Raw genomic sequence first — 144,179 nt, 5'->3', positions numbered from 1 at the left:
AAGAATTATAACTCCATCAATTATTTTTTCTCAAGTTGCTTGGATGGTCAAGACCCCGATGATATTTACTGAGTGTTCATCATGTGCCAGGCACATACTTTTGCATGCTTTAACTCATGGAATCCTCCCATTTTAAAGATTAAGAAACTGAGGCACAGAGAAGACAAGTAACTTGCCTAAAGTCACACAGCTAAGAAGTGGCAGAGCTGGGATTCAAATCAAGCAGTACAGCTACAAAGCTCAAGACCTTAACCACATCACCATATGGCCTGATAAGTCTGGAATCCTCCTCCTGGTGTTCAAGTGTATCAGTTTTTGAATGCATTCAACAAACACTACCTCTGATCAACTTAAGAAAAAAAAAAGGTAGAAGGCAAGGAGAGGGGTACATTTCCCATCGTTGGTGGATTTGAGAGGCTGATTCCCAGGGAGAGTCTGATCATCTCAGCCTGGGTTACAGCTCAGTCCTCAGCTAGGGTTGAGGTAAGCATCCCTAGTCTGCTTCCAAGGAAATGGAGGGGATGCTACCAGATCAAGGTGGTGTGGATACAGGGTGGGAGAAGATGACTCAGGTATAAGCTCCCGTGTCTCTCAGGAAGGAACAGGTCTTGCTAAATTTAATGAATTTGGGGTTGAATCCTAACATAAACTTGGCACCATGGGATTTTCTAGGTGCCCCATCCTTAGAATTCATCCATTCACACAGTTGCACAGATATTCATTCACCAGATAGTTCCTTTTATGTGCAATCATGGTGCTGGGAGATTCACTGTTCCCAAAGACATTTATGGCCCATGAGAGGACATCAGACATATCCACCCACTCATTTCCCAAGCTCTATTGCACACCATTGCAAAGCAGGCACAGTGGTAGGCACCGGGAATAGAGCAGTGAACAAGTTGGACACAATCCTTACCACATGCTTAATCTCCCAATAGATACAATAAATTAGAATAAGTATTATGTTGGGGAAATGCAGTCGTCTGGAGTGGCAAACAGCGGAGGTACCTAGTTTGGGACGTGCTGGATATTTTCCATTTGCCGCTCCCAGATCCATTTTCCATCTCTTTCCATCCTTTGTGCCCTTGGGAGGCTAACATGTATGGATTGTTTCAACAGGATCTCTTGTCCTCTGGCTTCCAGTTAGATTCAGCCAATCAAGGCACTGGCAGGAGACTGGAGAGGCGGAGAGAATGAGGGCGAGATATTTACTTTCCCAGCTCCTTCCCTGGTGGGCTAGCTGCCCCCCTCTACCTGAGGTCACAGGTTCTGCCAGGCACCCTCTACACAATCCCTACAACTCCCACCACTTTCTCCTGGCCCCAAAAGCTGCTCCCACCCCTGCCTATTCAAGTCCAGCAGAGGTAAGGCTGCCAGCTCTTGCTAGCTCCAAGGAGGCATCAACTTTCCTTGTTGGAGTCCCTTAACTCTGCCCTCACCTTTGGAAAAGCACCCTTCATTTACCTTGTTTGAGTGAAGGGAACATCGTTTCCTATAGGGGATCAAGTAAGGTTTACCGAAGAAGTGACATTTAAGCTGATACAGCCCATTTTAAGCAACAACACCAGACAATGATGCTTTAGGTGACCTGTAGCGTGACTGGCCCCAAAAGGAACTACCACGTTGATCCTGCTAAAGAACTTTTATCCTGAGATTTATTAATTCAGTATTTTAAATGATGTGTTAAATTTGGGGGATTTGCCAAAGAAATACCCTAACATGAACGTGATGAACCTCTATAATGTGCATTTTGGGGTGATCTGCCCAACCTTCACAGCCAATTGTCTGAAGACATGCATGTACAGGTGAGCCTGCCTCCTGCAACAGCTGACTGAAGCACAGACAGGCAGACACCTGGCCCAGACTGGACCGGTAAGTTTCTTTCTCTCGGGGGCTAGGACTCAGGAATGTTGATTCTTCTCTGTGGCTGCTTCTCAGGATAACTGGAGGCATCCTTGCAGTCACAGCACACAACTCTACAAGTGGTTCACTAAACAACTCTAGAGGGGACATTAACATTTGTGGTCCTCCCTTATTTGTGTGTTTTTAAGACAGTCCTCAGTAGACAGTTTCTGTGAAACGGCAGCTTTTCTAATTGGTACAAAAGCCCCATTTGAGCTAGAGGCAGCACTGGGGATCCACATGTCATGTGCCCACCACAGCCATGAAAGCCAGTCCTGAGAGAGAGGAGTCAAGTAGACATTCCTCCACTCTCACCACTATTACTCAACATAGTTTTGGAAGTTTCAGCCACAGCAATCAGAGAAGAAAAAGAAATAAAAGGAATCCAAATCAGAAAAGAAGAAGTAAAGCTGTCACTGTTTGCAGATGACATGATACTATATATAAAGAATCCTAAAGATGCTACCAGAAAACTACTAGAGCTAATCAATGAATCTGGTAAAGTAGCAGGATACAAAATTAATGTACAGAAATCTCTTGCATTCCTAAGTGGTGCTGGGAAAAGTGGACAGCTACCTGGAAAGGAATGAAATTAGAACACTCCCTAACACCATACACAAAAATAAACTCAAAATGGATTAAAGACCTAAATGTAAGGCCAGACACTATAATTCTTAGAGGAAAATATAGGCAGAACACTCTATGACATCAATCACAGCAAGATCCTTTTTGACCCACCTCTTAGAGAAATGGAAATAAAAACAATAATAAACAAATGGGACCTAATGAAACTTAAAAGCTTTTGCACAGCAAAGAAAACCATAAACAAGACAGACAACCCTCAGAACAGGAGAAAATATTTGCAAATGAAGCAACTGACAAAGGATTAATCTCCAAAATTTACAAGCAGCTCATGCAGGTCAATATCAAAACAAACAACCCCATCCAAAAATGGGCAGAAGACCTAAAGAGACATTTCTCCAAAGAAGATATACAGATTGCCAACAAACACGAGAAAGGATGCTCAAAATCACTAATCATTAGAGAAATGCAAATCAAAACTACAATGAGGTATCACCTCACACTGGTCAGAATAGCCATCATCAAAAAATCTACAAACAATAAATGCTGGAAAGGGTGTGGAGAAAAGGGAACCCTCTTGCACTGTTGGTGGGAATGTAAATTGATTCCCACCAACAGCCACTATGGAGAACAGTATGGAGGTTCCTTAAAAAACTAAAAATAGAACTACCATACAACCCAGCAATCCCACTACTGGGCATATACCCTGAGAAAACCATAATTCAAAATGAGTCATGGACCACAATGTTCATTGCAGCTCTATTTACAATAGCCAGGACATGGAAGCATCCTAAGTGTCCATCGACAGATGAATGGATAAAGAAGATGTGGCACATATATACAATGGAATATTGCTCAGCCATAAAAAGAAACGAAATTGAGTTATTTGTAGTGAGGTGGATGGACCTAGAGACTGTCATACGGAGTGAAGTAAGTCAGAAAGAGAAAAATAAATACCGTATGCTAACACATATATATAGAATCTAAAAAAAAAAAGTTCTGAAGAACCTAGGGGCAGGACAGGAATAAAGACACAGATGTAGAGAAGGGACTTGAGGATACGGGAAGGGGGAAGGGTAAGCTGGGACTAAGTGAGAGAGTGGCATGGACATATATACACTACCAAATGTAAAATAGATAGCTAGTGGGAAGCAGCTGAATAGCACACGGAGACCAGCTCGGTGCTTTGTGATCACCTAGAGGGGTGGGATAGGGAGGGTGGGAGGGAGACGCAAGAGGGAGGAGATATGGGGATATATGTATATGCATAGCTGATTCACTTTGTTATAAAGCAGAAACTAACACACCACTCTAAAGCAATTACACTTCAATAAAGATGTCAAAAAAAGAAAGTAGACATTCCGAGAGGGGCAGAGATGAGAGACTGCGGCACCCAACACAGTGACAACGGTGAGAGCGCCTTCGTCCAAGCTTCCGATGCTGCCCGGCTCCTGAGCCCCATCCTTTGTGACAAATTTCTACCCCTGCCCTCCCTAAACTTCACTCTTACCGTAAACTCCCCTAATTTGCTCAGACTGGCTTGACGAAGTTTCTATAACCTGTGTAGTGGGATTACATTTCTAAAACATGCACCGATGTGCTTTTTAATTCTGGTATTTCCTCATACCCCCGTGCCTCTCTCCTGTTTTGGTCAGCCCGGCAGTCTGCATTCCTTCCCTCAAGGAAGTGATGGCATAAAAGAAAGCAGAGGAAAAGAGAAAAGTTAAGGACTAACTTCGAGCTTCAAAAGCCTAGGCACAGGAGAATAAGAAGGGCTTGTGCATAGACAATATATTTGAGAGAATATAAGTAAGGGTGAAGCTACCTCTTCCCAGAATAGAAAGGTGTCCCTAGACTAGGGACTGAGGTGGGGGAAGAACGGGGACCAATTAGGACATAACTTGCAGGATCCAAGGACAAGGTGGAAAAGCATCTGGGGGTGGCTCAGCCTCCACTTGAGTCAGCACTGTCTTTTGATACAGCGCGGGAGTTACGCAGAGAGCTGTAGACATACCAGAGTCCATCTGCCGTGTGCCATATGTCACCTGAGCAAAGGCACCTGGTGGATATCCCCTCACAGCACTTGGCATCTCACCACCAACTGCAAAAGTGATGCCCATTGGGCTCTGGGACTGGGTTCCATCCACTCTGACCCACCCACCCACTGTGGGGTCCAGAGACAACCACCCAGTGACCATCTGAGCAAGCACCATACACAGCGTTGCTAGACTAGTAGGATCAAGCAATGTGGCCACTTAGAGAATTTGTAGTTCAGCAAGAAATTAGACATGACAAAAATATCATTTCATCCTTGTGGGCAAGCTGGGAAAATGTGGGTTAGATGGCAGTACATTTAGAGAGCTAGGGAGCCATCTAAACAACCAATATTCTAGACGCCTGATTAATTAGGCCAGTGTCCTCTTAGAACACCGTCTCTGTTCTATTCAGGAGACAGCTGATCAAAGTTGAGGCCATATCCAGACTCAGCAGGAAAAAGACTCGTGATCAACTGCAATGCCAGCCACAGGCTTGGACGTGGGATGTGGGACGTGGCACAAGCTCCCAGTGTTTGCCTTCTCCACACTCTACCACTCATGACATCCGTGCCACACCTCCTTCCTTCCTACCTGTGGACTGCCCAGAAGTCAGTCCACGGCTTACTTTTTTGGCTGCAGGTAACAGCAAGCCACTCAAACTAACTTAAGAGAAAAGGGAGGGTATATTAGAAGCATAGAGGGTATCTCCAGGTACCCAGGAAGGAGGAGCTCATCTGGGTTCTTTCTCAAGCAGGAGATGCCAACAGGCAAAACCTAACAAACTACACAATGCTGTAGTCAGATTTGTTAAATCTCCAACTGCACCAATCCTAGATGGGTAGGAAAGCAGCTTGATGCTAGCACCTGTGGTAAGAACACTTAGGATTTGACTCAGGATGAGTCAATGGTGTGATGTGACTGCCAAAAAAACCAATGAAATCTTGGGCTGCACTAACAAAGGAGGAGGTGATGGTGCTGCCTTCAGTTCAGGAATCGTGTATTCAAGGCACAGTGAACAGAGAAGGGTGGCCAAGATGGACTCAAAAATTAGGCTCTCCGGGAAATGGTGGGAGTACCTGGGATATTGCTATCTGGCATCCTTTTGGGGGATTGGTGGGAATTTCCAGGACTTGGGCTCACCAGTGTGGAGTCTGGAGTTAGACTACCTGATTGAAACCCCAATTCAGCCACTTCCTAGCTTTTCCCTACCTGCTAGTAATGTCCTAAACACTTCACATGAAATATCTAAATTAATCCTCACCACAACCCTCTAAAGGAGTGCCATCTTTATCCCTGCTTTACAGATGAAAAAACTGAGGCACAGAGAAGTTAAGTAGCTTGCCTAAGGTCACACAACTAGCAAGTTGAAGAACTAGGCTTTGAAGGCAAGGAGAATATACTTTCTTTGCTCTGCCCCTAACCAAATGTATGTCCTTGAATCTTGTCACCTCCCCTTATTGTGCCTCAGTTTGCCCAGCTAGCGTATGGAGTAAATAATCCCTGTCCTACTCCATCCTGGAGGCATATGATGTGGCTGAAATGAGATTATTGACATGGAAGTGTTGGGAAAAGTTTAAAATGATGTAACAAAGGATGCCTTATTACCTTAGCCTACAGAGGGCTCGCAGGGAAGAGATGAGGGATGAACACCCCTTCCTAGGCTGCCACATACAGGACTTTCATCCTGGTTGTCCCTCATTTGCACAGTCCAAACCTTCCGGTCTCAGATGATCCAATTAGCCTTTATTGCCACTCATTAACTCCCAAACAGCCAATAGGAGTTGATACACTTTTTGGACACACTCAAAGGTCTGGGGGCTGGAAGAGCTGGGGCTCTACCTCTGAGGGGTCTCCCCACATGCTCTCTCCAGCATGGAGGCCACAGGGTAACCACACAACTTACATGTTGGCTCATGGCTCCCTGGGCATGTGTCTCAAGACAGAGTGAGAGAGCCAGGCACACACTTTTATGACCTAGCCTCAGAAGTCACCTAGCATCACTTCCATCATACCCTGTTTGCCAAGGTGATTACCAAGGTACATCCTGGTTCAAGTGGAGGGAATCTAAACCCAGTGGTCAATGCAAAAGTGTCACCATCACATGAGAAAAGGAGCCTGTGGGATGGAATAGATATTGTCATGGCCATCTCTGGGCAGTACCATCTGCCACGGACACTTACTATGTTCCAAGCATGGAGCTAATTATGCCTCATTATCCTTAAACTCACTCCAAAGTCCTGTTCCAGTGGGAGCTATTTTCTCATTTTACAAAAGAAGGAAGACTGAGATACAGAGAGGTAAGCAACTTGCCCAAGTCATATGCCAGCCCGTGGGAGGGAGCTAGGAATGAGCCCCGAGTGTGTTTGTGAGGCCTGGGAAACAGGGGAGGCAAAGATCTGCCTTCCACGAAGGAACACAGTGGGCAGCAGCCATGTGACAAGGTGGGAGGCTTGACATCAACCTGCTGGGGTTCACATCCCGGCCCCTCTACTTCAAACCACACAACCTCGCACAAGCTCCTTCCCTCTCCGAGCTTCCGTGTGTTCATTAGCAAAATGGGCACAACTACTGTGTCCAGCTGTGAGGATGAACTGACAGCGCAGGTGAAATGCTTTGCACGTCGGCTGGCATCCAGTGAGGACTCTATACATGTCAACTGTTATTATTTTAAAAGCAGCCCAAGAAAGACACCTTAAAAATACGAATGTGCTATGACTACCAAAATTATGTCATGTACCCTCAAAGCCCAGCAAATGCTTTTTGTTCACTGGCATCATTACTGACCCCGTGTAGACCAGACACTGCATCTCACTGGCCTGGGAGTCACACCCCCGCCCTCCCGCCCCTCTGATAAACAAGGCAGGTGGTTCTCCAAGAGCCACTTGGAGCCCTTCCCAGGAGGGGGACCTGGGCTGACTCAGCTAGGAGGGCATCCAGTGACTCATTAAGTCGCAAGAGCTGATTCCTCTCGGGCCTCAGGAAGGGAGCTAACACCCAGGAGACCCAGTGACTCCTCAGACAGGAGATCTCTCCTCACCCCAGGCCCCCAGTGACTCCTCAGACAGGAGAACATGGGCATGAAAATTAGCAGGGTTTCCATATCAGCAGAGCATTAGTCATTCTGGGCACACACATCTCCAGCTTTAACAAGAAGAGTTTTCAGCTCACTTCCGAATATTCAAACTTATGGCCAGTATCCCTCCTTCCTCCATTCCCATGGCTTCAATTACCCCCCAGAGCTAATGAGTCCCAAATCCATGTCTCAATCCAGATTTCTTTCCAGAGCTGGAGACCAGCCCGCACTCAGTCAGATGTCCCACCGGCCCCTCAAAGTCAGCATGTCCCCACCACCACCTTGGACCCATCTCCGCCCCCCTCACCTGGACCAAGCTCTCCTCCAGGACTCTCAGTGACGATTTCCACGGGGCAACCAGGAGTCCAAACCAGAAATCTAACTCACCTTGCCCGCCTCACCCCCAGGTGACCCATCACAAGTTATTGTTTCTACCCCCTGCACCTCCCCTCTGCCAGGTTCTCTGAGAGAGCATCCCCAGCACTTCTGAACCCATCCCTGTCCTTCTCCAAGTCTTCCCCTTCGCTGCTTCTATAAGAACTCTGTAAAATGCAAACATGACCATCATCACTCTGTGCGAGACTCCCTCTTGCCTTCAGAGGAAGTCCACGCTCCTTCACACAGCTCCCGGGCCTTTCTTGATCTAGCCACTGCCCATCTGCTGTAGGCTGAATTGTGTCCCCTGCCAAATTTATATGTTGAAGCCTAGCCCCCAGTAACTCAGAATGGGACTATATCGCCAAAAGAAAGCCATTGTCTCATAAATCTGTGTTTCTTGGGCCTCCATATGGACTGTGAAAATAGGAGATGCTTGTGGGCCCTAAATAGAAGGTGACTGATGCTGATTTGGTTCAGGCACCAGAGCCCCGTTTAACATGTAGCAACGTGATGGGCTTATAGCCACATTCTGGGTTTATAGCCTCGCGTCAGGGAAAACCAAGCCCCAGAATTCCCCGCCATGTTAGCTGCTTGGCCAACTCCACAACATCCAGCAAGAAGCCCTCTGTCTCTCTGGGGCACCAGGACACGTGTCCATTCTGCGCTTTAGCACTGAGATCCACTAACAGAAGTACTGTTCCCACCCGCACCATTTGAGGGGGGGGCCAGCTTCCTGGGCGCACCCCCTGCACCCTGTCAGCTCAGCTCTGGGCACTGGCCCCATATGGAGCAGAGAACAGCTTCACCCTTAAGTCCCTCTTTGGCTCTGAGTGTCCCCTGCCAAATACTGGACTTGCCTGCATTTTACCTAAATGGAGTGGATCTGGGTTCTCTGAATAATGACCTGCCTGATTAGAAGAAAGAGAACCTGATTCTAGCTCCATCTGGAACTAGAAAGAGGGTCCATATGCAGACAGCATCCAACCCACCAGCTCTCCCTGCCCCCCTTCCCCTGTTTGTTTTCATCCATGTCACTTGTCACCGTCATCTAATTTACTACGTATTTGCTTTATTTGCTCACCCCTGCCCCCCTCATTTCCAGCAGAATGGGGGAGGGGGACCATGAGGGCAAGGATTTTATCTGTTTTATTCCCTGCTGTTTCTGTAGCACCTTCAACACTGCCTGGCACAGAATAGGTGTTCGATGCGTGTATGCTGAGTGAATGGATGAATAACTGACACGGAGGTGGGTCTCCACCCTCCCCACTACCTTGGGAATCCCCTCAGGCGCCCCTCATACCTCACCTTCCTCTAAAAGAGATTTCCATTTGCGCCTAGTCCCTCTGTGGCTATGCCCCTGCCCTACAAATGTCCCTCCAGGGTCAAGGCAGTTTCTGGTCACAGATGTGAAACGAGTCAGGATTCCATGGATCCTAAAACCCACATAAACAGATCTGCCAGTGGCCTGGGGTTCCTGCCCCCTTAGGCAGAGTTCTCAGGTGACAAGAGCCTGAGGCCAGGATCTGTGGTGGTGTTGGGGACATTCAGGGTCCATGGGCGACTGCCGCCTGAGGACAGACAGGAGGGAGCGGTAGTGCCTAAAGGCTCTGAGGGCTGGAGGGCAGGGGCAACAGAGAGAGCACTGGGCCAGGGGTCAGGATCCGGCCTCCCAGGCTGCTCAGCAGTCTCAAGCCCCGCAAGCCAGTCAGACTCCCTGAGCCTCAAGGACCTTTCTGGAGCTGTTGTGACACCAGGAAGAGAACCACCAGGGAGGGAAGCAGGAGAGTGGTGGCTGCACTTGAATCTTCTACGTGACGCACAGGTTTCTAAACCAACTTCCACCTCTTACCTCATTATTATATCAGGGTCAGCATGTGGTTAATGAGCTATTATTATTATTATTCAGTGTAAAAGAATGCAAGAGAGTAACCAGATGCCAAGGCAGAGGAAAAGAAAGGCAGGTGTGGTGCAAAGGTACAGTCTTACTATAGTTGTCCTGCTCCCCAGTATTCTCCAGTATTCTCCCCTCTCCTGGCCCCCACCCACTTCTAGGTGGGGCACACATTGGTGGGCTGCCTTGGGTGTGGCTGTGCTTCTGGGCCTGGAATCCTCCCAGAAGCTGCAGTCTCTTAGTGACTGAGTTGAGATCATATGTGATCTCCACCTTAAAGAGGTTCTAGAGTCAGTCAAATGCCAGGTCTACCACTTAGCTGTGTGACCTTAGCCAAGTTAATTACCCTCTCTGTGCCTCACTTTCCTCCTCCATAAAATGCAAATCATGATAGGTAGCACCAGCCTCATACGGTGATGCATTACTGAACACATCCATGTCCCCAAAACAAACCTCATGCTTGCCAGCCTCTCTGCCTTTGGTCTTGTTGATTCCTTCACCTGTAAAGCCCTCTTCCCTCCTCATCTCTGCCTGCTGGAACCTGACCTAATCCGCAGGGCACTGCTCAAATGGCACCACCTCCATCAAGTTTTTCTGGGTCTCTGTCACATGTGCCCTCTCCTTCCCTTCAACTTCCCTGACACGCTACACCTCTCTATGACGTCAACGTGGAGTGGCATGAATGACGCCACACGTATTTTATTCCCAGCCCCCTTCTCAACGGCAAGCTTTGGAGTCAGACCTGAGTTTGACTCCAGCTTTGCCACCTAATAGCTGTGTGATCTCAGCCCAAGTTTCTTAAATTCTCTGATCCTCCATTTCCCCATCTGTAAAAAGAACAGAATAAAACACCTACCTCACAGGGTTTGTAATGAGAATTAAAGAAGATAATGCCTATAGGACATTTAGCACAGTGCAGACCATATCATATGTGCCAGGAAATGTTATTATAATTATAATGATTATTAGCACTAAGTTGTAAAGGTCACCATTTGAAATTCTTTCCTCTGGGTCCCTCTCCCAATTCAGGTATCTCCTAAAACACAAATCTTGGGGTGAGTTAGTGGTAGCCCCAGGGAGGAGCAACTAGTTAATTATCACTGAAGACTCAGCTGTTCTTTTGACAACAGAACTTTTTGGGCCTCATGCAAAAGGAGAAGAGAGAAGGGGAAGGAGCAGAAGCTAGAAGGAGTTCCCAAGGAGACTTGTGCCTACTTCTTGGTCTTGACCTTGGTCCCAAGCAAAAGGGGTGTAACATGAAAGATGGCTCCCATGTGCTAAGGGGTCTGCCTGAGGCACCAAGCTGGGACCTTTCCACGTGTTCTCTTTGAACCCCCATGACAAACCTGCAGTATCATTCCTCTCCCTCTTTACCAGTTGATGACTCTGACCTCCAAGAACATAAGTGGCACACAACCAGTGGCAACATAGCGCAGATTCAAAGCCAGCTCTATCTTACTCCAGGGCTTACTGGACAGGAGAGGGGGTGGGTGGAGTAAGGGGAAAGAATGTTCATCCACCGAGAGCACACCCCCCCCCCCATGATAGGGCAGAAAAAGCAATCTGTGAAAATATATGGTTTTATTTACGGAAAATGAATTCAGCATACAACTTATCATAATACCATTTCTCGAAACATTAACTCCCATCAATGTTGTAAAAGCCTGGGAAGCTACAAAACATCTTTTTTTAAAAAACTCCCTGTTATCTATAAACATCCACTTTTCAGGCCAACCAAGATGTCGACCCCCCCTCCCCTTGATCTGTTGATTTTAAATCTAGAAAGGTCAGGGGTGGCCACACGTGTTCCTGTGGTTTTGAAAAAGGTTCTCAGAGGCCTGCAAGCCCAGGGGAAAGCATTGCTCACTTTAATTGCTCTGTGAATTAGAGCCTCCCCTTTTGGTTGAAATCCACACCACAAACTTATTATTTTCTCCAGTCCTAGAAACAGTGGTGAAGCCACTGTTTTCTCTTGTCCGATCCCGCCCTCTAGTGGTCCCAACCTAATTGAAAAATAGAGAAAGTAACCCCACCAGAGAGACAAGTGTGCCACCCAGGCCCCTTCACTCCCTTACTCTCTCACCCACCCACCCACCCACCCAGCCAGCCAGCCAGCCATCCCTATGGCTACTCATTTAGGCATCATTGCTTGAGAACCTACTATGCGCCAAATGCAAGCAACAAAGATTCTGGATGCCCTAGGTACTCAGTGATTCATTTGCTAATGTGGAACTTAAGGGTCTGGGGGAAATAGGCCAGATCTGGAGTCCAGAAACCAGGGTTGGAAGCCCAGCTCTGCCCCTTAAAGCCTGAGTGACCCTAGGGACGAAGGTCAGTTCCCTGCTGGACTTGTTTCCTCCCCATGGGGGTAGTAATACCAACTTGCCAATCTTCAAAATAGTATTACATGCACCCCCTTAATCTTTATTTAATTTTCACAACCAACCTGTCCCTCTATTCCTGGAGCACACTTGGGTTTTCATCACAGAGGAAAGGCAGGGGAGCCCATGGGTAAGCCCAGACCACGGCTTCAGAAGCCCTGGGTTCAAATCCCAGTTCTGCCAGTTACCTGCCTTGTTACTTTGGACAAACTACTTAACCTCTCTTAGTCTCTTTTTTTTCTTGTCTGTAAAATGGGCATAAACATAGGGTTCAACAAGATAATTCACGTTCTCACATTTTAGTGTAAGCAAAAGCCCCTGGGGATTTTGCTAACAGGACAGCCCCTTCTCAAACTTACTGGTCCAGAATCTCTGAAGATGGCCCCAGGCATCTGAGCCAAGCTGCCCAGGTGATTCCGATGTACAGCAGCCTTTGACAACAAATGGAATACAGCTGGCCCCCTGGTCGTCAAGCTTGGCCTCACGTTGGAATCTTTAAAAATACCTCCCTCTCTAGATTCTGATAGAATGGGTGCGGGGTGGAGCCTGGCACTGGGATTTTTAAGAATTCCTGGAGTGATTCTCATTTGTAGCCGACGTTGAAAACCACTGCCTTAGTCCCGTGCCTGACACGGAGCAAATCCTTAACACATGTTAAAAGAAACCCTACCAACACATCCGGGTCATGACTCAAAACACTGTGCCTTTATTCAACAACAACACACAGTGAGCCTCTGTCAGGGGCCAGGCACTGGCAATAGAGCAGTCATCCAACCGAAACAGACAAAACTCTGCCCTCAGGGGGGTCACAATAATGCAGGGGCCAGTGTGTCATCTTGTACTGGGCCCCCAAGATTATGTAGCCCACCCAGGGAGTGGGGACTGCATTTCACACAGGGCCTTGTGGGTCACGGTAAGAACTTTTTCTCTTTGAGACGGGAAGTAGTCACACCTCCCACAGTTATCTGCCTTGGTAAAGAACAGATTTCGAGATGCCATTTCACCTTCAAAAAATGGGACCATCCGATAGCAAGATTTCCGTCGGTGGGGGGACCTGGTCGGGGGGAGACACATGGGTGCAGTGAGGCCTACTCTGACTTACCCTGTCCTGTGTGTCTGTCTGTTCCGCTTCGAGTAAGGCAGTCTGAGCAGGAGATGGACGACCATAGCCTGGAGCTTCCCCGGCCTCTGCTGCTCGCCGTCCTGCAGCCCGCAGCCTCCTTCCTCCCAGCAGACGCAACCGGTCAGATGTTTCCAGCTGTACAGGCAGATGGGAATACTGACTCGTAATCAGGATTTGAGCTTTGCACCTGCTCCCCTTGGCAGGGGCTGAGCCTGTTTCAGAGGCCAGAGGGTGGAGGGGAAACCCTTTTTTAATCCCTGCGGCTACTCAGCTAACCCCCAGCTGCTCGTCAGCATCCATGAGTGAGGCCAGGGAAGCCCCGTGAAATCTTGTTAAATCACTGAGAGCGTGCCAGGGAGGGAGGGTGGAGAGGCCTCTCCAGGTCTTCCAACTAAAATAACTGACTCAGTCACTCACTCTCCTCTCCCTGCATTATCTTTATTCATAGTGCCTATCACAAGCTGACACCTTATGTTTGTTTACTTCTCATAGTCTGCCTCTCCCCCTGGAATGTAAATTCTGTGTTCATCACCACGGTGTCCGCAGCACCAAGGGGTAGGACACCTAGAGGGAGGTTTGTTGAATGAATGAATGACTCGTTTTCAGCTGACTCCAGTTAATACCAACTTTGCTGCTACTAAATGCTCCAGGGAGGAGAACGGGGCTGGGGGAGAACTAACTGACAACAGCAGTTCTGTGTAAGCAGGACAGGAGACTGTCTTTCCCTCATAAAGAGAGAGGATTCGTTAGTTGAGTTTGCAGGGCTTCTTCCCTAGGAGGAGGAGGGGGAAGGGAAGGGATCAAATGGGATCACAAATGGGAATCCCAAGTACAGCCGTCAGAAGTCCTGTTGGACCTGCGGGGTTTTTTTGTTTGTTTTTTGTTTTTCCTCCAAAAGCATGGTTCTACATTAGAAACCCAGCCTCCCTGGAAAAGCCTGCTGGCAACGATGGAGCCCCGTTCCTGCAGGGGACCAGCAGCCTGCTGCTGTGGAGCCACTGCCCCTTTACCCAGGCAGGGCTCTCCAGGATGCCCCCTCTGAGCTGCCTACTCCTCACATTCCCTGCCTGGCTCCAGGGCCCTGTATCACGGGCCTCTCCTGCTTCTGCCCTTCTGGCTTTGCTCCTGATCTGGGCCTGGGGGCTTCCTTGCCCACTCCCAGTGACTGAACCCAGATTGTGCTGGGCAGTGGACTTCACCTGGTGCTCTGCCCTCCCATGGCTGCCAGGCAGGGTGCAGCCTTCTAGACCTGCCTGCAGAGCTGCAGCCCTGAGCAGCCAAGGTCACCTGGGGGACGCCCAGCATCGCTCCTATGTAACCACAGGGCCAGCCAAGGGGGATTATTCTTTTTCCTTCCCTCATGTGGGAATTTGGCCACCAGAGTGATTTTATTCAGGTCACCTTCCCCAGCTCAGAAACCATCAGTCCCCTCCCCCTTTTTGCTTAGCCTGGTAGACATAAACCCCCAGCCTTCATGATCTCTGGCCCCCTCTCCCCTTTATCCCCCCACCTTAAGTATTTCTCAACCAATCTCATTCCTTTTCATTTCTTTCTGTGGCCTCAATCCTCCAGCCCTGCAAATCGACTCAACTGTCTCTGGCACGCAGCCTGTTCCTTCTTGTTATTAACAAGGCTGAGAAGAACGGATAATAAATAAGACCTTGCTTTCAAAGTGCTTTCACACCACCAACCCACAGTATCCCATGACCCATACAAGGTAGATACTGACAGGCAGAGTTTAACTGACTTGTCTACAATCAGCAGCTAGTTGGTGGTGGAGCCAAGTCAGGAACTTACTTATGTCTTATCAGGAAATTATCATTTTAAAAAATAAGTGAGGGACTTCCCTGGTGGTGCAGTGGTTAAGAATCCGCCTGCCAATGCAGGGGACACAGGTTCGTGCCCTGGTCCGGGAAGATCCCACATGCCGCGGAGCAACTAAGCCCGTGTGCCACAACTACTGAGCCTGCGCTCTAGAGCCCGTGAGCCAAAACTACTGAAGCCCACGTGCCACAACTACTGAAGCCCACGTGCCTAGAGCCCATGCTCCACAACAAGGGAAGCCAGCGAGATGAGAAGCCCACGCACCGCAACGAAGAGTAGCCCCTGCTTGCCGCAACTAGAGAAAGCCTGGGCGAAGCAACGAAGTCTCAATGCAGCCAAAAGTAAATAAATAAATTAATTAAAAAAAAAAATAAGTGAGTGGAAGAGACAGTCCAGATTTTAAAATATGACTTTATTATATTTCAAGGGCAAGATTTATTCCCCCTCCTTAGTACTGTAATTAAAGTAAATGGAATAAGATTTGGTATTATAGTTGCCTTTCAAACAACTTTTCAGAGGCGCCTGCATTGCTCTGCAAAAGGAAAGCCATCTGCTCATTTATTCACTGCATTAAACACCTGCTCATTCACTAAGTCAACAATTTTGTGTTGCACTCTTACTGGGTGCCAGGCCCTGGGCTTGACACGAAGCATGCACTGGCGAGCAAAACAGGCCCAGCCCTGTCCTCATGCACTTAAGAGTCCAGTGGTGAAGTCAGGTGTTAAACCAAGATTCACATCAAGAGTGTATGATCAGATAGAACCACCATATGATCTAGCAATTCTACTCCTGGGTATATATTTGAAGAAAATGAAAACACTAATTCAAAAAGATATGTGCACCCCAATGTTCATAGCAGCACTATTTACAATAGCCAAGATATGGAGGCAACCTAAATGTCCATCAACAGATGAATGGATAAAGAAGATGTGGTACATATATACAATGGAATATTACTCAGCCATAAAAAAGAATGAAATTTTGCCATTAGCAACAACATGGATGGACTTGGAGGGTTAAATACTTAGTGAAGTAAGTCTAACAGAGAAAGACAAATACTGTATGTTATCACTCATATGTGGAATCTAAAATATAAAACAAATGACATATAATAAAACAGAAACAGACATAGCTACAGAGAACAAACTAGTAGTTACCAGTGGGAAAGGGTTGTGGGGAGAGGCAAGATAGGGGAAGGGGATTCAGAGGTACAACCTACTAGGTATAAAATAAATAATGGGAAGATCCCACATGCCGCGGAGCAACTGGGCCGGTGAGCCACGATTACTGAGCCTGTGCGTCTGGAGCCTGTGCTCCGCAACAAGAGAGGCCGCGACAGTGAGAGGCCTGCGCACCGCGATGAAGAGTGGCCCTCGCTTGCCACAACTAGAGAAAGCCCTCACACAGAAACGAAGACCCAACACAGCCAAAAAAAAAAAAAAAAAGCCCTTTAAAAAAAAAAAAAAGAATGTATTGTACAGCACAGGGAATATAACCAATATTTTACAATAATTTTAAATGGAGTATAATCTATAAAAATATTCAATCACTAAGTTATACACCTGAAACTAATATAACACTGTAAATCAACTATACTTCTCCAACACTATGTTAGTCTGAGCATCCATTTGTCTCACCTGGACTACTGTAGTCACCTCCTAACTGGTCTTTCAGCTCCACCCTTGCCCCCGTACAGTCTATGCTCCACACAGCAGTCAAGGGGCAAGTGTTCAGTTTGTGCACATAGAGTCTGACGTGGGTTCAGACTCTTAGGCTCAACCCTGGGGCAAGCCACTTAAACTCTCAGCTTCCCCATCTCTCAACCAGGAGTGATAAAACCGATGTCACAGTATTGTTTGAGCATTCGGTGGATAGTGTGTGTACCACACTCAGCCTGACTCCTGGTTCATAACGAGTGCTCCATAAACGTGAGTTATTGTCACACTGATCCTGGATTCCCTCAAGGCCAGCTCTGCATGTTGAGCATCAGTTGATGCTGATGCTGGTCAGGAAACCAGGCAATGCCTGAGTCATTATATGCCAGCCTCTCAGTTCTTCCCCGGCCTTTGGTGGCCACTGAACAACGATTCCAGCTCCATCACTTGGTGTCTGTTACTCATCAGGGATGCACACCGATACCATCGCCTTGAAGCAGAATTTTGAAACGTGACATGCGATGGGGTTTGGACAGAAGTTTTCTGCACTCAGAATGAAACCACTTCCTGAAACACCTATTCCCCAGACCCAGAGGGGAGCCCTGACTTTTGCAGGCTCCAACTCTGAGGCAAGATTTTGCTGTCACATCCTGAAAGCAGTCTTGGCCAAGAGCGGAGGTGGGTGTAGCTGGGGCAGAGCCATTGCTCATGATGTTTGTGTCCTACTGTGGGATTTCCAAACCATGAAAACAAAACTCATCCTTTTGAAGACACTAGACCCAAACATCACAGGCTGGGGAACACCTGCCCTGTGGTGAGGGATTCCAAGCCGGGCCCCTATACTTACCTTTTCTTATCTTTTCTCACTCCTTCCCCTTCCTGGGAGGCAGGGTTCAGGACGCAGAGTCTGACGGACGTGAGCTCAAGTCCCAGCTCTGCCACTCGCTGGCTGTGTGACCTGGGGCAGCTGTGAATGCTCTTTGAACCTTGGTTTCTTCATCTATGAAATGGGAAATAATAATAGGAGCTATGATCGTTGCAAAAATAATAAACATCATATCTGAAAATGGAGAAGCAGCAGAGGACAGCAGTTAAGAGGATGGGCTCTGGAGTTTGAATCCCCCTCTTCCACTCACTGGCTGACCCTTGAACAAGTTACTTCATCTCTCTGATTGTCTCACCTGTAAAATGGGAATAACAACTGTTCTTCCCTCAATGACACACGGTGGGAACTAAAGGTGTTAACACAGGTAAAGAGCCTGGAACAGAGGCTGACACTTAGAAAGTGCCCACCCTTGCTGTTATTTCCACCCAATTCCTATAGCCCTCAGAGGACTGTGTGAGGAACTTGGGTGGAAGGGAGGTCCTGAGATCAGGTGTAAACCCATCACTCTCTCCATTACAAGGAGGATTCACTGCAATCTTCCTTGTTTCCCAGAATGCTTTGCAACTGGTCGTGAACTGACTCCTGAAAAAGAGGCAGCTGGGACCTGCCCGGGACAAGCCTTCCCGTGGATCTGTCAGGGAAGACACAGAGGCAGGCACAGTCTCTGAAGGGAAAATGGACTAACACAGACACGTGGAAGATGGACATGTCTCCTGCAGTGGTGCCAGCATACGTGGTTTGCAGCCTCTCTGTGAGGTTCTGCTCTCTAGGACTACTAGAGATCCGAGGTCCAGCAGGACAGGAAGGGATGTCTCACCGGAGGCTATGGTGAAGGCGGTTCCCTGCCCCGGATGGTCACTCGCCTGCTCGCTCATTGCCACATCACAGGCACAGAAGGTGAGCCAGCCTATGGGTGGCCCAGTCATCTGGTGAGGAAGATGCACAGAGAGGGCATGGCTGGATGCAGAGACAATACGTGGCCAGATGCTTTGTGGTACTACACACAGACGATAGGTTCCCCAGAACCCCGAGAACTGGGACATCGGCTGTCTGGGGCTGCTCTGGGGCCTCAGGACAGAAGGGACCTGGGGCAGGATCACTCTTGTTGGGGTCCTCCTCCCTATCCTCTATGTCATATCGGTGTCTTATCTGACAGACCTGGGTACGAATCTAGCTAAGTAATCCTGGGGGCAAGACTCAGCCTGTCTGAGGTTTAATTTCCCCCATCTGTCAAATGGAGTTGATGGTGGGACTGATGTCATAGGGTTGTGAGAATTAAATGACTCACTCCAGATACCTGCTGAGAACAACACCAGGCATGTTTTTCTGTATTCAGTGATTTGCTTCCAGTAAGTGGTTACTGCCATTGTGGTTGGAAATACTCTGTTTTTATTCTCCAAATTCTACCACACATCCAGCCTCTCAATTCCCTGGCACAAAGTAGCATCCAATCTCTCTATAAGCCTCAGAGAAATTGAGGGACTGCCCAGAGAGACAAAGCAAGCTAAAAGTGAGGTTCAACCTATGTTTACAGGGAACAGATAAGCAGATGCAGAGGAGGACTGGATCTGGTTATTTGTGTATTTATTCATTCATTCAATTATCCAACAACTATGAATTGAGGGACCATTGTGTGTCAGGTCCTGTTCTGGCTCCTGGGACCTGAAGTGAACAGGACAGAGATAGCCCCTGCCTTCAAGGAATTCACATTCTAGAGCAGTGCTGTCCGATAGAAATGTCATGTGAGCACATATGTGACTTTAATTTTCTTATAGCCACTTTTTTTTAAAGGTGTAATGAATTTTAATGATATATTTTATTTAGCCCATTATATGCAAAACATAATCATTTCAGTAAAGTCAGTATTAAAAATTATTGATGGGATATTTTACATCCTTATTGCACTAGGTCTTCTAAACCCGGTGTGTATTTTACACATACAGCCATGTGAGTTCAGACTGGCGACATTTCAGGTGCTCAGTAGCCACGTGGCTAGTGGCTACCATACTGGACAGCACAGCTCTCGCGTATGTGCGTGGAGTCAGCTAGATTGGATCAGAAAGACTGTGATGGCTTTGGGGAGAAGGGACCAAATTGCGTCCATCTCTGCACCCTCGTATCTAGCATCTAGCACAGAGGGGGCATTTTATCAGCCTCAGGTGAATGAATGCAGGGTGGACGCAAAGACCACAGGCTCAGCGGACAAGGTTTCAACCCCACTGCCTGTGACATTAAGCAAGTTATTTAACCTCTCTGCCTCTTGTTCTTATTTGGAAGATGGGAATTATAAAAGTTGCTCATTACAAGGTTTGGGGAGGATCAAATGAGTAAATAAACATACAGCACTCAGAACAGCATTCACTGAGTAGAATGCCCTCAGTAACTGTTGGCTCTCACCATCATCAACATCACCATCTCACCTCTGTCTCATTTTACAGGTTTCATTTGCATCTTGTACCTCTGCTCAGGCTCGTCCCTCCCCCTAGGGCTGCCGTAACAAAGTGCCACACAGCGGGTGGCTTAAAACAACAGAAATTTTTTCTCTTGCTTTATTCTTCTGGAGGCTGGAAGTCCAAGTTTATCTTCAGGGCCATGCTCTCTCTAGAGGCTCTAGGGGGGAATCTACCCCATGCCTTTTTCTCAGCTTCTGGTGTTGTCAGCACTCCTTGGCACTCCTTGGCTTGCTAGATGCATCCCTCTAATCTCTGCCCCGTCATCACGTGGCTTTCTTCTCTCTACGTGTGACTGTCTCTGTGTCTCTTCTCTTCTCATAAGGACAAGAGTCATATTGGATTAAGGGCAGCCCTACACCAGTACGACTTTGTCTTCATTTACAACTTGATGACATCTGCATAGACCCTATTTCCAAATAGGGTCACATTCACTGATACCAGGGGTTAGGACTTCAACATAACTTCGGGTGGGGGAGACACAATGCAACCCACAACCCAGGGTTACTGTGAGGATGAGACACTCCAGTGCATGTAAACACCCTGGCACCTCACAGATGTACCTCCTCTAGGTTACGTTGATCTCCTCTGCCAGCACCATGGCCACCAGTGTTCACCAGTGAGACTCAGACTCAGAGAAATTGCCAGCTGCGGGGCCTGTGACTTGAACTAAAAATGCATGAGACTTAACTCCCCCCAGGGTGAACTTTAGCCACTGGGGGACCAGAAATGGGAAAGAACCAGAAGAAATAGTTCCTCTCCATCCCCCACACAGAATACTGCAGGGACAGAGCTCCATAAGGCCTCTCGGATGATGCCCAGACCGATGGGGCAATCAGCCAGCTCGTTTCTGTTTCTCTCCACACACTCACCTCTTCCTCACGCCTGCTTCCCTGGGGCTGCACTTCTCCATAGTATCAGCACATAATCCCTCAGACTTGCTCTTGCAGAGAACCTGGACTAAGATACTCAACAGATGGCAGTTCCACTGCCTTTTACAGATTCAACCCAAATGATGTCACCTCCTCTAAGGAAGCTCTGATGTGCCCCCCACTCCTACCCCAGTTCCCCCATGCACCCACAGTGCTCTAAACACTCACATCTATATAGCACTGACCAGATCGTATTACCGTTACTTGCTTCCTTGCCTGTCTCCCCACCCAAACTGTGACTCCCTCCATGGACCACAGTCTACTCATCACTGTGTCCCCAGCACTCAGCATCCAGATATTTGATAACTGAATTTTTCTGATTCAAGTAGTTAGCATCTACGGACATGATGTCATTGGGGACGGGGGTGTCTATAAAATCTCTCCATGCACTTCCACCCTGCTCCTGAGAAAACGCCTCTTCTATCTACTCACTGATGCTAAAAATGACTTTTCCAGGTGTCAAAAATCACAATGAGAGCTAAGATGTAAAATGCAAGTATCTCTGAGAGAGAAAACTTAAGTCCTTAAATTCTCACTAAAATGTAAATGACTGATAGGGTGTTTCTTTTCTGATAGAGGCAACAGAGATGACCAGCCTAAGGCATTTTATTCCACATAGAGCCAACACCATGCATAGAGCAAAGAGCTTTGGGGTAGTCTGAGGGGTGAAAGGGTGAGGGGGTAATTTAACTCCCTCAAGTTAGCTCTGCCAATCTGCTATGGTGCCCCAAACTCCTACTCCCCCATGGACAGAGCCTGTGAGGCAGTAAAGGAAACTAGCCCAGAAGCCAGAAGACATGGTTCTTTCACTGACGTTTCTGCCTGCTGGCTATGGGATCTTGGACAAAGCCCTTACTCTGTCAATTCCTTTAAACAGAAAATTAAGATGCTCACGATAATGAAGATGATGATTCAGCCTCTGGTTTTCTACAGGGCTATTGGGGAAATCAAATAAGTAACATATGGGAACCTGCTTCCCAATATGTGAAGCAATTTATGTATGTGAGGGACTTACTATTTTTAAATTTGTCATAAAGACCTTCTTGACAGAAGGACCTTCTTTCGCAGAAACTTAGAGCTCTCAGGGGAAAGTCAAGAGGGAAAAATTCAGTTCCCTGTGTGACTCTCAGCCACACACCTGTCGGTGTTCTCCTTCCTTTAGGGCTCAGGGTACCAGGAGTCTGCTGGCCTCTTCGGCTCAGGGGAGCTACCATCATCCCAGGCGCATCCTCACGCACACTCCCATCCCCTCTGAGCTCCCAGACGAGGATCTGGCCTCCAGGCCTTTCTCCTGGCATCACTGGGCTCTTCACTAAGGACTAAAGCTCCACCTGAGTTGGAATGTATGAAGCACCCAGGTCTAATCTCAGGTTTAACCTGAGGGGGTATTAGCTAGATATGTTTTTTCCTTTTGGTGGAAAGTTTAAATGAAGAACCTTGAGAAATGAAAAGGACTACAAAGTGAAATCAGAATAAAAAAAACAAAACCAAAAAACACTGCATGTCTCCTCCCAGGGATGTTTCTGTTCTCTCTAGGAAATACCCCAAAATGTAGACTTTTCCTCTCTAACTCTGGATTCATGCTCACACATCATCATTGCTGCCAAGTTTGGTTAGTCGAGATAGTTACAAAGGTCTGCCCAGGTGTGAGGGGAGAGAAAGCTGACCCTCCCCCACCCCAACTTCAACGGAGATGTGTCACATTATAAAAATGTCCCATCAAAGAGCAGCATGTAGGATGGGATATACGTTACTGTGGCTATCTTTGGAAAACTTTATCTGCCACACTAGCTTTTTAATGAAAGAGGAAAAGCTTTCATTAAAAATTACTAAATCAGGCTGAAAAATAAAATGTAAAGCAGTGAATTATTATAGGCATTAATATTGCAAGAAAACAGCATGCTTACCAAAGCATCCCCTTAGAATATAGTTTGACAATAATGATACTTATGATGCTTCTCAGCCTGTACAGTGTCTCCATATCATGCTCTCCTTTAATCCAGCAATGCTGTCAAGCAGGGGCATCTACTTCCAAGCGAGGGAGACTGAGGTTGCCAGCAACAGGTGCCTTGCCCTGGGTCACACACTGTGTAGTGACAATATTAGGGCTTGAACCCAGGGCTTCTGACTTAAATTGTGGTGTCCTTTCCACATCTGACCAGCATCCAGTTTGAGTGATATTTAGCCCCCATTTTAGAGAGCTCAAAAACCCATAAGACATTTTCAGTCTAGTAATCGGGTTCTAGACGTGGCTTTGCTACAGTTTGAGTCTGAGCAAATCACTTTCCTCTCTGAGACTCAGTCTCTGCATCTGTAAATGCAGAGGATTGCACTGGAGGAGTTTAAACTTTTTCTTTAAAAAAAAGAAAAACTTAAGCAACCACACCCTTTCCCCAAGTGAAACCTTATGAGGATTCCCCATTCTATGCAACATGTATTCAAAAGCAAAGCTGCTCTACCCACCAGAGCTAAACATGCAGCGACCCCACTATACGTCCATGAGTATACACTCGACAGAAATGCGTTCATTTGTCCACCACAAGACTTGTGCGTGAATGTTCATGGCAGCTATGTTCATAATACCAAAACCTGGAAACGACGCCAATGTTCATCAACAGTGGAAAAGATCAATAAATCACGGTGTAGTCATACAATTCCACACAGCAACAAAAAAGGACAGGCTACTGTTACCCACAAAAACATGGATGAAACTCTCAGATATAATTTTGAGCAAAAGAAGCCAGACACAAAAGAGGATAAACTTTGTAATTCCATTTACATGAAGTCCAAAAACAGGGAAGATCAAGTAGGTGGTTACCTTTGGGAGGGGACAGCACAGAGCCTGCCCAGGGGTGCAGAAAATGTTCTTTATCTTGATCTGGGTAGTGGCTACACAGATGTATACATGTATAAAAACTCATCAAGCTTTATCTTTGAGATTCCTGTGCTTTATGTCATGTAAGTTGTACCTCAAAAGAAAAAAAGAAAAAATTGGAATTCCTGTGGCTGAAGTAAACAACAGGGTTTTGAAGATCCATTTGTTAAGCCTTCACCCCACAATCTCCATCCACCCACCCCTTGGGGGACTCTAAGGGACCACCAGACTAGACCATCTCTAAGGAAAGAGTAGATCCAATAGATTCAGTTTGGGAATTCAGCTTCAGTCGCTTTACCTCAACATCATCTTACAGGTGACAGCTGCTTCAAACACCCAACTCCCCATTCCACGGGTTTCTTGTCTTACCCTTGTTCTTGTCACCTTCTTCCCCGCCCTGCAATGCCCAAAGCCCACGTGCTGCCCCCAGGACCAAAGCCCCCTATATACCCTCCCTAAGTATCACCACCTCCTTCCAATTTCCCAAGAAGGCCCATGCAAGCTTACCTCCTGGTGGTGAGCACAAGCTCCCAGGTCCATCCACTGAGGTTCAATTCCTGGCTCCTCTACTTGTAGCTGGATGTGCTTTTGCTTTGTGCACTGAGGTTGTTAACTGTACAGACCTCATTAAATTGTTAGGAGAACGAATGAAGATAGTACATGGAGAGGACTTAGCACAGTGTCCAATCCAGCCTGGGTGCTCAGTAAGTGTTAGTTACCGTTCTGATCGCTGTTTTCTATTCTTCTGTTCTGTCATTGCTTGTTCATGACTAGAGAATATATAGCTTTAAAAAATTAAAATAGCCTTGTGAAATATTTACCACATGCTTTGTTGGACTTCATCCTCACAGCCTAGACTCCTTTTGAGTAGACTGAGGTTAGGTTTCCAAAGTCACACAACTGATCAATCAGTGATGGAGTCAAGACTCAAACCCACTCCCTCCTGCCCCCAAAGTCCATCACAGTCTGAGCTCTTGGCTACTTGCTTAGTGAACCATGTAACAGAGTTTACACAGAAGGCACCCAATCCTAAAAGAGTGAATATATACTGGGCCCACTGGTGTGATAGAGTTTGGAATCAAACAAATCCACGTTCTAATCCTGGGCTGTGTGGTTTACCAGCTGTATGAACTTGCTCTAATTGTTTTATTTCTCCCTGCCTCAATTAGCTCATCTGTAAACTGAGACACAGTAGTGGAATGCATTAAATGAGATTCCTAACTCTACCAAAAGGAAAGAAAAGTTAACCCCGGGGATTTCCATTATCATGGGATACTGAGGAGGAGTGATTTGGGGAAGAGACCCTATATTTCATCCATGTTCACCCAGTTCAGAACAGAACCACTTATCTAGGGACAACCCCTCCTAAGACTAGGGAGTTTTTTAATGATCAAATGATTCTGAAGTACGAAATGTTAACTTTGTTTGTGGTTCTGGTCTTTTTTCCTCTGTTGTTAGTTTTAAAAAACAGTTACTAAAAACTAACCTCCCCTCTCAGTCTATCTTCCTCTTCCTGTTTCCAAGACAGAGCCTATGATAGGCAGTTTTGGTTTTCAAATAGCCCATCTTTCTAATTCTCTGTTCCTGATTTATCAGCCATGATATTACTTTCATTCTACTCTAAAGGGACAGCTATGCCTTGAGAGGAATTAGGGTGACATCCTAGACCCCATTATTTTAGGACTTCCAGGTTGCTGTGAGAAGCAGGTGGCTGGAACAGTGACTTAGAGTCGGAAGGGAAGGATTTGGCAATAAACATGGGTTTAAAAGGTCTGACATTCATACACACTCACTTCATAACTTTTCATCACCCCCAAGAGGTAAGTGGGGTAGTCATGCTCTCTCACTCACTTCCACACAAATTACTGAGGCTGCATTTTCTTCTGTTGACAGCCCCCCTTCTTCCCCTGTAGCACTGCCTTTGATGGCCAATGGATCAAGATTGCACCTCTCCAGGCCTGACAGAACATCATCATGTGAAGTGGGCATATTCAAGCAGCTGGCGGGAGTCCAGTCTACCTGGAAGGGCACTTGGCCATCAGAATTGAGTCTTTAAAAGGCTGATACCCAATAACTCCAATTATACCCAATTTATTAAGGAGCCTCAGATTGCCAGGGTTTCAGACACAAACATCACCAATTGTGTGCTCTCAAACCCTGTTTAACAATGCTTAAAATCATCTTGGTCCAATTGTATTATAGGTTATTCAGTCCCATTTTATTTCTATAGAGCTCTGTAGAACTGGATGTTTTTGCTGAGGGAGGATCACAGAGAGTTATAATGATCAGACGTCAATGAGAAGTAAACCCCCCAAAGGATCTAAAAACCTGAGAAGAGAAAACAGAAAGGTTAGAAGGGGAGGCTAAGAAGTGACAAGAATTTCCAGAAGGAGTTCAATTAATGCTGTCATCCTGGGTGAGGAGCAGTCCTGGGCTGCCCTCCTTCTCAGGACGCAGAAGGAAGGCAGGCAATGGTTAGGAACACTCTCTCTGACCTGGGGTGTGATTCCCAGCTATGCCATTTGGACAAGTTACTTAATTTTCCTTGGCCTCAGTTTCCTCATCCATTATATGAGAGATGATAATAACAGGTACCACATTTGGGATGCTATGGGGATTAAAAGAGGTATCACGACTGCAGTGCCTGGCACACTGAGGGATTTCAACAAATGGTAGCCACTGTTATTATCTGCACCCTGAAATTTCTGAATAATTAATCGTGATTGTGAGCACTTGAATGATTCTGTGTATTGCAATTTACACAGAGAGAGTGCTTTATTGTTTAAAAGCACATCTTTGCAATACAAATTGAAACGTGTCACCATCTATCACCTATCAAATTGGCAAATAATACTGCCCGATGTTGGTGAGAATGTGGGGAAATAGGCCTTTGCTGTTGATGGGAAGAGCTTTTTGGCACTATGTATCAGGTCCCTTAAATGTGTCCACGCTGGGACCAAGCAGGATGAGGAGAGAAGTCATGTGGTAGCGAACGGTTGGGCAGAGATGGGAGCAGGATGTCTGGTGGAGGCAAAATGTAGAATCTAGGACAGATCCATAGAATTCACAGATCTTCTTTAGAGTCCCAGACATTCCAGGGAAGAGATATAAAATGTGTGGTCAAGCAAATCAAGTCTCACGAGATTGTTGTTTGGGTGTTAGAGAGAATGCTAACCCTTTAAGACTGGAGACACACAAAGAATATATCTCCAGCTGCCAACTGCACGTCCCCACCTGGAGGTGTCACAGGCATCTTCACCTCAGCACACCCATGTTGGACCAACTGACTGCCCACACTCCCCACACTCCCCACCCAAAACTAGCATTCCAGTCTCAACAAACAATGTAAAAGATACCACAACCTACTGGCTGTTCAAGCCCCAGCCTGAGTGGTCATCCTCAATTTCTGCTTTCCCTTCACCTAGTACCACCACCAGCACCACCCCAAATGCCTACGTCTAATCGCTCAACAGGTCCTGTTTCTTCTGCTTCCAAAATATATCCTGAATCCAGTGACTTCTCTGTCTCCATGGCTACTGTCTGATCTAGACCACCATTATTTCCCACCTGTACAAGCCTTGTTGATTATCTTACTTCTACTCTTAATCCCTCCAAGTCATTCTCCAGGTAACAGCCTGGATGCTCTTTTAAAAATATAAACCAGATTGAGTCACTGGATTGCCCAGATGAAAACTCATCAATTTCATGTTGTCAACCTCTTCATCTTTGTCTACCATCCATCTTCCCCTCACCCACCACCCTGCAGACACACACACCTTCCCTCTGTACCTCGAACAGTGCACACTCATGGCCTTTGCCCCTTGCTCTTCCCTTAGCCAGAAGGCTCCGTCGGTGGCTCTTCTCATCCTTCAGGTCTCTCCTCAAAGAGGTCTTCCCTTGCTAGACCAGCCAAAAGAGCCCCTCTAGTCATTATCACAATACCTTGTTCAATTTTGTTCACAGCACTTATCTCCAGTTGAAATTCTTTTATTTGTTGACTTGTACATTATGTTCCCCACCATCTCATACCACTAGAATGTGAGCTCTGTGAGGGCAGAAGCCTGCTTACCTTGTTCATTGTTTATCCTCAGCATCCAGTGCATGGGAAGTGGTCAATAATTAGTGGGAAAACAAATCAGTGAATGAATATCGGGGTCACGCAAAGTTGTGGCACCTCCCACTCCAGGGTCCTCTGGTCATTTATGACTTTGATGTTGGTGGTGGGAGAAAGGGGCAGAGAAGTGACAGAATAACAGGTCACCGGTTCTGATGGAAGGACAAGGATGAGTGCTTCTTGTTTAACCAAGGGGAAAACCAGAGGAGAGCTCAGGATTTGGTCCACATTACAGAGCAAGTTGACAGCAGGAGGAGAAGCTAAAGTTTCTGGATCCTTGGCAATTGTCCAGTTGATTGCTCCAGGTGTGTCTTGTCACTATCTCTATGGGGCTAGTTCACAATGGTATACAATGGATGAGAATTAACTCCATCCCAAAGGAAATTCTCTTGGGACATCTGGTCACAGGATATGTAGGAAGTTGATTAATGAATAAACATTCAAATGATGAAATGCTGAAACATCACTAGCTGGTACATGGCACAACAGAGATCCCTTACATTAGTATTCAAGGCACACCACTCTTCAGCTTCTTTCCAGATCTGGGGTCTCTTTTGACCTCGATTTCCCCATCAATGGGAAATACAATGAGAAGCAAATAATCAGCAAAGTCCCTTCCAGCCCTGATATTTTAGAATGCTTCTCTTGGACATGAGTTCCTTCCTCAAGCCAAACTGATTTTCTTACTGTCCTCCCTGTCCCCTACCTATATGTAAACTTAAAATACTCGCTTTTGTCTATACTGGCCCTCTATTAATAATGCTGCCATGTCCTCTCTGCTCTTTGAAATACTGTGTAGCCTTCAATGATCAATGGAATTTCTACTCCCACTCTTCTTTCTTATTTGTCCCAGCTGAAAATATTTTCCTTTTATAATCTCTTGGGCATTTATTGTCGAACCCAGGAGTTGGTAAACTACAGCCTGCAGGCCAAATCCAGGCCATGGGCCAAATCTGTTTGTTTTGTAAATAAAGTTTTATTGGAACACAGCCATCCAATTCATTTGTATATTGTCTATGGCTGCTCTTGATACACTACAAGACAGGGTTGAGTATTTGTAACAGAAACAGTATGGCTCACAAAGCCTAAATGTTTATTGTCTGGCTCTTTACAAAAAAAAAAATGTTTGCCAACTCCTGGCTAATCCATGCTTCTCAAACTTGAGTACACAAAGCTCCAGGCTGGGATCCACACATAAGATATCCAAAGTCACTGGTCAACACAGGTTATCTTCTTGGAGCATCGATTTTACTAGAAGACTGGGGAGAAAAAATGGTTAATAGAATGTAAATGCGGACATTAAAGCAACATATTTATATTAAGAAGTGGATTCCAGCATTTGCATGAAATAGTATGTGAAAATCCCAAATGTGACCAAAATTCCAAGCTTGGGAAGGGCTGCTTCACACTGTTGCTGCTCCTCCACTGTTACAAATATTTTGATATAAAATTTTGGGAGGTACCCATCCATGCCATTTAATTTGAGGTGAAAGTACGTATCTTATATGGTTTTGTATCCTAACCACTTCTGACACAATGCTTGACTATAACAACTCCAGAAGGTCTGAAGTCATTTATCTAGATAAATCCTAAAAGGTCCTCACCTGTCAGGATGGTTAATGGGGTCCTGCCTAATGGCAGAGGAATGGACCAGAGGACTTGACCAGCAGAGGTCTCCTTCGCTCTGGGGGGCAGGGCAAGGGGCTTATTAGTGCTTTGACTGTCTCTATGGCAACAAAAAATCTAATAACATTCTGTTACCTTAACAATATTTGCAACAATACCATCACCAATTCAAACCACTAATTAGTTCCTTCCTGAGCTGAAGGCAGAACCTATCTTATGATGACCTAGTTGCTTTTTGTTTATATTTGCCTTTTCTTTTCCTATTTACTTATTTTGGAGGAGAAGGGAGAGGAGATACTAGAAAGTTTACTCCAGCCCTGGCTGCCAACACCACCACTGTTAGCGTTTCTGCCAACAGTTCCCCTCACCCCAAAGCATCTCTCTCTGACTTCTGAGGGCAGAATAATCCCTATTGCATAAAATGGTGACCACTCAGTTTGTTGTTGAATGTTGTTGCTTATCTTTGCTTTGTTTTTTAAAGGCAGATGTCCCTAGGAAAGGATAACACATAAAGTTACTAACCTTTTAGAATCGGGAGGTGTTTTTGGCACTGGGCGAGGGGGTAGATAGGCAGCCAGACTCCCAGTCAGGGTGGGAAGATCTGAGGTCAACCCCAATTCTGCCCCAAATCTGCTGGGCCAACTACCTGCCATTTTTGCACCTTCAGTTTTCTTTCTTGTAATGTGAAAGTTGAGAGCTGGGTAATCCCAAGGAGTGTTTTCAGTTGTAAGATCCTACAGTTCAAGGCAGCATAATTAATGGAAAGATTAAGGTCATGACCACATGGATAGGCCTCGAAGACATAAAGCAAACTGGAAAAGGTTAGTGGCAGAATGACATGTACTGTATGACACCACTCTAACTTTTTAATTTAATTTTTGGAATAGGTAACATAGTCCATCCACACTGTTCAAAAAAGATCTTTGAGGAATTCATTTAAATATCTTCCTTCCCTCCTCTCACCCCTCTTTCCTCCCACATGCAAAATTGTTTTTAGTTTTTTGTATGTAAACTTTCAGACTTTCTTTATGCACATACAAAAACCAGTGGATAAGCAGGCTCATTTTCCCCTTTGCTGCACAAAAGGTAGCATACTCTACACATTCTTCTGCACTTTTTTTGTTTTCACTTAATACGTATTAGAGAAATTTCCATATTAGCATAGAGAGTGTCTTCATTCTTTTTTAGAACTGCAGAGGATTCCATTAAGGGGATGCCCCATAATTTGTTCAACCAGTCCCCTATTGATAGATATGTGGATTTTTTCTAGTCTTTTTTATTACAAGCAATACTTCAATGAATAACCTTAAACACATGTGCTTTCGAACAAGCACAAATGTATCTAAAGACAAATTCCCAGAAATGGAATTTCCTCTGTAATTTTCTGCATTTGCTTTAATGATAGAGATTGTCAAATTACCATTTATAGAGATTATACCAATTCACTCACGCACGATCAGTCTGAGTGCCCCTTTCCCCACAACCTCTTCTATGCAGTTTTACCAAATCTTGAGTGCCTGTACTGACCAACTTGACAGGTTTAAAAAATATCTCAATGTGATTTAATTTGTATTGCTCTTTTGATGAATGAGACAGTGAATCTCTTCTTATAGTTAATAGCCATTTGTATTTCTTTCTGTGTAAATAAATACTTTTAGCCCTTTTTCATATACGTAAAATTTTAAAACACGCCATACTATATAACATTTATGGCCATGGACATACATAATGAAGGACTGAAGTGACATTCACTAAGGTCAGTTGAGAGGTTGCCTCTAGATAGGAAGGCAGGGGGATGAGACAGGGGAGGGACACAAAGGGAACTCCACTAAGTGTGTGACATTTTTTTTCTTTTAAAAGAAGATATGAAGCAAGCATGGCAAAAAGAAAATAGAAGAGGAAGAAAGGAAGGGAGGGAGAGAGGGAGGGAGGGAAGAGGGAGAGAGGGAAGGAAGGAAGGGAGGGAGGGAGGGAGGGAGGGAGGAAGGAAGGAAGGAAGGAAGGAAGGGGAAAATAAACTTTAAAATCAATGAACCTGAACTTGAATCTCAGCCCCACCACACATGCTCTGTGGTCTTTGACATTTCTCCTAATCTCTCTCTTTCCCAACTTCGATATCTGTAGGATATAGATAATGCCTACCTTGCAGAGTCAGTGTAATGACTAAAGATAATCCATGTAAAACCATGATTAGCACATAACTGTGCCTCAACAGTCATATTATAATTCTTAATATTAATTTGGTTATTATGATTCAAATATATAAAATACCTCAAGCCGAAGAAAGTTCTAGTAGCTTTTCTTGGCTCCACTATCTCTTTTTCCTTTGGGTTTCCCAAGGAGTATGCTTGAAGACACCACAGCAATGGTTTCAACCCCTCTAATGCCTTTTCCAAATGTCCTGCCCAGAGCTGCCTCTGTTGGAATGATTTGTGTGACTGGGTGAGAGAAGCCAGGGTGTGGTCAGGGAAGGAGGGGGGAGTTTCCTCTGTGTCACAACCTCTGTTCCCAAGAGCTGTGACCTCTGTTAACACTCGATGAGACTCTGGCTTCCCACTGTGCAGCATCTAGAAGGTCCAAGCCCAACACATACCTTCTCTGGGAACAAACTGTGAGCAAGAATCTCCCCACCATACCTCTCCAGGACGACATGTGGGAGAATGACAACCGCACTTTACCTGAAATCTATAACCACCTGTGGCCTCAGAAGTGGCCATTTCCTCCCTCTGGCCTTAGTTTGCATTACATCAACAGGCAGCAAACTGCCACCCTCTCCCCAAGGCAGTGGTACTTCAGCCTCTTATTGCCTCATTCCCCCAGAGAGAACCAGGAAATATATTCCTTTGCTGTAAACTCCTTTTATCAGAACAGGGAAGATTACAGCAGTAAACTTTGTTTTTTGGGGGGGAAATTATGCTCAGAGTCTGAGACTGTCTTGTCAATATTTAATACAGGTTCACTGCAGGAATTATAATAATTTCACAAGCTAATAGCATACAGGATAATGTCTCTTAATAAGCCAATAAAGAAATAACATACTCCAAATCAATAATAGATTACACTATTGTTCCAGGCAAGAGGAGATGAAAGGAATGAAGTCCCAATTTAATTGAGGTGTGCCTTTCTACATGAGTTGGTTCCTGGGAGAGTCAGCTTAACCAACTGAGAGCCTGACATCCAGCTACCAGCAAAACGCAAGTTCCCTGTTGCTGGAGCACGTTGCTAGGGAACCAAGACGCCGGTGTTGACAAGCAAGATGATCTCCTGAGAGAGGTGCTGCACCGCTTTCCCCACTGCCCTTACCCCGTTACCCACACAGTAACTAATGCCCCAAGGTCTTCAGAGAGCTGCTTAGGTCAGCAAAGGGTCACCCTGCCCAGACCTAAATTCTCAGATTGTCCTCACAAACTCTGGGTATTTATAGTCTAAAGGTCCCCTGGCCATAGATGCTTCTTCATATTATTGCTAAGCCCCCAGTGGCGCCCCTGGGCAGCTGAGCTACTGAGGGCTTATCGGCAGCCACAGATGTTGAGAGATGTCATCCTGATGCAGCTTCTTCATATCAAAACAACTTTACTTATAAAGACAACTTCATTCTTGTATCAAAACAACTTCCCTCTTAAAAACAATTTCATTTTTGTCATAAGCAAGTGGATTTGATATCATATCAAACCACCGCACAACAACTTTGCACACTTTTTTTTTTTATGGTTTTTTTTTTTTAATGTGATGATCCATTTATTTATTTCTGGCTGTGTTGCGTCTTCGTTTCTGTGCGAGGGCTTCCTCTAGTTACGGCAAGTGGGGGCCACTCTTCATCGCGGTGCGTGGGCCTCTCACTGTCATGGCCTCTCTTGTTGCGGAGCACAAGCTCCAGACGTGCGGGCTCAGCAATTGTGGCTCACGGGCCTAGTTGCTCCGTGGCATGTGGGATCTTCCCAGACCAGGGCTCGAACCCGTGTCCCCTGCATTGGCAGGCAGACGCTCAACCACTGCGCCACCAGGGAAGCCCACTTCTTTTTTTTTTTATAAATTTATTTGTTTATTTATTTATTTTTGGCTGTGTTGGGTCTTTGTTGCTGTGTGCAGGCTTTCTCTAGCTGCGGTGAGCAGGGGCTACTCTTCGTTGTGGTGCGCGGGCTTCTCATTGTCGTGGCTTCTGTTGCTGCGGAGCACGGGCTCTAGGCACGCAGGCTTCAGTAGTTGTGGCTTCCAGGCTCTAGAGCTCAGGCTCAGTAGTTGTGGCGTATGGGCTTAGTTGCTCCGCAGCACGTGGGATCTTCCTGGGCCAGGGCTCGAACCTGTGTCATTTGCGTTGGCAGGCGGATTCTTAACCACTGCGAAGGGAAGCCCCTGCACAGTCCTTCTTACACCTTTGGATTATTTCCTGAGTTGAATTGGTTTCTGTTCTTTTCCATTATTTTGATCCTAAAACAACAGAAAACTAGAAAGAAAAGAATAGAGGAAGGAGGGAGAAAGGAGGATGGCAAAGAGACAGAAAGAAAGAAAAAGAAAAAGACTCGAAACAGACAGCATCTTAGCAAAATAACTTACTGGACTCTGTGGAGAGGAAGATCCAGAAATGACGTAAAGGTCTGTGTCACACACCACCAGGTCCTTGATTAGTGGCTGAACCCACTATAGGAGCCATGACAGCATTCAGAGCCAATGCCATGAGCTGGGTGAGCCAAAGTCATGCCTGTTCTGATAACATCTGGAAGCTTCACCAAGCCAGCAAAGAAAACATCCTTCAATTATTGGTAGCAATGAACCAATAACAACCCATCAATCAACAAATTAAAATCATGGGGCAAGGTACTAACGGTTATTCATGGCAGGTGAAGATTACTTCCTCCTTGGCAGAACAGATCAGAATCAGAAAGGAAACTATAAGACACACAAAGTTTAACTTTCTGGCATTTGTTAAGTATTTCTTTCTTCTTTGAGCAACCTGGATTCCATGAAGCCAAGAACCTCTTTCTGTAACATCCCTCGCAGGCCTGCTAACACATTTATGGTCAATGCCTCATCTCTCTTCCCTTTATCCAAAATTCCCTTCCACTGGCCTCATTTCCCATAGCTCTTTGCTGAGAGAAAATTACCTGCTCTGAGAAGCCAATCCTTCCAAAGTGATACTAGATGCAGTGGTAGACAGAGTAATAACCCTCCAAAGATATTCGTGACTTAACCCCAGAATCTTTCAATTTTTCCAGGGGATTTCATGAGTGGGATTAAGGTTAAGGACCTTGAGATGGGAGGAGTAGCCTGGATTATCCAGGTGAACCTAATCTAATTACTTGGCTCCTTAAAGATGGAGAACCTTTCTGTGCTGGGTCAGAAAGATGAGAGGGAAGAAGAAGAGTTGCTGACTTTCAAGATGGAGGAAGTGGACACAAGTCAAGGAATGTGAGTGGCTCTAGAAGCTGGGAATAGTCCTCAATGACAGCCAGCAAGGAAACAGCATCTCAATCCTACAACCACAAGAAACTGAATTTTGCAAACAATCCAAACGTGCAAGGAAACAGATCCTTCCCCTAGAACCTCCAGTAATGAACACAGCTCTGCTGACACCTTGATTTTACCCTGCTGAGACCCATGTCAAAAGTCTGACCTACAGAACTGTAAGGTAATAAATTGGTGTTGTTTAAACCGCTATATTTGTGGAAGTTATTTTCTAGCAATAGAAAACTAATACAGATGTTAATATGAGACTCAGTCAGCAGGGCTTTCAGTTAGTTTGCTTTCTGAAGCAACTATTATGGTACCAGATAAGAAAAAAAAAATCTCTCATATATTTTGGAACAGGCAGATTGTTTTACAATTCGTGGCCAGATGTGTCATCCACTTTGTTCATTCACCTGTTCCATAAATATTTATGGAATGCCAACTAGGTACCAGGTACATAGTTCCCTACACATATGGCTCCTTCTAGATCATGTCTACTACACAAGCGGATCCAGTCAGCAAGTCAATCAACAAATGTTCATTGAGCATCTACTGTGTATTAGGTACAAGGGCAACTCAATCAAGATTCACTGAAAGGGTCTTTTAGCTGCCTGAGAAGGCTGGGAAACCTGAGATTCCAAATTGTGCAGTGGAATATTGGAATAGACAGCATCTGAGCCTGTCTACACAAGAGCTAGGAGGTATTACTGTCACCCTTTTACATATGCAAAAACTGAGGCTCAGAGAGATTAACAGCCAAATCACACTGCCCGTATGTGATGGAGCTGGAACTTAAAACCTTTTTTTTTTTTAAAAACCTTTTTTAAATTATAGTAAAACACACATAACATAAAATTTACTATCTTTTACCATTTTTAAGTATACAGTTCAGTAGTATCAAGTACATGCACATTACTGTGCAGCCAATCTCCAGAATTCTTTTCATCTTGCAAAACTGAAACTCCATGCCCATTAAACAACTCCCCATTCCCACCTCTTCCTAGCCCTTGGCAACCACCGTTCTACTTTCCGTCTCTCTGAATCTGACTTATTTAGGTACCTCATGTAAGTGGAACTTTAAAGTATTTGTTTTTTTTGTATCTGGCTTATTGCACTTAGCATAATACCCACAAGGGTCATCCATATTGTAACATGTGTCAGAATTTCCTTCCTTAACATGTGTCAGAATTTCCTTCCTTTTTCAAGTCTGAATAATATTCCATTGTATTTATATACTACGTTTTGTTTATCCACTCATTCATGAATGGACACTTGGGTTGTTTCCATCTCGTGGCTATTGTGAATAATGTTGCTATGAACATGGACATACAAATATCTCTTCGAGACCCCACTTTCACTTCTTTTGGATATATACCAATGGAGCTGGAATTTGAACACAGATCTCTCTGACTCTGCTGTTCATTCTCTCCCGGGGTGCCACACAGCCTAGGGTGAAGTTACGGCTTTCTGTGCTGTAGCTAACCAGATACATGAAGTTTTTTGCTCACAGTCCATTCTACATAGAACTAGTTTTATTCTATGATTTTCCAGTGATTAAAATACAACCAGATATTCTGCACTAAGAATAAAACTCAAACTCCTTGACCCTATATGATCTGGCCCCTGCCTATATGTCTAAACTCATTTCCAACCACTTGCTGTACTTTAGTCATACTGTCTCTGTTTCTACTCTTCAAACACAAAGAGCTGTTCCTACCTCAGGGTCTTTGCATTTGCTGTACATTCTCCCTGGGACTTTGCATAACTGGCTCCTTCTTATCATTCAGGTCTCAACTCAAACGTGACCTCTTCAAAGAGAACTTCCCCCGCCACACTTTATAAAGTAGCACCTCCTATCACTATCTAGCACATTGTTCTCCTTTATTTTCTTCATAACTAGCTAAAATTTATTTTGTTGTTGTTGTTTTCTCATTTATTATCTATCTCCCTCACAAGAATGTATTTTCCACACAGTTATCTTATCTATCTTATTCCTCCAGTATCCCCAGGGCATAGAACCATACCTTGTACATAACAGGTGCTTATCAAATATTTGTTGAATAAAGGAATGTATGAGGAACTTCACTGCAGTATTGTTTATCATATCCAAAAAATGGAAACAGAGTGATTTGAATCAAACTGATTTTATAATTTATCACCTACTACAGGTCACTTAGAGTATGAAAGAGGTTATTGTTAATTATTATACCAGATCTATAGGCAAAACCAGGACTGCATGACGGCTCTACCTTAATCATTTATTCCAATCTCCTCAATTTGCAGATGAGGACACTTAGGAGACCCAGAGAGGGAAAGTCACTTGATGAAGGTTGCACAGCAAGTTAGGTGCAGAGGTGGAAAAAGCCTCAACTGCTGACACTCAGGCTGGGGCCCTTGATTCTTCACTGCTTGGTTGCTCTGAAGCTCAGTAAAACATGCCCCCCATCTGCCACAGTGCCCTCACATGACTCTGGGAGAAAACAGAGCTCATTTTTCTGTCCCAAGAAGCATGCGGTTTGGAGCTCTTCTCTTTCTCTTACTTTTTCTTCCCCCTTTTTGTGGTCGTATACTGGGCTGGCTGGAGGGGAAGCACTTAGGTATCGTGGGATTTCACTGCTGTTCCATTACATAAGTGAAAGCCCTACCAAGGGGAGAATGAAATGCAAAGCAGGGCCATCTGACCACTTCCTTGGCTGGTCCCGGGACTGCCTGGGTCACCCCAGGGCTTGGTTCTGGGAAATGCTCATTCAGTACATTCCTCATCCAACAGCTATTTCTTGAGCATCTTCTAGGTTCCAGGCTATACTGTGCTATACACATGGTATATAAGAATGGATCAGCAAGACATGATCGCTGCCCTCATGGGGAGCCCATTATGGAAAAGGGTGAGTGTTGGATAATACACATATACAGACAAATTAATTACAGACATGGTTAGTTCTAGAAAGGAAATAGAGCACTCTGATGAACAGTAATAATAGCTGACACCTATTGAAGTCATCTTTGTCTCTACCACTTTGTGAGATAAATATTATTATGATCTTCATCTTATACATGTGGAAACAGAAGCACAAGGAGTTTGGGTGACTGCCCAAGGTCACACAGTTGGTATGTGTCAGAGCTGAACTTGAACCCCAGAGACTTGCTTCAGAGCCTGAGTCCTTAACCACAAGCTATCTTGGGCAGGAGAGGGTCAGAGGGGAGTGCGTGCTTTCAATAGGGCAGGGAAGGCCTTTCTGAGGAAGTGGCATATAAACTGAGATGAACTGTAGAAAGAACTGGCAGAAGAATGTTCTAGGCAGAAAAAGGAACATGTGGACAAAGGTGGGAAAGAGGCTGGTGTGTCCTATAATCCGTCAGAAGGCCTGGGAGATTGAGGCGGAGGGTGGATTTTATTCAAGGTGCCCCTCACAAAGTGTCTTTGCAGACGTATATTTTCTCATTTGATCAAACAGCCTGGTCAGGCCAGTCGAGCAAGTGTTATCATCCATGTTTTACAGAACACTGTATGTTGTTTCTGGGAACTTGGGGTCAGAGGTGGCCCCAAGACTTTGAACTTGTGTCAAGAGCTCTTTCTACTCAACCTCCCTGCTGAGGCCCCAGCTGGCCCTTCGCTGTCCCTATGGTCCCTTAACTATAATGTACCCCTGTCTCCCCAGCACCTCCTCCTCCTCTCACCTCAGAATTTACCTCTTCAGCTGCCTTAACACCTTAATTTCTAGGGGAATCTGATAAACAAATCTGTTCTTACCTGCTAATGGGGAATAAAGCCCTGTAGAAACCTAGCGTGAACTTGTTTTTCTATCCCTATGAAAACCTACAACAGCCTTCCTTTCTTCCAGTCGTAAGATCAGCCTCCAGCTATTAGCATTCCCTTTCTGCCAAGTGGCCGTGATTATTTGATTCATGGCCTGTTCCCAGAGGAGCCTGGCAGAGTTTGAGCCTTGCGCCTTTGGTTAACAGGTAGCAGCTGACAAGATGCCAATAATCCAAGCATTGTTCAGATCAGCTAATTCCCTGTCTGTGAATGTGATCGCATCCACCCTCAGAAACCATCCCCAGGAGATGGGGCGGCAGGGCTGTGGGCTCCTCATCATGGCACACAAGCTGTCCAAGTCCCAAACACTGCCTTCCTCTCCACCTCAGCCTGTCCTGCTTCCTACCTTGACCTTGGGGCCCAGACTCACCAGACGTTTCTCACCATGAGCTCTGAGCACACACCACGAGCTTTCACACCTGTGTGCCGCTCCCTCTGCTTGTGACACCCTCCCCACCTTCTTTACCGGCTCCCCCCTTGGCCTGAATACAACCCAGATACCGCTCGCCCGGGAAGCCTCCTCCGACTGCACCTCGCTGAGCCTCACACTCCCCTCCTCCGTGCTTCCAATCTTAATGAGCAGCATTCTTTGAGTACCTGTAATACACCACACACTCTGTTAAGCTCGTTACACGGATCATCGCAATATGAGAGCATTTTAAAGAGGCAGATTCTCTCATCCTACTATTTTACCATTGAAGAAACTGAATCATAGTAATGCAGCCACGGCTGAGCAGAAAGTGCTGCAGGTGGGATACAACCCAGGTAGACTGCGTTCAGGATGTGGATCATCACCATCTGCTGTGTTCACCATCACAACTAACACTTATTGGGCACTTACAGTATACCTCCATAGCTCTAGGACATTGACGTACACCTTCTCACTGAACTTTCATAAGTCCTATAAAATTTAGTCACTACAAGGTAGGTGTTATTATGTCCATTTTAAAGGTGAGAAAACTGAGGCCTAGAGTGTTTTCATTATTTAGCTAAACCACACATTGAGCAGAATGCATGGAATGCACCACCACGCACTGAAATTGCCCAGATTAGCTGAGGCTGCTAGTGATCTACCCAACACCCCTTCTCCTCCTCTTTCGTAATATCAAAGACTGTATTGTCAGAGATAACAATGTGTCCAATTTAAGAAAACAAATAAGATAAACAAAACCCCTCCCAGACACCTCTGCAGATAGGGTAGCTGAGGAAACATAAGTCAATACCTTGGTGTGGGGCTTCCAGGAAATCATTCAAAGAGGGTATACTCTGCTATTATGTATCATTTGCATTTGGTCCTTTCTCCGTCTTCCTGTTTGAGACACGCAGACTGGATCTCCAACAGCCATCTTTTGACCATGAAGCAATCCTACAGAAAAAAAAAAAAAAAGGATCAGAAGAAAAGAAGGAACCTGGGATCATGGTGACACCATGTTGACAGAGCAACCAGACCAGCCTTGGGCCATCCAGCTCCAAACTTCACGGAATGTGGAAGAAAAAAAAGACTTGTTTAAACTCTGTTGCTTTGATTCTCTGTTACTTGAAGCCAAATGCAATTCCTAACTCACTTACTTTGCTACGTGGCTGACCAACCATCCCACTGAGCTGTGTGGTCCTCAAGAGTGAACTCAAAGTACCACTTGCCTCTGTACCAATGTCAGGAGCACAGCACCTGGGTCATTGTATTGACCTCGACCAACTCTGACTTTCTTGCCATTTTACTCAGCCTCCTTGGAGGCAAAAGAGATGAAGTTAGGAAACAGACATTTCTTTCTTTTATTTATTTATTTATTTATTTATTTTTGCGTGTTGGGTCTTCGTTTCTGTGCGAGGGCTTTCTCTAGTTGCGGCGAGCGGGGGCCACTCTTCATCGCGGTGCGTGGGCCTCTCACTATCGCGGCCTCTCTTGTTGCGGAGCACAGGCTCCAGACGCGCAGGCTCAGTAGTTGTGGCTCACGGGCCTAGTTGCTCCATGGCATGTGGGATCTTCCCAGACCAGGGCTCGAACCCGTGTCCCCTGCATTGGCAGGCAGATTCTCAACCACTGCGCCACCAGGGAAGCCCCGGAAACAGACATTTCTGATTCCATGGCACAGAATTAAGGGAAGGGCGAAGGAAAGCGTGAAGAGAAGTTGGCTCCAGCATGTGAAGCGCAGACACTGGGGAGAACCGACCCAGCCTCCAACCTGCTCAGGTGTGGGAGGGCAATGCTGTCTGAGTGCCAGGAGCTCCACTTGCTCCTCTGCTTCAAGCAGTGATGGTGCCATTTCCACGCCTGGGAAACCCAGGGCCAGGAGCCAATTTAAACCTGGTAAGTGAAGTCAGGAGAGTACCTGAACCAGAGCTGGCTGTCAGCTTGTGCAAAATAGCCAGCCTCTCCAAGTACTGCAATTTGAGGAATTATCTTACATCTCCACCCTCTCCTCACCACACCTGAAATCCAACCACAAGACTGTTGGTGCCAATGAGGTGTAAGGCTTGCCATGCCAATACCCCTAAGACAATGAGTGCACTGGCTGTTGGGAAAGTTAATCTCTGGGAACCTCAGTTTCCTCATCTGTACAGTGGAAAAAATACTGCCTACCTCTGTTTCCATATGGGGAGTTGGTAAGAGGATCAAATATGATGAACAGGAAAGCCCTTTTGTAAACAGTAAAACATTATACAAACCCAAGATAGTGCATGTATTCATTTTTCTGGGGCCTCAGCTTCCACAATTATGGAAAATTCCTTCCAGATCCCTCATTCTATATTTATTACAATGTTTTCTACACTCAAGTGTACACAGCATTAAAAAGTTGTTGAGAGAGTAAATCCTAAGAGTTCTCATCACAAGGAGAAATTTTTTTCCTTTACTCTTTTCTTCTTTCTTTTCTTTTTATTGTATCTGTATGAGAAGATAGATCTTAGCTGAACCTACTGTGGTAATCATTTCACAATCTATGTAAATTGAACTATCATGCTGTGCACCTTAAACTTACACAGTGATGTATGTCAATTATTTCTCAATAAAACTGGGGAAAAATGACTTTAAAATTGTCATGGTTCCCCCACCCCTGCCACCTCCCACCTCCTATGGGGCCACCACATAATACGGAAACCAGAGTTTTTTGTCCAATCATTAGGCTCTGGCCATTTTATTGATGCCATAATTGCAGGGAAAGAAAGCTGGGTCACATGTTAGTTCCTGTCCAGCCCTGTGCTGGGTGCTGTTCCCAGGGTGTAGTTGCAGGGATTCTGGGTATAGAAGTGTGAATTCCCACCATTTGTCTGTCCCCCAGGTCAAGATCAGAAGGGAGGTGCTTTAATCCAATTTTGGCATTAAGTCATGGGAAGAGTTGCCCATTAGCTAATTTGCCCACAGTAGAGATTAGCTTATCTGATTAGCTCATTACCACCACCCACTTCTACCAACAGAAAGCAGAGCCTGAAGAGAACAGAAAAAGAATATGCTAGTTTTGATGGGAGGCAAAAAAAATTAAACGTTGGAACTCAAAAGGACCTAAGAGATGATCTAGTCAGGATGCTGTAAACTGAAAAACTCTGGCTTTATTGATCCTGTTCACCGGTGTAATGGTGTGTTTTCCTCACACCTGAATGCTTTTATATGCACTTTTCATTTATCACTCTCCTCTCCCTGTTATCCTTTTCCTGATTGCCACCCATAGCCATGTTATCTGCTTGGCCCATGGAGTGGCCCTGCCAGGGCTAGTCTCCAGCCTTTTGGTACCTGTCCTGGTGCCCTTTGGTTAGGGCTAAGCATCTATAAGGATACAGGCACTTAAAGCAGAAGGGAATGGAAAAAGGAGAGGAAGAATTGGACAGACAATACAATCTCTCCAAATCTTAGAAACCTCTGAATATCTCTTATAAAATGGAGTTAATGCTGCCTATCCTTAAAAAAAATCTGATCAGAGAAGGCATGTGAATTGCCTGGGATACAGTATGTCCTCATTGAATGTTTCTTTCCTTTTCTTCCCAGAGGGCTCAAGATGCTTTCCAACACTCTTGCCTTGTGACTCTACATCCCTTACCTAAAGAAGTAGGTAAGGAGCTCATGTGATTATGGTGCTTCAGAAGGGTGAACGGAGGCAGAGAATCAGGAAGTGATCTGCCCCTCATCACTCAAGGCAGGCACTTGCACTACAACTGTCACCCAGTTACCCAGCCAACTCCTAACAGCAGTAGGAGCTATGCCGCCAATGCTACCCATGACCTGGGTGCTGCATGGTGTCAATACTACTGCTTTTGGCCACTGATTCCACACAAGTGAAGCAGCCAATGGCAGAGACCAGTAACAACAAACAAGCTAAGAGGTTTCTCACTGGTTTCTTTTCCCTGCTTTATTCCTCTGAAGAACAATGCATCCCCCAGTCAGATTCTTGTCTTTTGGGTTGTCCCCTGGGTCAGCTCACTGTCAGCCCACGGAGCCCAACCCAGCCAGTCATCTCAGCAACCTAGCTAAAACTTCAGTCAACAGGGGCAAAATGATCCTTTGACATCATGGAAAGCCACCACCAAGGGGCTGGGCACTGTCTGGCCTCATGAGCTGGGTGCCCAAAAGGACTGCCCAGCTCCAATTAGCTGGTCCATTGGTGGGACTCCTGTGCCCTGGGCCAGTCTCCTGATCTGTTTGTTCGTGACCATTAACCCGACTTTCAATGACACCATTAACTCGACTTTCAATGACTAAGTCAATCAGATCACAATAGAAACCAGGGGGGTCCAGCCCTGGCTGAAATCTTGGCATTTTGGTCACTAGTAACCAGTGACCTTACAGCTGAACCCCACCTCCTCTTTCCCTCTCTCCTCGTGGTATTATCTTTCTTTGGATTTTCCATGTAGTTTCATTGCTTAGCAGCTGGCTCCCTGGGTTTTATCATCACTAATTTCCTCTTTGTCTAAGTCCTACTCTCCCTCTGCCTCTGCCTCCCTCCACATTACTCTTTCTTCCTCCTTCTCCTCCTCCCTGTCTCCTTTCTGTAAACATTCCTGGAAATGCTTGTGCTCCTGATGAGAACTGAAGAAATCTGTTGAAGAGAGAGAGCTAGGAGAATTTACTGGTTAAAAGCAGAAGCTCTGAGGACCTCCCTGGCAGTCCAGTGGTTAAGACTCCACGGTCCCATCACAGAGGACATGGGTTAGATCCCTGTTCGGGGAACTGGGATCCCACATGCCATGCTGCATGGCCAAAAAATAAAAAGCAGAATCTTTGGTATCAGCTTTGAGTTTGAAGCCAAGATTTGCCACTTAGCAACTGTGTAAGTTTGGCCATATGATCTAGCCACCCTGAACCTCAGTTTCCTCATCTTGACAACAGGTGTAACAATACTCATTTCATGGGGTCAAGGGTAACACTGTGTTATGTAAACTGTTTTGTTAGCAACTTGCCTAGCATATGATATACTCTAAATAAAATTTAAATTAACACAGTCTTTGTTCTGTATCGTGGTTTAAAACAATAAGGTTCCAGCTGGGTTCCTTGAAGGTCTGAGGCTCTAAGACTTGCCAGGGATGGAGAGGTGTGTGGTGGATGGCAACAGGTTGAGCCCTACTTACTCTCCCACTTTCAAAACAGATCCTATTTTTTCTCTTTTTCATGTTGGGTCTCTGAAGAATATTCTGAAAAAAGGATTCCATTGCCGCGAAAAAAATTCTGGAACTGGCTTAAACTGACTTTTCACCTGTCCTTTTCCTAGTATTTTCCTCTTTGTGTTCATTCCAAAGGCACTTAGAACCTACAAAATCATTGTTCCACTCCCCGTTGCTTCCTTGAACTTGAACCTCCCTCTCTCTATGAAAAATTGTAACTGACATTTCTATTCTGTAAAGAAGATATCGAGGAGTTTAGCCCACCCAGCAGACTTTCTTGGGAGTTTGTTTCACAGGCCTATCAGATAGTGAAAGACAGTTATTAGGTGCTTGGTTTCATTTGAAAAAAGCTGATTGCCCATTTTCTTTACCATTTGAGAAATGTGGTTACACCCTGAATTTCACACGAGAGCCTGTGGTTGTGAATTACATCTGAAAAAGCGCTCTCCATACTAGGCAATGTTGTTTCACTACCTTAAAAAAATTCTCTAAAAAAAAAAAAAAAAAAATGACCTTATTGAAAACAGACCAGAAAGAAAAGTCATCTTTATGATCTGTAATTCCCTCCATGTTCCCCTGGAGGTAGAGGTCCGGGTAACCTGATGCTCACAAACGCATTCAGGCTTCCAGGAGGTTCTAGGCTTCTGGCACGTAAGCTCAGAGGCCTCCTTCTCCAGCCTTATCCGTTTTGCATGCCCCCATTTGCATCCCTTGTGTTTTGCCAAGAGAGGTAGGATGTTGCGGGTGCCTACAGAGGAAAGAATTCTACGTGGTTACTCGCCCCGGTGGTGAGCCCATATGAAGATGTGTGTGGTTGAGATGAACCACTCTAGGATTAATGTCCACTAAAGATCATGTGTACAGACAGCACTGTGTGAGGACCCAGGAAACCAAGAGGCACATTTGATTGAAAGTTCAATGGTAGCAAAGTTCATGACAATATCATATATCAGTGTAGTCCCAGGGCCTAACACATTGCTGCCACATAACAGACACTCAAGAAAGAGCCACTGAATGATGAATGAATGAATGAATAAGAAAAAACAGCTTAAGAAAGAGCCGTTCTCCCTTACCTCCCCTGCCTATTCCACAGTAGTTCACAGTGGGGCTGATGGCCTTTCTGCTTCCCCTCCAATCCATCCTTCCATGCTGCAGCAAGAGTGAGTCAGCTGAAATATAAATAAAGTCTTGTCACTCCTGTGCTTCAAACCCTCCACCTAGGACTTAAAATATAATCAAAATCTTTGCCTTGGCCTACCAAGCCTGTGTGGTATGGTTCCTGGCTAGCTCAGTGACCTCATCTCCTTTCCTCCTATCCCCTTAATCTCTGAGCCACTCTGACCTATTGCGTGCAGCCTGGACAAGCCAAGCTCAATCCTGCCTCAGGGCCTTTGTACTTGCTATTTCACTAGCCTGAAACACTCTTCCTCTAGATTTTTAAATGAAAAGATATTTTCTTGTCATTCAAACCTCATGTCAAATGATACTCCTCAGGGTGGCCTTTCTTGAGCACTCAATCTAAAGTAGCCACCTGTTGGGACTTCCCTGGTGGCACAGTGGTTAAGAATCTGCCTGCCAATTCAGGGGACATGGGTTTGATCCCTGGTCCAGGAAGATCCCATGTGCCGCAGAGCAACTAAGCCCATGTGCCACAACTACTGAGCCTGCGCTCTAGAGCCCACAAGCCGCAACTACTGAGCCCGTGTGCCACAACTACTGAAGCCCGCTTGCCTAGAGCCCGTGCTCCACAACAAAGAGTAGCCCCCCCCTCACTGCAACTAGAGAAAGCCTGCGTGCAGCAACAAAGACCCAACGCAGCCAAAAATAGATAAATAAATAAATATTTTTTAAATGAAAAAAAAATTTTAAAGTAAAAAATAAATAAAGTAGCCACCTGTTCATTCTCTATCACATCACCATTTTCTTTTTCTTCATAGCAATAAGCACTTGGAAATAGTTTCACTCATTTCTTTGTTTTCACAATTATTGTCAGTCTTGTGCTCTAAAATGCAAGCTCCTTCTATTGTGTGCACCACTGATAACTCTCCAATGCCTGGAACAGAATTGCACCTGCAGGCCTTGATGGATATTTTGGATGAATTAATAAATGCAGCCTTGGCATCCTGAGGGTTCTGGGCAACACCAAGTGAATTCTCCCAGGGGGCCAATGCATCAGAAACAGAAGATAGATGCCTCAAATAGAAGGGTCAAGAAGGAAGAATTATAAATGATAATAGCTAACATTTGTAGAGCACTTACTATATGTCAGATATTTTTCCAAGCCCTCAATATTTATCTTTTATAATTCTCACAACGATCCTTGGAGGTAGGTCAAATTATTCCTATTTTATAGTTAAGTAACTGGTACAAAGAGAGTAAACAACATATCCTCTGACAAAGGTGGAAAATGGAAGATCAAAGAAGCAAACCAAACTATGAACCACTACGCTACAATGCTTCTCTCAAACTGTCTTACTCAGAGCATACATGGGCTAACAGCCACCCTTGGGGAGAGACTGTAGGAGGCAGGTAGAAATATGGAGCAAGTCATAACATCACTAATCATTAGAGAAATGCAAATCAAAACCACAATGAGGTATCACTTCACACTGGTCAGAATGGCCATCACCAATATGTCTACAAATTTGATTATGCTGTAGAGGGTGTGGAGAAAAGGGAACCCTCCTACACTGTTGGGAATGTAAATTGGTGCAGCCACTATGGAAAACAGTATGGAGATTCCTCAAAAAACTAAAAATAGAGTCACCATATGATCCAGCAATCCCCTTCCTGGGCACATATCCAGAAAAGATGAAAGCTATAATTCTAAAAGATACATGCACCCCAATGTTCATAGCAGCATTATTTACAAATAGCCAAGATATGGAAACAACCTATGTATCCATCAACAGATGAATGGATAAAGAAGATGTGGTATATATACACAATGGAATACTACTTAGCCATAAAAAAGAATGAAATAATGCCATTCGCAGCAACATGGATGCACCTAGAGATTATCATACTAAGGGAAGTAAGTCAGACAGAGAAAGACAAATATCGTATGTATCACTTATATGTGGAATCTAAAAAAAATGATACAAATGAACTTATTTATAAAACAGAAACAGACTCACAGACATAGAAAACAAACTTATGGTTACCAAAGGGGAAAGGCAGGGGAGGAATAAATTAGGAGCTTGGGATTAACAGATACACACCATTATATTAAAAATAGATAAACAATAAGGTCCTACCATATAGCACAGGGAACTATATTGAATATCTTGTAATAATCTATAATGGAAGAGAATCTGAAAAAGAATGTACACATATGTGTGTGTATACATATATATATATATATATAACTGAATCACTTGCTGTACACCTGAAACTAACACAACATTCTAAATCAACTATACTTCAATTTAAAAAAAAGAATTTGCCAATGAAAAAGAAAGAAAAATGAAATATGGAGTAAGGCAGGTATTGATATCAAAGTAAACACAGATGTACCTCCAGGCTGGCAAAGTCTAAAGCCATGAGTAAACCTAATGAATGGTCTCATGTTGATAGAAAATGCTCTGGAGTCTGCCATTTAGCCCTTTGACCAAAAACATGTCTGGTAAAACTGCATGTCCACAGCTGTAGCAGTACCTGGGCAGTCTCTCTGCCACCACCCAGGCTTGTGTGGCCTATAGGCTGACAGCCTACAGACAAGTTTTGCTTAATCCTCATGGTATGGCCTAAATAAACATTTTTAAAAATTATACCTGTGGCCAACCTTTAAAATCAGGATACTTCACATTTAAGTTCAGATTTCTGGCTTCCATCAAAACATCACAAGAACTGGTAACACTAATCTTGGTTTTGCACTTGGCACAGTCAGCCAGAACTGAGTCACAGCTGTCTTTCTGGAAAGGAGCATGTGCATCCAGTTCACCATGGTCCCCATCACTCCCTAGTTTGTCTTTAATACTGAGCCATATATTTCTGCCTACGTGTATTCACTTACATGAGTCGTGTATCCTCTGAGCGTTTGAGTTAATGATCCCTGGTGGGCATTTAACACCACACCCTGCACTGCTGAGACAGCTCTGACTGGCCTCCCAGCCTCCAGTCTTTACCGCTCCACAGCCATGCTTCCCAGTGCCACCAGATCCCACATAACAGTTAGGAAAGGGATCAGCCACATAGCCATAATTCAAAACCAAGTTCATCCCTGGCACTGTGTTGCTGTCCTCCCCTCCCCACACTTTCCTCACCTTTAAAATGTGAGAATAATAACACCCACCTTGGATGGCCATAAAGCATTTTAAATACTAACAAATTCCATGGCACATATGCCATTCTGGGCATCATATATTATTTATCTCTGTCTCTATTGTTCTTTTACCCAGAATGTTCAGCACTTTATTGAAAATAATAAGAGACACAAAGAAGCAAGAAAAAAAAATACCCTCCTGTCAAGAGATAAAATATGCAACAGAACCAGACCCAGAAATAACCTAGATGTTAGAAGCATCAGACAGGGACATTTTAACTACTCTAATGAATACGTTAAAGGACTTAGTATTAAAAAGGTGGACGAAATGTATGGATCATAGGGAATTTCAGCAAAGAGATGGAAGCTATTAAAAAAGGGTCAGATGGAAATGCTAAACATGAAAACACAACATCAGAGATGAAGAACTGCCCAGGCAGGCTTGTCAACAAATGGGACACAGCAGAAGAAAGGATAAGTGAATTTGAAGATAGAGGTTATTTTTACAAATATGAAAAGAGAAGAACAATCAGTGGAAAAACACCCAGGAGCTGTGAGACCATATCATATTGCCCGACATAAATGAAACTGAGTGCCAGAAGAAGAGAGAGAATGGGGCAGATGAAGTATGTGAACAGATCATGGCCAGTAAGAGAAATAGACAAATCAACAATTATAGTTGGAGATTTCAACTTTTTTCTTGTCAATAATTGATAGAAAAATTAGACAAAAATTATTAAATATATAGATAACTTGAACAATACTACCAAGCAACTTGACCTAATGTATAGAATACTTCATCTCAGAGAATTTACTTTCTTTTCAAATGTTCATGAAATATTCAAAAGTAGTCCATATTCTGGGGCATAAAACGAATCTCAATAAATTTAAAAGGATTAAAAACACAGAAAGGTATATTTTCTGATGACAATGGTGGTCAACTATAAATCAGCAACAGAATGACACCAAGAAAATTCTTAAATATGTGGGTAATAAACAGAACACTTCTAAATAATCTACAGGTCAAAGAAGAAATAACAAGAGAAATTAAACATATGTTTAAATTGAAATGATAAGAAATCTTAAAATTTGTAGGATCCAGCTAAAGCAGTGTTTAAAGAGGAACTGATGGTATTAAATGCTCATATTAGAAAAGAAGAAAGGTCTAAAATCAATTATCTAAGTTTCCACCTTATGAAACTAAAAAATTAAGAGCAAATTAAACCCAAAGTAAATAAAAGGAAGGAGATAATAAAGATAAGAGCAGAAAACATTGAAATAGAAAACAGAAATTAGTAAGCAAAACAATGAAACCAAAAGCTGGTGCTTTGGAAAGATCAATAAAATTGGTAAACCTCTATATATACAGATCAAGAAAAAAGGACAGAGACCCAAATTACCAATGTTATGAATGAAAGAAGGACTGTCACAGCAGATCTATCAGACGTTGGGAAGGATAATGTTATTTTATGAACAACTTCCTGACAATAAATTTGATAACATAGATGAAATAAACAAATTCCTTACTAAAACTCATTCAAGAAGAAAGGGGAAACTTGGGTGGCCTTATATCTATTAAAGAGATTGTATTCATAGTTAAAGTCCTTCCCACAAAGAAGAACTCCAGTTTTACCAGGGGATTCTACCTAACATTTAAAGAAGATACAGTATCAATTCTACATGAACTCTTTCAAAAAATAAAAGAGGAGAAAACACTTTCCAACTTGTTTTACCAGGCTGGCATTACCCTGACATTAACCACACAACCCAGCAATTCTATTCTGAGGAATTTACCCAAGGGAAATGAAAACATACGTCCTCCCAAGGATTCATACAGGAATGTTTATTGTATCTTTATTCCTAATAGCCCCAAACTGGAAAAAACACAAACGTCCATCAGTTGGTGAGTGGATAAACAAATTGTGGCATATAGTGGAATACTACTCAGCAATAAAAAGGAACAAAACAGTGATTCATTCAGAAACATGGATGAATCTCAAAAGCAATATTCTAAGTGAATAAAAAGACACAAAAGACTACATACTGTATGATTCCATTTAAAAGACAGTCTAGAAAAGGCAAAAGTATAGGGACAGAAAACAGATGAGTGGTTTCTAGGGGCTGGGAATGGGGAGAGGGGGTTAACTGCAAAGAGGCATGAAGAAACTTCTTGGGATGATAGAAATGTTCTATCTTTTGATTGTGATAGCAGTTACTCAGCTGCATATATTTGTCAAAGCTCATCAAACTGTACACTTTAAAAGAGTGATTTTTATCATATCTAAATTATACCTCAGCAAATTTTAAACCTCTTTAAGAATGTTACCATTAGGGGAGACTGGGTAAAAAGTACACAGGATTTTTCTGTAGCATTTTGTACAGATGTATGTGAATCTACAACTATAACAAAATAAAAATTTTTTAAATAATAAAAATTTTTTAATTATAAGAGACTTTAAAATCTCTTTAAGAGAAGGATGGAGCAGAAAACGTTACTTCTATTCATTAAAATAAGAAGAAAAAGGTTTACACGATAAATCAGGGCTCAGAAAGAATGTAGATTATACCCCTAGGTAAAGAGTTCAAGGTAATTTACCCAAAGTCATATTCGTGTGAGAGAGGGCGATGGCTTCTCCCCCTGAGCTTGCTCAAGTTGCCATCAGAAAGCCACTGCCAGTTATGATTCAAAATGTTCCCAAAGATTAGAAGGAATCCTGCAATGCTCAACAACAAACTTCAGCTTGCGATCTTACCAAAAAAGCTCATGGTGACAGTTGTGCCAAGAATCAAAGTCAAACAGCAACCATTCCAAATCTCCCAGCCGTACTTTCCACCAGTAGAGAAGGCCAAGACAGGACAAGTGACCTTTGCCTAATGAGAGACTGGTGAGCTACAAAAATACTTCCCCAAAAGTCCACGGGGGCATGAAGTGCTAGAGCTGTCCACAGCAGTTGGTGAAGTTCCTCTTTTGGGTTCCACATCTGCCTGGCAGACTTCCTCCATTTGGTCTGGCAGACCAGGTTCCAATTACCACAGGCTGGCATCACTATGGACCAAGCAGGGGATGAGGCATTCTGGGAGGAAGCAAAGGGGCAAACGGTCAAAGAGGGTCTGAACTTTGGTTTAGGGACAAGGCCCTCCATGCATTCCTCTAGAAGCTGGAACTTGACTTTCATCAGAGGACTTGAGGTTCATCCTGGTTTGGTTATTGTGGGACCTTGTGCAAATTCTTTAACCTCAGAATTCTCAACACTGATGGTCATAATACTTCGTAAGAGAGATATTAAGATGTAATGAGGTCATGGTTATTCAAATGTTGGATTTCTCTTTTTCCCTAAGCCAGTGTTTCCCAAGGTGTAGCACCAAGGGGGTACATCAGAAAATTTTGGGTTATAATAGACTTTTAAATTTTAATACTTATAAACTTAATTTAAAGGGTATTAGAAAAGTAGAACTAGCCCATCTACCTTGCTAAGATGAAATTAAGTTTAAAATGGAATCCAAGGGACTTCCCTGGTGGCACAGTGGTTAAGAATTCACCTGCCAACGCAGGGGAAATGGGTTCCGGCCTTGGCCCGGGAAGATCCCACATGCCGTGGAGCAACTAAGCCCGTGCGCCACAACCACTGACCCTGTGCTCTAGAGCCCGCAAGCCACAACTACTGAGCCAACGTGCTGCAACCTAGAGCCCATGCTCCACAACAAGAGAAGCCACCGCAATGAGAAGCCCACGCACCGCAACGAAGAGTAGCCCCCGCTCACCGCAACTAGAGAAAGCCCGCGCGCAGCTACGAAGACCCAACGCAGCCAAAAATAAATAAATAAATAAATAAGTTTATAAAAATAAAAAAATAAAATAAAATGGAATCCAAGTGAAACCTATGTTAGAAATATATTAGGTTAATAATTTTTTAAATGTAGTAAGTAGATATAGCAGAAATTATAAAGATGATTAAAATTTGAGAAATAATACTGCCAGGGCTGTGAATATCATCCTTGGGTCTCCTGGAAGGAGCACTCAAGGTCTTTTACATTATATAACACAGTACTGTCTTTGTAAGAACCCAGGGACACATTGTTTTTGGTCACAGGATCAGATGCAGTTGTACTTCTCCCAAGGATTTGCTTTGGTTTATCTCATGAACATTGCAAACTGTGTAATCAATTAGGTTTCCCTGTTTGCACTGACAAGAAAGCTTAAAGCCTAAATTGGGGACCAGTTATCACATAATGTGTAGGACTGTATCATATTCATTGTTTATGAGCCTCACTCCTAACTCTTATTGTCATTTATTTTTTCAGTTCTCTTCTATGTTTAACTTACTGTCTTCCTATATTTTCATATCCTTTTAAACCACCTTAAATCTTCTTTGAAATAAAAGAGGAGATAAATTGTTAAATGTCCTAAGTTCTTTTTCTTTTCTTTACTTAAAGACAGCATAAGCAAAGTTTGTCCTTAAACTCCAGGGATTGTCCTTTCTGAATCTCTTGGTGTCCCTAGGTTAATATAGATTCAAGCATGCTTTGAGAAGAGTGAGACAATCAGCATTCAGTTTCATTTTGAAATCAGCCCTTGTCAAAAGCCATCCTTGTCAGTGTTACATCCCTGAGGTACAGAGAGTTATGACTGACTTCACACCTGGGTAACCCCACGGACCTTAAGTAAAATGGGAAATAGGTGCTGTGGTAGAATTGGGTTTCCTCCTTTTCCCTCAAAACCCAAGCTTTTGCTGACAAAAAAACAAAAAACGAAAAACGCAAGCTAAAATGATACCAAAATTTGGCGTCAGAGCACTCAGAATACCCACAGCAATGGAAAGCTACTTTATTCATAGTTTATACACTGAGTCTCCTAAACTAGCAGACTTTTCCTGCCTGCATCTCCCGGTACCTACCAGTGTTTTCTCCAGTGTGAGAAGTTTTGGATCAACTTCTCATATTTTTCAGTGTCTTCGTTACATTATATTTTCTGAGCCTCATTTTCTTCTCTATGAAATAAAGATAATCTCTACTCTACCTATTTCAACATGAAGTTACAATAAAACAAAATACAATACAATATTCGCCAGGACTCTCTAAGTTGCATATGACAAAAATTCAACTCAGACTAGCTAAGGGCAAAAGATAGATGGGGGGTCGGGGGGTGGAGTGGGGGAGGAGATTATTTAGAAATTATTCATATGAAGATTGAATAACCAAATCAGTGCATAATGGTGGATCTCAGAGACCTCTGGAATCAGAAACTTAAATGCCACCAACACCCTCTCTGTGTGTCTCATGTGTTTCGTTCTGTAGGTCAACTTTATTCTTTCTTGAACTATACTCATAGCTTCCGTATCTCAAATCTCACAATGCACAAACCCACAGAGGAACTGAGACTCACTTTCTCTAGTCCCAAACTCAAAAATCCTACAAACGGATCTAACTGGCTAATCTTGGGTCAGCTACACACCACTGAACTCATCAACTATGGCTGTAAGTTTGGGTATTAGGACTGGCTCATATCAGATCAAGTGTCTATCTGTGAGCCATTAAACACTATCTAGGACAAAGATCTTTAAAAAGATGAAGCTCCCACTCAAGTCACATTTTTTAACTTAGTGTAGAGAAAGAAGAGAAGAGAATATGGAGAAAGATAGACTGTTATGGGCAGAAAAAAAAATGAGAGAATTACTAAAGAGTGTTTAGGAAATCAGGATTATGAGACAAACATATGGTTTTCAAGTCACCCAGGACTTCAAGACTCATATCAAGTGCCACCTACTCCAAGAAACCTCTGCTGATAATTACTGCCAATTATGAAACCCTTCCGTCACTGGTCTACCCATTATGTTTATGTGAAATATAACTTCCACTAATTATATTTAATTTCTCATTTGAGTATATACTACATTAAATTGCCTTCTAGCACATTGACTATTTTAAGTTTTGTCTTCTCTGCTTGATTATTCCCCGATGATAGAAATTGGCTGTTTCTTGCTGATGTAGTCATAACGATTGGTGTTAACTTATTATTGCTCCCAGGAAAGATATTTGCATTTTAACTCGGGTCTGCCACATGCAAAGTCTGAACCCAAAGGAGTAATTATAATGTTGGGAATGTTACACGTACAACAGGACATCTTTGGCAGTCTAACTTAGAGCCCAAATGCTGTCAAATCAAATATAACCACCACCGTATGACTACATTTATCATCATCATGTCGTCATCATCAATTTTGGTTTGTTGATAAACTTAACGGCAGTTATACATCCAGGACGTACTATCTGGAGATGGGGAGGGGTGGGCAGCACTGCGTTATGGTTAAGATCATGGCCTCTGGAGCCAAGCAGACCTGAATTTGGTCTAAGTTCTGCCACTTAGTTGTGTGATTAAAGTCAAATTACTTCACACTGCTGAACATCTGTTCCTCACTATAAAGTGCGTACAACAATAGTACCTACCTCAAGGAGTTGTTTTCAGAATTATAATAAATGAGATAAGATGTCTAAAGCCCCTGGTACCTGGGAGTGTACCTGGTACACTGGCTCATATTAGGAAGTGCTCAATAAATGGTAGCATTTTGTTAAAGTTCTAATTCAAATAATGTGTCCCATTCCCGCATAAACATATATATTCATCAAGATACACCACACACACACACATACACACACACACAAAAGATACATGACACAACTTTTAGTTGGAGAATGCAATAATTGCATCTAAACTCTATGTGGAAGGGGCTACAGAATCACAATAGTATATTCAAGTATATTCCTACATAAACTCTAAAATCTTCTGCCAGGACATAGGACTGCAATTATCTTATAAAACTTTATTAAATTTATTAAAGTTGTTTAATTAAGACTTCCTACTAAGTCCCACACACAGACATATATAATAACACAACTATTCCTGCCCCCATCCCCTGGAGGGTAGCATGGACTCACAGCATACTTCATATGGACAAGAAACTAACCTTTTCTTGGTCACGCTACTGAAATTATGAGGTGGTTTCTTTATTGTAGCATAACCTATCCTTATCTGACTATAAAAGACTTCTTAATTTTTTCCCCAGTGTGCACTTAAAACTGCCCTTCCAGAACTTCCTCTCCCCATGCTTCAGATCTTTACTTGCTGCTTTCTCCATTGAAACACACCTCTCCTATATCCCATGTCTTCAGGGACAATGAATTCTATGTGAATTCCTGCTGACTTGTTAAAGGCTACAGAAGCATAAAAATGTTATCCTTTCAAGAAACATACTTATAATTTAGCTAGAGCCAAATGCAACAAAATGTCTTATCCCAAAGGAGTGAATTTTTAACAGCATGGAAGTCCAAAGAGAAAGAAATTTAAACATGTTAAGACATTTCTGACTATCATATTAAAAATGTCTCATTATAATTTTATACTTCATAAGGAACTTGTATATTCAGTATCTCAGGGCAACATTATTATCCCCATTATGCAAATAAAGGAACTGGGGCTAAGAAAGTTTCATTTGATTGCTCAAGTTCACATGGCTGATAAATGATAGATTCAGAAATATTTAATCCAGATCTTTTAATCCAGATCTACTCCAAGCACAGAGTCCATTCATTCAATGAATAATTGTATATTATCTACTATATTCCAGACACTGTTCTAGACTTTGGAGATACAGCAGTAAATAAAACAGAAAAAAAAAAAATCTCCGATCTCACAGAGCTTACATTCTAGAGAGGGGAGATGAGGAGAGCCAAACAAAACAAAACAAAAAAACACATAAATTTATTTGGTGTCAGTTGGCAAAAGGCATAATGAAGAAAAATAAACAATGGTAAAGAGGACAGAGTATGCTAGAGGGTGCTATCTTATATAGGTAGTCACAGAAGGCCTTTATGAAAAGGTACATTTCAACAGAGACCCGAATGAAGGAAAGCAGCAAGCCATGCATCTATTTGAAGTATAGGCTTTCCAGATATGGGTGGCAGCAAGTGCAAAGGCCCTGAGACAAGAGTGTATCTGATGTTTCCAAGGAACAGCAGGAGGGCCAATCTGGGATGGATACAGGAGTGAGTAAACAATAGGAGATGAAACCAATGAGGAAGTAGAGGCAGATCACGGAGGGACAAGTGGGCCAATGCAAGGATTCTGGCTTTCTCCTGAATGAAATAAGAAGCCTTTGGAATACTTTGAACATAGGGGAGACAGGGCACTCTGACAGGAACTGGTGATGTAACAATAGATAACCAATAATAATTAATTAATTTGGGGGCACCAATTAAGATCATGCTTATAGGGAAACTTACAGTCTTAAGACCTTAAGACCTTAAGACCTTAAGTCTTAAGACCTTAAGAAAGAAGAAAGACTGAAAAAAGTCAATGATCTATGCTTCCATCTCAAGAAGTTAGACATGAAATAACAAATTAAACCCAAAGAAAGTGGGAGGAAAAAAAATGGTAAGAGTAGAAAGTAATTAAATAAAAAACTTATCCCTAGTGAGAAAAATTGAGATCAAAGAGAAGACACAAATAACCAACATCAGAAATGAAAAGGGCATCACTCTAGATATTTTAGACATTAAAAAGATCATAAGGGACAATATATTGAAACGTATTTCTAAATTCCAAATTTTTGAAGAAATAATCAAATTCCTAAAAAAATATAAATTATCAGAACTGACACAAGAAGAAAGAGAAAATTAAAATAATACTGTAACCATAAAATAAATTAATTACATAATTTAAAATTTTCCCAAAAGAAAACTGTAGGCCCAGATAGCATTACTGATGAGTTTTACCAAACATATAAAGAAGAAATCATCTCAGACTTTACAATAAATAAAATGGAACCCTCATCAACTGGTTTTGAGGTCACCATAGCCTTGACACCAAAAACTGAGGAGGGTATTCTGAGGAAGGAAAATTATGGACTAATCTTATGCATGAACACTGATACATTTAAAGCCAGCAATATGTAAAGAACAATGTATCACAATCAAGTAGAGTTTATTCCAGGAATGTAAAGTTGAGTTGACATTTATAAACCTATACATGTAATTTACCATATTAAAAGAGTAAGCAGAAAAATCATGATTATCTCAAGAAAGAAGGGAAATATGTTGAGTACTTCGAAGAGGAGAAAAATATTCATTCATCATATTTTTCATATGGGTAATGTCGCCTATTTCATTTCTAATTTTATTTATTTGAGTCCTCATTGTTCTTCTTGGTAAATCTAGCTAACGGTTTTATCTATTTTATCTTTTAAAAAAAACAGCTCTTAGTTTCATTTATCTTTTCTATTGTCTTTTTAGTCTCTCACTTATTTCCACTCAGATCTTTGTTATTTCATTCCTTCTGCAAACTTTAGGCTTAGTTTGCTCTTCTTTTTCTAGTTTCTTAAGGTGTAAAGTAAGATTATTTCTTTGAGATTTTTCTTTTTACTTAATGTAGGTGTCTATCACTATATACCTCCATCTTAGAGCTTTAGCAAAAGCAACAAAAGAAAAAATCGATAAATTGAACTTTATCAAAATTTAAAACTTTTGTGCCTTGAAGGACACCATCAAGAAAGTAAAAAGACAGCCCACAGAATGAGAAAAATATTCACAAATCACATACCTGATAAGGAACTAGTATCTAGAATACATAAAGAACACATATATCTACATAATAGAAAGACAAATAACCCAATTAACAAATGGGCAAAGGATTTGAATAGACATTTCTACAAGAAAGGTATTAAATGGCCAATAAACACATGAAAAGACACTCCATATCATTAGTCATCGGGGAAATGCAAATCAAAACCACAATGAGATACCACATCACACCCACTAAAGATGGCCAGAATCAAAAAGTCGGGTAAACAACAAGTGTTGGTAAGACTGTAGAGAAATTGGAACCCTCATACACGGCTGATGGGGATGTAAAATGGTACAGCCACTTTGGAAAACAGTCTGGCAGTTCCTCAAATGATCAAGCATAGAGTTACCATATGACCCAGCCATTCCAACCCTAGGTAACAACCCCAAGAGATATTAAAACGTATGTCCACACAGAAACTTGGATACAAATGTCATAGCAGAATTATTCATAGTAGCAAAAAGGTGGAAACAACCCAAATATCCATCAACAGACAAATGGATAAACCAAATGTGATACAGTCATACAATGGACTATTATTTGTGCATAAGAAGGAATGAAGCACTGACATTTGCTATATATGGATGAAGCTTGCAAACAAAAGAAGAAAAGAAGCTAGTCACAAAAGACCACATATTATATGTTTCCATTTGTATGAAATGTCCAGAATTGAAACCTATAGAAACAGAAAGTAGATGAGTGTTTGCGTAGGGAAGCAACCAGGTTATTAGGAGCATGACAGCTAAAGAATATGGGGCTCATCTCAAGGTGATGAAAAGATTCTAAACTTGACTATGGAAATGGCTGCACATATGTGAATGTACTAAAAATCATTTAATTGTACACTTTAAATGGGAGAATTGTATGGTATGCAAATTACAGTTCAATAGAGCTATGTCTTAAAAAAGGAAAAAACATTAGATTTCAAGGACTGAGTACAAAAAGGAATGTAAGGTATCTCATTAATTAATTTTTGGTTTTGGCTGCATCGGGTCTTCGTTGCTGCGCACGGGCTTTCTCTAGTTGTGGCAAGAGGGGGCTACTCTTCGTTGCAGTGCGCGGTCTTCTCATTGTGGTGGTTTCTCTTGTTGCAGAGCACGGGCTCTAGGCGTGTGGGTTTCAGTAGTTGTGGCACGCAGGCTCAGTAGTTGTGGCTCACAAGCTCTAGAGCGCAGGCTCAGTAGTTGTGGCGCACGAGCTTAGTTACTCTGTGGCATGTGGGATCTTCCCGGACCAGGGCTCGACCCCGTGTCCCCTGCATTGGCAGGTGGATTCTTAACCACTGTGCCACCAGGGAAGTCCCTCATTAATTAATTTTAACATTGATTATATTTTGAGATGATAATGTTCCAAGTTGATAAAATATATTATTAAAACTAATTTCACTTGTTTCTTTTCACTTTTTTTAAACATAACTACTTGAAAATTCAAAATGACATATGTGACCCACATTATATTTCTATTGGATGGTGCTGTTTTAGAGATCTTACTTAAAAGATAAACTCTCTGAGCCTCAATTTCCTCATTCTTTATGAAGCAGTTATAATAGTACTGACCTCACAGGGCTGTGGCAGGGATTAAATGAGATAATGGTTTTAGAGAATTTAGCATGTGAACCTTAGCTCTTATTATAAATGCTGGGTCTTATTATCAAGGAAGCCCCTGGGTATCACCGAATACAGCCATCATATCAAAAACCTCTAGCAGAAACTCTGAATTTATTTTACTATCATAAACTTATTTTTAGAACTGAAAGGGATCTTAGAAACTACCGCATCCAAGAATCGCCAACTGTCATCTTGCAGATTTATTGTTTAGACCACACCATGGTTTTTAGAAATTGGATCTGAATATTTTTATTGTGAGACTGTGCTCTCCACTTGGCCACAGGCCCAACCACTCCCAATTCCCTTGGCAGAGCCTTACATTTGGGTCACCTCTTTGGTGCTGAAGGCATTTGAGTTTGGACTTCGTCTTCAACTGGTCCAAGCCCCTCACTTATCTGCTGAAGAAACGGCAGCCCATGGAGGAGGACACTCAGCTGGTAGGTGCAGAACCAGGACTATAATTCAGTCTGCAGAGAGCCAGGCCAGCACCTCCTCCATACACACCAACGTCTGGAAGATCCTGACTGAGGGGGCAGGAACACAAGATGTCCAGCTGTTGTTATAACATGCAACCCTTGGAGGCCTTGGTGGGACTGTGAGTTGCTCTTTAGTTTACCACTGGAGCAAATCAATCATTACTGTAGGTAATTACTGTAGGTTATGATAACTTTACTGGAGACCAGTGGGTCATCCTGGTGGGGAGAGAGAGAAGATGGTACCTGGAAATCAGTACTTCCAAATAGCCTGGTCTAAGATGCCCCAAATCCAGCCCTCAGTAAATCTGCCAATTAGCCCTCCCTGCAGCATTATTTCCTTCCTCACATTTGTTTACCAAATCAAACTTAACAAAGCTCAGTCATTTGATTCCCAGAGTAAACCCACTGAGAAAAAGGTGACCTGGAATAATTATTTCCATTTTATTTTTGAGGAGACTGGACCGACAAGAGGTCAGAAATTGTAGCACGAAGCAAGGACCCAAAGATTTCCCAAAGTTCACTCCATGCATATTTTGTTTCTAACATATCCAAATGCCACCTGCACTATTCCATTTTGTGGGGTTTTCTTAAAAATGGGCACTTACTAATTTTCTTAAGTCAATTGATACTGAGAAGAAATTTTACTTCATTACCTGAAATAGAAAACCAGCATCACTTGCCAAAAATAGATTAATAAATACAATGTAAAATTCTAATTAGAAACTGTTGCCTGGAGAGCTTTTAAAAGTCCCAATGCCCAGGCCGTACCCCTGGACCTACTAAAGCAGTATTCCGGCGGAGGGAGGAGGAGACCAGACAAAAGTAATTTTTAAAGCTCTTTTCAAGAAATAGCAGTGTGAGCCAAGGATGAGACCCTCTAGAATTGATACTTCTGCCTTCTAAAACCTCTGCACCTGAGGCCCACTCTCTGTTAAAGAGATCAACAAGTGGTGGAGAGACGTTAAAGACACATCTAGCCCCAAACTGAGACCTCCGCCTCGATGCCTTCAGAAAAACTTTGAAATGGAAAAAAGTTCTCATTTGTGATTTGTAACTGTTTAATGGGTTGTTCCCTTACAGTCTAAAATCACCTCACATAGCACTTGCCCTTTGGAAAACACGGGACCAGAAGACCCCAGGTGGTCTGGTTTCTATTTCTGTGCACATTCCACTCCCACTTCCCAGCCAAAGACTCCATCAAGGTAATTCTGGAGAACCCCTACTCACCTCTGTGTGTTCTCCAGGAGGGTCTCCAAATGATTGCACTTACATCACACTTTCAGGCCCATCTTTCTATTTCAAAATGAATCCGTCCAGCGTTTCACATTAGAAAATCTTAAGGCAAAACCACATCTCCGTCTTCTTTCATTTCCTCCCAAGAAGCCCCTCATTTTCACCCAGGAATGTCTGGCCCTGGAGACGGTTTAAGCCAGCTGTGCCCTTTTGAATCTTAAACGGAAGTATCAGCAAGAGAGATGGTGCAGAAAGCCACATGACTTGCAGAGGGGCTTCTGCTGTTCAGTTTCTTTTTCTCCCTTCATCCCTGAGCACACACAAGCACTCAGTGACAGCCTATCCTGATCAAGGGATGGGTCTAGAATGAAAGCTGGACTTTTGAGTGGAGACTCCTGATCTCCAAGACGCTTCCTCTTCTGGCCTGGGCATCACCCCTAGAACTGGGTACCTGGCTGCATGGACTCAGGTTTGCAGAGCTGCCCCCGGAGGACAGCATGGCCTCAAGAGCAGGCAGCTTGGTTCACAAGCAGAAAATTGAACAAAGCTCTGATCTCCTCACTGCCTATATTTAAAACTCAAATGCTGACACGCTGTCTACCACCAGCTGAACCCTTCTCTCCTGTTTCCCTTAGAGCCTATGATCCAGCCTCCAGGTCTCCTCCCTGATTCTCTATCCCAAAGCTGCAAAGCTCCTGCTATGCCCGTAAGTCTAAAATGTCCTTCTGCTCCATCCCCACCTGTCCAAAGCCTACCCACCCTCAAGGCTGATTGCAAATGTCACCTCCTCCATGAAGCCTGAGATGACTTCTCCAGCCAAATAATAATAATAATAGAATTAATAATAATAAAATTAACATTAATAGCTAGCATTTATCAAGCGCTTGCTATTGGCAGGCACTAAGCTAAGAGCTCACATGTTTGATCTTGACCAAATCATACACTAGACAGTATCTCATTATCCCTGCCCTGCCATTTTCTATCTCTGTGACCTCTGTCAAGTTACTTTTTCTCTCTATGCCTCATTTTCCTCAGACACCAGTGGGGATTATAATGTATCTTCCTCATAAGGTTGTTGTAACAATAAAATAAATTAATGCACATAAAGCATGACACATGGTTTTTACTCAGTAAGTAGCATTAGTTCTTGTAAGAATATTACAAGAAGTAAATAATAATGCGTTAGTATTATCCTCATTTTACAGGTGAGGAAACAAAGGCACAGAGAGTTTAGGGTAAACAGCCCACGTTCAGTGAAGAGCAAGAATTTTACTTCTCTCTCTGGTCCTAAATTGGGCTTTGCTCATAGTGCTCAACCGTTCTTGTCAATTATTTGCATACCTGTCTGCTGTCATCTTTCCAGCTTCATTGTTTCACTTTTCCTCCTGTGGACACTAAACTCCAGGGTAGAACAAATGGGTGTCTCCTGGACACTGGGCCCCTGCATTTTCCTAGCTCCTTTTCCTAGCCCTCCCCGACTGACCCTCTTCTTGTAACAATACAGCTTCTCCTTCAAATCTACTGTGACTCCTCCTCCTTCATGTAATCTTGCCTTCAACCTCCCGAGTGGGCGTGGTCTCTCCACCCCTTCTGTTCCCCTAGCAGTTCATTTGGACTTTGAGCCTTCTCTCATCCTGCCCTGTTTAATAGCCATGTGAGCCCTTGGCTTATTTCCACTGCTAAACTGTAAACTCCTTATGAAAAGGGATTAGGGACTTCCCTGGTGGTGCAGTGGTTAAGACTCCATGATCCCAATGCAGGGGGCCAGCCAGGGTTCGATCCCTGGTCAGGGAACTAGATCTCACATGCATGCCGCAACTAAGAGTTCACATGCCACAACTAAGGAGCCAGTTAGCCACAACTAAGGAGCCCACCTGCCGCAACTAAGACCCAGCACAACCAAATAAATAAATAAATAAATAAATAAATAAATATTTTTTTAAAAAGAAAAAGAAAAGGGATTTACTCTCAACCAAACAATACACTAGGAATTCAATAAAAGTGTGATGGATGAAGGAATGGCTGAATAAATAAATAAATAAATAAATGCACTTGTTTTCATGTTTCCTTGGAGAGGATCCCTAGCTTCCTGGATGTGTTTAGTATCTGCATTGCATAGAAAACACTTATATCCTGAGCATTTTGAAGAGGAGATAACTGTTCATTCATCGTATCTTTCATGTGGACCGAGGAGATATTAAGAGAAGTTATATTCACTATGACTCCTAGTGTAGAATTCTGAGCTGTATTATACCTCGGCAAGTTTTATGCACGCTTTCCAGATGTTACAATCAGTCAGTACAGTCAAATTCCACCCATAGACATGTTTGTTGTAGTGATCAAAATATTGTTTTCAAAACTGAATTGAGGTATAGCCACTTTGGAAGACAGTTTGACAGTTTCTCATAAAACTAAACATACTCTTACTATACAAGCCAGCAATCATGCTCCTTGGTATCTACCCAAAGGAGTTGAAAACTTATGTCCACACAAAAACCTGCACATGGTTTTTATAAAGTTTATAGCAGCTTTATTCATAGTTGCCAAAGATGTCTTTCAGTAGATTAATAGATAAACTATGGTATATCCAGACAATGGAATATTATTCAGCACTAAAAAGCAATGAACTATCAAATCATGAAAAGACACAAAGGAACTTTAAATGCATATTTACAAAGTGAAAGAAGCCAGCCTGAAAAGGCTACATACTGTATGATTTCAACTACATAACATTCTGGTAAAAGCAAAATTATGAAGACAGTAAAAAGATCAGTGGTTGCCAGGAGTTGAGGAGGGGAGGGATGAATAGGTAGAGTGCAGAGGATTTTTAGGACAGTGAAAATACTCCATATGATACCACAATGATAGATACATGTCATTATAGATTCGTCTAAGCCCACAGAACGTACAATGCCAAGAGTGAACTCTAATGTAAATTATGGGCGCTGAATGATAATGACATGTCAACGTAGGTTCATCAGTTTTAACAGAGGTAGCACTCTGATGGGGATGTTGATAATGGGGGAGGCTGTGCATGTGTGGGGGGCAGGGGGTTTATGAGAAACCTCTGTACCTTCCCCTCAATTTTGCTGTAAACCTTAAACTGATATTAAAAATAAAGTGTAAATTTTGAAAAATTGAATTCGAATGCATTTAGATGGGACATGACTGTCCTAGTATTCTGATGTCTCCAGGACCATCCAGAAGCATATACACGGCACCCTTCGCTTATTTACCTTTTCTACCTGGCTCCTAAAAGCCCTAGATTTTGTCATCCTGCAAGTTTAGGCTAATAAGGGGTCTTTACTTCAAGCCTTAGCTCCAAAATTTCCAATAGAACAATGAGATAATCTCAACAAAGACAGAATACAATATTCAGGACTTCCCTGGTGGTCCAATGGTTAAGAATTGGTCTTGCAATGCAGGGGATGCCGGTTCGATCCCTGGTCTGGGAACTAAGATCCCGCATGCTGCGGAGCAACTAAGCCTGCGCACTGCAACTACTGAGCCTGCGCACTCTGGAGCCCGTGTGCCACAACTAGAGAGAAGCCCACATACCACAATGAAGAGCCCACGCACTACAAAGAAAGATGTCGCGTGGGGCAACTAAGACCCGACGCAGCCAAAAAATAAATAAATATTTAAAAATAAATAAATACAATATTCAAGTGGATATTGAAGAAAATGAGATATGAGCATCTGGAACTGTAATCAAGGACTATCTTGGTGTGTTTCTTAGTTTTATGACCAAGTACCCTGAGAACTCTTGCAGCTTTCAGAAGTGCCTGAGTATTCACTGGGAAATATTTTTATAAGTTATTAATCAACAGCACCAATTTTGTGCTCAACATTGTTCTAAAGATTGAAAGACATACAAGAGAAAGAGAAAATAGGCATCTTGACTCAAAGAACCTCATAATCTATTTATCTAGCCCTGGATGACAGGAGTCTCAAAAAAAAAGAAAAAAAACAATTACTGAATGTCTGTTGTAAGCCAGGTCCTGTTCATAGAGCATATGAATCCTCTTTGTGCAGTATCTCCTTCAATCTTCACAACAGCCCTTTGTGGTAGGTACTAGAAAAACCATCCCCATTGTAACATGAGGAAAGTACAGCACAGAAAGATTGAGTACCCTTCCCAATGCCATATAAACAATAAATGGTAGTCGGTGTTTAAGCATGTGGGCTCTTAGAGACCATTACATTTAACTACGCCCTACATTCCACCTCAGAAGGTAGCACGAGCTGATTTTAAATGTAATATGTAGTGAGGAAAGGTGGCTCCAGTTCAGGTCATCCATGTTCGAAGGGATATATTGCTATTTTCCATCCCCACTCCCAGCCCCCAATAAAGCCATGCTTTTTAAATTTTGTTAATTAACCACTCTCCATGTGGCAAACCGTGACAAGTCAGTGGATCCAGGAGGGAACTCAGATGACTACACCTTGCAAAGAGAACTTGGACCCTTCAATAGGCCAACAAGTGCAAAATTTCCAAGGCTAGGGATTTCCCCCAGGGAAGTATCTCTCTCTCTCTCTGATCATCTACCAGATAGAAGGAGATGGCCTAAGCCAACCTAAGAGCGCCTCTTCATTCAGAGTGGATTTTCTCATGCCTAAAGTGTTGACCAATGAGGACACATTTCACCTCTGAGTGATACTGTGGATTCTCCAGCTGATTTCCTGGGTCCAGCCATCACAAGGATGATATAAGGTTATCTCCATGCAAACTGGTTTCATCAGTGTCTCAACCAGCCTGGAAAATTTGCATATATGATGTCATGCAGAAAGAGAAAGTTAAACTGCCTTAAAGTCAACTGGTTCTACTGGCTACTGTTCATTGAAACAACATGGTGCTTATACTGCATCAAGGTTCCGGGGCATTCCAAAGACAGGTCTGCTCATCTGCTCACTAATCCTCACACTTCTCTCAGTCACCAAGAATGGCATCCAGCTAAAGAAACAGATGAGAGCAACCAAAGGAATGTGTTGGTAGAGCTGGGTGTTGAATTGCTTTTCTGCATGTTCTATAATCGTCTTCTGGCAGGATATTCCTGATTACGAGGGGCAACGCCCCGAGGCTTAGCCAGCTTAACTGCAGGTTCTGACAACAACCAACCCTTCAGAATCCTGGCATTTATTGCTTCATCAGGGGCCCCCAAATCTCTATTGCACATTGCATACTCATTTCCTCTGTTCAACAGCACATGCTTTCATGCTATTGCTGAAGATCTGTACTCATTTCTCACCTTTTCCCTCCTCTCCTCTATCCATAGCAGCCAGGCTGGCTTAGCACTCTGGGGCCACCTCTATTGATTTATGCGCAAATAGGACACAATTTCCAGAAAGGTGGCGATTTTCCTTCCTGGAATCCTCACACATAATGTTACTATGTGCTCAAATATGGATTTGAGAAAGGAAAAAGCGGCAAAGGAATATCTTCGTTCCATAGTCTGAAAGTAATATGTCTATTTCTGTGGTCCCCCAACTGTATACCAAGTCACCCCAGGGCAACATATAAATTCACAGAAGTGCTGGGAGATACTTGAAATTCCCTAAGGGAAACGTGAAATACTCAGCATCTGTTGAACACTGCACCAATTTAGGGTTGTTCAGCGTCAACATTGGATCATGCTGCATTCCTTTCAATGATGGCATATCTTTGCAATATCATGTTTTGTGCAGTAACTGTGATAAAACAAACAAACAAAAAGTCCCATAAGGAAATCTGTGGAACAGGAAATGAAGGTGGCAGCGTCCAATCTGATTCCAAAGTTTGAGTTGTTGCCCAGTGCCGAACAGGCATGTGCATCCCATTAGTAACCAGGTGATTTAACAGTGCAATAAAAATAGGATTATTTTCTTTCAATTTATGAGTATCATTTTTTCAAACGACTGCTAAAAATTGTTAGGACATAAAGACATTACATTGTTTGGACCTAACTACTTAATAAATGGAACCATTATGTATTTCTTTTGGCCTAAGGGCACCATGAAAAAAATCACTGGGGTACTAAGGGCTCCATAAACTGAGACGCTTTGGAAACCTCTGGTCCAGTCAATAATGCTTTGCAGCTCTCGGGGACCTCATTTGTCCCTGATCTTGGTTTGGATGTTGGGGCTGCTTCAGCTCAGTGGCTTTGCTACCTTTTGGTGCTCAAGGTGCCAGTACACAAGGTCTTTGTGATACAGCATCTAGCCCAGGCCTGTCTCAGCCTTGCTGGCCATCCCTCCTCTCTGTCCTCCATGCTCTGCTCACATTGACCTCCTTTCAGTTCCTCACACACAGCAAGCCCTTTCCCATGATGCGGATGTCTTGCTGGCACGTCTTGCTGCCTCTTATCCTGGTTTACTCTCAGGTCCCATCTTAAATTCCACCTCATCAGAAAGGCCTCCCCTGACCTTTTTTTTTTGGCCACACTGTGCAGCATGTGTGTGGGATCCTAGTTCCGTAATAAGGGATTGAACCCGCGCCCCCAAGATCTGAAGCACGGAGTCTTAAACAATGGACCACAAGCCTCCCCTGACCTATTACAGTGAGGTCTCCCTGTTATCCTGTCTCACCCACAGTTCATTTCCCTCATATGATTTTATCCTTTGCACATATGTGTTTACTTCTGTGGGGACAGTCTGTCTGCTCACAGCTGTGTCCACTGAACTTAGCACAGTGACTTAGCACATAACTGTCATTCAAGAAATTGCTGTGGGGGCTTCCCTGGTGGCGCTGTGGTTGGGAATCCGCCTGCCAATGCAGGGGACACGGGTTCGAGCCCTGGTCCAGGAAGATCCCACATGCCGCGGAGCAACAAAGCCTGCGAGCCACAACTACTGAGCCTGCGCTCTAGAGCCCGAGAGCCACAACTACTGAAGCCCATGCGCCTAGAGCCCGTGCTCCACAACAAGAGAAGCCACCTCAATGAGAAGCCTGCGCACCGCAACGAAGAGTAGTAGCCCCTGCTCGCCACAACTAGAGAAAGCCCGCAAGCAGCAACGAAGACCCAATGCAGCCAAAAATAAATAAATAAATAATTTTAAAAAAAAAAGAAAGAAAGAAATCGCTGTGAAGTAAACAAATGCCAGGATTTTGACTATGGCCCTGTCAAGCCCAAAGCGTTCAGGAGGCTTTTCTGGCAAACAGTCCTTCAAATAAAAATGAGGGCCAACTGTATCACCATCCCTGGGCAGAGGCGGTCCAGGGCAGTGTTTGAGATCATGAATCCCAGCTCCACCACCCCCTTGCCGGCAGACACTGGGCAAGTTACTCATTCTATCTGTCTACCCTCAGTGACTTTCTCTGTAAAAGGGTTGTTATGAGGACTAACTGCAAAGCTCTCAATTGGTGTCTGGCAAGAAGCAAGTGTTCTAAATAAAAGTTTGCTGCCATTATGAGGACAGCATTCAAGGACTCCCCATGGAGCCCCACGTATCATTCTTAGGGGAAGTTTCTGCCTCAGAAACTGATGGGTCCAAGTGACTCTTGCTCATTTTAGAATACACAGATCAGTGCAAAAAGTGATACATAAGCAAGCAGTTAATTCCTAGACCCATCAGTGCTCCTGGCTCAGCTCACGATTGGAACCAAAAGGAATTTGTATGGAACTTTGATTATCCACTTGGATGACAGAAATGGAAAGTAGCAGCTGGGTTATTGCTAATTTGTCTAGACTTGGCCTGAGCTGTGGCCCCAAGCACTGAGTGTGTTTGCTTGATCCTCCCAACCCTTTGCTTGTTCCCTCTTAACCAGCCCTCTTCATGTTCTAGGCTTAAAAGTAAGCCCAGTGTACCCCAGTGTCTGCCCAGTGGTACCTGTGGAGCCCACCATCACAGAGCAGATATGTCACGTGGCTCCCCTCCTTGCAGGGGGAGGAAGCATGAGGCCATCTTCATCCATTCACACTGGATTGCTGCGCACTCTCTCTCCTGAGCCTTCTGCCCCAGTCTCTCCCCACCCAACCCTCATATCTGGATGCATCATTCTCAGAAACCACTGGAATCATATCCCTGTCCTCCTCAAGAGCTCTCTGCACCTCCTATTGCACGTGTATCCACCTCTCAGAAGACCATTTACCCCTTTGGCCTCCCATATATGTATGGCTTAGGTGAGGATAATGCCTTTCCTGCTAACCTGAATTGTCCTCACTGTATAAACATAACATAGGGTGGCCTTTCATGACAGGTGAGACCAATGAACTCAAACACGTGATGTGTTTTGATCCCAGTTTCTCCACTTACTAGCTACATTTTTTTAATATAAATTTATTTATTTTTGGCTGCGGTGGGTCTTCGTTGCTGCATGCGGGCTTTCTTTAGTTGCGGCGAGCGGGGGCTACTCTTCGTTGCGGTGCGCAGGCTTCTCATTGCAGTGGCTTCTCTTGTTGCAGAGCACAGGCTCTAGGCTTGCAGGCTTCAGTAGTTGTGGCTTGCGGGCTCTAGAACGCAGGCTCAGTAGTTGTGGCACACGGGCTTAGTTGCTCTGCAGCATGTGGGATCTTCCCGGACCAGGGATCGAACCTGTGTCCCCTGCATTGGCAGGCGGATTCTTAACCACTGCACCACCAGGGAAGTCCCAATAGCTACATTTTCTATGGCAAGTGAACTATTACATCTATGAGCTTCTGTTTCCTCATCTGTAAAGTGGGCAGGATAGTACCTACCTCATAGTTTTGTTCTGAGTACTAGATAAGAAAACACAAGTGAAACACCCAGCCCTATACTTAGTAGACAGGAGTGCATTCAAAAAGTTAGCTGTTATTGTTTCTCTTACAAACGCCTCATTCTTCAGTTCTCAGCTTAGATATCACGTCTCCTGGGAAGCCTTCCCCGACCACCACCCCAAAAATGTGGGTGCTTCTAAAGCACCCTGCCCCGATCACCATAGTAAGATGTGTTACACTGCAGTGTCCTTGCCTCTTGGCTTTTTGGCTGCCCGCTAAGGTCCTATGACACATCACTAGCAGGGATAGTGTTCCTCCTGCACTGACATAGCATCTGGCACAAAGTAGGTACCCAGTAAAAGTGTGGCCAAATAAAAAGTAATTAATTAAATAAACAACCAAATAAAGAGAAAATAATTGTTAAAACTTTGCTGTGTCATCTGACCTAACGATCACTCCATTGTAAGACCAGAGGCTTGTCTGACAACCAACCACATTCCTTTTTTATATTATTTAATTTTGTTTTGTTTTGTTTTGCTTTGCTTTGTTTTGTTTTTTGGCCTCGCCCTGTGGCATGCGGGATCTTAGTTCCCCGACCGGGGATCAAACCCATGCACCCTGCAGTGGAACCACGGAATCCTAACCACTGGACCGCCAGGGAATTCCCTATATTATTTAATTTTAATAGGAGTTACCATCTATTGATCCACCTTGTACACAAAACATAATTCGATCCTGATAGCTCCTCTGAGGTAGGTACTATGAGCAGTGCCATCTTCCTCAGATGAGGACACAGAGGTTCAGAGAGTTGAAGGAATTTGCCCAAGATCATCCAGCTAGTAGAACAGAGCTGAGGCCAAAACCCAAGACTGTTCAACTCCAGGGTCTGTTTGCTGTGCTGCTTCTTGCTATACTTGAGGATGCTGTTTTTCCTTTTTGCTAAATTTCTCTGGCCTCTCAAAGCCTACAGAGTGGTGTTTCATCACCACTGGTGCTTACACCACAAACATGATAATGCCTTAGGCATCAATTCATTTGGTTACTAATCACCCATTCAGTGCCTTGCCACATTTTTGTCTTGGCATCATATAACTTTCATGCCTTATCAAGTCTACCCAACATGAGCATAACCTGTTGGTGGCAGTGCCCAAGTCTTACAATTCTATCTCCCAAGGCCTAAAAGAACATGTTTCACATGGTAAAAAAACATAAATAAAATTAAGTTTCTGTCTATTTGTTTGTTACATATTCAAGTACAATGACTAAGAGATTATCCCCAAATGTGAAGGGTAAGTTTAGCACAGCCTCACTTGGCTGCGGTATAAACAATTTTCACACTGGGGAGTCCAGGAGGCACCTCAAGAAAGTAAACACATTTAATAACCTTTGTACTATTTGATTTTTTTAAACCAGAAGCATGAGTTACTTTTTTAAAGCACCATCAAAAATAAAGATAGATAAATAGACAGGATTTTTAAACCCAAACATTCGCGAGAAAATGACAGGGCAAGAGACTAGGGTCAATAGTTATCTTCCTGAGCAGACTTCCAGAGCAAGATATAATAATAGCCTAGAAGAATATAAATTCCTATGAATAGAGAACTGAATGTAGCCTCAAATGGGAGTTCCAAACCAACAGTCACAATGGAAGTTGCACCAAATCACAGGCCCTGATTTTTGGTCATGTTACTTCTTGGTTAGAGGATTCTATGTGCACCAGAATGAGTAGCAACAGGAATATGCTTTATTAAATGGTGGTTTAACAATTCATCCTACAAATGCAGGGGTGGCCAGCTGATACGCAATAATTGTCTTTTGGTTTGAGTTGATGTAGAAAGGGACCATCAGACAGTAGATGGTAGGGCTTTGCCCCAGATGCCTGCCCCCTCCACCTTTGTCCCACTTTGCCTTGTTCTACCTGTCTCTGCTAACTGCAAGACCAGACCAACTGTTCCCACTCCTTTCTAGCATAAGCATTTAAACACCTCAGCAATTCTACAGCCCAGGACACACCCACTTCCTTCCAGTTGTCCACACACCCATTCCTTTCACTGGGATTAACATAAAATTGCACTTAGAGAGGAAGAGAAAAAGATTTCCATATGCAAATTGAAAAATCAGTTTCAGAGTGGAATATTTGACTTACTTTGCAGTCAGTCCAGTAGAGCAGGTCAAAGATGCCCACTTGGATGATGAACTTCAGAAGTGACTACATCTGACACCTGCTGCCTTCAAAGCACAGGCCAGGGAGAGAAGGATGACACTACAGAAACGTGATCAGAGTCATTGCTGAAGGGGAGGTGGCTGGTGAAGACATCTTAGTCTCTGTAAAAATGAAGCTGACTTTAGGGATCTTTTACAAAGCACTAAAACAAAAAATAGGCATTTGAAGGACACTTGAAATAATTGAATGAGATTACTTCAGGCAGTCTTCTGCCTCTAGGAAACATCATACCTAGGACAGACGCCTCTCCATCACTACCCATAAAGCATAGCACTTCACAGTGACTTGGCAACTTTCATCCCAGGAGAAGGTTATAATCCAGGAGCACATTCAATTATATTTGACATACGGATCATGTTCTAACCCAGGTCTGTCTGGCTGTAGAAGGCAAATTCCTAACCACTAAACATTCTGCCTTTTTTGTATATTTCATTCATCTCTTTTTTCAATGACATTTTTCCAATTAGAAAAGTAATACAAGTTCATTGTGGACATACTGGCATATTTAGGAAATCACAAAGAAGAAGACAAAAATCACGTACAGTCGTTACCACTCAGATGTATCAATATACGGTTAAATTTTTGTTTATAAAATTCCAGTCTTTTTTCTGCAAGAGCACACATTTCTGAGATGGCAGGTGGGAATGACTGCCAATGCCTTTAAACTCCAAGTGTCCCTTCAAAAGCAGCTGACCATTTGGGGGAAGAAGACTTGGTCCTCATGAGCTACAAAATGGCCATATTTCTTCACTTCATTGGCAGCACTAACCAGTCGGGCTCACCTAAGAGACACATTTGACTCTTGCTGCACTGCCATTTCCACCTCATTGGAGTATCCACTCCTGTGGGATCTTGATCCTCTAACAGCTCAGGGGCAAACCTGACTTGGCTAACACTTTCACTGTAAGCCCATCCTCCTTCTCAATGATTGACTCAAGGGGACCAAGCAGACAAGGAGAAGGCCATGGGAGCTTCTGGGACAAATTCTTTGCTCTTAAGAGAGACACACCAGAAAAGACAGTCTTTTATTATCCCAGATGCTGTCCTGTGTGGATTAATGCCTGGAATTGAAGAGCCATTTTAGGAGCCTGAGAGAAGCTGGCTGGGGAACAAAACCTGAAGCGATAGAGTATTCTAGATGACCTGTAGGAAGACACAGGAGGCCGCCGGACACAAAACAGACTATCACAAGGAAAGAGCAATTTGTGGAAGAATATGTACAGTATGATCCCATTTAGATAAGGAAGGAAGGAAGGAAGGGAGGGAGGGAGGAAGAGGAATGAAAGGCATAGAAAAGAGCCAAGAGTAGACTCTGGAGGAATATACACCAAAGTGTTGGCACTGGTGACCTCTGGGAGCCATGTGAATCAGGGTCTCAACTTTTTATTCTATCTTTATTTGTATGGTTTGAAGTTTTTACAATAGCACGCATACATGTATTGCTCGCGTAATTTTCTAACAATATTTCAGTTTTAAAGAGTATATGTGGCTTCCCCTTTATTTGAAACTTTAGAAGTTCAGAGCATTCTTCTAGAAAAAAAAAAAGGTTTGTGGTAAAAAATTCATCAAGTTATTTTCAGTTTCTAGGGGGATCCTCTCTATCTTACAGCTCAGCACTCCTGCTGTTTGTCAGCAGAGCTTCCTTTCCCACAGGAAAAGCCACAGGGAGATCATGAGCTTTGGTTCAGTTTGCCTGGGGTCAGTGTCTGAATGGTGAAGTGGGACAGGATGATAAAACTCTTCTGTGAAATCAGGACATGGGCATTTGGCTGACATCACCAGGGTGCTGGCTGGCCTTGTAGGGTGTCCAGAGATGAGTAAGGCATGGGATGTATCTCCAGGCACTACAGCACGAGGGTTGTGTAGCATGTCTCAAAGTGTGGGCCACAGTCCCCACGTCAGAATCACCTGCAAACCTGTTAAAATGCAAATTCCTGCACCCCACTCCAGATCTACTGAGTCACCATCTCTGAGGGTGGGTCCCCCAAACCTGAATTTTTTTCTTATCTGTAAATAAAGTATGAGAACTACTTTCCTCAGTGGGTGAAGTGGCCTCATCAGAATAGGTAGTCAGTCCTCTGGGGCAGAGATGGCGCAAGTACAGGTTCTTCTTTCTCATCCTGGCTACCTGGATGCTCAGAGCCGAAGTAATGGCCCAACTGTAGTTATGTGGTTTCACGGCATGAGGACGATTAGGAGCCCTAATCCTGGTTCCTCACATTAATTCCCTGACTTCTTTCATTCCTCTTGCCATCTTCGATGTCCCCCAGTGAGTTACCTGGGACAAGCAGGGTAAATGAATAAATGAGTAAGAGCAGTGCTTTATTAAGCACTAAGCCAGATGCTGTGCTAAGTGCATTGCATCATACCTCATTTAATCTTCACAACAAACCTAAGACCAGGTACTATTATTAATCACACTTTACAGATGTGGGAACTGAGGCTTAGAGAAGTTAGGTAATTTTTAGAGCAGGTACTGGAATCCAGGTCTCTAATTCTAAAGCCTATGTTCTTAAACACCTACTACTTGCCCTTGGCATTGGTGAACAGTGGTGGTCCCACACTTTTCATATAAGACTCGCCCTGGGGCTGCAATCTCAGCGGAAAAGGGGGGCCAAGGCTAACCTTGAAGGTTTTTTTGCATAACTAGCACACTATTTTTACTTAGATTTTATGTTTCAGACCAATTTTTTAAAATTTTGAAGATGTTTTTATGAACACATTTTTTAAATGTTTTGTCTCATTTTACGTATGTATATATTTACGGAGGGTCACAAAAGGGCTCATCTGTAGTGGTGCTGCCATTGTAAATGAATTAGTGTTAACTATTTCATGTCAAATTCATTTTAAATTTTCTGTTCAGTAACCGTTGATGATTTGCAGGGGGAAATGAAAGCATTTTTACAGGAAGAACCCCCCCCCCAACTTGGTACATATTTTAATACATATTTAATACGTCTGTGTATCATATAACAACAACAGCAACAACAAAAAGTCAAACTGTGAAAAGGTCCCATCACCTCCTAGCTGTACTCCTCAGGGACACCCACTGTAAAAAGCGCATGCGCTCGCTCTCTCTTTTTCTCTCTCTCTCTCTCTCTCTCTCTCACACACACACACACACACACACACACACACAGGATCATACCACCAACATGCAATGCAACCTACTTTGTTCACATAACCATATATCTTAGATATATGACATTTGCTTTGTTGTTTAACTTGAGAAGAACTTCCGTTCCCCCTTCAAGCCTAGAGGGCAGAGGAGACAGGAGAAGGCCCTCTGAGCTGGAGGTAACGTCTCTCCGCCCAAGCCAGAGCTCAAGGCCGGATAACCAGTGGGACTGCCAGCTAAGCGGGCCCCCGCCCTCCCACGGCCCGGACAAATGGCGGGAGGGAGGAAGTGTTTAGCTGGGAAGCTCCGCCGCTCTCGCCCGGGTTCCCCGTTTTCCCCGACTGAGACTGCGAGGAAAGTTAGTGCGGAAATCTGCACCCACCTTAAACCCGGCCGGTCCCAGGAACTTCCCCCGCCGCTGGGACCAGAGGCCGGGATAGAGAAGTCACTAGAGGGTGCGCTCCCGGACCCGGGTGACCGCGCGGGGACCGCCTCGCTGCAGCGCCCTCTGTCGGCAGCGTACGTATTTGAGTACGGCCCGCATCTCTGCCTGTGGTACTTGGTGTAGGTGTTCGTGTTTATGTTCCTGTTCGTGTGCAGATGGGTGTCGGGGTGTCTAACGCCGGTGTACACCTTTGCACCCCTATTAGCAATGTTAAATTCCGCTGGAAATTTCTAGATAGTTCTGCTAACTCTGTGCATCTGTGTAGAGCTCCTAGGGACATAGATTTGTGTGAAAATGAGTCTGGGCACCCAAAGTGGTGTTCCTTGAGTGTGGCATCAGTTGTATATATGCCTGTGGATATTTCACTTTCTGCTCCCATCCATCTATGAGTGAGTACCTATGAGCATAGGCAGTATTCCTACAGATTTGAATGTTATTAGTAATACACACATTTATCATCTTCCCAGGGCCGTGTCTGTATGAATGTGCGTGCGTGTGTGTGGGGGGGGGGGGGGGGCGCATGAAGCACAAGGGGTGGTAAGAGTGTGTTTCTGAAATCCAGATGTTAAAGGAGTTATGTTGGGGGAGGATGCTCCGGACATACTAAATCTTTTGCACTTCATCTCATCCTCTTTAACCTCAGGAGAACCACAGATTTTGCTTTTGGACTCTCTAGCATACAACTGCTGGACCCTGACCTGAATTCATCCTCCTGTGTGACCTCTCCTTGGCCTTCCTTCTTCTGTAGTCTGTGGAGCCCAGGGAGGCTGCCTGTTACTGTCTCTAAGCACTTTGGTCATGATGTCAACCCAAAGAAGTGAGCATCCCATCTACTTCCTTTTTCCCCACCCAAAAGTCATTTCCTCTTAGTTCATTACCTGGGATTTTGATGCCTGTGTTCCCTCTGCCTTATTGATACACACAAAGAAAAAAAAAAAAAAAGGAACTTCTTGAAATTCCCCAGATGGTTGTGAGAGTTCTTTTCAGTGTTGCAACTTGGAACAAGTCAGTTTCTAGTTTAAGTTTCCATCAGAAAACTTGGTAGGAGTAGGGTATATAAGCTCCAATAGTAGCAGCAGCAGAAGAAGAAACAAACGGTTTCAGACCCAGGGAACACTGCAGCCTGACCAGAAGCAAGGTAAGCACTTGCCTAGGCCCTGCCACCCCTTCCACAGGCCCACAGGCTGTCCAAGGGTAGACACCATTCATGTGCTACCCCTGTACCAGGCATTGTGGAGTGGGTGAATTCCTGGAAGCATTCCTGGTGACTTACCTGCTGGGACACTAGTGAAAAGTCAGTGCTTTGGGGATTAATATATAAAGTATTCATTTTAAAAGTCAACTAATAATAATTGTATCTTAAGGTCTGTGAACAAATGCACATTTTATAGAAAGGTTTGTCTTGTTTTAAAGTGGTATGTATATAAAAGTGTGTTCCTCAATATTAATACTCATCAGTTAAAGGATTGTATAAAGTGAGTGGTGCTTCCCTTATTATTGTAAACTTTTTAAAAGCCTTTTATTCAGTAAGTAATAATGAATCCAGTAAGTAATTGAATTCATTCTTATACCTCATAATTGAATGTTATAAGCATAGTTGGTCCCATATTTCTCGTGGGCTTGTGACAGTCAACTAGATTGACAGTTAAGTTATCCAGATCTTTTGGATTAACTAATCACTTAAAAAATGGAAAGCAACACCAATGTTTAAATCTACTTTCTGAAGTTTAAAATCTGTGAGAAGGAAAAAAAAGATAATCTTTACTGTCTCTTATAGTTGCCTAGGTAAATCGTGTGCAATAATTTTCAGGTTAAAAAAATAATGGTCAGTTTAAAATATCATTTTAACAAAGAGATTACTAAACCTGAGCTGATGGCCCACTTTTTTCAAATAAGGAATTTCAAGGTATTAGAAAGAATTTGGGCAGCCTCTCAGAGTTCACTTTACTGGGGTCTGAAATTTTATTATTTCTGTCCATTCATTCATTCTTCTAATAATTAATGAAATCCCTCTGAGCTAGACTCTCTCTGCTAGACTCCAGGGACATAGTGTGGAATAAGACAGACATGATCACTGCCATCAGAGAGCTCAGTGTGGGGGGGAAGACAAACATGAAAGAAGTAACTATATGATTGCAATTGTGTTATATAAGCACTGTCAAAGGAGGAATGCGGCTCTGAGAGGAAACAGCCAGGAGTCCTGACTTCATCAGGGCACCATGCTGGATACTTTATGTGAATTATTTCATGACCTCTTCATCACAGCAGGGTTCCCATTTTACAGATTAAGAGTATGAGGCTCAAAGACATCAAGTGACTCGTCCAGAGTCACACACCTAACAAGTGGCAGAGCTGGGATGCCAACACAGCACTGCCTGTCTCTAGAACTGGGACCCTTTGCATGTGCTACACAAGCCTTCTGTGACTATGTCTTTTTATTTTTAAATAATAATTCTCTTTTCTAATTAAAAAGAAATGAACAAAATAAAACTTGAAAAAGAGATGCCTAGCCAATTGTCACTGGCATGCCCATGTTGGCACCAGAGTTAGGGAGCCTTAACACACCACAGGACCTGGGGTCCCTGGGTCCCTCATACAAGGGTTTCAAGAGTTTAGAAAACCTATGAAATTCCATTTTAAAATGTTTAATCCTTAAAACTCTCAAATTTAGCAGGCCGAGAAAATGTGATCTGTGGGATACAACCAAACAACCCTTTGAGATGGGTATTATGTCCATTTTACAGCTGAGGAGACTGAGGCTTAGAAAGTAATTTGGCCAATATCATATGATTAGTGAGTGGTCAAATCGGAATCCAAGCCCTTGGTATCAGATGATCTAGAGAACAACAGGGTAACTGCATGCTGCCCCTTGTTGGTTTCCCCTGGGTTTGATTAAGAAAATGACCCACCACCATCTCTACCTTCTGCCAGTGTCCTGTGGTTTAAAATGTAGGTGATACAAAAATGGGAGCTGTTTCTTAGAACCATCACCAGGGCTCCCTTGACCCTGAAGTGTTGTTCACCTGAAGTTCTCAGATGCATCTGAGGCCCAGAGGGGAAGGGCTGGGCACTTAGCCAAAGGGAAAATCCCAGTGTTAAGAGAGCATAAAGGATTCACCAGGAGGTGCCAGGAATCTCTACCATTTCCATTCCCAGAGTGCTAACATCCGAGTTTTATAGGCCTGTGTAATTGCAGTACCTCTGTGGGCATTTCCCTACAGCCAGGCATGACTTTTTTGTTTATCCATCACAGACAACACAGAGAGAAATCAAATTTTTCCTTTATCTCTTCCGCTGGGTACAAGCTAACACATTTGGTTGGCTTCTATAATATGTCATCTCATTGCATTCTCCCAACAACCCTTTGAGATGGGTATTATACCCATTTTGTAGATGAGGAGACTGAGGCTCAGAGAGTAATTTGGCCAATCTCACACAACTAATGAGTGGTGCAACCAGAATTCAAGTCCATGCTGCTGGACTCCAAGCCTACAAATGTACTAACTGGTGCTCCATGGCAACTAGAACTTTGCTACAGTCATAACTTGGACTAAACTGATAGATGTGCCCTTGAAAGTTGCCTGCTGCAGTGACAAGAGTGCTGACAGTGTACGGGAAGGCCTGACTTCTGCTCCTGACTCTGCCACTCAGAACCTTTATGATATAAGGGAATAAAATACGTGGCAAAGTTCCCCTAGAATTAGCAGCAGTTCTGACAAAGCCACGATTTGTCAATATTCTGTTACCCCAACCAAGGGGTGCTTATTTTTAAGGTATTTCACAGAAAACTTTGAGTCTTGTTCTTCATATAGCCCAGTGGTTTCTGAAACCATGTTCCTACAGAACATTGGTGCTCTCCAAGATGGATGGAGGTGTGTCAGACTGAAAATAAATAATAATCATCTCCACCTAATTCACAGGTGGGGTGTAATTGTCAGTCTGAAGATTTTCATAAACCCTGGATACTAATCTAGACTGAGTTTCATTATAAGTGAAACTAATTTAGCACAAAAGTATGCATTTCATTATTTCATATTGAATATATTCTATGGTCTTCTCCCAAAGAACATCTTGATTTGCAGGGGCTCTGAACCCTGAACATGGATTAAACCAATGGATCTCAAAGAGTAGTCCTCAGACCAGCAATATCAGCTTCCCCTGGAAACGTACAGGAGTGCAGAGTCTCAGGCCCCCCCAGACCTGCTGAATCAGACATTCTAGGGTCAGGGTGGGAATGGGGGCCAGCAATCTGTGCTTTAGCAAGGCTTCCAGGTTATTCTGACATATGCTCAAGTTTGAGAACTACTGGTTACCTTATGTGGGAAGAAGTAATCTTTGTGTTTGGAACAGTTACAGTCTTAAGCAGGGAGAGAAAGGAAACCTCACCAACAAGGGCTGGACTTATTGCCAGAAATTGAAAGATCACTTCAGTATTACTCCCCCTGCCCCCCAACCCAAGTCCTTTAGTCCTGGGTGTCACCGCACATACTGCCTTGTGCTGCTGTAATACGGGTATGTAGCTTATCTCCCCAACTGGAGGGTAGGCATTTAACACACTGACTTAAGAAATATTTGTTGAATGAAAGTATTTGCTCCTAGAAGTCGGGGTCCAGGTAAAAATCATTTTTCACTCTCAGTTGCTCTAGCTCAGTGCCCTTTACACAGGAAGTACCAAGTAAATAATGACTGAATGTTGATCTAGACAAGTCACATTCCTCCTCTGAGCCTTAGGTTTCTCATCTTAAAAATAAGAGGAGCATATCAGATAGCTGGCCTTAAGGATCTTTCAGCTGCAGATCGTCTGCGGTTCTCTATTTGGAGATGCTCTTACCCAGAGACTGGCAGAGGGCTCCTGGAATTCACTGAGTATTAACCTGACAGTGTAGAGAAGAAAGAGGAAGATAAAGATTAACGACAATGTACATAGAATGTGAATATGGTTTCCAAAGGAGATTGCCTAACTACTGACATTCTCTCTTCTCTTATCCCTCCTCTTCTTTCTCTTTTCCTCCATCTCCTCCTCTGTTTCTCCCCCTCCTGCAGATGCACCCTCAGCAGTTGGTTGTCTCCTGGTTTTCCCTGGTTTTGCTGGCATCTCCCATCACGGCTATATGGGAACTGGAGAAAAATGGTAACCAGCCTTTCCTGATTCTCTATGAAGGCCCCAGGATCTAAGACAGGACTGTCAGGCAGCCCCTGATGGGAAATCAGACTGAAATGGGCAGGCCTTGGGGCTTCCTAGTGAAAGCCATCACTCTGGGATAACACGGGCCCTATGTCCTTGTTCCACCTTTGAGGGTATCTATTATTGTATGGCTTGAGGGTATCTATACTGTTTGGCTTTCACGTTAGATGCCAGAGAAGAAGCTTTTTATGGACTATGGTGGGAAAAGAGAGATGGATTTTGCCAGTATTACTAAAAACCAGCTGTGTCATATGATTAAGATTCCCAAGTGAAAGATTAGAAAAGTATAAGAACTATGCTCTAACATCTTCCACTCCACCACGCAATATTACCCCCTCAGTTGGCACCGAGATGACTTACCTCTGACCAAGCACTTTGGGGAGAGCATGGAATTTAGACCCACACTGACTTGGGTTCAAGGCTGATTCTGCCACTTATTGGTTATGTGACCTTGAGCTGGGTCACCTCTGAGCCTGAGTTCCCTCGACTGTAAACTGAGGATTACAAAGTGATATCTACTACATAGGTTATTAAATGTACTAGTGAATGCAGAAGACAACTCAACAGATGATGAAGTGACAGTAAATGTTAGCTAGTATTATTGTTTTGGTTATTTAAAATAATGTCTCTGATGATTCAAGAGAACCTGTTTATTTTCCCAGTGATCAATAAAAATTATTAGTAGAATAATAGATAGGTATTATTAGAATAAGGGGTTCCCTCTATCCTTCTAGTATCTCACACACGGTAAGTATGTATTAACTGATTGTTAGTTGTTCCTGAAAGACGCTCAGATATTTCTCATTGAAGCCAACATAATAATGTTGGCAATTACTGTCTTTAATAATAAAATAATAATAGTTGATATTTATTGAGGCCAGCATCTCATTTAATTCTCACCACAACCATAAGCGATAGGGACTGTGTGTACCCCATTTTACAGATATTAAAAATAGAGGCTACAGAGATTAACTAACTTACCCAATTTCACATACCTGGTAAGGGTGGAACAGGAACTTGATCCCAATTCTGTCTCACTTCAACACTTATGAACTTAAGTATTTGAAGAAGGTTTTACCAGAAGGACATGAAGCAATTGTTTCCTCTGTCCTTGGACAGCTGAGCAAGAGGAAATAGGCATACATTTAAAATGAAGACATTGCAGCTGATGATGAGAAATGATCTTTCAATAGTGAGGAGAATACAACACTAAAATGGGTCCCTGAAAGAAATTTGGGGCTCTTCCTCCATTCTTAAGAATTTCTGGAAGATGACAGTCCAGCCATCCCTGCTCTGCCCCAGGAGGTTCTGAGTGTTTTAGACCCTCCCTTGAATAAAGACAAAGCCCCGAGCCAGATGATTATGCCAGATTCCTTCCAACCCGGGGATTTTTAGTGAGCTCAGGAGCTTTGGCCCTTTCATAGTACACCATTAGTTACTTCTGATTTGGTAAACCACAGAAATTCCAGAAAGTCAATGTGAGAAACACTGAGAGGGCATGCAGCTTTGGAGACAAGATGAGATGCAGCTAAGCATTAGGTTCTAGATGTGCCTCATCAGGCTGCCCCCTGCAGCTGTTTCCCCTACCCTTGGGCAAGGGTCTTCGGCTTCTGAATCTTAGTTGTGACAGGAAAATAGCCATGCTGGTCAGTCACCAGTGGGACAGAGAGAAACCAGAGAAAGCCAAAGGTGCCACATGGTTTTATGTCATCACAGCTGACCATTTTCCAAGAGTTGGGGCCCAGATGCTTTTTACCTCTCGTCTCTGTTACCCATTCAGTAGTTTTAAATCCCTTTGATGTCAAGTGGGAACTTTATATTCCACAACAGCTTTACATTTGGACACCAGTCACAAGAGCCAGCAGTTACAGCTCATTTAAGGGCACTGTGTCAAGCTCTTATATGAATTAGCTTATGTGATCCACATCTCCACCTTCTGGATCAAGTACTATAATATGTTGCTTATTTTAAAGATAATGACACTGAAGCTTAGAGTAATTGAATGCCTTGCCCAAGGCCACAGGCCAGTGTAAGAGATAGAGCTGAATCCTAACTCAGACCTGTGTGATTCCAACATCCAGGCTTTTCACCACTGTGGCTCTCAAACTAGAGTGGGTTTCAGAATCATCTGGAGAGGTTAAAAACAGGTCACTGGGCCTGTCTCAAAGTTCTTGATTCAGCGACTGAGAATTTGCAACGCTGAGTCTCACGTGCTGCTGGTAGTAGCTGGATGATCATGCTTTGAGAAGTACTGCATTAAACAATTCTATTTAATTAATAATTGATGCATGAATGAATGAATGAAGATTTGATGTGAAATACTCTTTGAACTACTATATTAGGCCATTCCTCAAGTGCCAGTTTAGATACTGGTAGTAAAGGTTCAATGCAGGGAATTCCCTGGTGGTCCAGTGGTTAGGACTCTGCACTCTCACTAGCAAGGGCCCGGGTTGGATCCCTGGTCAGGGAACTAAGATCCTGCATGCTGCACGGTGCAGCCAAAAAAAAGATCCAATGCAAAGCTGCAGAGACAGAAGTTCTGAGATATAACTCTTGTGCTTCTCACTTGATGTAACCTTGCTTAACCTCTTGGTCTCAGTACCCTTCTCTACAAAATGGGAAGATTAAGATCTACTGAACTGCCTTGTAAGAAGGTAAAATAGCTTTTAAAAACACAGAGAGAATGAAAATCTCCATTGGTGAGTTTCACGCAGTCGGAAATAAATCCTTCAATCCCCGTGGAAAATTGGAAGGCAGTTTCTCATGCAGTTGTCTGAACTTTGGTGTGTGAATAACAATAACAACCCATGCTGAGTGACAGGTTCTGTGCTAAGTGTTTTACACGCTTTTCTCATTTAATCCTCACAGCCAAACCTACAAGGCAGATACTATTATTATTGTCATTTTACAGACAAGGAAACTGAGGCTCATGGTAATTAAGTATCTTTCTCCAAATTCCCCAGCCAGCTATTGGGGACAGGATCTCAGTCCTGGTCAGTCTTTCTCAACACTTATTCTCTATGAATGGGAACTGTGCTGGGAGTTTCTTACATCCACCAGGCCTTCGGGAAAGAATATTGTGCTGTTTGCATTTTTCAGTATATCAAGGTTTTCCTCATCTGCCAGCTAATTAGAGGTTAATTATTCACGGCAGCCTGGCAGTTAACAAGTCGATGGCAGCTATTAAACTCTTTGCTTCTCTCTTCTACAACCTTGAACTCAAGTGGTGCCCAAAAACCTGAGATCATCTTAGCAAGCATTTGCTGTCATGAGCAAGGTTGTGCTGCTTTAGCCATCCATATACCGGATGATCCAAAAAACACAGTCTGATTCTCCAATCCCTGTGCTCTCCAGTTTATGTTGTAGAATTGGATTGGTATCCTGACGCCCCTGGAGAAATAGTGGTCCTCACCTGCAATACCCCTGAAGAAGACGGCATCACCTGGACCTCAGACCAGAGCAATGAGGTCTTGGGTTCTGGCAAAACCTTGACCATCCAAGTCAAAGAGTTTGGAGATGCTGGGCAGTACACCTGTCACAAAGGAGGCGAGGTTCTGAGCCATTCGCTCCTCCTGCTTCACAAAAAGGAAGACGGAATTTGGTCCACTGATATCTTAAAGGACCAGAAAGGTAATTCCATTCCCTTGGGTAGCATCAGTTTTCTCTTTTGCTCCATAAGAGATAAAAAAATTAAAAATTTAAAAGGTAAGACATGATTAGTATAGTTAATGAAGTAATACCAAGTCCCTTACTGAAACCACCCAAAACCTACATTTTCCTTTGCCGGACACTTTGGGTTATCAACCATCAAAATCTCCTGTTGAGAGAGTTTCATGGGAAGTCTAGATGCTTTTCCTGAGATTCTTTTTAAATAACAGTGATATTATTGGATGGCTAATGGGAGTTAGTTAATGTGCATAGTGCGTAACTCAGCACTGGGCTGATAGCCTTGAAAAATATTAATACCTCCTTGCGATATGTTGGGTGTGTGGCACACAGAATCAGCATCCTATTGGGACATTCCCAGTCCTCGCTGACTGTCTGCCTGGGGAACAGCAGATTTTCCAAGGAAATAAATGAAAGATCTTCACTCTTGTACCATTTGTTGGCCTGTGATTCATCGCAATAAAAATCTTTGCAATTTTAAAAGAAAGAAAACCCCTAAATACTGAATTCTTGTTCTTTTCAAATCCAGAACCCAAAAATAAGAGTTTTCTAAAATGTGAGGCAAAGAATTATTCCGGACATTTCACCTGCTGGTGGCTGACAGCAATCAGTACTGATTTGAAATTCAGTGTCAAAAGCAGCACAGGGTAAGTGAAACCACTCGGGTTTCTCAGCACTTTGCTAAAACTTTCTCATTAAGAAAATAAGGGAAACCTAGCAATGGCCTATCAGTTAATGATAAGGGAGAAAATAAAGCCAATCCTATATTTTTAACCCCCCATCCACACACACACACCCTTGCCTAAATTAGGGAAAGAACATGGAGATTTAAGCTAATTGCCTGAACAAACGTATGCATTAGAACAGGATATTATTGGGGCCTGGGAAGAGCCTCTGCTGTATTTGAACCCACTCATCCAAATTGTCTGGCGATGCCTCATTAAGGCTCATAGCACCACGGCAGGGGTGGGTGGTGGTGATAAAAGGGGAATTGAAGCTGTGAAGGACTTGTCGAAATTGCACCTCGAGTTGAAAATAGAAACAAGAGCTCTACGGCATCGATCTTGCAAGCCCTGAGGCTGACTCCAAAACTCTGTGAGGCCTCTAGAAATTTTCCCAGGGCCACTTCAATTCCTTTCTCTTCTGCTGACACCACCAATCTGAAGTTCACTGTTTGTCCTATGCAGTTGGGCTTACCCCGAGAAACCAATTCCCTTGGTACAGAACCTACATTAACACTCTGTGTGACTTCCTTCCCCCTCATCAAAGTTCCCAAACAGTGTAGGATAACAGAGTAAACCCTAGGTGATCATCCTGACCTGGCCACTATTTAACTGAGTAGATTAACCTTTGGGGACTTACTATTCCATCTTTAAAATGAAAATGCTTGCTAAAGAAATGCTTATACAAGTGCACAGAGACATAGATGCAAGAGTTCATTGTGGTGTTCTTGGTGATCAGCAGGGCAAATGTTAAGTAAAGTGTAGTACATTATACCCCAGCTTAATGTGCAGTCCTCAAAATGAATAACCCAATCCATGTGGTCTGTCATGGAGCACTCCCCATAATATGTTCAGAAGGGGGAAAGATGGTTGCAGAATTATGTATACCAAATTTTATATATAATATATATATATAATTTGATATTATTTCATAAAAATAAAATCTATGTGTGTATATATAAATATGTGTGTATGCATATATATTGATACATGTGGATATATGATTGCTTTGAATATTCACAGAATAATGTCTGGAGAGATACAACAAGCCAGGAATAGTATTTAAATCTAGGGAGTGACATTAGGGTTAAAAAGGGGATTAGGGTTAAAAGAGGCATACACATTTCATTTATACACCATCTTTATCTTTTTAATTTTTTAAAATTGGTATGTATTGATTTTGTCGTTAAAATCCAGAAAATGAGTTAAAAATTTTAATAAGGAGATTTAACCAGGAGCTTTGGATCTAAAAGTTTTCAGATTCATTTAGGCCAGAGGCAAACATTTGTATTGGGTTGGCCAAAAAGTTCATTAGGGTTTTTCCGTAAGATCTTATGGAAAAACCTGAACGAACTTTTAGGCCAACCCAATTATTACCTCTCAAAGCAAAGCTTGTTCTCATGGGGAGGGCAGCTTCTTATCCCCTTGAGAGAAATCAAACCAGTTGGAGAAATTGTGTCCTCAGACAGCTGTCTGGTTACAACAGCTAGGGATGCACCTGCAATCATGTGACACAGGATAATATCTGTCTTTGATTTCAGCTCCTCTGACCCCCGAGGGGTGACGTGTGGAGCAGCGACGCTCTCAGCAGAGAGGGTCAGAGTGGACCACAGGGAGTATAAGAAGTACACAGTGGAGTGTCAGGAGGGCAGCGCCTGCCCAGCCGCCGAAGAGAGCCTGCCCATTGAGGTCGTGGTGGAAGCTGTTCACAAGCTCAAGTATGAAAACTACACCAGCAGCTTCTTCATCAGGGACATCAGTGAGTTTGCTTGATTATATGTGCTTAATAAGGATAGATGCCGTTCATCATGTTACAATGCCCCATGCACTGGGGTTAGGGGTTTATATGCATTATCTCTTTTATTCTGTACCCTGCCCCGAAAAATAATTATAATGTAGATACAATTGTCTGCATTTTAAGGAAGTGGAAATTAAGTCCTAGCTAGGTTAAACAACTTGCCCCAGATCTCACACGTAGCAATTCAGACCTGGATCTGCCCCTCTAGAAAAAGCAGCCTCTTGGCTACACTTCTATGCTGCTGCTCAGGCACCTTCCATGCTGAATTCAAGAGCAGCCCCTCAAGCATAACATTCATATGCAGAACCAGAGCTTCCCCTACTAACTGCAATTATTCCCAACCAATCTTTCTCTAGCATTTGAAAAAGAGACTTCTTTATTGGAATATAAACCCCTCCAAAATGGATGTCTGTTTTTTTCAGTTGGAAGATGGAGATTTTTGCCATTTGTCATTTCCTTTACCATTTATCCAATGTACATGCATCATGAAATAAAAAGTGATAGAATCACAGAACCTGCTCAAGCATTTGTGGGGAGATTGCCTTTGGTGGAAAGGAGAGGGTGGGGTCTTGTTCACATAGGGTACCAGGGAAGGTCTCTATGAGGAGGTGGCATTTAGCTGAGTCCTAAAGGAAAGAAAATGCCATTGTGTTGAGAAGAGGAAAGAATATTTGTGGAGCATCTGCTAGGAGCCTTGGTCTTTGTGTGGAGAGGTGCTAGATCCAGAGAGCCCAAGCCCATTCCATGGACTCTCTCCCCTCCCCTTCCCCTCCTAGAAAAAGGTACACTACTTGAGGACAGAGTCTTTCTGACACTCACTGTTGTGCTTTCCATGCACTGTCCAGTGGCTGGCACATAATGGGGGCTTTTTATTGAATGAATGAGTGACCGAGCACAGAGACAATTTGGCTGTAACTGCCTCAGGACAGGTCAGTGTCAGATTCCACGAAAGGGCTAAAGAAAGAGCACTAAGTGGAAAATCTCTCATCTGGTCCCCAGCAAGAGGCTCAGCCCAATTCTGAGTCTGGTGCAGAGGGGGATTGATTACAGAGAGGGTGGTCCTTCACTGCAGGCCCAGACGTGAGCATCTTGTTGTCTCTAAGAACTTTCCTCTGAGCACCACACAGAGGTGGTTCCACCACCAGGGCCCCTGTGACTGCACAGGGATGAGAAGGATTCTGAGCCTCTCTCAGGTTCAGCGGTAGAGGAGGCAGCAGTTGGTGAGGGCTGCCTCGTACAGGCACCAGCGTGAACGCCAGCCGCAGGAGTGCCTCACATCTGCCAACCAGGCGCTCAGAGAAGTTAAGTAACTATGATATGGACTCAGAGCTGGTCAAAGGCGAAAGTGAGACCAGAAGCCAGAACTACCTTACCCCAAAGCTCCATTAGCAAAATAAAGAGTGTTTCTCTCTCTTCCACAGTCAAACCAGACCCACCCAAGAACCTGCAGCTGAAGCCATTAAAGAATTCCCGGCATGTGGAGGTCAGCTGGGAGTACCCTGACACCTGGAGCACCCCACATTCCTACTTCTCCCTGACATTTTGTGTTCAGGTCCAGGGCAAGAACAAGAGAGAAAGGGTAAGATGTGATTCAGGTGCCGTCTATTCTGTAGTCAGGTTTATGTAGGCCCACATCAAGGAGATTAATGATGATAATAACAGCGAATGTTTATTTGACACTTTCTATGTGCCTGAAACTGTGCTAAGGGTTTTCCCTGCGTATCTCACTTAATTCTCACAGTAACCCTAGAAAGGCAGGCAGTGTTACTCGTACCACTTCACTAGTGAAGATTTTGAAGCTCAGAGAAGTTAAGTGACTTGCCCAAGGTCACCCAGCTAGAAAGTGGCAGAACCAGGACACAAAGGCCATGCACCTAACACCCTACTGCCACCAGTATGGTTGATCATTATCTTGCTCTCAGAATTGGTCCTGGGCTTCCCTGGTGGCGCAGTTGAGAATCTGCCTGCCAATGCAGGGGACACGGGTTTGAGCCCTGGTCTGGGAAGATCCCACATGCCGCGGAGCAATGAGGCCCGTGAGCCACAATTACTGAGCCTGCGCGTCTGGAGCCTGTGCTCCGCAACAAGAGAGGCCGCGATAGTGAGAGGCCCGCGAACCATGATGAAGAGTGGCCCCTGCTTGCCACAACCAGAGAAAGCCCTCACACAGAAACGAAGACCCAACACAGCCAAAAATAAATAAATAAATAAATAAAATTTAAAAAAAAAGAATTGGTCCTGATATAGGAAATCTGGGCTCTAGGAGCCTAAAAATGTTTCAAATTGATGAATATAATGGGTGATAGAACATTCATGCTATATCTCATCCAAAATAGATAATTCCCGGCTGTTCCACATATTGTGAAATTATCTTATTGAACAGAATGTTGGCTAAGACAATGGCTTTCAAACTTTCTTGCCTGAGCATCATAATCCCAAGGTCCTAGAGGCCCTCTTATAGAGCCTGAGACTCCTTGGACGCCAGTTTTAGAAATCACTAAACGAAGGCCTTATTCGGCATAGTGTTTAGCACGTGGTAGAAATTCAGTGATTCAGGTACTCCCTGAGAATTTTTTTGTGGAAGGGAAGGGCTATTCTGGAGTAGATTTTACCTAAAAATTATTTAAAATCTTGATATGTACTTCCCAATATAAGATCTATATTATTAATAGGTAGTATTTATAGAGCACTTTCTACATGGTTAAATACCTTGCTACTTTAACTCTGTGAGGGAGTGAGTATTATTATCCCTCTCTTACAAGTGAGGAACTGAGAAACAGAGAGTCTAAGATATTCTCCTGTGGCCACATAGCTGATAAATAGCAATGCCTGGGCTTGAACACAGATTTTATTCTGATAAAAGGATCAGGATATGGAATTTCAGAATATCCAGGGGACAGCTAGAGCAAATCTGTCTCAGTCCCACCATTGACCTGCGGTGAGTGCACATGGGGCCTTCATGCAAGGCAACTGTGCTAGAAAGATGAAAACTGGACCAAACAATTTCTCCCTCAGGGCTTTGGGCTTATAAAGTAGAAAAGCCGCATCTGTGTTGAGAGCTTCCGTCAGCAGGTGGCACAAGTTCTACACACACCCCTATGAATTGCGAGTGTGGTGCCTTGAGACCAAGGTGTGGCTGTTTTGGGAGACTGTACTTTGCCAAAATATGCCCAGCCCACCTTGTGATTGCATTGCCAAAAATTTCCCTCTCCTTTGCAGAAAGATAAACTCTTCATGGACAAAACCTCAGCCAAGGTCACGTGCCACAAAGATGCCAACGTCCGCGTGCAAGCCCGGGACCGCTACTACAGCTCATCCTGGAGCGAATGGGCATCTGTATCCTGCAGTTCGGTGAGCAAGCCTGCAAAGCCCAGCCCAGACCTGCACACTCAGTGTACCCAGGTGCAGGACAATGGTGGGGGCTGTGTGGGACAGGAAAGAGGGGGTGGGATGCCCAACACGCAGTCACCAGAGGCAGAAACATACATTTGTTCATTAACAGATACTGATTGATGCCCATAGTATTCCAAGCACTATGCTGGGCACAGGGACACTGCAGTAAAGAAAGCAGGCGCAGGTCCTGCCCTTCCAGGAGGGTAGGCAGTGGGAGAGAGAAGTAGCCAAGAGTCAGAGCACAGGTGTCCTGCAAGCTGTTTCCAGGAATTAGAATCTTATCTGGAGACCACTGGGGGCCACTGAAGGGCTTTAAGCAAGGAAATGACATGATCAGATATTCTTTTAAGAAAACTCTCGAGACTTCCCTGGCGGTCCAGCAGTTAAGACTCCGTGCTCCCAATGCAGGGGGTACGGGTTCGATCCCTGGTTGGGGAACTAAGATCCCACATGCCTCAAGGCACGGCCAAAAAAAAACAACGAAAAGAAAAGAAAACTCTCAAGACAGCCTCTGGTAAGCATGGTATCAGCAAAATCCTAGGCCACAGAAGAAAGGGCTGGACCCTTCTGACGAGGAAACCCCAAAATCCAACTGCCCCAGATAATGTGTTTTCGAAATAAGAAGGGTTTGCTACTGAATTTCAAATCCACATAGACACTCACCATTCTTTTTCAGGTTCTAATCTCAGGATGAAACTTTGGAAGAAAAGTGGAAGACATTATGCTAAATTTTTAAAAGATGCAATGGAACAAGACCCTCCCCCTAAAGATATTTTCTACCAATTTGCTTTTTTTTTTTTTTTAGGATTATAAAGATGTCTTTGCTGTATTTTTATATTGAAATGCTAAATGCCCACCGAAACAATCAGCTAATTTATTTATACAGTTTCCAGCTAGCAGGTCAAGCTGACTTTTATGTTATTTACATATTTAAGTAATTTATGTATTTATTAATTTATTACTGTTATTTAACATTTGTGTGCCAAGATATATGTTTCATATACTCATGACCTGATTTATAAGGAATGGGCCCTATTATGCAAAATGTGAATTTATGTGTTATTTATACTGACAACTTTTCAATCGAGGCTGCAAGTGCATCAGTTTTATGGCAACCAGTAAGAACACAGTGTTCTGATGCCAGCGCCATAATATATTTGTGATGGATTAGAACACAAGAGATAGTTAAATAGACATGGAGACACAAACTCTTTGAGGAGGTCCTGGAGAGCAGATATTAGTTCCCGTGTCCATGAAGACTTCCTTTTAGTAGTGGTGATAATTCAGAGCTGTTTGCACCTCTAAGCAAGTTTAGTCTTTGGATGCCTGAAATTAGAAAGAGCTAAAAATGATGATTGGAATTGAAATTCAGCTTCAGCCTTCCTGGCAGCCCCCTTCTATCTGTAAGACGAAGGAGAATGACATGGAGATATTGTTAAGTGTCTGGAAAGTAAAAAGATCTTATGATTCAAGAGAGAAGACAAGTGTAGTTATGGCTAAGGACAAAATTGTCAGAATTGCTGGTTGTTCATTAATAGGCACACAAAGAAGCAGGCAGATGTGGAGAAAACAGCCATGAATCTCTTACTTGTCAGCATGAGGGAACATGACAAGCAGATATGACTAGAAAGTGCCGAGCCATTAAAATGCTACTTTTAAGTAATGAATGTGCTTTCTGTAAAATGATTCCATTTATTTTCTGTTTACTTATTTATTTTTATATTCTGATGGTGAACTAATAAAAATATAACTCTTCTTTGCAATAATATTTTGGGCTTTCTCAGTTGACTGGGTATCCTGTTCTCACGCTTACCAGGGCTGTGTTATTTTTCCCTTACCATTGAAGGATTGCCCCACCGTGAAGCAATTTCATTTCTGGTTTCGCACAATGGGCCCTTTCCCTTTATAGGAAAGTCAGTGTCTTGCCAAGCTCAGGAAATGTCCCTGTGATCTGACCACGGAGGACTCTGCAAGGGCACTAAACTGCATTATGCCCCTTCAGGGGTTGGATACTCTTGCTTCTGTCACCTTCTAAGCTGAAATCAACTCTACTGGTTTCCAAAACATCATGAAACAAATTTCTCACCTGGTAGAGCCATGGGCAGCCCATCCTATAGGTCCAGCTCCAGTGTTCATGGAGGGTTTGCCATCTGTCTGGCCAACTGCTAGGCCCTGGGGTTGAGGAGTTCCAAAACACCTTGGGTTTGCCACCCCGAAACAGTGCCCACTCGTGGCAAAGCCTATAAGACTGGGATGAAAAGTTAACTTCAATACCACTAAATGTGAAAATATTCAGTGTATATGGTGTATATGGTGCCCTGGGGTAAGAATGAAGAAGGAGCAGTAATAACCTGGAGTCACCCAGGAAGACTCAATAGAGAAGGGGAGGTGCCCACTTTGGGCTCAAAGGATGGCCAGGGCCTGCCAGTTCCTCGGAACTGGCAGGCCCTGGCCACGGAAAGAACAAGTGGTGGGATCAGACAGAATGGTGTCCATTCTCTGCTATCTTCAAAAGCCAAGTGCACACATCTGGCTTCCTTGCAATGGCAAGGTAATTATAATAGGGATGTTTGTTTACATTCCTTATTTTAAGTGTCACCTGGACCCCTTATTGCACTCTACTCCTGGCCTGGAGGTATAGTGTAAAGTTTCTATCATCCTAATCCAACATTTGAAACATATCATCTTGTGTTAATAAACCCACACTTGATAGCACGTGGTTGGTTAATAACAACTATGCATTCTTCTAAGGGCCTTTCATCTAGAGATACCAAAACACTTACTGGGCACTTAATGAACAAAACTAACCAAGAAAAACATAATCACATTTCATAAGCACAGAGACCTGGGGACATTTCCCAAAACTTCCGGCAAGCCTGGGGCACCGCTCAGGTGTCCTGGCTCCACCAAGGCCCAGTGCTTTCCTAACACAGCCTCTTAGCAGTTGATTAATTTCAGTTACATGTAAGCAATGGAGAGTTTTTCTCTTAGAAAAATATTCTCCAGGACAGTCCTTTCTATTGGGAAACTAGCCACTACAAATGCATCAAATGTCCTAGCAAAAGAGCTCAGGACGGGGCACCGGGAGCCTGGGCCCTGGGCCTACCCAGCCCTGCTATGTGACCATGTAGCCTTCAGCAGGGCACTGGACACCATCAGTTCTCCCAACTGCCTTCTCCCCTGATGTCCCTCCTCAGCTCAAAGGTTGGGAAGCTAAGTAATCACTTTTCCAGTTGCTCTTGCTGCCCAGCAAGGTCATGACACCCAGTTCTGGCTCTTGAGATATAAGAAAATTCTTCTGGGGGTTTTCCTGTTAAAAGACAGAGCTATGGCTTACATCTCCCTTCCCCTCCTTCTTCCTCTCTTCAGCAGATGAAATTTAAGAAGTCTCAGAGGATGCCTTGCACCCAGGATAGAAGCCATCATGCTAAGACAGGAAAGATAAAAAGACTCTGGGACCCTAGTGATATCATCAAGGAACTGAACCAACCCCTGTAAGTACCTACCCCAGACATCTTGTTGTGTTAGAAAGCAGACTCATATTTGTGGTTTTTTAATTGTGGTAAAATACACACAACATAAAATTTACCATTTTAACCAGTTTTAGGTGTAGAGCTCAGTGATATTAACTACAGCCACATTGTTGTACAAGCATCACTACCATCCATCTCCAGAACTTACTCTTCTTCCCAGACTCTGTACCCATTAAACAACAACTCTCTGTTTTTAAAATAGAAAATGAATAAACTGAAAATTGAATAAAGACATTCTCCTAAACATTCAGATCCTCATCTATGAGAGGCTGTCGGCCAAGTCAGAAAAAGGAGCCAGGCCAGCACAGGAAGGAACTGACATCAGAAAATCTGGTTCTGCCCCTTACAGCTGGCACAACCCTGGGGAAGGCCTGGAGTACTTGATTTCCAACGATGCCAGGTTGGGTCCTGGTGATACCCTACCTGCCTGCAGAGAGGTAGCCATGGTCAGGAAGCCTGCTGCAAGGGCAGCCTGAGGGTCAGGAGGATTCACATGTCTTGGTGTGTGTGTGTTGGGGGGTGGTCTGGGCAAGTAGCTCCCATAGGACAGACACCTTTGCTGTTCCTTCATTCACTCCACAAACATTGTTTATCACTCTGCCCCTGGCACCATCCTCTACTTTCTGGATACAGGGGTGAAAAAGACCTGGCCCTCACATGGTTTCCAAAGGCTTAAGCTTTAAATTCTAAGCACTGGAGGTCACTTCCTGAGGGTTAAGAGCACTATGAAATGAGATCACCGGTTTAATGGGATTGGCACGATTCCTGGTCCACAGTAAGTACCCAGAAAATGGTAGCTATTTCCACTGACTAGCTCTGTGATTTTGAGCAACCCAAGCCCCAGTTTCCTCATGTGTAAAATGGGATAATAACATTTCCTATTTCACAGGGTAGTTGTGAGGATTAAATGGAATAACACTTAGAAAATGCTTACAAAAATACCTGATCCAGGGCTTCCCTGGTGGCGCAGTGGTTAAGAATCCGCCTGCCAATGCAGGGGACACAGGTTCCAGCCCTGGTCCTGGAAGATCCCACATGCCGTGGAGCAACTAAGCCCGCAAGCCACAACTACTGAAGCCCGCGCGCCTAGAGCCCGTGCTCCGCAACAAGAGAAGCCACGAAAAAGAGAAGCTTGCACACCGCAAGGAAGAGTAGCCCCTGCTTGCTGCAACAAGAGAGAGCCTGAGCACAGCAACGAAGACCCTACAGAGCCAAAAATAAAAACAAATTAATTAATTAACTTTTAAAAAATACCTGATCCATAGAAGTACTCAATAAAAGCTTGGTGTTAATATTCTTACCATACTACTTATCGCCTGAAAGAAGCATAACTCTAGACCCTGTGCTTTTGGGGGCTGGGGAGATGAAGGAGTCATTGTTAGGAGGCCCCGATGTCTCTAAGAACTAGGTTGGGAAGGAGGCAGTATTAATCAGCCAATGGGGAAGAAAGAGACAGCTCAGTCCCTTGAGAGTAAAAAACCTCTGCAGTGTAGAATCCCTTTCTTATAAATAAAATTGCCCAAGATGCAATGAACCCAGTTCTTGCCTTCGGGGATTGTACAGTCTAGAGAGAGAGAAAAAGGGGACAAACATGGTAGAATATATTAAAATATAGCCTGGCTGGCATAAGAGCACGTGCACCCTAAATATTTCTTTTTATAAAGGTTTCCAGCTCCTAGGAAGAGGCTGTCATTCCCTTTCACCTTCCTGGATGCAATAATTTGGCATAAACCTACCAATTCACCTTACCTATAAATCAGATCTTAATCATCTCTTTCCATTTCATTTCAGTACGGCCCCTCTACCAGGACAGAATCTGTGAGCAAAATGTATTTGGACAAGATTACTCCAGAGGCTCATATTATACCAAGGAAATGAATTCCCTCTCTCAAGCTCATAAAATGCAAAAATAAAATCAGCATTCGGGCCAAAGGGGGAGAAGACCAGGTACGCATACTGAAAAGCCTCCTTCTGCAGGAAGCAGAATTGATTCGCATTTTCCTCCACGCAGGCCTGGGTCCCGGGGCCTGCGGTCGTGCTCATGCTCTCACGTGGTGGGTGCCCGTGCAGGATGGGCCGCAGGGCTCTGCAGCTGCTCGCTAATCTCCCATCTCCTTTCCTGAGGAGCACAAACCGGCTCTCCCCTGCCCTTCACTCCAGCCCACCTGGCGTCTTCCCTGGCTGCTTGCTAACCTGAGCAACGGGGGCTCCAGGGAACTGAGCATTCTGCCCATGGCCCTGGAGTTTGAGGGAGAGGGAAAGTCAGGGGGACAAATCTTAGACAAACCACAGTGTCCAGTCAGCTCTGTCCTTCCCACACCCACCACCCAACACTCAAACAGGTGGGATGGAGTTAAGATGGCAGCAGGCAGTGCCTGGACATAGGGCAGAGGTGGGGGGGGGGTGTGCATCTGGCCCTGGGCTCAAATCCCCACACCCTACTAACCAGTGATGTGCCCCTAGGCAATTCCTTAATCTCTTCCTGCCTCAGTTTCCTCACCTCTAAAACAAGTATGCTGGCAGTGCCATCACCTCCCAGGGATGCTGTGAGGGCTACCCGAGACCAGGCTCGGAGCACCCAGCACCCAGCAAGTATACAACAAATGTTAGTTGCAGTTGCTGTTTTTCTAAAGTCAGGCCAAAAATAAGCAGTCCTAATGCCACCTCATCTTCCCTCCCCACGGAAATGAGGGCAGGTTTGGGACATGTACACAAGCCTTCCCATTCTAACTCATAAATCTATGTCCTCCCCCCCACCAGCCCTCTCCTGGGTACACTGCCAGTACACAGCAGTGACATTGCCCCCAAATTACAGCACCCAGAGCAACACTGCATTTCAACAAACCATTGCACGGGTTTCCACTCAACCTTGTGGAACATTCTCCAGCAGTGGCTTGCCCTTTTCCCTGAAATCCCTCTGTTTTGCACTTTTGGGGTCCTTAGAGGCTAACCAGACCAGTGGTTCCCTAACTTGTTTGAGCCAGGATCCCTTTGTTCAAACGGAAATCTTAAATGAATTTCCAACATACAAGGGGACTGGGGAGGATGGGTACCAAAGGGGCTTTAATTGTGTCTGCAATGTTCTAATTCCTTACAGGAAGGATATATTAGTAGATTTCCTGCATAATTAAAAATTAATTTTTTTATAAAGTCCTACATGTAAAGCAAACAAAAGCAGAACTGCTCTGACTGAAGCTTCCTACCCACTCAGTCCCACCTCCCTATTCACCATTGAGAGCCCTGGGGTGCCACCTCAACATCCCTAAACTCTGCAGGACACAGTTTGAGAACCTCTAGTTTTATAGGTGAGGAAACTGAAGGCCAGAGAAGGTTGCTGCCTTACCCAAGCACTCAGAGCCTGATTAATGCCAGAGCTCACACCTGAATTTGGGTCTCCTGACTCCCATTTTGGCAGTTCCTGTTATATTAAGTTATAATTTCCAGAAGAATGGTATTAAAATGACCAGCCTATTGCCAGAGAAGGGCTGCACATTAAAACCTGGGAGCTCCACAAGCACTTTAGTACTAATCAGTTTCTCAAAATAGTCACCGCGCTCCTTGGAACATGGTGTCCAGGACCCAAAGAGGATCCTCTGCTTCACTCCTTGGGAGAGTGGAAAACAAACGGCAAGGGCGTGCACCCTATCAGAAAAGAAAAGTCAGAATTTAGGCTGCCACAGTACTGCTACTAGCCTAGAGCACCTTACTGCTAATAAGAAAAAACGTGTCCTTTCCCCTGGGCAGGCACGGCCCCATGCCAGGATGCTGGCTTACCAAGTGGAGAACAGGCTAGATTTCAGCCCTTATTTGCCCCCTAGAGCAGGGACCCTTGTGCAGGACACAGCCTGCCCAACCATACATGGCAGCCCTTGTCATAGTGAGAGTGCTTGGAGTAGAGGAAATTGAAGGAGAGGGAGAGCTTTCACTCATTCATTCATTCAGCCAATAATTTCTAGGTGTTTACTGTGCCAGGTACATAGGTGCAGGAGAGAGTACATGAGCAAGGTGGGTAAGTCGACTAAAAAGTGGCTTGAGCCACTAAAAAGTGGCTTGATCAATAACGAACAATTAGGGCAACCTAAGAAAAAGCCTGGAGGTAAGTTGTGGTGGGACGTAACTCAGTAATTCAATGGTGTCATCAAGAACTCAGACTCCTCTCAACTCTCTTCTCCACTAGCTCCAGTGTGCTGGCTTTTGTCCTCACGTGTGCCCCTCGAGATGGCTTCTGCAGCCCCCAACATCATGTCCTCATAGCACCATGCCTGAAGATCAGAAAGGCCGTTCTAAGTTTTTTTTTTAATCGGAGAAGACATCTTTCCCAGAGTCCTCCGGCAGATGTGCCCATGCCCTACCTACAAGAGAGGCTGGGAAAGCAAAAACCTGGCATTTTCACCCTCTAAAGTGAGAGGCAGGCTCTGATAGCAGGAAAGTAGCTGAGAGTGGGAAATACTTATTGGTGAGGCAACCAGCAGTGCCTGCCACTGGAGCAAAAGGGAGGGACAGAGAACCTAGATTTGAAGGTGGGCATCTGTGATAGGCAAAATAATGCCCCCCCAAAGATGTCCATGCCCTAGTTCTTAGCACCTGTGGCTATGATGAGATTATCCCAAATTATCCAGGCGGAACAAGTGTAATCACATGAGCCCTTGAAAGTCAAAAAGATGGCACTAGAGGGAGAAGTCACAGACTTTTGAAGAATGAGAAGGGTTTGACCTGCCATTGCTGGCTTAAATATGGAGGGGCCACATTTCCAGGAAAGGGGAACCTCACTCCTACAACCACAAGGAACTAAATTCTGCCAAAAACCTGAATGAGTTTGGAAGCAGATTGTTCCCCAGAGCTTCCACAAAGGAATGCAGCCCTGCCTTGTGAGACACTAAGCAGAGAACCCAGCCAAAACTACCTAGACCTGTGACCTTCAGATCTGCAAGATAATAAATGGGTATTACTGCAAGCAGCTAAATATAGGCCATTTGTTGCAGCAGCAATAGAAACTAAAACAAGATCCCAAAGTACCCAGGCTGTGGCTTTAAGTATCAAGAGGAATTGCCAGGTGAAGCGACTAACATGAGCACAAGTCTGGAAGAGGGAAAGACATGTTTGGAAACCCACAGAAAACTCATTTTAGCTGAAGCAAAGTAGGGGAGGAGGAGAAGGAAAGGAGAAAGATGAAAAATAAGGATAGGGAGATAAGTAGGAACTAAATTAAGTGGGTCCTCAAATATCAAGCTTGGGCTTCATCACGATGACAACAGAAAGTCATTGAAGGGTTTTAGGCAGAGAAGTGATGGGGTCAGATTTCTGTTTTTACCAGTTCACTCAAGTTGCTACATGGAGAACAGATTGGGAGGTGGCAAGAGAGAAGCCAAGAGGACCAGGTAAAGGTCACAGTAGTGGCCCGGGTGAGAGACTGTGACAGTTTGGACTGGGAAAATGCTGGTAAGGGATGGAGATGAGAGGACTACTTTGAAAGAAATGATGGAGAGAAATGACAGGGCCTATGGGTTGGACATGAGTGCTAAGAGAGAGAAGAATCAAGGATGCAAGAATGAAGCCCGTTCATTCATTCGCTCATCAGGTCGTTATTAGTACCTTCCACAGTACATGGTCCAAGACTGAGCTAGACACAGAATGTTGCCTCAGAATAAACAAACAGTCCTTACTTACATGGAACTGAGAGGTTTCTGACTTGGTCAGTTTGGTCACTGGTGGTACCATTCACTGAGAGGGGAGGAGGAGGATTGAGTGGGGAAGGAACAAAGATGAGGGAATAAAGATGATGAGTTCCACTTTACATCTGTGGACATATATATGGGACAACCAATTGGAGCATCCAATAAACTTTGGATATATGGATCTGGAGCCTGTAAGTGAAATTTGGACTGGAGATAGGGAGCTGGGGATCACCAGCATATAATACAAGAAAATTAGCTTCAGTCGTTCAGAAAACAATGCCTATGAGGAGATGGTTTACGAATTGGGAAACGGGGATTTGCTTTCAAAAGCTTTCACCTCCACCTTTTTTGCCTTGGGACCAACCCTGAATGAGAGACTAACTGAAAGCTAGGACTATCTTCTTCGTCAATTTATGCCAGCTGAGCCCGGCACCAAGAAGCCCAGGGGTGCTCAACAAAGGTTAATTGAATGAAGGAATGACTCAAGAAGGCAAACAAATGAAACCCAGTGGGCAATTCTCAGATTCTTTGCTCTAAAATAGAGGAAATGTTTGCTCTCCACTTTTTTTAAGTAGCTCCACTGCCCCAGAGTGCAGTCTCCCATGTATCTGAATGACTGAGTTTAATCCCAAATATTTGCTTAAATTAGTTGCTCACTTTCAAAATGGAATATCTCCTTAATGACTAACACTCCTTTCTTGGGAGAACTCGGACATAGGAAGTTCAGTGTTTCCAAGGAGGAAACACTGATTTGATTCCACCAGGCTGGGGTGGTTGTGGAGGAATGGGTGGTAAGGAAACAGGGTAGGGTACCCACGTGTGCACTTGACTATTTTTCATCTCTGGAATTTATATATGATGTATAGAGAGAAATTAATCAAAGGTAACCATTTCACATCTCATAAGAAATCTTTGTCATTGGAATCCAGAAGTGTGTGCAGTGGATAGGAACATGCTGGTATCAGACTATAGAGGTTTTAACCCACCCCGCCATTTGCTAGCTGTGTGACCCAGGGCAAGTTACTTACCCACTCTATGCATCAATCCTCTCAGCTATAAATTGGAAGCAGTAATAACACCTTCTGCAAAGGGATGGGGTGAAGATGAAGTGAGATAATGCATGTGAAGAGCTCAACGTTCTAACTTCTCAAGAAATGCTAACTAGTGTATTAGTTTGTTAGGGCTGATGTAACAAAGTACCACAAACCAGGTGGCTTAAACAACAGAAATTTACTGCCTCACAGTTCTAGAGGCTCGAAGTCCAAGATGAAGCTGTCGGCAAGATTGATTTCTTCTGGGGGCTGCAAGGGAGAATCTGTTCCATGCCTCTCTCCTAGCTTTTGGTGGTTTGCTGGCAATCTTTGGCGTTCCTTGACTTCTGCTACATCACCCCAATGTCTGCCTTAATCTCCACATGGTGTTCTCCCTGTGTGCCTGCCTGTGTCCAAATTTCCCCTTTTTGTAAGGACATATTGGATTAGGGGGACACCCGTCTCCAGTATGACCTCACCTTAATTACATCTGCAGTGACCCTATCTCTAAATAGGGTGACATTCCTGAGAGTATTAGAACTTCAACCTGTGAATTGGAGTGGGGGACAAAATGCAACCCATAACAGCTAGTATTACTACTGTTAACATTATTACTATGCTCAGTTCAGATTACCAAGTAAATATACTTATCTTTTTTTGAGTTTTTATTTTGAATTCATTTCATAGAAAAAAACTGCAAAAATAGTATAAGAGTTGCCTTATAACTATGACCCAGCTTCTCCTAATGTTAGCATCATCCATAATCTTAGTACAAGTATTTAAACCAGGAAATTAACGTTGATACAAGACTATTAACTAATCCATAGATGTTATTCAAATTTTGCTAATTGTCCCACCGATGTCCTTTTTCTGGCCCAGGATCTAAACCAGGATCCAACATGGCATGTAATTTCAAGTCCCCATCATCACCTCAAATCCAAATTCCTTGGTCTTCCTTAATCATTCATTATCAGTACATTTTTGAAGAGCAGCTATCAGTTATTTTGTAAAATGTCCCTCAGTTTGGGTTTGCCTGATATTTCCTCGTGATTAAATGTGGATTCTTGGACGTCCCTGGCAGTGCAGTGGTTAAGACTCCACGCTTCCAATGCAGGGGGCATGGGTTCAATCCCTGCTTGGGGAACTAAGCTCCCACATATTGTGGGGCATGGCCAAAAAAAAAAAAAAAATGTGGATTCTGCATTTTTGCCAAGGATCCCACACAGTGATATTGTGCCTTCTCAGTGAATCACATCAGGTGGTCCTCAGAGTTGATGTACCGGATCCTCAGGACTAGTGATGTTAACTTCAATCACCTGGTGTAGGTGGTATCTCCCATGCTTCTCCACTGTGAAGGTTCTGTTTTTCCCTTGAGAATTAATATAGCTATCTTGTGGAGAGATACTTTGAGGCTGTGTTAATATCCTCTTTCTCATAACACTTTCACCCACTAATTTTAGCATACAGTGATGACATCTGCCTGCAGCAATAGTTTTGCCTAATGGTGATTTTCTATTTCCATCATTCTTTATACATTAATTTGAATTCTACCATAAAGAAGGCTTTCCCTTCTTCCTATATTCTTTTTAATAAATTTGAGGTTATCAGAGGCCATTGAGTTAACTTCCCAGGATCCTTAGAATCTGATTCTTGGGTCTACCCATTTCTGAGGTATTCACTTGCGTGCCTGCATAAAGAAAAAAAATCTCCTTTATTTTGCATTTCAACCTCATGATTTCAGTTCCCATTAATAAAATCTTTGGAGGAAGAGTGTGCTAAATGCCTTGTAGGGTGAAGAGGATGTTTAAATTATTCAAGAGAACTGCTTTTATACAATTTGGATATACCCATTTACACATAAAAATTAATGCTAATTAGATATAATTTTCATCTATTCATTAAAAGAAATCCCAAAGCATTCCAGAAATCCTTAGTTAGCCTAATGTCATTCTAGGTACTTGAAAACAAAATTGCTTTTCTTAAAAAAAGAAAAATCATGACTTTGTCTTTTATGAAAGCATTTATTAGCACCAATGGTGGGGCCTGCTGGCTCCTCTTTCCAAGTACCCACCTCCTTTCCTTCTCCTAATCAATCAGGCATTCATTCAACAACCACACACTGAGAACCTACTGTGTGCCAGCCTCTTCTCTAAGTGCTGGGACCAAAGTGGTGAATAAAAAGACCTGAACCCCTGCCCTACAGAGCTTACAGTTTCATGGGGGAGATAAACTACAAACAAAATAACAAATCCTGTAAGTGGTAGCTGCTTCAAAGAAACATAAAGCCGAGAGGGAAGAGAGAATAACAGGGGCAAGGGAACCTCTATTCAGATGGTGTCAACGAACAAGATGACCTCTCAGATGAGGTAGAGGAGGTAAGACTTGACAGAGACTGAAAGAAGTGAGGGAGAAGCCAGGGGTGGGGGGGTAGGGGGATGGAGAACATTGTAGGAAAAGGAGCAGCAAGTGCCCCAGGTCTCAGTTCTGTCTTAGGAGCCATGACTGGGCTGCATTTGCTAGTGGGAGTGGTTGTTGTGTGTCCATCCCCAAACTGGTCCATTTTTGCTATATATAAAACAGTCTTCTTCTGCTAAGTCTTAAGCTTTTTGTGCCTTCCAATTTACCCCCCACTTAATTTTTTTAACATGTAGTTTTGAGTATCTTTCCTCATCTGGAAGAATACTTTATATAACTAGATAGATAGATAGATAGATATTAATATATACAGATACACACACACATAGAGAGAGGTCCTTTTTTTGTTGATTGACAACCGACAGCTTTTAAGCCTTGCCTCTCCCTCTTACCTCTGCCCCACACGCACATCTGGGCAAGCTGGTAAGAGAGCCTGAGTGCTCCCTCCTTTGGTACAACATCGGAACCAAATTTTGAGTGAAGGTTCACAGAGTGCACGCGCGCACACGTGCACACACAGCCCTGAACTGATCAATATTACAGGCACTGACCACACGTGGCTACTGAGCACTTGTAATGTGGTGAGATGTACTATACATGCAAAATACGCACTAGGCTTCAAATATGGTATGAAAGAATGTAAAATATCCCATTAATAATTTTAATGGTGATCATCTGTTGATATGATATTTTGTATATATTAAGTTAAAGTACTATTTAAATTCATTTCACCTGTTTCTTTTAACCTTTTTTAATGTGGTACTAGAAATTTTAAGATTACAAGCACAGCTCATATTTGTAGTTCATCTTCTCTTTTTGTTGGACAGCACTAATATATACTAAAGTGATAACAGTGGGTATATCTTTTTTTAAAAAATATCCTTCTTTCGACTTCTCTGTATTTTTCGAACATGTATTTAAAAGTTAAAAGACACTTTCATGCAGTTGTTATCAGTGGAGTTAGTGGGGGCCACTTAGGGGCTTGGAGGAGGAGTGATTGCCCTGCTCAAAAAGTCCAGAAAGTAAAAATATTTTCCAATCAGCCATAATCCAAAACTGAAGTCCATCCTCTGTCCACACAAGCTCTGTGAGGGACAGGCAGCCTCTCTGTAAGCTTTGGAGGATGTGACTTTCTAATGGTGATTCTAGAGTCTGCAAAGGCATTGATGTGCCCTGGCCTATAAGCCCTGGGTCCTTAGAGGCAGAATCGGCTAGCGTTAATGCGCTGCTGTCATAGGAAATGTGAGGCATGGCTGTCCCACTTCCCTGTGCGCATCCCTGGCGTGGCCATTTGTGCTTGATCCAGTCCATGGTCAACTCCATACAAGCCTTCAGTATTCAGATCCTTGTTCACAAACCATGAGGACCAAGCTTGGGATGCTGTCTAGGCACAGACCATCCTGCTTTGCAAGGTAATGTTTTGGAACAAACTGTGCAGACTTAATCATGCAAAAATGTTATTGTATTGAAGAGGTCAGAATTCAAAACATGCTTGCCTGGCCCAGCAACTGAATATATTGCTACCAACTCTCACCCCAGCCACTTGTACTTAGACAGGCTGCTCTTTCTACCGGAAGAATGGATAATAAGAGAAGATGGAGCAGGGGAAAAAAGTGTAACCAAGCAGGACCCTACGGGGCCTTCCCCCATATCCTCTGCTTTAGCTCCTCTCTGAAGTACCTAGATAACAGTATCTAATGCACATTTGAAATCGCTAGGTGGCATTTAGGGGGCTCAAAGAAGCTCCGGTCCTTTATGTCTCAGTACAGAAAGAATTCAGTGAGAGGCAAAGTGATAGATAAGAAGTGATTTATTAGAATAGGACGCTTTTGGGCTCTCCTGGTGATGCAGTGGTTAAGAATCCGCCTGCCAATGCAGGGGACACAGGTTCAAGCCCCGGTCCGGGAAGATCCCACATGCCATGGAACAACTAAGCCTGTGTGCCACAACTACTAAGCCTGAGCTCTAGAGCCCGTGAGCCACAACTACTGAGCCCACACGCCACAACTACTGAAGCCCGCATGCCTAGAGCCCGTGCTCTGCAACAAGAGAAGCCACTGCAATGAGAAGCCTGCGCACCGCAACGAAGAGTAGCCCCCGCTTGCCACAACTAGAGAAAGCCTGCATGCAGCAAAGAAGACCCAACTCAGCCAAAAACATAAATAAATAGAATAGGACACCTTTTACAAGTGGGAGGGTGAGAGGGTGCCGTGCCCTGAGAACTTAGTGGGCTACAGTTTTATAATCAAAGGAAAAGTAGGGAGAAGGCCACCTTCTTCCTCATTCTTGAGTAGATGTCACGCTTCCATCATCAGCTCCTCCTCCACGTCAGGCAGGGGAGTTTTCTTTTCCTTACATGGTCAAGCTGGGACTGTCATGGCACAATTGAAATAAGCAAAAAGGCAACAACATACGTTAAAAATGGCAAGTCATCTCAGGTTTTAGTATACTGTCACCTTTTCCTTATATTTTTTTCTGGTGTGCGCAGAGGAGCATGTCCTAGGAATCGTTAACTTACTAGCTCACTGGGCAGGATGTGGGTCTCATGCCACCATTGTTTTATTCTTTTGGGGCATGTCTCATGCTTCTGTTGCATGGTTTTGTTGCTAAGCAAGACTGCTTGGTTTTGTGGTTAAGCTTTTTTCAGTAATCATTAATTTACAGGGGTCTCCCATACTTTTTTCTTTAATTACAATCCCTTAGTGGGATTAACTATTTAATCACCTACTTTTTCCCTTTACTCTGTCCCTATCATATTCACTGAGTTGTTTTACAGATGTTAAAACCCCACCAAATGAAAGAAATTAACTACTTGATGACCATGAACACGTAGCCCCCAGACCTACTGGAGCCTAAGGATTCATAATGTTAACCCCTGTGACACCACCCTGTTACCTCACCATCAACCAGTCAGAGAATTGTGTACAAGCTGATCGCATACCCTGGGACACCCCTCCTTCACCCTGCCTTTAAAAATGCTTTGCTGAAACCCAATGAGGAGTTTAGATCACTAGCTGCCCTGGACTCCTTGCTTGGCACCCTGCAATAACCACAGCACTTTCCTTCACACAACCTGGTGTCAGTAGATTGGCTTTACCGAGCAAGCAAGCAGACCTAAATTTGGTTCAGTAATAAAACAAAATGGATTTAACTGGATCATGACATGAAAACTGCAAATGTTGTATCACTTTTCAGAAAAATTCACTACCTGCCTTCAAATGCTTTTGCTTTGTATTTTTTCTGTACATAAATAAACTCTGAAAATTAAATCTGAGTAATTTCAATTTTGTAAATTTTGAAACTGAAACCGAGCAGGACCCTGTGGGACCCTCCCAGGTACAAATCCTTGCTGTGTCCTCCATTTCTCGTTTGTAGGAAATAGGCTTCATTCAGCCTCCTAGACTTTCCCTTAGTTCCAAAAAGCAGATTCAAACAGTTGCTAATCGGGAAAGTGAGGGAATGCAGAAACAAAGGAGGTGCAATCAAGAAACAGTAATGCAGCTGTTAAAGCAGGGTCCTGGTTCCTCCTCAAGGGATATACATAAAAATATCTTTAAATTCTTCTGCAGGAACTAAGGCCTCCACCCTGGTGGAAGATGGTAACTATACATGCTGAGACTCCAGACTGGTTGAAACCAGAAAGCTGATGATTGACAATCCTGGAACACCCCCTATTACCTCACCAGCAACCAATCAGAACACAGTTACACACCCTCCAGCCCTCACCCCAAATTTTGCCTATAAAATCTTCTCCCTGAGGGCTTCCCTGGTGGTGCAGTGGTTAAGAGTCCGCCTGCCAATGCAGGGGACACGGGTTTGAGCCCTGGTCTGGGAAGATCCCACATGCCGTGGAGCGGCTGGGCCCGTGCGCCACAACTACTGAGTCTGCGCTCTGGAGCCCGTGAGCCGCAACTACTGAGCCCACGTGCCACAACTACTGAAGCCCGTGTGCCTGGAGCGTGTGCTCCGCAACAACAGAGGCCACTGCAATGAGAGGCCCGTGCACCGCAACGAAGAGTAGCCCCTGCTCGCCGCAACTAGAGAAAGCCCGCGTGCAGCAACAAAGACCCAACGCAGCCAATAAGTAAATAAATAAATAAATAACTTCTTTAAAAAAAAAAAAAATCTTCTCCCTGAAAACCACTGGGGAGTTCGGGTTTTTTGAGTGTGAGCCACTGGTTCTCCTTGCTTGGCCCTGCAATAAACCTTTTGTAACAGGGAAGAGCAAATTCTGACTCCGTGTTGGTTCTGTTTCTTTTACTTTAACCTTTGCTTTTTGTTGCTTTTTATTATAATCACTGTCTATAGCCATAAGCATACATAATGGCCTGCCACAGGGAACCCTGCCCCTCTGCCTGACTGTTAAACTAAAAGGCCTTTGTTCAGCTCACAGAGAGACATTCTGACCCTGCCCACCTGTGAATGGCTGCAGAAAAGAAGAAATTAATACATCCCCTCCCCAATGAGGGCCAAGTGAGGAGATATTTTGCAAGATAAATGGCCTTCTTACTTTACTTCCTCACCTCCTCCCCCTCTCTGTTCTATAAAAGAAACGGGCATCCAGACCCCAATAAGATGGTTTTTTGGGTACACTAGTCTACCATCTTCTCGGTCTGCCAGCTTTCTGAATAAAGTCGTTATGCCTTGCCTCAACACCTCGTCTCCGGATTTATTGGTCTGTCGTGTGGTGACCAGAGTGAACTTGGACTCAGTAACACTTTCTCTGCCCCAAACTCTGGCATTTCAGTTTGTTTGGCCTCACTGTGTGTCAGGCACACAAACTAGTGTTCAGTAATAAAACTTCATTGGGTAAGAGAAATACTGAGTACTGGCCCCCAAAAGGCTAATATATACCAATAAGGAATTTGTGAGTTTACATTCAGCCCTAGATCTACAAAAAAGAAAACATTTCACTTTTAAATAATGAAAAAGTTATTCAAATACATAGAAACAAACTCTCATATTAGGCTTCACTTTTCTAACTCTATAAACTGAAGCTACTACAATTTAAATATCAAGGTTTTTTTTATAACAGCTATAAGGAGTATAATTTACACACTATGTAACTGACCACTTAAAGCATACAATTCAATGGCTTTTAGCATATTCACAGAGTTATGCATCCATCACCATAATCAATTTTAGAATATTTCCAATACTCCAGAAAGAAACCCAGCACCGCTTAGCCATCAGCCCCAATCCCATTTCTCTCCTCCCCTGGCAGCCCTAGGCAACTACTAATCTACTTTCTGCCTCTGTGGGTTTGCTTATTCTATTTCATATAAATGGAATTATATGATAAGCAGTTTTTGTGACTTCCTTCTTTTCCTTAGCATAATGTTTTCAAGGCTCAAACATGTTATAGCATGTATCAGTATGGATTCTTTTTATTGCATTGCATTGATATGCCACATTATGTTTATCTATTCATCAGCTGATGGACATTTGGGTTGTTTCCACTTTTTGGCTATTTATGAGTAATGCTGCTACGAATATTCATGTACCTAATTTTAAACTTAAGTAATTCTTGCTTTAGGGCTTGGATGCATCCAAGGAAAGTGAGTATAAAACAAAATTTGCTTTATCAGTGATTGCCACTCATAAATCATCTTTTCCCAAGGAAAATATTCCCTAACAGCCTGATTTGAAGGCATCAAGAAAGTCCCTCTGAAAACTGTTTGATCCTTTAACAGATTCAAATACACATATATTTATTGCATGGCTACCGGAAGCAACATACCGTTTATGATGGATTGATAAATTTGAAATATTAAACATCCCCACCCCCCCCACCCCCCCCCCCCCCCCCCCCCCCCCCCCGCCACTGCCCCGGTATTTCTTTGCACTTCTTGCTCTTCTCCCTCATTCAGCCATTCATTGCCTTGGGGAATGGATACCTCAGAGAAGAGCAGAGAACAAAATAATTGGCTTTGGGCTTTTGAATCTCAAAAGCCATGCAACAAACTTGGGAACATAGGTGATGAATTAGATCAAAGCTTCCTCCCAAGAAGATTAGGTTCTTTGGAATTGAGGAAGAGGGAGTGTATGAGGAAAAATGAGCCCAGGAGGGGAACATGGAGAACTCCATGAAGGTTCATGAGATCAGAGAGCAAAGTGAATGCATGCCTCACTTCTCAGGTAGTGCCCACTAGGGGTACCATGATCTCAGAGAAGAAATGTCCATGTGGTGTGCCTAGGCAGAGAGAACCTAGACAGCCTCCCAGAGTCTTCCCTTGGCTCAGCTTCCTCTTCTGTGAAGGGAGAAGGCTGACATTATGAAGTCTGCTGAGAGTGGCTCTGGGGTAGCACAGGGTTTTAGCTTCACAAAGTGATTCAAGGCTGAGGAAACGCAGGAATTCTGTGCATTCAGCAGAAATACGGAGCATAACAAGGAACATCCCTGGACCTGACTTGGAACAAGGGTTGAGGTAGCAATGACCCATGTGGACCAGTGACCAAGGTCCAGAGTAGATTTCAGAGACTTTAGCAGATACCAGTGTGGCTAAGTGACAACCAAAGACCAGACCCCTCCCCATCTTAATCCCATGCCCCAGGAATGTTGTCAAAATCCTTATTCCCTGGGTCACAAGATTTCATCCCTTTTCTGGAGATGGCCTATCTGTTTTCACTGGCCCCTCTAAATTTGGCTACCTTCCTGTCTTTGCATCTGACCTCACCTTGAGAGGGGAAGGAAGGGAGAAGGGTGCAACCATTAAAAGAACGACAGAGCTATTAAGAAAAACAGGATACAACAAAAACTGGTTAGAACCAACTAGGCCCAAGACGGCAGAAGATGTGACTTCCAGTAGACTTTGAGCCTCATTATATGCTCATTGTAATACATTAGCATGCTAAATGACACACCCACCAGAGTCATGACAGTTCTGAGGCTGACCATAAAAGGCCAAAAAGTGGGCAGTGGCCCAATTCCTGGAAATCCCTACCCCTTCCCTCAAATAATTAGGATATTCCTCTCTCTCGTTAGCATATGAAATTAACCAGCTCATAAAAACTAACAACCCCATATCCCAGGGCTGCTCTCGCTTTCTGAGACAGACCACATTCTGCCTATGGAATGTGTATCTCTCTAAATAAACTTGCTTCCACTTTGCTTTGGCTTGCTCTTGAATTCTTTCCTGGGCAAAGCCAAGGACCCTCACATGGCACCCATTCTAGGGACTCGCCCAAGACAAGGGACATGACCATTCTCTCGCTCCCCCTTGTCCTGCAACATACTCACCCTCCTCCCTACTATATTAGGTCCTCCTATAACACACACCCCATACTTGGAATTATTTGTTTAATGCCTGCAATCTTTCATTGACTATGACGACCATGAGGGAAGGTAGCATATCTGTCTTATTTACTCAGCACTTAGCACAATGTCCGACATGATACATAATAAGCTGTCAATTAATGGTTGAATAACTTTTTCCTACAGGAACACACAAATGTACAGAATATACATAGAAGGCTGTTGATTGCAGCACTGTTGGTAATAATATAGATTCAAATTAAATGTCCATCAATAGGGAAGGAGTTAAGTAAATTAGAGTAATTAGACTTCCTCTGTAATATGGAATAATTTGCCTAAGCAAAAATAATCAGAAAGAAAAAAAAAACCTTAAAGTTTATTTCAAAGTCAAGTTAGATATTATTCCTGAATTTTGTACTGCCTTAGATAATCAATGCCATCACCATCCTCCCCATATCACATAGACAACTGACTTGACGCTCTCCTTTGAAAAACACAAGTTCAAAACTTGAAATTCTGTATACTCTCATGAGTTCTTACAAGGGTCCCCATGATTGAGGAAGATTGTAAGCATTTGTCAGGATAGCCATTGGTTATCACCAATGATTGTCACCATCATCATCACTGACATTTATTGAATGCTTACTATGTGTCAGGCACCCATGCAAACACTTGCTATATGTTATCTTATTTTGAATCCACATAACCACCCTTATTTTTATACCAACTTTACAGATTAGGCTCAGGGACTGTGGCAGAGAGACCATAAAATAACTCAATGATTCTACCTCCTGGTGTTCACACATTTGTGTAATCTCCTCCCCTGAGTGTGGGAGGGACCTGTCACTTGGCTCTAACAGAACATGGCAAATGTGGTGGGGTGTCACTGCCGTGATTACCTCATGTCACATAAGACAAGTCTGTTTTAGCAGGCTGCACTCAGAGACTCTCCCTGCAGGTTTGATGAGGTAAGCAGCCATATGGGAGAAGCTCATGTGGCAAAGAATTTCGGGAAGCCTCTAGAACCTGAGGGCAGTTGACAAGCACCAAAAAGTGGGGGACTTCAGTCACATATTCAGTCATACAGCCTCAAGGAAATGAATTCTGACAACAACCTGAATGAATTTGGAAGCAGATTCTTCCCCAGTACAGCTTCCAAATAAAATCCAGCCTGTCAGATACCTTGTGGCAGCTTCGTGAGACCCTGAACAGAGAGGATTCAACTAAGCCACGCTCAGACTCCTAACATCATGAGGGACTAAACGTGTGTGGTTTTAAGCCACTAAGTTTGCAGTAATTTGTTATGCAGCAATAGGAAATAAATACAGAGAGGTTACGTTTCTTACCTTAGACCCCACATAAGTTGTGGGACTGGATATCCTACCTGGGTCTGTCGACTCCCCTGTTCGTCAGGGCCAAGCCCTGCCCCGCTGCATCTACGTGGTGCTTTCAAGATTGTTTCAGATCCAAGAATGGGGATCATCAGAAAATCTACAAACAACAAATGCTAGAGAGGGTGTGGAGAAAAGGGAACCCTCTTGCACTGTTGGTGGGAATGTAAATTGATACAGCCACTATGGAGAACAGTATGGAGGTTCCTGAAAAAACTAAACATAGAACTACCATACATACGACCCAGCAACCCCACAACTGGGCATATACCCTGAGAAAACCATAATTCAAAAAGAGTCATGTACCATAATGTTCATTGCAGCTCTATTTACAATAGCCAGGACATGGAAGCAACCTAAGTGTCCAGTGACAGATGAATGGATAAAGAAGATGTGGCACATATATACAATGGAATATTACTCAGCCATAAAAAGAAACGAAATTGAGTTATTTGTAGTAAGGTGGATGGACCTAGAGTCTGTCATACAGAGTGAAGTAAGTAAGAAAGAGAAAAATAAATACCATATGCTAACACATATATATGGAATTAAAAAAAAAAAAAGGTTCTGAAGAACCTAGGGGCAGGACAGGAATAAAGATGCAGACAAAGAGAATGGACTTGAGGACACGGGGAGGGGGAAGGGTAAGCTGGGATGAAGTGAGAGAGTGGCATGGACATATATACACTACCAAATGTAAAATAGATAGCTAGTGGGAAGCAGCCGCATAGCACAGGGAGATCAGCTCAGTGCTTTGTGACCACCTAGAGGGGTGGGATAGGGAGGGCGGGAGGGAGACGTCAGAGGGAGGGGATATGGGGATATATGTATACGTATAGCTGATTCACTTTGTTATACAGCAGAAACTAACACAACATTGTAAAGCAATTATACTCCAATAAAGATGTTAAAAAAAAGTTGTATCACCTTTGGACATCATCTAGAAGTCATTCTTCTTCACCATTTGAATAAAGGTCACCTTTGTCTTCCATGAGAAAAAAAAAATGTAATCTTTAAAAAAAATAAATAAATAAAATATATAACCAACAAGGGGAAAAAAAAAAGTTGTTTCAGATCCAAGCCTGCACTCCAAAACATGACTCAGCTGAGTTCCTCTAATCACTCAGACCAAAGGACCTTCCCTGTCTTGGATCACCTAGCAGACCTCACTACCTTCTCATGCAGGCTACAGCTGCGTGATGGAGCAATGATAATACGGGCCCATCTTGGGCCCTGTTTGATAAGTGTCAGTGATTAGTGGCCCTGGAAGGACTTCCTAGAGATGTGGGCTCCCATGCACATTCCCTTGGCCCCACAGTGGGGCTGGATGTGGGGATGCTTAGTTACTCAGTGAACTGGACGGCAGCAGGCATATTGTAGCACTTTGCTTTTGATGATTTGCTGCTCAGTGGCATTAGTATGATACCTATCAGTGTCCTGTTAATCAGAACAATCATCTAGTCTTGAGCTCCCAGAATTCCCTAAGAATATCAACTTATGAGAAAGGATTATGGCATTTAGATATGGTACTGTGCACTTCTATTATTGTCTGGTGAAAGCATTTGTAAACTACATGTATCAGTTTACTACTACACTAAACAATGTACCTAAGAAACAAATGAAACTCTCTCTCGTATATCATGAGCCATAAAACTATAGCAGTTCAACCATCCAACATCACATCAGTAACTAGAACTTACAAATTTCTTCTTTACAATAAGCTTTCATGAAAATATTTTCCTTATTTCAATATATCCTCCTATAAAGGTAGATGGAAAAAATCAATATGCAGGGATGCAAAAAGAAAAGGGAAATAATACATATCTTGTATTGTCATGAGTCTCGTTACAGTTGGAAGCATTTAAAGAAGCAAATGTTTAAAATATTGACATTATGTAAGTGCATAGTTTATGGCTTGTTTACACATTCATTAGTTTAACTCACGTTTGTCATATATCCACCAAGTTCAGATGCCTACTATGTACCTGGAAAGAATTCAAAAGAAAAAGAAATATGGTCTCTGCTTCCAGAGGCTTTCTAACTATATGGATCTGAAAATAACCACATGGGCTAATTCAAGCACAGAGAGCCACTGAGGCATATCTTGCCATTCTTGTACATGTATTTCACCAGTACACATGAACATAGAGAAAAGCTTGGAAGTACATCACAGTGTTAATCGTGGCTATGTTTAGGTGGTGAGATTTTGTGTAATCTTTAAAAATTATATTTATTTCCTAAATAAAACAGCCCTTAAAAACAAAAATAATCATGCATAGCTATTAAAGATCTTTTAAACTACTAGGTCTAGGGAATTCCCTGGTGGTCCAGTGGTTAGGACTCAGCGCTTTCACTGCCGTGGCCCGGGTTCAATCCCTGGTCCGGGAACTAAGATCCAACAAGCCTCGAGGCCAAAAAAAAAAAAAAAAAACATTAACCACTAGGTCTAACGTTAACTAAACAAATCCTCCAAAACAATGATGCATATCCATTCCTCTCTGAGCAAAGAACCATTTAGGGGAAAAGAAAGAATATTAACAGTCTCATATTCTTTTTAAAAAAAAATATGTCTTGGGAATTCCCTGGAGGTCCAGTGGTTAGGACTTCGCACTCTCACTGCCAAGGGGAAAAAAAACAAAAAAAAAAAGACCAAAAAAATGTCTTTTAAAGTTGAGTGATATATACAATAGTGCTTAAGTGTTCCTTCATTAATCCCCTCAGTAGAGGGGAATAAGTTCTGGCTTACTTTTTCTGTTTTTGCTTTGACTAAAACTTCAAAAACATTATAGAAGTGCATGTTCTGAAAGATCTGATCGTAACGCAGCACCTCTGAATCAGTTTGCAGGAGATGAGCCCCCAGAAGGCTGGAGGAAGGGGTTCCAGGGATTGGGAGTTAAGGAAATATCTGGCAGAAGTCAGCCACAGATTTAGGGCACACACTGTAACTCCATTAGATACTGGGAAGAAGTGGCAGTATATTGAGCACGAAAGCAAAATACTCTGTAAATGATTTTCTTGGCTGCCTGTGTATGAAATGGCTAGAAGGGGATGTTCTCACTGCGACTCCCCAGAGAAACAGAAGGGGCCTCTGATCTATCTTGCTGAGCACTCTCCCGACACTGTCACAGGCCACTCACACTCATGCTGGACACTCCATCCTGGGTCCACTTCTGGACAGCACAGAGGGCTTTTTCACTGTGGGTGGCGGGTGAAGTGAGAAAGGCTCTTTATATGTTGACTTTGATATGTGAGTTCTCTATTCTTCAAATGAAATCTCTTAGCAAGTGGTGAAGCCCAGAGGGCTGAGTTTGCTATATGTTACCTCATTTTGAATCCACATAACCACCCTGTGAAATAGGTTATTTTTATACCAACTTTACAGATTAGGCTCAGGGACTGTGGCAGAGAGACCATAAAATAACTCAATGATTCTACCTCCTGGTGTTCACACATTTGTGTAATCTCCTCCCGAGTGTGGGAGGGACCTGTCACTTGACTCTAACAGAACATGGCAAACGTGGTGGGGTGTCACTGCCGTGATTACCTCATGTCCCATAAGACAAGTCTGTTTCAGCAGGCTGGACTCAGAGACTCTCCCTGCAAGTGTGGTGAGATCAGCAGCCTCATCAAACCTGCGAGGAGACACACAGTCCATGCACTGCTGCGTGCTCCACAGGGCGGGAGGGATCACGGCTAACATCATCTTCATCACTGGAGACCTGGTTCCTGGCATAGGGCCCAGCACAATACAGGGGCTCAATAGGTAGTTGGGAAGTGAGGCAATGAAGGAGTGAAAAAATGCCAACTTTCCTTCGGTCACTTTGAAAATCTCTCACCTGGGTAACATCAGTAGCCTCCTGATCTTGTCCTTTATACTTTCACCCCTGTATAATCCATTCTCCACACAAGAGCCAGGATGATCTTTTAAACAACAAATCAGGTTCTAAAATTAGATCGTGGTGATTGTTGCACAACTCCATAAATGTTAGAAACCACTGAATTGCACATTGAATTCAAATGGGTGAATCTTAAGAGTATGTAAATTATATCTCAGATTGTTTAAAAATTGTCATTCCCTTAAAACCTTTCACTTGTTCCCATTTCACTTAGAATAGTCACTCAGAATTCACCAGGTTACTTACAATGACCTACAGAATCCTACCTATCCCATGGGCTCTGCCTCCCTCTCCATTCTCAGCTCTCATTACCGCTTGCCTTCCACTAGTCCCTGAATCTGCCCATCTTGTTCCTGCCTTAAGGTCTCGCACTTGCTCTTAGCTTTGTCCAATACTCTTCTTCATCATATTCTGAGTGATGCCTCTTACCGTTCAGGTTGTCCCACGTTAGCCCATGCTATTGTCAATCACCACTCTACAACTCCACCACCCCACACACTTTCTATCATATTACTATTTATAGCACTTCTTACTCTTTGAAAAAAAATTTTTTAATTGTTTTCCATACTGGAATATACACTCTTTGAGGGTAGAGAATCTTGGTGCTTACCTCTGAAGAACATGTCTGAAACATACAGTAGGTACTAACAAATACAAGTTAAACGTTGATTGCCTGGTTCCTGCATAGACAGTTTATTCTGCCAAGACTGTCGGGGAAAAAACTAGTATCTACCTTAGTGTATCTTTCTAAGAAAAAAAGATGTTTTAGAAAATTCATTGCTTTGGAACGATTTGTTATTTTTTACACGGCATGGCAAAATTAGCAAGCTTCTAATTTCAGTGAACAGATTAAAATAACGTTCAGTGAACAGATTAAAATAATGTTAATATTCCACTATACAAGATGTATTATAACACTGTGAAATTTTCAAACATATACACCCCTATGGGGGGGGTGGGGTGGCAGCAGATCTTCCATCCAGACCATTATTAAGTGGCATTTGCAGACTTAAAAGCATTTGGATATTTACAAAAACATCTAGATCATAAGAAGAGTTTCCTCATTCTACTTTCCTTGATTGTTTAGAACTCTTAGAAAGCCAAGGTAATATTTGTAAAAAATATACTTAAGAAAAGTTTTCCTTTTAATACTACACTCCTGTTAATTATAATTTCAATGATATAGTTCAATCATAGCCACATGCTCTGAACTACTTTTAATAACATCTAATTCACACAAGCCTTTGCTGCTTCAAAGTGCTTACACACTGTCTCATTTGACCTTTGCAACAGCCTATGGGTTATATCATTAGCACTTTTGTGAAGAAGGAAAAGTTCAAAGAGTTAGAGACACTTACCCAAGGTACCACCACTCGTAAGGAGGGATTCTCCCCAAGTGTTTTTCTGACAAATCACTTGCCCTTTCTTCTTAAGGCCTCATCTGGGAAATCATCACTGTTCTCCTTACAAATTATACAACAAGAAGTGATAGCAATCTAAAGTACTCCAGGTAATTAAGAACTGGGAATAGTAAATAATGCAACTATGAACACTGGGGTGCACGTATCTTTTCGAAGCAACCTAAGTGTCCCTCAACAGATGAATGGGTAAAGATGGAATATACAATGAATGATGAATGGATATACAATGCAATACTACTCAGTCATTAAAAAGAAGGAAATTTTGCCATTTGCAACGACATGGATGGGCTTGGAGGGCATTATGCTAAGTGAAACAAGTCAGACAGAAAAACACAAATAGTTTATGATATCACATATGTGTAAGCTAAGAAATACAACAAATTAGTAAATATAACAACAAAAAAAGCAGACTCAGAGATACAGAGAACAAACTAGTGGTTACCAGTAGGGAGAGGGAAGTGGGGAGGGCAATATAAGGGTAGGGGAGTAAGAGTTACAAACAATTAGGTATAAAATAAGCTACAAGGATATATTATACAACACAGGGAATACAGCCAATATTTCATAACTATAAATGGGGTATAACCTTTAAAAATTGTGAATCACTATATTGTATACCTGTAACTCATAAAATATTGTACAGCAACTCTACTTCAAATAAAAAAAAAAATCTCAAAGGCATTATAGTGAGTGAAAGAAAAGAACTGTAAATAGAATTAAGTGATTGGCATTCAATCAAAAATTACTTCATTTTGATAATCTATATATTCCTGAAAAGTCATCAATTTGGCCTTTAGCATCACAAATTATACACAATCTAATGTTTGTTGTGGCAATATTGACTTATGGAAATATCTTTGTTTTTGGTATTTTTAAAGACTGGTTTCCCATAGTTTATATCAATACAAACTATAGGTTCAACTTTTAAAGCTTTTCAGAAGGAAATCAGTGTTTTAATAAGTAACACTGTGTATCAGGAAATATCCTTATACTAGCATTTAAGAAGTGCCTGCCTACATCCAGAGTTTTAAAAAATCATTAGCGTGGGAGGTTTTTAAGATTTTACGTTCTACATGGAACCTCGCTGACATTAAATGATTGACACCCTTTTCTAAATCTACGGGATGCCTGATACTGACTTCTGTTTCAATTGTTAAAATGCATTAGTTTCTCAGAAGTCTTTGATAAATCTATCCAACTAATCTTCAAGGATTTCTCCTTAAGCTCTATATACTTAGCATTCCCACACAGACCCACACAGTTTTTCCAAAGCAATTCTAAAAACCAGTATATCGGGGTTCCCTGGTGGCGCAGTGGTTAAGAATCCACCTGCCAATGCAGGGGACACGGGTTTGAGCCCTGGTCCGGGAAGATCCCACATGCCACGGAGCAACTAAGCCCGTGCACCACAACTACTGAAGCCCGTGCGCCTAGAGCCCATGTTCCGCAACAAGAGAAGCCACAATGAGAAGCCCGCGCACCACAAGGAAGAGTAGCCCCCGCTCTCCGCAACTAGAGAAAGCCTGAGCGCAGCAACGAAGACCCAACACAGCCAAAAATAAAATTAAAACCAGTATATCCTTACATAAGTATCTAAGCACTTAATCTCTAGAGACACCACTTGGGCTGCTATTCCAGCTAATAAGATTAATATTTTTTTTTTTTTTTTAGTTTTATTTATTTGGGGCTGCATTGGGTCTTTGTTGCCGCACGCGGGCTTTCTCTAGTTGCAGTGCGCAGGGGCTACTCTTTGTTGCGGTGCGTGGGCTTCTAACTGCGGTGGCTTCTCTTGTTGCGGAGCACGGGCTCTAGGTGCATGGGCTTCAGTACTTGTGGCACACGGGCTCAGTAGTTGAGGCGCACGGGCTTATTTGCTCCGCGGCATGTGGGATCTTCCCGGACCAGGGCTCAAACCCGTGTCCCCTGCATTGGCAGGCAGATTCTTAACCACTGTGCCACCAGGGAAGCCCAGATTAATAAATTTTGATGTATCAATACTTTAGGGAAAACTAACAATTTGTTCCTCGAGAGAGTTGTTGATTGCTTGGGATGAGAAAAATCCTCAACCAGTTTATTCACTATTCACATATTTTATTACTATTCTTGGCAACTAACTGTCATTTAAAAACCAAGAAATACCCTACATAATTTGCATTTTCCCATGTGTTGTTGTTTTGCATACCCTTCTTTACCAACCCCTATTCCCACACAGCTCTACCTCCTCCCCGCAAAAGACAACCATTTTCCTTTCTATGAATGAAGATCATGTTGCAGTTCCTTACTGTAATGACCTGCTTATCTATTCTTTACCTTTAAAACTGAGTAAGTCCTACAGGTATCATTAATCCAATAACTTGATTTTCATAAAGGACCTGAGGGGCTACCAGGTCTCAAACTGCCTTCTAAATCAAAGATTTAATGATGTTCTGCAGTTTTTAGATTAAATATACTTTATTAGGCACTAATTGTTTGAAAGTCTGGAACATGTATATCATAAAACTAATTTGCTGTTTCACTAGAACATGAATCTGAATTGTCATCTCCTGGTTCTGCTGTGTACGCCACATACATAGAAATACAGAGATAGATCTGTTCAATAAATTATGAGACGCACAAGACACACTAAAACTCTCACACTCTATGAATGTATTAACCACACAAGCACATGTGATTTCAATAAGCTGACAATGACAATGTTCTCCCAGGACTGCTTAATTTAGCATACCAGCTAATAAACTTTGGTTTGGGCACCACCTAATGGCAGAAAATATTTTTTTTTAGAACCTACTTTGTTTTGCTTCCTGAGGCTTGCTAATTTTTGTAGTTCAGTTTATACTGATTTAGAAAATGTTTGCTCTTCATCAACCTATATAAATAGTTTTAAGTGTTCAGTTTTTTTAAAAAGATAAAGCCTTACCTTGGAATAATAAACTACTTTTCACACTGGGAAAATGTGCCAATTAAATGCTTTAAAAAATTGTATTCGATCCTTAAATATTTAAATTGAGCCTCATAATTAAGACGTTTTCATTGAATCATCTTAATTAGGGGTTCCCAAACTTTTAAACCATACACATTTAATTTTTTTCAAGAGATGCCTGCCCGAACCTAGTGTTTGTTTCATGATTCAACAAAGAGGCAAAATATTTGGGATAATATAGAGCAGATAACTGATGTTTTAAGAAAAGGAATTTATTATTTACACCACTGAAATAGTCCCCCGTAAGAACAATACATACCATGTTTATTTGAAAGAATCAGATTCCTTTCAAATAGAAGAACTGTATAAAGCAATACTGTCAACACAAAACAGTGATCACATTACATATCTGCAGGCATAAGCATTGCAAATAAATTTTTTTTAAAATCTTATGGCTAGATATTTTCACTGCAACACAGTGTTTGCACTTAGAGAAGACAGAGCTGGAACAGAACAAAAACTTTTTGTTCATGCTTTTTAGGACTGAATCAGTGATACGTCCCATTTTAAAATGTACTGCCTTTAACTTCTTTTAGGACAACAGTTTTAGGCAGGAGTGCTTCTACTTGGCCACCACAAAGAAACACACTCTTGTTCCTTAGTTTCAGTCCTCAATCTCATGTTTTCTATTTGTCACACTATGACATATCTGTATCAGAGCAGACGTTTTCCAGTTTTACTCAAAGAACACTGACACACATACACACCAAACTGAGACAGCTCAGAATTTAGAGATGTAAGTAGTGGAGTAATAAGAGAAATTGTGTTTATGACAAAGGAGTAAGAAAAACTCTCAGTGGTTTTAAGCATACTAAACTAGGTTCCTTACTAAAAACTTTTCTTTTTTTGGTTTTAAAAACAGTAGTTTCAAGGTGGGTTTGGGCTTAGACAACAACACAGTGAGACAAAAACACAAGACATACTTATTTCCAAAGTCACAAAATGACATTGTTAAGCATACATTTTTGTCCACTTTTTGTGTGTGTGTGGGGAATAAAATTTAGTACTCTATGCTGGAGAAAATATTTTTCAAGAGTTACAGTATATTCATACAGGGGGAAAAAGGTGTTTTTTGTTTTTTGTTTTTTTGGCGTATTGCTATGATCTTCAAAAAATATAAAATTAAATTTACAAAAAACTGGAAGACCAAGTATAAGCAGTCTGATATTTGCTGCAGTGTCCAGCACTATCATAATGATCTTTAGCATAAAAGCAAAAAGAAGTTCATGGATCTCAAGTATCTTCAATAACTGCCAGTATAGCTTGTAACTACTGTCCTTGCTTCTTTGAGAGATACCTGCAAGAAATAAAATACGATGTCTAAGCTGTATCACATTAAATTTAAGTTAACAATCTAACTCTCCTACCCAAAGAAAGTTGTTTATTTCAATAACAAAACTTTTCAAGATAAGTAATAACTGTTAATAATCGCTAACACGTGTTGTTTATGTGCCAAGCACTGTTCTAAGTACATGCATTAATTCATTTAGTCCTCACAACAGTTCTATGAGTGTTCAGTGAGAACTTATTTCTATTTTACAGTCACAAAGAGGTTAAGCAACTTGCCCAAGTTCATACAGCAAGAAAGTGGCAGAGTTCAGATCGAAAACAAGGCTCTGGAGGCTACATGCTATCACTCCACACTGCCTTACTTCCAAATGTGAAAGCAATATATTAACTAGTATTATAATTTCCCCCCAAAACTCAAAGTCCATTTGAAGATCTTCTTGCATAAAGGTAGTGAGCCAAAGCTGCTAAAGAACTCTGATCAAGAGTGTAAAGATGCAAAGATGTTAATTCACCAAGCAAATTTTTCTTCATATTATTTTATAGGAGTCTACCAATAAATTAAAATGTTTACATCTCTATTTCTCACATTTATGAATTACTATACTCAGAGCTATGGGGATGGGGAAAGAGTTCTTAAAATCAGGAGACCTGGACAAGTTTTGATGGTAAAACTTGCTCACACTGTGGCATTTACTATCTCTATGACTTAGTTACACCATCTACAGGAAATGTGGATAAAAATGCCAGCCTTACCCTCCTAATAGGATTATGAGACTCTAATAAGAAGTATATAAATAAGTATTATGTAGGTATATAAGTACATAAGTATATGAGTGATCTGAAAAGCCAAAAGTGTAATTTGAAAAGCCAAAGTGTTATATTACATGAAGTTTCTTTTGTTGCTGTATTGGTGAAGTCAGCTCTTCAAAGATCTACTTCCAAAAAAGTACTTGCAGTACCTAATAATCCTGTTCACTTCTCCAGAGGTTTTTCCTGCCTCAAAATCTTGACGTTTATATGCAGTCCATATGTAGATTTGTACTTATGTTTGTGCTCAGAAAAAAGACTAGAAGACTAGACACCAAGCTGGTAACAGTGGTTATCTTTCATAATCACAAGTAATTGTTTCCCTAAAGGAATAAATTTTCTAATTTTTCTGATACACAGAGGTTACTTGTAATTTTTAACAGAAAACTTTTTAGTATATTTTATTTTATCCTGACATTATTTTACAGTATGAGAACACATTCATAAAAGAGTAACCCATTTAATGTCACAAAATAATTAACAGGTAGCATCACAAACATGTACTAGTCTCTCAAATCCTCTCTACTAGAGAAGTATTAAAGATCTTAAGAGATGTGGGTTTATGGACAAGTTAGAGGTTAAGAGAAAGGGAAAAATCTTCCAGGGGAGATGTCACTGGATTAGAAAATAGCTTTAGAATTCACCCATTTTAAACAAAAAATAAGAGTTATGTGTATACCAGAGCTGCCAGACAATTTTTTCATTCATTAATATAAAGAAGAAATGAATAAGCAATTAGCACTTACCTTTCCCAATATTTGTGATTTAGGTCCAAAAAGTCATCTAACTTTGCTATTTCCTTGAGGTACTGGGTTAATTTTAAAAGTTCTTTGTCTTTATCTCGATTTAGGTGTGCTTTCATAAAAGGTCTTATCTATTAGAAAACAAACATTATCCAACACTTCACATTGTAGTAAGAAAACTAGTACAAATCTACACTATTCTATCACTTAAATTACAGTTGAGATTAAAATATTACCAAGGCTGTCAATACTAAGAATTACTTTTACATTATCTCACTGACAGTCATGGTATGTTTATAGTAGAAGTTCTTCCACTTAATTTACCTTCTGTTATCTCTTCAGTCTGAACCTCACAACACCAGCTATCTTATAGCACTTGAACCTTATGTGGCTTCTCTACTTTGCAAAACTGCTTAGACTTTTCCCCCTTCTATCAATCCAGTTGCTTCTTACTAATTAAATAATCTCATTCACGTCACTTTATTCATAAAAAGGTACCCAATACAAGCTTGATCTACAGGGGAGTGAGATAAATTTTAACACTGATGATTTTCACATCAGTATTTTCTATGAAATTTCTATATAGCTAAAATATTACACATTTGTATAACCTATTTTCACTCACATTTTATCATAAGCATTTTTATCAGTAAAGTCTCCATTAAAATATTTTTAATTATATGAGTTTTCCCATAAAAATCAGCCATATTTTCTAAATTTTTAAGTTCAATATATTTTATGATAAAAAGTATTCATTTCAAAAGCATAAAAGTCAGGATGGTGGACAGGGTTGAAGACTATAATTAGTAAGGGATTTTACATCTTGACTTGAATGGTAGTTACATATGTTCTTTATAAAACAATTTGTTAAACTGCACATTTTATGCACTTTTCTTTATGTTACACTTCCAATAAAGAGTTCTACTTTTTTAAAGACACCAGCTCATCTATACAGCACTCAAGACAGCATTTCAAAAACTTTTAACTAATTTTAGATGAAATAATGTATCTGGGATTTGCTTCAAAATGCAGGTAAGGTATAGAGCAAACATCCATGAATTAACAAGTTGTTAAAACAGGATAATGCATACATGGGGGTTAGTTTATACAATTCAATGTAGTTCTTTTTATGTTTGAACTTTTCCATTATAAAAAAAATATCTTTTAAAAATCACACATACTCCTGTAAGGACTGAATAAATCATTTTAGTAAAGCATTAATATATCCTTATTGTGATTGGGAGAAAATGCAAACCGGTCAATTTTACATAGTGACATTTAAAAACAGATGACATTTAATCATTGTCACCTGTTGAGAACAATGAGCCCATAGGAGTCGTTACCGTATCTATCAAGGGTAGAGGTTTTAAATATTTTTTAATTTACTTCTCTGTCATTGGAAAAACACACCACCAGCTTGAAACAGTAAGAAGAAAATTTTCCCATACGTTCCAGGTTCTATTCACATCAGAACAGTTTAGGGCCAGGGACCTCCACAGCTGTTAGTCAGCTGGGCTCTGGCTGAAGGGCACCAAGAAGAGCTTTCAGAGTCTGCACAGAAGCAAACTCTTGTAGGAGATCCTAATTCCAAACAGGCAGCGCGGGCAGTGCTGCTTCACAGCAGCAGCAGTGACTGCAGGAGATCAAGAAAATTCTCTGCAGGGACCTGCTTAAGCCCTACAGTTAGGCGTAAATAGGCATGATATCAGAATGCAGTGAAATGAGTTTCAGCATAATCCTGGGCAATACTGTAATGTTTTAAAGTACTCCCTCATTTAAAAAGATTGTAAAGGCAACATATTGACTTCTAAACTATTAATATACAATGTACCAAAGTGATTCCAAGTATAGAAGCAGGAAGGGATTGAGACTGAAAGAGAAAGTACAGAGTCAGTGGCTGGTAAGTAAGATTTTCAACCCAAGGCCCTGCTAAGTTACTTTTACTTTCTAAACATTTGGTCTTAAGCACTATTAAGTAACAAAACTAAAATACCCCAAAAATTCTGGATCTAAAAGTTAAACTAGTTAAGTGGAAAAAATTCACCTAACTGACTTCAACTGTTTTAGTATAATCACTGTTCCATTCTTCAAGAATGATCAAAGTGATCACTAGAAGGGCAGGCAACATATATTACCACCGCTGCTCATATCAAAAAACATTTTTAGGAAATTAAGAATGTTTAGATTATCCGCATTCTCTTAAATCACCATTTCCTTATATAAATAATAAAAGTGAAGTTCAGAGTAACTACTGATTAATCCATGACCAAAATTCAAGTTCCTTTAGTTCAGTACTATATTCATAATTGACAAAGCCTCCTATGTTATATATTTCAAACCTTAAGATTAGCAAGCTTATATTAGAAGTTAACTATTTTAAAAATAAGCAGTCTTTAAGATATCTGTGAAATCTCTGAGATTTCTACCAGAAACACTATGGAACTGTGATAACAAAACAGAATTTAGAATATTTCACAATTTCAAAACCACTTCTATGTCAACGTGGGCAGATCATTAATTACTACCTTCTTAAAAGAGGCTTTCAAAAGGAGACATGCGAGAGATTACCTGTAGAATGCTTAAAAATACCTCTCCTGAATTAGAATTTTTGGAGGCAGAAACTTACATATTTTTAGGAATTCCTTCAATGATTCTACTGAGTACTCTGCTAAAAAACAAACAAACAACTTGCTCTAAAGTAACATAAAGAACTAGAAGTTTATATCATCATCTCTCTGCATCCAGAGATGAGGAGGGCCCAAACGTTGGCTGGGAAAATAATGTTTCTTCTAAAAACACACATGAAACTAATATATATATTTTTTAAGTTAAAGCTCTTCTCAAAAACCATTCCCTGTCTCACTTATATGTAGAATCTAAAACAAAAACAAAAACAAAACACATACATAAAGCCAAGCTCATACACACAGAGAACAGAAAGAACATACTGGTGGTTGCCAGAGATGGGTGGGTGGGAGAAATGGGTAAAGGGAGTCAAAAGGTACATACCTCCAGTTATAAAATAAATAAGTCATGGGGATGTAAGGTATAGCACAGCAACTATAGTTAACAATACCATACTGCATATTTGAAAGTTGCTAAGAGAGCAGATCTTAAATGTTTTCATCAGAAGAAAACATTCTGTAACTATGTATGGTGACAGATGTTAGTTAACTAGACTTATTGTGGTGATCATTTCACAATATAAACAAATATCAAATCATAAATTATGTTGTATACCTGAAACTAGTATTATACCTCAGTTAAAAAAAATTTAATCATTCCTTAAATACCATGACTTTACCTCCTTTCCAGTACAGACACCATTAGTTTCATACAAAATTTGGCTTAGATCAATTGAATCTTTCCTCAAGACTGAAGAACGTACTTTTGTACCTTATACCTCATAAACTACACACAGGAAAAGCACTTCTCCTAAAGCCTCAAACAAAGGACAGCATAACCACCAGTCTACACCAAGTACTTTTCTTCCAAGTCAACAGCTTTTATATTTGTGGCAATTCACTACCTAGATTAATATTCAGTCCCTAAACTATCCTCATTGTACACTAAAGACCACATCAACAGTCTGTACGGAGAGCTTCAAAAATCTACCTTCTTCAAGTTTTTCTCTCTTGTCTTTTAAAGTCATCAAGAATTCAGCTGGTGGGGACTTCCCTGGTGGCAGAGTGGTTAAGAATCTACCTGCCAATGCAGGGGACACAGGTTCAAGCCCTGGTCCGGGAAGATCCCACATGCCGCAGAGCAACTAGGCCCGTGCGCCACAACTACTGAGCCTGTGCTCTTGAGCCTGCGAGCCACAACTACTGAGCCCACATGCCACAACTACTGACGCCCACGCACCTAGAGCCCGTGCTCTGCAACAACAGAAGCCACCGCGATGAGAAGCCCGCGCACCGCAACAAAGAGTAGCCCCCGCTCACTGCAACTAGAGAAAGCCCGCGCTCAGCAACGAAGACCCAACGCAGCCAAAATAAGTAAATTAATTTAAAAAAAAAAAAAACAAAACATTAAAAAAAAGAATTCAGCTGGTGGAAAAGTTCAGGACTGAGATTAAAAGTATCTTAGTGTCAGGACTTACACTACAAATGGAGACTCCATTTGCATTGTACCATAATACAGAGCTATCTTTTCCATTTTCATATTGTATTTACACATAGGCAACCACAGGTACCAGCTCTAGCCTGCGCTCTAGAGCCCACAAGCCACAACTACGGAGCCCACATGTCACAACTACTGAAGCCTGTGCGCCTAGAGCCGGTGCTCCACAACAAGAGAAGCCCCCGCTTGCCACAACTAGAGAAAGCCCACACGCAGCAACAAACACCCAACACAGCCAAAAATAAATAAATAAAATAAATTTATGTAAAAAAAAAACATTAGAAAAACAAAACAAAACAAACCATCTGGATGAGTTGGTTAACTAAGGAGATACCAAGCAAAAAAAGAGAATGCTCAATTTTATATGAATTTTTCTAAACACTTAAGCTTTTCTTGCCAGGATAATACACTACTTCCAAAAATTTATAAAATTCAATAGTGCTAACGTTCTACTACATAATCCAGCATATGTGAGAACAGCAAGTAAAATTATGTCTTACCTTTAGTCCATTCTGTGGGTTCATTAGAAAATTTCTTCCTATGTCATCAAACATGATGGTGTTTTTTTTGCTGTAAAACTCCGAAAACTTTCCCCATATAACACCAAGAGGCTTTACCTTAGAATAAAAGTTTAGATTTAACTCAAATTTCATCAATAGTTCATCCTTTCTTAAAAGCAGAAATACTGCAAAATGCTCTGCAGAACTATGCCAGAGCGTTCCTTTACCATGAGACAGTGATGGCTGGCTGTGTGAACAGAACAGAACCAAGATGCAACACACTGTAAGGGACAATATATCTCTCAATGTCAACTTCTGAAAGGTCTGTTCATGTCTAATGGAACTAAGCCCATTATAAGACTTCCTATAATTTCAATATGAAGATTTGGGATCAAAAAAAGTATTTAATTTTTAAAAAATCTAGTATTTGTTTAGAGGTCTGCTGAGCATTCACATGTCCCCTCAGGGCTTGAGGTTTCACATGGGGTCTGTTTTCAAAACTAGAAAACCTTAATGACAATGTACCTCATTCTTTTATTACAATATTTATATATTTTGTAAAGGAAAAATGGACTTTCTCCTTAGTTCAGTGGTATAGGTGCACAATTTCTAGGGCATCTGATTATTTAACTTCAAAACACTGTAATTTGTAAATTCTTGCTTTTATTTCTGAATTCTTAAAATGAGCCTTCAAAAAGGTAGTTCCTCAGTTATTCATATCTATTGATACCTGCATAAATTCTCTGTAAGATCACACAAGAAATAATAGTGATTGCTTGAAGGAAGGAAAGTTAAGTGGCTGGAGGGTCCAGGAGGGAGGAATACTTTTCACTATACACTTTATTTGTGAATCATGTGAATATATTTTACACACTCACAAAAATATTTTAAATACATTAACTTTTAGAAGAAAAAGTACTTTTTGCTGAAGGCAGTAGTCTCATTGATGGTAATGTGAGATTATATGATGATAATAATAATTATATGAGATTAAATGGTAGTAAATAAATGGTGACAAGGGTTGTCATTAATTTTAAAATGTTTTTTCTCCTCTATAATTTCTTTTAATATGGAGAAAACCTTTTATTTTCCTTAGTGTCCTCATTACTGCAAAAAATGTTATTCAAATATTTTAATTTCACTAAAATTTTATTTGCTGTATTTGTCTGCACTATTTGTTTACTACTGAAACAAACCCCCCAAATACTTGAAGCCAAATATATAGAAACTGACACAATAAACCAGATTCTTGGTTTTCTTAGCCAACATAAAGCCTCAAAAAATATAAGAGCTTTATGACACCAATGGTTAGAAATCCTACATCTTCTTAAATAGTGCTGTCATTTTGCAATTAGGGCAAGCACCATATGTTCTCCAAAACATGAGCTACCTTGTTTTCAATTAGAGAAGTAATATTGCTGACTGTAGAAAAAAATCTGAAAACACAAAAAAGCCCAAAGGAAAATATTTAATTACCTATAATCCAGTTAGTACCAAAGAATGCAACTAGATATTCTGATATATTTCTCCAGTCTTTCTGATAAACAGCAGCAACCTCAAAGAGTTCACAGATCTTTTGTTAAGCTAAGGGAACCCCTGAACCAAACAACGGTTAAAAACTATTTTCTAACAGTTTGCAAATACTGCTAAAATACTTCTTTCACTTTAATAATGTATCATGAAAAATTTCTGAAGTACTAAATACTGCATCAAATAATTAGCTGCATTCCATTAAATGGACGAACAAAAATGTGTACAACCAACACACTACTGCTGTAGGGATTTGTTATTGAGGATTTCTTTTTATTCCTTTAATTTTTCATTATTATAAACACTCCTGTTTAACACTTCCCAAACTTCTTTTTACTGTTTAGACTTTGTACATGTACCACTTTAGTAGGTAATAAATTATATTTTTCCTTGATGTACGCAGTATTTCCTTTATTGAAAACTCCACACACACATAAACAATTCTATTTATGACTTTTATGACTTTGACAATTTTAATACTGTCTTCCCTAAGCATTCCTAGTTTGCTAAGTTCTCCCCAATTCCTATTAGTCTGTGTTTCCAAAAGGTATGGACCATGTCTCCTCATCTCTTTATTCCCAACAGTGCCCATTACAGGGCCTTGCAGATCATAGAAGTTCATAATATGACTAGTTACTTGACAAGTAAACAAAGTGAAGAACCTTAATCTTTTTAGCCCAACTCTTTCCTGATGGTTCTTATTGCTTTCTCTAGGGCTTCACGTACATCACCCCAAAGTACATGCATCATGATATATCTGCTTTTATTTATCAGTTTCATAGAGGGCAGGGCAAGTGTGTCCTGGTCTGTTTCTAGTATCTTCCTTGACAACATTCAGTATTTTTTCACACCTACTCTGTCTTTAGCAACACTGTGCTGTTATCATCACAGGACAATTAACCATGACCTTTCTTGACAGTCCTTCCTCAAGATCCTTAACTTTGTCACTAAAATTCAAATCTGTTAACCTGAAATACATCTTCCTATGTCAAAACTCAACTGATATTTTATTATCCACTCAGATGTATTTCTAAACTCTGTGTAGTTTATTCCATCACTATAAATATAAAAGTACACCAGAAAACAAGCAAGTCTTTCAATAAAAAGTAAAATGACTTCTTACATCTATTAATCCTCTCCTTGGAGTATGCACTGTTATCATAGCAGCACTGTCCAACATGAAGGTTATCTTGTAATTTGCATTTGTACTCACTCCCAGCTCCTATAAATACAAATATTCATGTGGTTAAAATACAATAATGTGGAAAATTCCAGGCTTTATGAAAAGTCCAGCTATAATTTCCCATAATGCCAACTTTCTACCCCCCTGGCTACCACACCTTGCTCAACAACTAGCAAGCATTTTAGTTTCACGAAGCAAAATCGATAAATGGTAGTCCAAAGAACCCTAGTCTATTTAGCTCCAAAATGAGGGGCCCTTTTCAATGTACTACCAGAAACAGGTTACTTCCCAATTTAATATTTTAGAAGAGCATCACTCCTTTAAGTATCACATACCAGAGAAAAGAAGGAAAAGAAAGTATTAGCGTAAAATGGGAGAAAGAGGAGAGGAGGCTTTGCTGTACTTTTTCTTGAAAAAGACATAGGTAATCAATGCAAACCACCATTAAGCAGACTTTAAACACACCTCTAACTCCTGATACTGGCATTTGTTTTGCTACTAAATGCCCTCCAATGACAATGAAATTAATTCAATTCGGAACTTTCTAAAAAGACAATGCAGTTTCAAAACGTTCTTAAATGGATTGTTTTCTAACACTTACTTTCATTTTAGCTTCAATCCACTTCATATTTGTTGCAGCTAAAACATGAGGAATGATAACACAATATGTATGAAAAGCTTGAATTTCATTTAAAAAATATTTCTTCTGTATAAATCAGTTAAGTTTTCTAAGCAAGACTAAAAGTTCAAATACATCACAAATAATCCCTAGCATATTTATGGTAATTTCCTTTTAACTATTTATAAAAATAAACTTATTTTGGTATGTCTTCAAGACAATAACATTGAAACAACTTTTATCTAAAAGATAAGGTAACCAATGCTCAAAAGAACTCTGAACCTAGGAAATTCATAAATCAAGACCTAACCACCCTTTTAAAAACAGCCCTAATACTGTTCTCTATTAGTTCTAAACTTGAATTTAGGGTGCCTGGATCTCCATTTTCTTCTGCGTTCCTACTGCCAGGCAACACCCAGGTATATATGTCAACATAAGCAGATTAATGTTATGTGTCAGAAGTTTATGCTGAAGACTGCTAGGCTGAAGACTGTCAAAAAATGCTAATGAAAATTAGCATTTTGCCAGGCTCAGCAAACTTAGTGCTCATTGAGTCCAGCAGCTTTTAACAAGAAGTCTGAGGCAACTAAATTCACAAACCCTATCTATGTCACGTGCCTGCTCATTGTCAGACACCAACCACTTCTGAGATCACTGATAAAAATGCAAACTTCAGTTTTATGTGCCCTACTCATCTCAAGTTATTGGACTAAACTATATAGGTATTACAAAGTAAAATGTTTAAAAATGGAAAAAGGAGTTCAATTATTTAAAGTGTGTATATGAGTGTGTGTATATTATTTAAGGGCAAAGAGGTAGCTGAGTCCTCAAAATAAAAATCTTTAGCACACATACAAGAACCAAAATCACCTTACATGCAAAACTGGTCAGTTGAACTAAAATTTTAGAGATTGATGTATCTACAATGACAACAATCAGGCGATAGGGAAAAACAATTTTTTTAATTCAGAATATACTTTAGGACTATAATCCCCAGATGAAAAACAGAAAGATTTACAGCTAATAAAAAGAGTTTCTAATTATTAAGAAACTATTACATGTCAGACATGTTACTAGTTGCTATACCAATATTTTATTCTTACAACTACCCTGTAATATAGATTTATTTATCTTCATTTCTCAGATGAGGAAGCTAAGGCTCAGAGCAATTAACTGACCTGTCTAGTGTCACAAAGTGAGGTCAGAGCCAGGATTAAAACCCTATTCTATTTAGCTCCAAAATGAGGTGCTCTTTTCAACGTACTACCATGAAATTCATTTTTTTTTAAAAATTTATTTTAAACATGATTGTAAAAAGTTCTCAAAGTCCCTAAGTCTACTCTAACATTTAGAGGATAAACTTTTTTCTCAAAGGTCATCTCAGATGTCAGAGTTGCTGAACAAAAAACTGCTTCCCAGAAAGCTTTCTTCTCTGTATCTTAAAAACCAGAAAATTACGTATTTAACTACGTATTGAATTGTAATGGCTATGCACTCATAGTAACACTAAACTATTGAGATACTCTGATTATAAAAGAAAATACAAAGGAAATTTACAAACTGCAGAACAACTATGTGGCCTCTCATCAAAAACCTAGTACGATTACCATCTTTAGGGATTTTATTTAATTCACAATTAGGATAGCTCTTTTCTGCTTATGACATTGCCAAGAGGTAACTTTAAATGTCTGTGGGAAGGTGAGATGTAAATCAATACACTCCCCTTCCCTTTTCAGAAAGTCGTGCCACAAAAAGATTGTCACCTGAACTAAACAGTGTGCTCAGTAATGTAGTAAATTTACTTTTTGGAGCAAACTCACTGTTACCACAGACCTGTAAGTTCCAGGAATGGCAGACCACAAGCTGAGTAACATTGCTTTAGCCCATTTATTGATTTTCCTTGAGTAAATTCATATTGCCTTTATTTCTGAACTACATCACTGTAAAATTTTTTTTAATACTTACCTTTCTCCAAGTGTTTTGAGACTAGAGTGACAAAGAAAGGAGAAAGCAACAATATACTAAAGCATCAAAGATTCTATAGCAAAGATCAGAAAGAAAAGATCCTAATCAAGGTGGGGTCTTGTGATAATAAGGCCATTTTTTTTTCCACACCATAATCTACTCTCTTCCTATATTTAATTATTTCAGTGGTATTTGGCAAATACACATAAGTTTATATTGTGATGCAAGAAAGTCAAACATGCTTCATCAGAAATTTGCAAAATGTAAAATTTAAGTCACATTTTATAAAGCAGAGTAATATAGGAACAACCTTATTTTCATGGAAATCTGAACAAGAAATATAGCTTACACCAAATAACAATGTCATAATCCTCATATGCAGATGTTAGGAATTCATGAAGATATGGCCGCATTAATTCTACCCCAGTCTCTGCACAAGACCTATGGTCTAAAAGAAAATCAGTTAGAGATGATGATTAGTTTATTATCATGGACAAGTACCTAATATCAATTAAACTTCTGAAATGTAACAGAAACACTCAAATACAAACTACTTCAGACTAACTTACATCAGCTGACAAAGGGATGTCTTCAAAGCACACAATTCAATATTCTTGCAATCCAATTTTAATTGATCAATTCTCTTCAATTTGCAAAGACCGATACCCAGAATTCAGGTTTACATAATAAACAGTAAATTTTTTTCTCATCTAATCTCTAAAACGTAGATGTTATTTTAGGATATGAAAAACTAGGGCCACATATACTCACTTTTTAGCCATTTACCTACCAAATATAATCATATTTCACCAAAATAACAGGTTTGATTAATTTAATAATCAAATTTTTAAAAAAATTTACGCTAACTTATGACATGTACTTAAAGTTAAGGATTAGAGGTAAATAAATTCATTCTAATATCAGGAGTTAACTAATCATTTCTGGCAATATTAGAGGATGAAAGAACAAATTTCTTTTTTTGTTGACATGAAATTTTAAATTCAAGAATCTGCCTTGAACATAATTAAATAGAAAACCAGGAATAAAATATCAAAAATGATTTTTAAATAATCATAAAATGTTAAGTGTTAATCAATAAGGAATCACTTGATTAAATTATCACACATCCATAAACTAGAAAAGCGCCTGACCAAAAAATACATATATTTAACTCTCAATGAATGTTAAATGACTGCGATGTTCAATATATCATTAAGTAAGCATAAAAAGGACATACATACAAACACCCTGGAAGATGCACATAAAAATATGAGTAGTCATCTTTGGATCCTGGGATTACAGATGACTTCTTTTTTCCCTTACAATAAAATGATTTACTTTTAAAATAAAAAGAAAAGCTTTCAAATATTTCATATTGCAAGGGAAAAACAAAGAAATAAAAGGGGAAAATGCCATTGTGGATAACAGAAGATGGAGCACAGTTTTAGCTGACTTACCAAATAATGTATAATCAACATCTAGTACCAAAAGTTTTTTCCCTTCCCTGGGAGGATTCAAAATTTCCACTTTGTACTCTTTTACTCTGCGGGAAATTTTCAGTAGGTTTTCCTCCCTAACGAAAAATAAAATCAGATGAAATATTCACTTTTTCTCAAATTACAACCAATTTCCTTTGATGATGAAAAGCACTCACCTATTTTCTACTTCAACTACTTCATCTTCAATATCAAAGTCGTTAATAACATCATCATTGTCAGGAGGTGGACCTAAGACATCTTCCTATTAAGATGAAGAATAGTTTTGTTTGACCATATTATCATTAACATAACAAATACATTCATAGCATAAAAAACAAATAAGAGGTACAATTTGAGTCCAAGAGTCTTGCAAGCACACACTACGGGAAAACGTCCACATTTTATATTTTGTTATATATGTTCACTGGGCAGATTTACCATGTTAAATTTGACCATTAGCACTACTACTACACTTACAGCTAGCTATACACTAACAAATTTCCCAGTATTTGCTTTCTGCTGAGTTAATAACACATTCATTGTGCAGCTTTTACTTTTCATTGACTGCTAAACTGACAATTTCACCACAATGAAAACTATGATACAACAGTGTGATATAAACCATAATATCTTCAAAGGGACAAATGGTAACAAAAGTAAACATTTACCAAGCTCTCCTCACGAGTTCCCATCATCATGATTTTAGTATTTGGTTTCAGTTTGAGAGCTCCAAGCTTAACATCATTTTCTGCAGGTTTGCCTACAATACAAGCAAATGACTGTTTTCTCACTAAAGTTCAGGTGCTGGTTTCACTATCCCATTACACAAAACCCTAACATTAAAAGGTTTGGTACAGATTCCACAGCAAGTTTTCTTCCTTAAATTAACAAACTGTTACTGCTGAATTAGTAATTTCTAACACACTAAGAAGTAGTAATTAACACAAGGTTGGAATTTTTCCCAAACTCTTAGAGGAACACCTTTAATTCAACTAACTAAACAAAATAAATTCATGTTTTATTCTGTTGTTCAAGATGAAGATGACTGTTTTCCAGAAAGTCCTGAAAATTGAGTGCCTGAGATTACTGTACATTTACTGCTACTCAGAACTCACCGTTCAATGATAAGACAAACACCTTGAAAGTGCCTTTTAACTGAATGTGAACACTGCCTATAATTTTCAAATCATTATTACTTTTGAAACAGAAAAGATAATTTGGGGAGAGTAAAAGGCCCAAGCTGTAATGAAAAGGCTGTGCTAAAAGACACATACTAGAAATTACACTGGGGACTTCCCTGGTGGTCCAGTGGTAAAGAATCCGCCTTACAAAGCAGGGGACGCGGGTTCGATCCCTGGTCAGGGAAATAAGATCCCACATGCCGCGGGGCAACTAAGCCCGCGCGCCACAACGACTGAGCTCGTGTGCCTCAACTAGAGCCCGCATGCTATAAACTACAGAGCCCATGCACTCTGGAGCCTGCGTGCCACAACTAAAGAAAACCCGTACACCAAAACTAGAAAGAAGCCCACACGCCACAAAGAAAGATCCCGCATGCCTCAACGAAGATCCCGAGTGCCGCAATTAAGACCCGACCCCGACACAGCCAAAAAAAAAAATTAAATAAATAATATATAAGTCTTAAAAAAAAAAAAAAAAAGAAAGAAATTACACTGTTTACCTGGGACTTCCATGTCACAGGTTTAACAAGCAAACATCAACTGTCAGAGGAAATCAAAAGTAATCTTAATAGTGGTGGTATTTTCAGGTATCCTTAAATACTCTTACTTGTACCATCAAAAAAATTTTAGGGATATCCCTATCAAAGAAATCTCCAAGAGGAAAGACTTATTAAAGTGAACAGATAATAGCTATTATAAAGATTCATAAATATATCAATGCAATAAATTTGAAGAAGGGAGAAAATTACCTTTAACTTTGAGTCCAAGTAACTTCTGGCGTTCTGGTAGCACTCCCGTAAGGGTCTTGAGAAACTGTTTGAGATCTAGCACAGTATCATCTTCTGAAAGTGTGGTCACTGAATATTCCTGTCCACCCCATTTTACAATGATAGGAAGAGCCATCCTTGAAGCATACGATGAGGCAGCTTTTGTTCAGAAAAAGATACCTAGAAAGAAAGGCATATACAATTTAAAATAGATATATCAAAGATGTATGTAAACTTGTAACTTTAAGTTTTATAAACTGTGTCATTTGAGTCCTATTTTACAACTTGATGGTAGAGAAACAGGATTTTCTACTTACAGAAATGTTATCAGAATGCAAAAGTTATCAGGAGTCAAAGTTAAAATTCTCCTACCCTCTCAATTTTTGGCTTAAAGTTACAACTTCCTAATATTCTATCAGATTCTCCCTGTTCAAGTGGAAAGCTGCAATAAATGAGCTAACTATTCCTCCCTCTCTGATCAGGTTTATGCTACTGGCAAGTTCCTCCATGATGGACCGTCCATGTTCATTTACCATGTGCAAGGTAGGACAGTGAGTTGTTAAGAGCATAAACTCTAGAGACAGATTACCTGGGTTCAGAGCTCAGCCCTCCCACTTATTAGCTATTTAACCTCAGAAAGCTAACTGACTCTTAGTGCCTAGGTTTCCTCATCTGTAAAATAGGGATGCTAATACTACCTACTTCTCAGGGTTCTTAAGAGGAATAAATTAATTTTTGTAAGTCACATACTACCTGGCACATAGTAAGCTCTAAACAAGTAAGTACTGGTTACATAAATTGTTTTAAAAACTAGAACTGAAGTGTTCCAGGCACTGCGCTAAATAAATAGTAAGTGGCCATTATTTGTTTCATATTTAATACACTGGACAGTTTTTACTCAATCTCCTTTAACAAGGTTGTTTGATAAGAACTGTCCCTCTTTTACAATTAAGGAAATAGGAGTTCAGAGAGGTTATGTAATCTGCTCATGGGCACACAGCTGATAACAGAACAAGTCTTCTGACTAAATCTCATGTTTCTTCCCTTACACAACTGTCTCTCTTGAATTGCATCTACAGGAGTTAAGGCACCAAAGATCAGTAAATACAAAACCTACAGGCACAGATATAAGTACACAAAGATTATATAGCAGCTGCCACTCATCAACAATAGCATGTAGGTCTCCTCCCCCCATAAAGCTTTCTACCAGTTTTCATAGGTTTGTTCCCCCAACAGGTCAGAGAACTAGATTTTCTAATCTCAAAGTACTGGTATTTCCAAATGCTGTCATATATTTAATACAACATTTGACTTCACTCTTCAAGTATTACAACCAACTGCAAGAAAGAAGGCAAATTATAAATCTTAACATGCAAATGTAATTTGGAAATTTAAGGTGTCTTCAACATGCCCATTAGAAAAGAGCACCGTAAATTCACTTACATTTATTCTATGTTTACAACCTGCTCTACTAAAACTTTAAAGAAGATGTGTTACTTTAGGGCAGTGTATTCTATTTGGAGAGAACTTGCTCTAACAAACGTTTTAATCCTCAATAAAAAGCCAAATGGCCCTTCTGAGTCAAACTGAAATATCATTTAAATATTATTTTTCTGTGAGAAGTGGAAATAAAACTGAAAATTTACAAGAGCTAGGAATGCAAGTAGCACTAATACAGCATATTGTGTTGGGCAGAGCAGAACATGTGAAGTGAGATCACCTGAACTCTAGGTGAGCGTGGACAAGTCACTGCAACTCTAGACCAGTGTTCTCAAAGTGTGGTTCCCAGACCATCCAACAGCACTGACCCCGCTTGGTAACTTGTTGGGAATGTAACTGGGTCTGGTGAGAAGAGACCTAGCAAATCTGTGTTTTAACAATCTCTGTCTTCCCCTCTCCCATCTCTGAGGCATGCTAAAGTTTGAGAGCCAGTGCTCTAGGCTCTTCAGTTTTCTCAGCCTTAAAAAAAAAAATGTGCCAGATGGCATGGGCTCTATGTGCTTAGTAAAACAGTATACAAACGTCATCACCCATGCCACAAGTGGGATCTCCAAGTTGACAATTGCTCTAAAGGACCAAGCACAACAAAACAAACACCATAAAAAATTTTACCGCATAAAGTCCTTAAAACTGTTTTTCAAAGTTACTGAACCTCATTCCTTCAATATTCAGATCATTAACAACAATGGAGCAATGCAATGCAAATGCATGAGTCATTTTATGTTTTCACATTTAGCCTTCTTTCTTACACAATTTTAATGTTTTGTATCACTGCAGACCCTATCAGATTTATAAACTGAAAAATGATTTTAGGGGTAAATGTGGCAATCAAACCCGAAAAAGTAAGCAAGGAGCACACCTTTATGGTGAAACTACAGTCAAGAACGGCTGTTTGGGTAAATTCTTCTAACATACAGTGGTGACTTGCCTAGTCAAGGCAGGAATGTTTACTTGACAAGAATAGTGTTAATCCCTGCGATAACAGCCGTGACATCACTTTGTATACTATAAAAAGCAATACGAATGGTGGTGAAGATAGGAAAATGATAACATGCTCAACAACTTAATTGAATAATCTCATTTAATCTTCACAATCCTAAACTGACAACTACTGTCTTCATTATACAGACTAAAAAATTGAAAAACAGGAAAAACAAATTGCCCGAGACCACACAACTAAAAAGTAGCAAAGGCAGTTAATTTGAAAGTAACAGCAGCAAAAGTTAACACCTTGGGAATTGAGGGGAGGGAGTTAAATTTAAACACGCCCAGTAAAGGGTAACTGTTGAAGTACCGTCAACTCCTCCTCGGGAGAGCAGGGCAGCAGCAACTGCGAGGGAGTGCAGAGAAGAGAGCTGTGGGAAGTGACTGGTATGAGACAGCACAGAAGGCAGGCAAAGACCCCAAAACCCGAGAGGGCCGGGATACGTTCAACAGGGAGGAGGGAGAGACGGACAAACCCTAGAAGAGGGAGGAATAAAGGTTTGGGGACGCAAAATACACTGAGGCGCCGGAAGCCCTCCACCTAGGTGACGAGGCTGGATGGGAGGGCGTCGGCCCCTGTGAAGAGCCGGCCGGGGCCGGAGGCCGGGGCCGGAGGCCTGGGCCGCGAACCTGGGCAGCCGCGGGCGGGGCCCCCACGAGCAGCCACCAGCCCGCCCGCCCGCCCACAGTGGAGGCCGGGTCGCGAGGACAGCAAAGCTGCATCCCCCAGCCCCACGGCGCGCCGTGGTGCCCCGCATCCCCTCACCTGGGGCGCGGCGGAACCGGCAGCAGTGAACGCAGAAACCGACCGCAGCGGAATCCAAGGCGACCGGAAGTGAGAGGCGGGGACCGGAACCGGCTAACGAACCGGAAGTTAGGGTTTGAAACGGAAGCGCTCCGGAGAGTGGAAGGCCGCTTCCCTTGTTTCTCTTTGGGCAGTGATGTTACATAGTCGTTGCCAGGGAGTTCCTCACCGCGACAGGGAACCAGGCCTTTCCGAGAATGTGACCGCTGTACGGATGCCTGCGAGTCCCGGACGGCTTCCGCCCGCTCGCCCGTTCTGCGCATGCGTCCGCTGGCGGGCTTTGAGTTGGGCAGGCCCTGCGGGGGTATGAAGTCTCTGGTATTGTTTCGCCAAACTCGGAGCTGGAGTCGGTGCGCTGGCTTCCCTAGGTGTGCTGAGATCTTCCTGGGACTCGGGCCTAAGAATTGTGTGGCTTTGTCATGTTCCGAATGAGGCCTGAAAGGTGATGTTTGAGGACTGAAAACTTGAGAACTCTACCTGGCACCAGGGGCCACCAACACTAGTAATTTCAGGAGTTCAGAATTCTACCCGTTTTACCCAATCGAAGAGGAAACTGAGGATCGTCAGGGAAGGGGCAAGCCCAAGTCTCAGAGAACCAAGGAAGCAAATCTCATGAGAGCTGCATCGAGATTACTGTAGTCTTGTATGGAATTAGTCTCCACCCGCCCATTCCCAGGTCCATTCCATCTTCCTGCAGAATGCTAAGAAAGCCAATTACAAACCCTGACAAAAGAATTCCAGGGTTTAATGGAAATTCGGAGCAGCCGCTGTCTGGTACAGCGAACTCCCAACGTGCATCACTTTATGATAGGCAAGAAAAAGAAGTTAATAATTGCCCACTAGATTCTTGTATGTGGCGGCAAACAAAACTTAGGTTTTGAAAAGGAAGGGAAAGGGAGAAAATAATATTGGCCCCAAGTATGCACTAGTCCTTGAATTACTTGTATTTTTCCTTCTACTTGACAGCAGTGTCACTGATCCATGTTTCCCTTTTGGCTGTCATGGAACAGAAGCAAAGAGCCAAGTTTTGTGTCTTAACAGTTTTTTAGTCAAGACACAAACTATTTTACGTTTTCCTTCCCTCTTCTGGTAATTTTTATTGCGCTAGTAATGTATGAATATCTGCTTATTTTTAAAAATGAAACATATTTTCAGCAACAAGTATTCCCGCTATCCTTCAAAAAATGGGAAACGGAAAACCCAAAGTTAAAAGAATTTGTACAAAAGTCACACATTAGCAGTCTAGCCAAAGAGATGGCCAAAAGACAAGGGACTGGACTCCAGAATGAATTTTCTTTCAACCCAATCTCTTTTTTGCTTTGTTCACGTGCCAAACAGCTTCTTGGCGACTTTATATTTTTGCTGTTGTGGTTAGAGAAACTTGTTTTTGTTAACATAACGGTGAACTAAAACATTTTTAAGCTTCACTAATTCTAAACAACAGGATACATAAGGAGGTTCCTTTTAATCATGGAATAGCCATTGTGCAGAGTCTGATAAGTCTGGTATTACTAGAGTGTAAATAATTTAATAATTACAAATTATCTAGCCAAGTGTTGAACAGTAGTATTTCTCAGAGAATAATGGTAGCAGAGATTTACCAGATGATTTTAAGTTATGCCCAAATCTCAGTTCCTCCAAGTCCATTTATAGACTTGGTCCATTTACCAGATGATTTTAAGTTATCTTATGCCCATATCTCAGTTCCTCCAAGTCCATTTATATTTAGCTAAACATTCATTAAATCAAAAATAATGTTAAGGGCTTCCCTGGTGGCGCAGTGGTTGAGAATCTGCCTGCTAATGCAGGGGACACGGGTTCAAGCCCTGGTCTGGGAAGATCCCACATGCCACGGAGCAACTGGGCCCATGAGCCACAACTGCTGAGCCTGCGCATCTGGAGCCTGCGCCCCGCAACGGGAGGGGCCGCGATAGTGAGAGGCCCGCGCACCGCGATGAAGAGTGGCCCCCGCTCGCCGCAACTAGAGAAAGCCCTCGCACGAAACAAAGACCCAACACAGCTAAATAAATAAATAAATAAATAAAGTAGCTATTAAGTAAAAAAAAATAATAATAATAATGTTAAGAAAACACTTGGAGTGGATTGAAAGATAACATTGAATAAAAGAACTGGACTCGTGGTAACTAGGAATGTATATAAAGTGGACCTAAAGAGGGGCTCACAGCCACTCACAACTTCCAATAAGAAGAGAAAAATTAAACGTCTGCCTTCTGTTGCTCACTAGAACCTTCTTCTAATGTGTGGAGGATGATATACTTGTGCCTCACTCATACTTCTCTGCAGCAACTAAAGGTGCCTGGGAATTCCTGCATAGGGTTTTTTTTTTTTTAATAAACATCTTTATTGGAGTATAATTGCTTTACAATGGTGTGTTAGTTTCTGCTTTATAACAAAGTGAATCAGTTATACATATACATATGTTCCCATATCTCTTCCCTCTTGCGTCTCCCTCCCTCCCACCCTCCCTATCTCACCCCTCTAGGTGGTCACAAAGCACCGAGTTGATCTCCCTGTGCTGCATAGGGTTTTGATAGGTTGTCAGGCCTAAGTGATTAAAAGAAATATGGAACAATTTCAAAAAATCAGATGGTAAACTACTGATACCACTGTGCCCATGTTTGGATTGGAAGACAAAAGGACATTCCTGCACCCCAGACAGAAAGCTACCACCCCTCTGCATGTATCTCCATCTTCCCCTGACTTCTTTACTTCATTCCCTTTCTCAGGCCGTTTTCTTCCTCTCCTTCCAGTTGAAAAAAATCCTCTTTCTAATTTCTTTTTTTTTTTTTCATTTAGTGCACTACAGCACTTTGTTTCTCTCTTTTAATGTTTATACCCTTGTTTTTTCCCTGACTGCAATTAGTGAGCTGAAAATGGTTAGAATCTGCCCCATAGAACAGATTCTGCAGGCCCTTAGCTCACCCTGGCAAGTGAACTACTGCCTTTCTCTATTCATCTTGCTTTCCCAAACGACTGCTTAAAATGTCAACTCTCTTCCAACCTCAGATCTTCCAGTTTACATCCTTGCTCTTGGCAGATGACATTGTCTCATATTTTGTTAAGAAAATAGAAAGTCTCAAAGAGGAATTGCCTGAACTTCAGACCTCCAGATCTACAAACTAAGTTATATCTGCACTTGTCCTCACTTCTTTTGCTTGTTTCAATGTGGCGATTTTCTTCTACCTGAAGTCAACCCTTATATTTGTGCTCTGGCTCCTTCCCTCTCAGGAAACTTTATATAAATCCAGTATCCCTCTCTCTTGCTCTTGTATTTTTAACCTCTCTCTCTCTACAGGCTCATTTCCATCAATGATAAACATGCTACAGGATCTTGCCGTCATAACTACTATCCTTTCTTTTCACAGTGGGGCATTTGAAAGCATTGTTTGCATTTGTCTAAACTTGACATAATCTGTAACTGTGTATTTCAGACAATTTGTTTAGTGACAATCTTTTACTATACTGTAAGCTTTGTGAGGAAACAGACCATGTCTGCTCTATTCACCACTGTATCCTCAGAGCATAGCATGATGTTGGCTAAAGCAGGTACTCAATACATATTTGCAAATGGATGAATAATGAATAGAATGTCAAGTAATGAAAGATTATATAATAATACATATTATACATATAATAACATATATCAGTGATTTATAATGATTATAATTTGTAATTGACTCTGGATGCACAGGAAAGTTCTGAAATACACACCAAATGTTAACAGTTCATGGCACCATAGGATGCACTCAGTAAGTATTTGTTAAATGAATGAAAGAAATTATCTCTCGATGGCATCATAGAGCAGGTGAGTTTCACCTTGTTTATATTTTTCTGTATTTGAATTTTTTACAATAATTTTGCATTCTTTTTCTCTTTTATTAAAAATAGTACAAGGGGGCTTCCTGGTGGCGCAGTGGTTAGGAATCCGCCTGCCAATGCAGGGGACACGGGTTTGAGCCCTGGTCCAGGAAGATCCCACATGCCACGGAGCAACTAAGCCTGTGCGCCACAACTACTGAGCCTGCACTCTAGAGCCCATGAGCCACAACTACTGAGCCCACGTGCCACGACTACTGAAGCCCACGCGCCTAGAGCCCGTGCTCCTCA

The 144,179-nt window shown here is 42.2% G+C and overlaps 2 protein-coding genes and 1 long non-coding RNA gene across 5 annotated transcripts; 1 reads left to right on the top strand and 2 right to left on the bottom strand.

Annotated features, from left to right (window-relative positions):
- Positions 1 to 32,668: 32,668 nt before the first annotated feature.
- LOC137759730 (uncharacterized) lies at positions 32,669 to 76,238 on the bottom strand. 3 transcript variants are annotated; one of them, XR_011073133.1, is made up of 8 exons: positions 76,154 to 76,238; positions 72,576 to 72,754; positions 51,597 to 51,917; positions 45,653 to 45,748; positions 40,214 to 40,356; positions 39,492 to 39,587; positions 34,283 to 34,449; positions 32,669 to 34,156 (listed from the first exon to the last, which is right to left on the bottom strand). It is a non-coding gene; the product is annotated as an uncharacterized lncRNA (long non-coding RNA). The 3 variants fall into 3 exon arrangements; XR_011073134.1 differs by lacking the exon at positions 51,597 to 51,917; XR_011073135.1 differs by lacking the exons at positions 45,653 to 45,748; positions 51,597 to 51,917.
- A 5,021-nt stretch (positions 76,239 to 81,259) lies between these two features.
- Positions 81,260 to 98,913, top strand: IL12B (interleukin 12B). The gene is made up of 8 exons (XM_068534898.1): positions 81,260 to 81,347; positions 84,756 to 85,031; positions 85,597 to 85,714; positions 87,331 to 87,548; positions 89,009 to 89,166; positions 90,807 to 90,938; positions 94,765 to 94,913; positions 98,691 to 98,913. Exons 1-8 carry the CDS (start codon positions 81,260 to 81,262, stop codon positions 98,911 to 98,913), a joined length of 1,362 nt encoding a protein of 453 aa, XP_068390999.1.
- A 21,762-nt stretch (positions 98,914 to 120,675) lies between these two features.
- Positions 120,676 to 140,247, bottom strand: UBLCP1 (ubiquitin like domain containing CTD phosphatase 1). Its single transcript, XM_068536309.1, has 11 exons — positions 140,013 to 140,247; positions 136,745 to 136,942; positions 135,483 to 135,574; positions 134,991 to 135,076; positions 134,794 to 134,909; positions 133,686 to 133,784; positions 131,354 to 131,391; positions 130,693 to 130,791; positions 128,040 to 128,156; positions 123,421 to 123,548; positions 120,676 to 121,874 (listed from the first exon to the last, which is right to left on the bottom strand). The coding sequence occupies exons 2-11, from the start codon at positions 136,896 to 136,898 to the stop codon at positions 121,847 to 121,849; spliced, it is 957 nt and encodes a 318-aa protein (XP_068392410.1). The 5' UTR covers positions 136,899 to 136,942; positions 140,013 to 140,247; the 3' UTR covers positions 120,676 to 121,846.
- Between the last annotated feature and the right edge of the window lie 3,932 nt (positions 140,248 to 144,179).

Source organism: Eschrichtius robustus, chromosome 2, assembly GCF_028021215.1.
Source record: "Eschrichtius robustus isolate mEscRob2 chromosome 2, mEscRob2.pri, whole genome shotgun sequence".
Classification (NCBI taxonomy): domain Eukaryota; kingdom Metazoa; phylum Chordata; class Mammalia; order Artiodactyla; family Eschrichtiidae; genus Eschrichtius; species Eschrichtius robustus.
This window is presented reverse-complemented; position numbering and strand designations above follow the sequence as displayed.

Bases quoted from the DNA above. Each gene is read 5' to 3' on its own strand.
- IL12B (XM_068534898.1), top strand. From the start codon at position 81,260: ATGCACCCTCAGCAGTTGGTTGTCTCCTGGTTTTCCCTGGTTTTGCTG. The intron at 87,549-89,008 runs GTGAGTTTGCTT...TCTCTTCCACAG, and splicing joins CTTCTTCATCAGGGACATCA to TCAAACCAGACCCACCCAAG. The intron at 90,939-94,764 runs GTGAGCAAGCCT...CTAAACATTCAG, and splicing joins CATCTGTATCCTGCAGTTCG to ATCCTCATCTATGAGAGGCT.
- UBLCP1 (XM_068536309.1), bottom strand. From the start codon at position 136,898: ATGGCTCTTCCTATCATTGTAAAATGGGGTGGACAGGAATATTCAGTG. The intron at 135,077-135,482 runs GTAAATGTTTAC...TCATCTTAATAG, and splicing joins GAACTCGTGAGGAGAGCTTG to GAAGATGTCTTAGGTCCACC. The intron at 133,785-134,793 runs GTAAGTCAGCTA...ATTTTCTTTTAG, and splicing joins TGTTGATTATACATTATTTG to ACCATAGGTCTTGTGCAGAG.